This window comes from Thunnus maccoyii, chromosome 9, assembly GCF_910596095.1.
Source record: "Thunnus maccoyii chromosome 9, fThuMac1.1, whole genome shotgun sequence".
Classification (NCBI taxonomy): Eukaryota; Metazoa; Chordata; class Actinopteri; order Scombriformes; family Scombridae; genus Thunnus; species Thunnus maccoyii.
The window spans coordinates 21,459,495-21,603,673 of record NC_056541.1 but is presented as its reverse complement, the minus strand read 5'-3'; the positions used below and the strand labels follow the sequence as shown (position 1 = coordinate 21,603,673).

The 144,179-nt window shown below is 41.2% G+C and overlaps 1 protein-coding gene across 13 annotated transcripts; it reads left to right on the top strand.

The window, feature by feature from the left end:
- The first annotated feature begins 39,703 nt into the window (after positions 1-39,703).
- Positions 39,704-115,620, top strand: mef2cb (myocyte enhancer factor 2cb). 13 transcript variants are annotated; one of them, XM_042421846.1, is made up of 12 exons: positions 39,704-39,964; positions 47,410-47,520; positions 71,256-71,472; positions 84,962-85,165; positions 99,635-99,694; positions 99,970-100,107; positions 102,678-102,864; positions 103,698-103,745; positions 109,115-109,287; positions 110,768-110,897; positions 111,316-111,451; positions 111,760-115,620. In XM_042421846.1, the coding sequence occupies exons 3-12, from the start codon at positions 71,419-71,421 to the stop codon at positions 112,106-112,108; spliced, it is 1,479 nt and encodes a 492-aa protein (XP_042277780.1). In that variant the 5' UTR covers positions 39,704-39,964; positions 47,410-47,520; positions 71,256-71,418; the 3' UTR covers positions 112,109-115,620. The 13 variants fall into 13 exon arrangements, with proteins under 13 accessions (XP_042277780.1, XP_042277779.1, XP_042277776.1 ...); XM_042421845.1 differs by lacking the exon at positions 99,635-99,694 and having other exon boundaries at positions 102,678-102,855; XM_042421842.1 differs by lacking the exon at positions 99,635-99,694.
- The last annotated feature ends 28,559 nt before the right edge of the window (positions 115,621-144,179 follow it).

Here is a 144,179-nt window from a genome sequence, read left to right as displayed (position 1 = left end):
TTCACCCTTTAACATAGTGGCCTGATAGCATTACTTGATTCAATATACAGCTACTGAAGAAGTCTCACTTTGATGCGACGACTTTTGATTTTGCAGTGCACTGACAGTGAACTAGCTTGTGCTTTTTATCTGAATTATTACTATCCAACTAAAAAGTACTTTCAAGCTGAAAAGTAAGATAATTGCTGAAATAAATCTGACTGTGATGTACGAGAGAGCTTGAGCAGACAGGTGGGAAAGCCATGAGACCATATGAATGAATAGGCACAATATCCTTCACTCGCTGTAGATACTTGGCCTACGTACAAAGGCACCATTATTTTGTCCAGACTAACATCTGACTTCAGTTCTAGCTCTGCACCACAACAGACACGCATTATAAGAGGTGTAGATGTAGAGGCCTGAGCGTATAAATGTGAGATCACTTGTGTTAGCATGTGTTAAGTGTGCAAGTAAAGTAGCGGTTCACATGTGCTCCTATGCTCTTGTGTGCACATTACTGTAAATCTGTAGCATGAATGCGAGGATATGTAACACACCAGGATCTCAACAGGTCTCCTACTTCGCATGATGGCTCTTCCTGGGGAAACTGCGGTAAGGTGAGCTCAGACGTTGGAACAGGCGTTAATAGCGCATCTAACACGACTAGATGTCCCATGGTGCAGCTGGGCACGCGAACGGAAGAGGCCTAGCAAATGGGAGGACCTCGGTGGGAGGGTGGCACGCACCCAGGGCCTCTGGCGGCCCTTTAATAGAGGGCCACAGAGATGCCTGCCTGCTGTGGTTTCTGGGTTTCAGATGATTCTAGTTTCAGGTGACATGCCTCATGCTCTATTAGCAGACTCTTCCGACCACAGTTTTCTTTGGCAGCCACACAGGTTCAGACTGCAGCAGCTCTGAGCGAGACTACTTTTCCACACGCCACCTTTCTCCTCCTTCATCATATACACACATACACACAAATAAACGTATGGAGACACATACCCACACATATGCGTGGGAATACCAACACATACAAATCAAAATCTCTATTTCATTACTGTAATATATACACACCAAGACACATAATCAAACATAATCATGCACAGACACTGACAGACAAGCCCCACTGTCAGTCTCACCGGTAATGTTGATGTACATAGGTTGTGAGTCCAGCACACAGACATCCATATATTTTGTCTGGGCCAATACTGTAGGTCAGCCTTGACATGGTGGCAGTGAAGGATTTAGGCTCCAGTGGTGTTTGTGAAGTACAGAGCTGTGTCCAAACATCCTGCTCATTCCTGTGAAGTGGTCGGATGCTGGTCCCTCTCTCTGCCCTTTTTCAGCACACTGGCATGCGTTCTGGGTGGCATCAAATCTCAGGCCTTAGTCAAAGGGCTGTCTCCTTGACTCCTGCTATGCTGCGCTCTCTCCTTTCACCTTCCCTGACCATCTTTCTCTGTCTGCCTCTCAGCAGAGTTGTGCAGACTGTATAATTTTATTCTCTAATTCAGAGGATCCTGTGAGAGCAGATAATGCCAAAGAGAAGCGAATGTGTCATCTTCAGTGGTTTGCATGCAAATCTACAAAGAATTGTTAAATTGAGTTTTCCCTCCTGATAGAGTGCTGACTTTTGTCTTTTGACATTATGACAAGTGTATTATAGCACCATATTTTGCATACACAATGACGTTCTTTGTACTGTTCAAATCACAGTTCCTGAAGTTATTGTTCAATGATATTACTAAGAATTTTCCACTGTGATGTCTCACTTATCTTCTCGGTTGGATATTGGCTCTCAACTGAATGTTGAACAACCACATTGTCTTGATACATTCAAGTCATTCTCCCTACATTTGTAAAAAAAAAAAAAAAATTATGTATTTAAAGATAAACTTAATTAATTAAATTAATGGGACACTGCATGACATTTGCACAGTATTTGCTTATGGTGTGCTGTGTAAGTCTGGACTTCAAGAAGGTAGACTGATAAACCTAATTAAAACACAAAGTAGACAACTGCCATGAATAGAATCTCATTCATTCATTCACATTTTAAAGTGACTGGGACAAGTTCTCTTGGGGAAGTACAGGGTTTGCATGTCAACTGGTATGCTTATGTGTTTCTTACTGAGCACATTGGGAGCAGTGAGTAAGACAGACAGTGACAATTCAAGACCAAATGGCAGTGAGTGAATGAGACATTTGGTCAATATACAGTAAAAAGCAGTAGTTCCTTAGTAACTACTCCTGAAGCTAAATAAAGTGAATCACATCCATCTATCAGCTTTACCCACTTATCCTAGAGGGTTGTATAGGATTAGAGGGGGAGCTGGAGCCAGTCTCTGTTGACAGTGGACGGGGTACATCCTGGACAGGTTGCCAGTCAATCACTGAGCTAACACATAGACAACCATTCAGACTCACAGTCGCACCTACTGGCAATTCAGTGTCGCTTATCAACCTAACTTGTATGTCTCTGGACTGTGGGAGGAAATCAGAGCACCCTAAGAAAAGCCATACTGGCATGGGGAAACCCTGCAAACTCCACACAGAAGACTCCAGCTGACCAGCAGATTTTAAACCCAGAACCGTCTTGCAGTGAGGCGATAGTGCTAATCAATGCACTTCTGTGCCGCCCACAAAGAGAATTTTATGCTCTAGCAAAAACCAAATAAACATAAAGCTGGCTACAATTTTATTTCATAAGTATAAAAATAATTTACACAAGATTTACACATTTTCTTCAAATCTTTAACTGAAGTTAATTTCCATTACTGTGAATCCATGTGAATCAGTTGTAAAGCGTTTATAATTGTTTCTGGCAAAGCAGATGCGAGAGACGTCGGTGTGGGTTTTTTGATGTAAAGAGAGATCATTTTGACAAACGACGAGGGTATTCATGAACCAATGCACTGACAAGTGTCTGTTTATGTCTGTGTGCTGTATATTTGCTGTATAATCTGCATGGAATTGAGATTTTCAACAGAGGATATTTTCATCCAGGATGATCTGATTTTAATGAAAGCTTCTGTCACTCACAAGGCTAACCTGTGTAATTCGTTGTATATGTTGTGGCTTGAGGGAAAATGGCAGGCGAAAAGGCCCATAATGTTCAGGTGAGACCAAGCATCAAGAAAAAGAAAACAAGTACATACACACATACTAACACCATGAATGTGTTGAGTGTATAGCCATCTTAGTTGGTGTGTGCATGGTGTACTTGTCACTCTGTAATTAATGTATAGATACATTAAATATAGTACACAGAAAGCATGTAAACTCCCCCCCCCCACCAATATGCTATTCAAACAACATGTCACCAACCACATCACAAAAATAACCCAAAATTTGCTCTCAAAATCAGTTACCACTTCAACTGTAACCATGCATGTTTCCTTTGAAAGTAGCCAGTGTGACGGCTCAGCTGACCATAGAGGAGCCTAACCAGCTGGCTCATGTGACCAGTGTCGACCGTGATATTTACATTCAGCTCATGGCGAGCTGTTTGCTGAGAGGGATAATTTGACAGTCAGATAAACAGACAGACAGACAGACGGATAAACAGAGTGTTGGCTACTGACAGAGATCTCACTGTCAGTCTCACTGCCACTCTGTTCCTCTCTCAAGCCCAACAGCCACGGGGCAATATTTGAGCAGACAGTCACCAAGTCTTCCAAATATTGAACAACATGCAGTAGCTGTTTTTTTTTTCCCCCCCAAGTGATTTTTGGACTCGATGTCTCTGTTTTCTTCATGTTCTTCTTCTTGTGGTGCAATACTGGGAGAACACGGGTGACTTGAATGGGTCTCTGTCAGACTTTTCTTTCTTTCTGTTTTATCTCCTTTTATCCTTATGTCTTTTTTAACTTCATTAAAATAGTGAATAAAAAATCTAAAAAGTAATTTTTTATCTTGTTATGTACTTTTTTTTAATCCTCTTTCTATTTTAAAGGTTTTCTTTCGTTCTTTCGTTTCATTAGTGTAAAACTTAATGCGTGGCACGAAGCTCAAGGTTTACTTGCTATAGAAACATCAGAGTTTTCATAGCTACACAAAAAATACATTTCAGCTTTGATATAATTTAGAAGTATTGTTTTTTCAAGGAAATATAATTAATGCCAATGTATTATACGGCATCACGGATATCTGTCTTACAGTATTCCTAGCGTCTGTTTTGTGTAGGCGTGACAGTTTTGCAATATCAGATGGTGTCAGCTCTTGTTTTTGTGTCTGCCTTTGCCGTGTGTCTGTATGTGTACATGAATGTGTGTGTGTGTATCCATTGTGTGTACTGTACTGTATGTGTTTGTGTGCGCGCACATGTGTGTTCAGTGTTATGCGCCTGCTGTATCCAGTGACGTTGTCACACCTCTCTTGGTGTCCTGCTGTGTTTCCCGCGGCGTCCTGAGGTCCTGGATGCTGTCTCAGTATCGCTACTGAGGATGGTGGGCGTCTGGCACAGATAACACTCTGATAGCTCAGTGATGGACAGCCGGGAAACTTTTTTCCTTTGCTCTCCTTTTCCCATCCCCCCCACCGAACACTATGACAACCTGCTGTAAATTTACTGTGGCTCAGAGGTGTGTGTGGTTGTCTTAGTGCGTGCACGCATTTGCACTTATGATTGCAGGATTAGACGGGGGGTTGGACTTTATTTGAAAGTATGTTATATATTGGAATCTTGCCTCAATGAATCCTGGAGTGAAGAAAACAGTCTTGCTGAGAATCAAGGCAGCAGAAAAAGAAAAAAATAACTATACATAAAACAAAGAACTTTTAATAAGAAATGAGAATTAACTTTCCCTTTTATTTCATTTCCTTTTTCCTTTGTATTAGCAGTTTTCTGCCTTTCTCAATTATATCACAACTTCTAATGCTGCTACATAACTTGTTCATAAGTTTTCAGTGGCTGTTTGGTTATTCACAAATGTCATTGGCATTCTTTTATTCTCCCCTTGTGGTGGCCTGTGGGGGAAAGGCTAATATCTTGTGTGTCAATTCACAGCAGGAAACTTTTAGATCTATATAAGGTTACTCATTGCAGAACTTATTTTCTAAGAGAAAAAAGAAATCCATTATTTATGAACATATTCCCAGTCCATGGCTAATTGTTTATTTTCTTCACAATTGCTTTGATGTAACCAGCTAGACACTTATAGAAGTCTGTCGAAAGCTGAATATTTTCCATTACAGTCTTTTAATATATAATTATTGTGTGTCATTCCACTAAAGTTTATTTTAGTTCAGTGTTTCCCACATGTGAATTTGAGTAAATTAAATAGACATTGTCTATGTCCTGCTCTAAAATGTGCCACCATGGTTTCTTAAATATATTCAAAATTTTCATTTCCCCTGACAGAAATTTCTGGTTTTCTTTCCCTGGCACTGCTGGGCAGTAGTGTTATCTTTTATCTATGATGTGGTGGCACCCATTTACTTGCTTTGGTAGTGCTTGTAAAACAAAATAGAGAAATCATTCGCCTCGCACTGAGTGAAATAACAGAAACTGCTTTTTGAGTGAGCTGAGCGGAAGGCGCTGTGTTCTTCACGGGGCTTTCTGTAATTAAGCAGGCTGCACATTCCTCGGTTAACATTACGTCCCAAGCTGCCTGATCAGCACTCTGCAGTATTTAGAGAAGTTTAGGGTGGGAGCGAACGCCCAAGCCACAGAAGAAATCAAACGGTCATAAAATCAGTTTAAACTACAACAAAGAAAATGGCCCCCTATAATTAGATTAGGAAAACATAAAACATAAAAAGAAAGCAGGGTTGTATGTGCACACCACACACCCTGCAAATTTCGAAGCGTCTATATGATGCCTCGTAGCAGGGCTATTGGATAGCTAGGGGGAACAGTGGTAGTGATCCCACTGTGGTTTTCTTTAGTTTGTTGTTGTTTCGAATCACTCTAAACAGCTACTGGATAACTTGCAAAGAGAGTAATTACATATCACCCAGTTGTCTGTTTACATATTCTCCTATGCTGGTGATTTTTTTACTAAATATACTGCATGACTGTCATTTCATTGTAACCAAATGTAAATTCACAGTAATTCACATTGCATGTTCAGACTTAAACAGTGCATTTAAATAAAGATTCTCTGAAAGTGATTAGAATATAACATCAAATAGATAATTTAGTGAGGGCAAACAATTTAGAATTTTAAATGATTTTTTTGATAAGTTTCTAAATTTGGATTTTGTGCATTACATTAATTGGCATCAGAAGTACAATCTTCTATGAGCAAGGTACTGTAAAAGCATTTCATAGCAACTGATATCAACCATTTGCATGTTGCCCAGGTTACGGAGCTATGTTCTCTATACAACCTCTCAGGTATGATGAGCTCTATACCAGCCAGCTCCACCTGTCTAGACTTAATGTTCCCAGCTGGCAGGCTATAGGGGAATGGCCCTCTCACTGAGGCTTTAGACAGAGCCACGTCGTTCAAATGCCAGGGTGCCCAGTGGCAGGATCTGCAGCTCTGTTCTGGATATCAGCTTTCATAGGATCAAAGCACTGGCAGCGATATCCTCCCCCTCATCAGCCGAGCAGCAGTGTACAGACCCAAGGGATATGATCGGCGGAGGGGAGGAGGGGAGTGAAAAGGGGGAGTAAGGGAGAGAGAAACTGACAGATAGAGAAGAGAGAGAGAGAGAGAGAGAAAGAGAGGTGGGGGTGAATGGTGATGCTGGTGAAGAGGGGGGAGGGTTTAAGGGATAGGGAGATGAGAGCGAGGTTAAGGGCCTGCGGGGCTAGGGAGGACGGGAGGACGGGAGTGGGTGAGGGAGGGTAGGAGAATTCCAATGAAGATCTTTAAAAAAAAGAAAAAAAAAAAGAGGGTTGTTAGGGATATTTGAAGACAGCGGGGGGAAGTGCTGATGGGAGAGCGATGCAAGGAGTGCAGGGGCTGGGCGATGTGTGTGTGTGTAAACGAGACAGATACGGCAGTCTCATCAACATATAGGGCCTGGGTCTCTAGATGGAGCCCTAACAGCTGAGTTTCCCCCAGCACAGCAGCATCTGTGCATCTCCCTCCCCCGCCCTTGCCTCACCTACCTTCACCACCCCTTACGCCCATGAGTCTATTTACTCACCCGCTTGTTTGCCGAGAGCGACAGCATACCACCACCTCCTCCACCAACACCGCCACCACCCCCCACCCATACACCCTCCGCTCCAGCTCCTTTCCCCTTCTTCCTATCCCCTCTATCATCTTCCTTAGAGATATGAGGAGCGAGGTGCAACACTTTCCTCTTCCTGCTCTCCTCCCTCTCTCCAGGCGCTTTTTGATTTCTCCTCTCACCTCCTCTTTTTCTCTCCCTCTTTCATATCCCAGAGTGCTTCTTTTCTTCTGTTCGTCTCTTCCGATTGCGAGTTCTCCTCAAGGTATCAGTGTGTGGTATAGAGTTGTGGCAGAGTCTTTTCTTAAAAGTGCTAGCTCATTAAGGAGTGAGAGTGTTTGGATATGCGTAGTTTGTATTTTTAGTGTGTTTGTTTGTGCCGCTGTGCCGGGGCTGTGTTCTCGGCTCACCGTGTGTTTGTGCGTGTGTGGCATGTGTGCGTGTCGGGTGTAAAGCAGAGGTAGAAACAGTGCTGAGTCTGATTCTTTCTGTTCCACTGTGGCGTTTGGGAAGCACAAACTTTATTCCTGTATAGCAATAACATCTGTTTACAGTGTTGAACACCAGGCGAGGTGAAACAACAAGATGTTTAAAAATCTTACTGCATAATGTAAGGATGTGATGGTACAGTAGATGGTGTTGATTCAAACTTTTGTTGCAAACCCACTTTCTTATTATAGGTGCAGGCAATAGTGACACTATAGACAAACACGTACTCTTATATGTCATTTTCAGGTGACAATGAGAGGTCACCTGATTATAATTAAAAACAAAAGTATGACAGTCTTATCAATAGTGTTATATGTGTTTTTGTGTGGAAATGGAAATATGAACACTTGCAATTCCATTACAATTGGGGTCCAGAACAGCTACTAGATGGAGGTAAGATTGTTTTGTCCAACATTTAACTACAAATAAAACCTCCAGTTCTGAAAAAACAAAAAAAACTATGCCTTAAACTGTGACCTTACACTGACCTCTGACCTATTTGGTGTTGATGCCCCACACATCCACATAATCCAGTGGGGTGAAAGCTATATATTTGCATAATTCTGAATGTTGTTTGGAAACATGAGTGAAGAATGAGATATATTTTACTTTACCTCAGATACTGTCATTAAATTACGCATACATTAAAGTTTCTGTATATTGTAGTAGGAAGAGTTTACATCATTGGTTTCAATTGCTAGTAACTGACATGGAGGATTTATAATTGACAAAAAACAAAAAACAGATGAGTCGTTTCAGTTTCCATTTTAGTTAACGTTCATATGACAGAGCCCTTGAGCGGCTGTAGGAATTCAGACTCTTGTCCACTGAGCAAGATCTACAGTTGACGTTGGTTTCTTTTAACCATGATCATGACCGTTTTCTAATCGTAACCAAGTGGAGTTCTTGTAACCATGATGACGAACTTCCCCTGGCCTTAACAAAGTAGTATTTTTAACCCAAACCACAACGTTTCCCAAACCTTAACCATTTATTTTAACCCTAACCATGATATTTACCTTATTCTAACCAAGTTGTTTTTGTGCCTAAACCTATTCAAACCTTAACTATATCATATAATGGATTTGATTTTCAAATAGCGACATTGTCCTGCTGACTGGGGGGAAAGAACAATACATGCTTGCATGTATTGTTCTGGAGGGCAGGGACCAATGACTTTTAACTTTTAACGTTTAACTTGAAGAACTTGTTGATTCATACAGAGGCCATTTAATGTGTGGGAGAAACAATTGTAGTCACATTAAAAATGTGTTACAGTTACTGTATATAGGTGTCTTTATATGTAGAGGTACTTCTAGTGAAAGTTAGTCCACCTTAAGATACAAAGTTTTAGAGTCTTCTGTATTTCACTCAATGTTAATCTATCAGTCTGAACTAAGAAAACTTTTTAACTTCGTCACATTTAACCATTTTTCTGTGTCCCTCCATTCTGAGAATTGCATTTAAATTGCACAATTTCCTGTCCGACTTTGACAAAATACCACACGATGATGAGAAGTATTTGTGTGACATGTCGTCATATACAGGCGGGGACACTGGAACAGCAGCAGTCTACATGTTACAGAGAGTTCACCTTTTAAAGAGCCATGTTGAGATTGCTCTTTCTTCAGACAGCAACTGTCCAGCAAAGTTCTGTTGCATGGAGAAAGAAAAAGTAGATCCAGTAAGAAAAGACCCAATACACCATGGATAGGGTCATGAAATGTAATGCTTTTTCTGGTTTTTCACACTGAGGGATTGTGCAATAATCATTGTTGAGTGAAAGAGTAGTGACAGTAATGTTTTTTTAATCAGGTCCTCCCCATTATCATTAATACTTTGACTTGGCCTTGCCTTTGGATTACAAAAAAAAACAAAACACCCTCCCCTCTAGTATTTCGAAACAACCAAACCACAGTAGTGAGTATAACCTTTCCATTTGATGTTTAATAATAATAATATTTATGTTAAAGATTTAAATCTGACCCAAACTCCCAGTATGCATGCAAAAACAGGCCTGAACTACTGAACTAGCACGGACATGTTAATAACCTTGGGCTCTGTCGGATTTGGACCGAGCTGGCAACCATACATTAGCGAACAGACTCAAAATGGGTCTATGTACCCAGTTGCTGTCACCTTATCTCCTGTCAACAGATCACATTACGCACACACACACACACACACACACACACACAATCTTCACCCCAGCAACAGGCTGGCAGCTCCCAGTTCTGAGGTCTGTCCCAATGTGAATATGTGTGTGTGTGTGTGTGTGTGTGTGTGTGTGTGTGTTTGTGTGTGTGTGTGTGTGTGTGTGTGTGTGTGTGTGTGTGTGTGTGTGTTGGGGGGGGGGGGGGGTGATAGGCCTAGAGTCTGCACCATGAATATTTCAGCCTTGACCCATTTCCCCCATGCTAGGGATGTCCTGTCTTCACCAGAGGAGACGTGGTGTCATATATTCCAGGTGGTTAACTGAGTCACTGTGTGCACTGTGACATTTCAACCCACTTCCACTTAATATGCAGTCAGGATTATACTGTGTGTCAACCAATACTGTGCAGGCCTGCCCAGTGATAGCTATTCATTATGGACAAAATACTTGCAAGTGACTTCTATTACATTCATACAATGCATGGTATAGATTGGTCCTTTGAATTATGTACATATCTGTAAAGTAAATGACCTACTGAGTTCTGAGATCACAGATCGAGGGCAATATATGCACAGATTCTTTAACTTGTGTATACCCACACACGCAAACAAACAGGGTACAATGAGATGCCTTAAGGTCTATCCTGTATGTGAAGAGTCTTCCTGGAAAGAGGAAGGTAGCAGTAGCTGGCAGGCTCACTGCTCCAGATCGATACAGGACTGCTTTTACTGCTGTTTGTGGACGCCTCCTCTCCACTGTGTTATTTTATCCTTCGCTGAGCTCTGTTCATTTGTTGTTCATTTGCTCTGCTGTGTTGGTTCAATAAATCTTATATCATCTTTGTTTTCCCCCATTACAAATAGCTCTCCTTTGCCAGGTCCTCCACAGTATGTCGGCGCGTCCCCAGCAGTTATTGTCTTTCCAACATTATCCGTCAGGCCCATCTGTGAGCTGGGAGAACAGATTTGATGGAAGCATGTGATCTACAAAGAAAATCAAATTTACATACACACATTACACATGCAAATATACAGCACGCTTTGAAACAATACAAGACTGCGCACAAATGCACAGATACACACAACGTACTCCTCCCCCGAGCCCGCATACACACACAAACACACACATGCATGGTATAGCTGACCTGCCATAAGCTCCATTTAGGTCACAGTCTGCCTGGACACAGGTGGTCTTCCTGTCACAACCAGTGGACCATGACTATGGAGTATTAGTTGGGAAAGGTACAGTACCACACGACACAGTTTATGTTAGACAGAAGGCTGAGAAGCTTAAGTTTCAATGAAAACAAAAGAAAGAGGGAGTAGGCGAAAGGAGAGTGGAGGAGAGGAGGAGCAGACTAAGTTTCTGTGTCCACCAGACTTCTTCGACGGAGTGTTTCAGGCATGCCAGGGAAGCTGTCACTGCTCTCACTGCTGACAACCCCGGTGCCACCCGCCTCTGTTTGTGTTTTATTCCCCTGCTTCCTCGTCATGGCAACCTGCTATGTTTCCTCTCCTCCTCACCATCATTCTTCTCCCTGGTCTCCTTTTCTCCACCTCGTCGCCTCTTTTTCACCATGTAAAGTGATTCTCCAGGTGGAGGTTGGCCGTTTGGAGGGTTGCGGACTGGCAGTTGACATGGTACGCGGTTTCTCCCTGAACCCGTTCTCACCCCAGGGACTGAGGCCCAGGGGGCTCTTGAAGCTCAGCGTGGCCGGCGTCCAGCATCTCCTCATCGAGTAAGACCGCCACTCTGCTCCCGGCTCCAGACAAAGGCTGCCATGTCCTGTAAATACTGTCAGAAGCAGTTAGGAGCTACATTGATGGCTGATTAATTTGTGCAGTTCATTTCCCTCAGAATTTGGGCGCAAACCAGATTTGCCTATGGAAAGAAATTATATGAACCTATTTGCCACCATTCAGCGATTTTGTGCTTTCTGTGTTTGGGTGTGAATGAGCCATATATGACAGTTTGATTTGTGTCCTGTACATCAATATAACAACGACATTTCAATCTGTCTGTATGATTCTGTAATATTTCTGCACCGTTGTGTTGTCTGTGCATGTACGTGCCTGTGTGTGTACCTATGGAGGTGTGTATTTCAGAACAGAAGATCACCTTGACTGTGGCCAGTCAGAGAGAGCCGTGGGCACTGAAACTGAGAAGGCGGGGTTGAAGTGGCTCCCAGAAGGCCGTTCTGTTCAGCACAGCCGTCTGCAGCCCCTCTTTAGACTCTCCCTCTCTCAGTCTCGCTTACACACACACACACACACACACACATACACACACCCCTCCAGCTGGGAGGTCCCGGGAGGTAGTGAGGCTCACTGACTGATTAGGTCCCAGGTAAAGTACTGCCCGGGAGCCTGCTATAAAGCCAAAGTCAATGACGACGCTCACATGCACACACACACACACATGCACACACACACATTACAACTACTGTACACTTCTCCCCACACTTTTTTACAGCACACAGACATACAGACACACAGACGTGCGCACGCCTACTGTCTCTATCAGACAGCTGCTCATGCAGTCTGCTCACCACTGGGATTTCCCTGTATTGTATATGATATAATGATATTATTCCCTCTATTTGCTGGATAGTTAGGCACCATGCCAGGCGGCTCACTTATGAAATTGAGGTAAAAGCATAATGTTATTTCAGGATGCAAAATGGCTATGGGGTGGGACTGATAGAAAATCTTATTTGGCCTCTCTCTACATGTTGTTTCTATTCCTTGTCTCCTCCTCAATCCTCTTTTATCTTATTTACTTTCCTTTCTTTCTCTTCCTTGTGTCCTCGTCTCTAAACGTCCTTTTATAATAGTCCGCCTTCAACAATAGCTTTCATAGCACTGTACCCGCATTTATAAACCATGCTCCACAGTGCAAATCAGGAAGTTACTGGACAATGGTGGCGGCCCCCTCCAATCCACAGGCAGTAAAACGATAGCAGCCTCTGATTCTATTCTCCGCTCTCTGCCATTTTACAGTCTGTCAGCCTGTTAGTAGCTCTGTAGTTCGAAGCTCAGACCGGAACCCTCCAGTGCTATTTCCAGCCCTTTTCTGAAAACCCACTATTGTGGAGGTATAATTACAGGCCTATACGCTGTGCTTAATTCTCAAACAATAGGGTATACTTTTACACAAGGACATGAAATTACTCTCCATTCAGAACATGCTTGACTAGACAACAGAGCTCTTCATGTTCAGAGGACATTTATGCCTCTGTAACGATGCTGTGCAAAAGCCAGACTGCAAGGCTCTTCCTGTTGTTCCCTCTCATTACTTCAATGTTCCTCTAACACTACAATGATGATGACAATGATGAGTCAGGTGGTAGGCTTCTGTGTTTGTCTCTATCTATCTATCTATCTATCTATCTATCTATCTATCTATCTATCTATCTATCTATCTGTATATCTATCTATCTATCTATCTATCTATCTAGTCTCTCTCTTTTGTCAGAAGGGATGTTGTGAAAGTTTTCAGCGTTTCAGGAAAACAAATTCAAATTGCAAACGTCAGCGAGCAGATGTGGCAAATTCTGCTTTTTTTCTAATTTATTAGAAATCTAATTTCTTCTCCTTTCTCACTTTCTTTCATGGAATAAGTTGATGAAGTTCCCTAATTAATTAGTAACCAAGGACAACCGTCACTGAAATTCATTTTCTCTTTTTCTCTTGGTGTTTTTCTCCTTCTTTTCTCTGTTTTTTTTTCTACCACAGCTCTGTTGTTCCTCAGTGGTCATAGCCCTGTGTCTGACAGTGATGGTGTTGTTTCTCCGCTCACTGTTGGCCTCCTTCTTCTCCGACAGGCACCCTGTTCCTGACTCCTAATTGGTGGAAATGCTAGCAGCATCTGGTTCTGGTGAGCGTCTTTGTCGACGACGGCGGTTATCCAGCCGTTTGACAGCTGGTTGCCATAACGTCATCACCTTAGCGACAGACTGGACTCTGGCGCTGTTCTGGAGTACCTGCCACTCAGCATTACCAGCCACCCTCACAGAAGAGACAGGACATTTCATGCATCCAAGAAATGAGACAGTTTCATAGTCAAATTTGATAATGAGCTTATTTCAGCCCCCACCACAACACACAGCAAACAGTCCTTCCAGCTCTCCATGACTAACCCCAGCCTGTGGGAAAGGGACTAGTATTTTAGTGGATGAATTATATGGCCTGTTAACTTGAAAAGATTCTGTCGACAGTGCAGAGTGTCAGAATGCCATTTCAAATAATGCCATTTCATTCCTCTACTTTTCACTGTAAGAATGCAGCTTCTAACGATAGGGAAAGCAGAGACCTTGTTGGCCTTGAAAAAAGAACAGAGGAGAATTAAGTCTTTGGGAATTCCCACTTTTTCCCTCGTCTCTCTTTCAAACCCCTACACTCTAGTCCTCTCTTCTTGTCTCTGCTCTCTTCATTCCCCTGTGGCCACATCCATGGTATTCTAGGAATACTCAGGCTCAACGCTCGTTTGTGTTGGCCTTTAGTGCAAGATACTGGTGCAACTTCTGTGGCTGATATAGTCATTATTATCTGGCAACAATTACTTTATTTGCTGCTTTTTGAGCACTGAAATTAGTTATTTCAAAATGAACTACTGAATTATTTGTTTAGATAACATGTAGTTAACATTTTAGGGAAACTGCATGACATATTGATGTTAATTTATGTACATTCTTTGGAATCTTTGATTAAATGTGACATTTTAAATGATCTTTTAAATCTGAGGCTGTGATGAAAAACCTTCATCCCTAAAGTTATTTGGTTTCTGTCTGTGTCTATTTGTTACCTAAATGAACAGAAACCAATGCTGAGCACAGTGCACGGTTGTTGAGATGAGAAGAGGACCAGAGCGGACAGGAGTGGAGCAGTCTGGCCCACCATGCGGTCTGGTGAGTAACCCTTTAGGAAACGAACAGCGGAAAGCTATTTTAGCTAGCTGGGGTTCAGGTAAAGCCTGCATCCTTTTCTTGTTGATTGGCAACTAAAGCATTAAGGCTATGTTGTGGCCTGGTAGTAGCTAGTACAGCTAGAAAGCTAAATGGTAATTAAATCCCTGGACCTAAAACAAATCATTCTACCAGTACTACCTAGCGCGTGACAACATGATAAAATTAATCAAAATCAAATTACTTTAAACAACATGGTCTTTTACCACTCAACCTTTCATGATGAATAATTTATGCTCATTTTTATACCGGGATTGTATGGACAAACATTCACACATTTAAAAAAATATCACAAAATAAAATAAACATGCATCTTGGTTCCTGCAAGATGGCACTCAGTTCCACACATCACATCATATTTGCTGCTATTTCATATCCACGCATGAGCAAACACAGTGGTGGCCATACAGGAGAGGAGGCGGCAGAGGAGCAAACAGCATGAGGGCACCATGTTCAAACTGTGGTGACCAGTGGCTCCTGCCTGTCCGTGGCCTCACAGCGTTGCCTCTGCCCCAGTGGCTCAATGCAGGTATTCACAAACTGGATTCCAGTGGCCACCAAAACATCTAGGCCAAATGGACACAGTGACTCTTCTAGGTAAATAGTGATTCAGGCCAAAATCTAAACTTCACAGCCTCTCTCTCTCGCAGACTGTCTCTCTCAGTTTCTGGTGCTCTCTGGCTTTGTTTCCCTCTGCAGCCTTCGCCTGCCTAAAAATGAAATTAGCAGGCTGTTTAACAGACCTCACAACTCACATTGTGGAATTAAATGCTCCCAGTCAGTAATAAATGTAAATGCTGCGTTGGCACTATTTTCTTTCGAGAAAAAGAACTAATGATGATTTGGGGGGAGGTTTGCTTCAAATCTATGTTTCTATAAAGATTAATTGAATGACATTGTATTATGAAAAAGAACAAACATTTCAAGCAATAGAGAGTAATTTCCCATCCTTTATTGTTAAATTGTGTAATTATTGTTCTACATTTAGTGTCTCACCTGAGCAGCTGTGGAAGCTGGAGGAGACTTGATGATTTGGCATACTCTTGGCAGAAACAAAAGGCAAACATGGGCTACAGAAGAGGCAGACAGCCCATGAGAGAACAAACCACACCACAGAGAGAGAAATCAAAACCAAGCACAGCCTTCTGAAACCAGACAGCCCTATCTCCCTGCACGCCTTGGCTCAGATTGTTTCTACTTATTGTTTACTTGGCTGTTTGACTGACTGTTTCATTGGTTACAATCCAGACTGGGGTTGACATGATCTGAAATTGCATGTTTAACAGTTTCAAGGAATATTTTGTCTGTATTCAAAAGTTTGTTTTAATTCCGGTACGGCAAGTATTTATAAGTCATTGTTATTCATATACAGTAGGTAGGCCTGTGAATCCTCAGGTCAGCAAACACCTTGATTTACATTACAACCCAACTTCATTTATCAGCTGCATGACATCACTGTTTCGCATATCAGCATCTAAGTGTCAGTCTCAACTTCACTATCATTGACGCTAGTGTGTATATGATTCAGTCAATTACAGGAAAAAAATACAACCCTAATCAATGATACATAACTATTTTGTTGTGTTTTATTGTGCTGATATTAGCTTTACTACCTTGTTATTTTGGGTCCTTAAGATCCGACCTCTATACATGTAAATATAATAAGCATAACTGCAAATTTAACAATTTTTAAAAATTCTTTTCTTCTTCCTCTCAAAAATCAATACACAGAAAAATATTGAAGTGGTAATTCTCCCTTTTGCAACAAACTGGGCTAGAAATCCAAATGGACTCATTTCTGATAGGGGTATTGTGGTGTAAATAGCACTGTCAACACCAATCACATACAGAGCCATGAAAATCATTTTTAATTATGCATGTATTACAGCTGGGATCTCTGAGATTCCAAACAGGAGTACTGTCAGTTTTTGCAGCCGACTTCTGAAACAAGTCATAGGTTCATAAGTAGTTCTCATAAAATTATGAATTATCAAGCTGAAAAAACAATGTTTTTTTCATGGTGTGAGGTCTTCAGGACCTCAAACAGGACTTTAGGGTTATGGGTAACACCCACTCAAATTAAAAATAGGTGTTGGTGATGGTGTTACCAGGCCAAACAAATCATCTCTCAAGGATTTATAAATAAATGTATAGACCTTGTTTATAATCTTGAAGACCTGCAGTAGGTTCTGGGAAATACCTGATGTAAAATCAAATGTCTCTCATTAACCTCTCTGTATGATTTATTGGCTATGACATAAGTAGCGACTGGTGTATTTCTGCAGGAACCTCAGCATCGTCTGGCTACGGCAAGCAGTGGTCTACAGGCTTTCCACATTTATCGAGCATAATTGCCGCTTAAAGTCTTAAATTATTTATTATTGTGAGATCTGACAGTGCTGCTCAGAAGCAAATTGGGATCATCTTCCATGACCACCAAGGATTTGCAGATTGGAGGCAGAACTAAGTTTATTTCCTCCGCTCTGCTTTTATCCCTGCAAACGAAGCGTTTAAAAGGATCACCCGCGACAGATAACCACGTTACTGTACAGACGAATAACGCTGCTGCTCTTAAGATCCTGATTTTGTCTGTGGATTTTTTTCTCTCTCTTCCCTTCACCCCAGTCTAATTGTGCTGATGCTCTCCCTGTGGGTTTTAATGTTTGACACGGCGAAACACTCTTAAATCCTCCACACTGCTCCCTCCCTTATGAGGCCCAGTATCTTAAAAGCAAAAAGGATGTATGTCTAATTCACAAATTTATCACTTCGCAAAATGATGCATTAAATGAGAGGGGACACGCTCTGATTTGAAATGCTGACTTTAGAAAAGAAGTTCTGATTTTCAAAATGAGTTTAGATGGGCTCCCCTTCACCCCTCACCCACCCGCTCGCCTCCCACGTCCTCTTGCTTTCTCAGTTATATCACTCTCCCTCCTTGAGATGGGAGGCCATGGGGCTCTTTCTTTGTCTGCTTCTCTCTAACGGTCTCACTTTCTGTCTCTCATACACAAACACATAACACATATTTTATTGCTTAGTTAAGCTGGTTGTCAATTTAGCATTTTAAGTACATACATGTGCTTTGCATGTGTACTTCGGTTGCTGCATGCACATTCATGCTTGTGTGTGTATCATATACAGCACTGTACATACTCTACATGCATTTCTTTCTTTTTTTAAAATCACGTTCACATGATCGCCTGCATGCAATTATCTTTGCTTTTGAGGACCACGTGATAGAGATACGCCTTCTTTTGCCAGCCATGCAAACATTTAATTTCTCTAGCCTTGAGAAAATAGGCATTACCTCAGGAGTATCTGCTTAAGGTCAGTTTAACATATCAGACTTGTTGCAATAGACTTCTCCAGCCTTCCTTTGCCTTAAATTGTTCATCAAGGACAGCCCTTAAATGTGTGTTACCTAAATAAACAATAAATGAAACCTCTCTCATTTATTGTTCTTGGAAAGCCTCGGTTTTATATAGCCAAACACACAGTCTCATTGAAACCAAGAAGGAAATTATGGTCATATGATCAACAAAAAAGCCCATTTGTCAAGTCATATGTTTCACTCTGACCAAGACCAAAAGTCGTGACTTTATTGACACATCATTTACTTATGTTCTGTTTAGTAATATGCAAAATTCTCAAATACATTATTTGCATATTTAGGATTTTTTTTTATTATCATATTTTATATTCTTGAGTTTGGCTTAGATAGAAAAGCAGTTCTCTGGAGTATTCTGAGCTCCCCAGAGGCTGAAACCAGAGAAGGCATTTTTGAACATGGTTCTAACAGCTTTTGAACACAGCTCAACTGGCTGTGAGGCACCGTGGGCTTCCTCTCGACAGGTCAACCTGCCAAGAAACAAGTTTAAAGAGGAAAAAAAAAATCTGTGTAAAAGAGTAAATGTAAATGTCTGCTCAAGAAGCAGTGATCCCCGGAGATGTGTTAAAACAAGGGTGAGGACTAAACTGATGACAACTCCATCTACACGGCCTACACTGTGGAGAGAAAAAAACAAGACACGCTTAGTTTTAAGAGCTGCTCTCTTGACAGTGTTAATGACAGTGTTAGGCTACTGGTGAAATCATGAAGGAAGAGTCCAAGCAGCATGTTGTGTGCTGGGAGTGGGTGTTGTGTTTAGGCAAAAAATAATTCTCTACAAATTATTCTTCTGTTTTTTTTAATATTTTATATTCACTCAAATACTACCAAGACCGTTAACATAAAGTACTTCTTGCTGCCATCAGATATGATTTTAAATTCATAAATACAAATAATTATGTACATGTTAAAACATGAAGACTTCGAAACTAAAACATTAACCATTTTTTGATTTCTTTCAAATTCCCATTAAATTACTAATCATTTAATACATGATTCTAATATAATGTTTCATCCTGCATGTATCAAGAGTCTGAAGCACTGACCTCATAATTGCAACTTCCCGAGACTGGGACCTTTTGGGACCTTTGTTGCATATCTTCCTCTTTCTCCCACCTTCTCCTGTCAATTCTACATTTGCAGCTATCAAAATAATGGCAAAAAGCTTAAAATATTTTTGGAAAACAAAACCATTCAAATAAATTTGGCGTTTCCAGCAGCCGGAAGCACTGTCCCTCCAAATTTGTCTATACGAAACCAGAGGTATGAAAGTATGGTATTTTTTGCAGTGTTCCTGTTATGAAACACAAGTTGTTTGTTGCTGTCCTTCTGGTGTGGTGTAGGCAAGTAGGTCTAATAAATAGTCTACAGTGTCCTGTTACCAGGCAGCCAGGGTTCTTTGGCTACTCACCAGACATAAAGCTGTAAATCAGAGGGAGTCAGCAGATTACTGAAGCATGGCGTGTGGTTAGAGGCTGACTGCAGGTGTGTGTTCTCAAACACGAGAGACAGAGGGAGAGAGAAATGGAAGGAAAGCCAGAGCAGAACTGAGAATGTACTTGGTAGATTTGGTCACTTCCCTCAACTCTCCAGGTGCAGGATCATATTGTTGGAAGAAAACAAGGTCCCCTGGCCTCTCTCCTTCTCAGTGTATTTTTTTTATATAAGTAAAGTATACTTGTATATTTAAGAGAGAGAAAAATGCATATATATGCATACATATGCATTGCTGCAACAGATCAGAGCAAGGCCCTCTTCAATACATGGTCCCTCTTTGGTTTGTGGATACATGTTGTTTTTCCCAATTGATTAGAATGCTAGGATTCACTGTCTATGTGTGTGTACACATGTATGTGTGCGAATGAGTCCCAGAGGGTACATCATACTCTGTGTTGCACACTGTTTCATCCCTCATTGTATATGACTCAAAGACTGCTGTCTTAGTTTATGCACCCCTCCCTCTTGATCGAAACAAACACAGCCTCATTAGACGCAAACACACACGCACACATGCACTCACATGCATACATGCATAGAAACATTCAAGCAGTATACATAATGAAGACATAGCCTCAGAGCAGGGCAACATCCCCCTCTCTGGGTTCAGAAGGTGAGGTTTGACAACAGCAGTTACAAACCCTCCTAGCTCCCCAGTATCAAAGGCCACAGACAATAATTAAACACTCAAAGCATAGAAAAGCAAATGGACAATCCAACAGTTTATTTGTATTGCACTGAAGAGTACTTACAGGTATGTTGAATAGAGGCTCAATGCAGACGCATACACACAGACACATCATCATATCCCTGGGAATTTCACCTGTGCAAGAGATTAGCACATCTGCTTGTATCTTATAGATTTGCAAGTATACAGGCAGCTGGTGTTTTCACAACTTTATCTGAGACAAGGAGAAGTGAAAAAAATTCTACACCAACAGTCTCCATGAACCCACTGGGTATAAGGAACGGGTGGGGGAGAGTTTGAAGAGACTGTAAAGGTGAACAGGTGAAAGAGAAAAGCAGACGAGTGCAGCTTTGCCCGCCACCTCTCCGCCCTTCATTGTTCCCCCCATTCCTGCATCACCTCGCCTCAGGGGGTTGAACAACTGCTCTTGATGGGGGGGCAAGTGTTCTCTCTGTTCTCTCTCAGTGCCTCTGGGTGTACTACCGACTCTCACTACCCTGGCGATCTCCTGCCGCCTCACACTCTCAGACTTTCACACACACGGAAACACAAACACATGTACGAACACACAAGCGCTGTGCAGCATCTGAACCCACTTCACTCTCTGCTCCCTCTCATCTTCCTATGTGGGGCTCTTTGTAGCCGCTGCGCCTCAGCTTGGTGAGGAGAACAGGGAGTACAAAGTGAGGGAAAAAAGAAGGATGGAGAAAAGAGGACTGAGGTGGTGGTGGAGGAGAAGGGAGGGGATGAATGAGAGAGAGAGAGGAAAGGAGCTAATGTTCACATCGCACTGAGAGTGTCGCCTGTTGTTGCTTGCAGAACATCGGTTGGTGAGCGTTTGTGCGCCACAGTTTGATTTGGGGGTTGTCCCCAGCTGCGCATGGAGACAGCAGTGCGGAGACGTGGCAGAGACTCTAATTAGACGGGCCTAAGTGTGCTGAACTGAGGGAGAACCCTGGAGCGCGAGCAAACGTTGCTCAGCCCCCCTGCAAACAGAGCGGGAGGAGACCCCCAGCAGTAATTACAACGTTTCACAAACCAAGCAAGACACCTCCAGGAAGTTTTCAATCAGAAAAATCCTCTTCCACTCACTGGGGAGCTGGAGAGGAGTTGCATTTCATTAGGCCTCACCATAGGGTCCTTTTAAAGAAGAGGAGATTAAGCTTTGACTGGGGGAGGTCATCCTGTTACGTCAGCTCTAATGGCATGCCATCAACTGTGATTCAGCATTGTTGACAAAAATACATTAGGCACACGACTCCATGGAAAACTGCAACTTCTCAATAGAAAATGGTTCAATACCCATAACAGAAATTTGATAGGCTTCTGACAGATAAAGCCGAATAAAAAACACTTTTTATTTCAAACATACAGACTCAATCCTCACCAATCATACCTGGGTGCTGTGAACGTTAAAAAGCAGTTGACAGATGGGTTGAAAAGATTTCAACTTTTCTGCCTGCCCACAAATGAATGACTGAGTGGTTAAAATTTAACTTATGGTATGGGAGCCATGGAATATATATGTGTATATATATATATATATATATATATATATATTCCAGGATTTGATTGAAAATGGCATTTTAAATATGAATGTTAACTCACATTGTTAATGATGCTCTTTAAAGTTAATGTTTAGTGCAGGTATGTGACTTGATGTGTAGTGTCAGTATGGAGAGAGAATCCATATTTATAGGGCTGCGACTTGTTGCAATTGTGACAAGATTGTGTAAAACACTTTGTCAAAATCATATGAATTTTTTTTGTACACAGTTTAAGCATGGAGAATAAGAAAGACATGATACGTTCATCCTAATTTAATGAAGGCAGAGTTGTCAGCAGTCAGACTCTGAACTATATAAAATGGCAGGAAATGTTCTTCAGTCCCTTGTGTGCTTGCTCATGCAGGTTGTGCTGCCTGAAACTCTTGTTAGAGGGTCTGAGTTAGAATTTTGAAACATAAAGATTTAAGTGGCAGAATAAATTTGATTACAAACATAGGCTGTATTCAGATTGTAGAGTTCAAGCTTGTAACATATCATAAGTTACTGCATGTGCCCTGTACATTCCACAATATATGCAATACACATGCAATTCATAAACACAATGGGGCGGGGATGATTTTTTTAATTTTTTTTTTTTTTTACAAAAGCGTGTGTGTCACTGTTGAGTGTGTGACAAAAACATCCACAGCAAAGGTGTGAAGGCACTCTCACCTGTCTCAAGCTGGAAGCATGTCAAACATGCACAGATTCACATACACACACAAACATACATAAGTAGATGCATATACACACTGAGGCATGTGTCACGGAAAACAGATGTGCGAGGAACAACGCTGCATCAATTATCCCACCAACTTCACTCAGTAAATTAGAGAGGGATAATTATGTTGTACTTATTTTTCTACCTTGTCTATCTTTTTCACTCCTTCGTTTTTGGCATAGGTTGTGGTAGTTGTCATGGAGTGCATGTAAAATCATCTGTGCAGGTAGAAAATGTCTAATCTTTGCTTTTCCTGTTGGGATTAGCAAAGGATGCTGTGGTACGGCTGTCACAAAGTATTAGGTGGGAAAAAGAGGAACAGGAGCAATATGAGACACCTACAACTTCTACAACTTCTGCCAGACCAAATTCAATATATGATGAAAAAAAGTTAAAAAATACATTACACATTCTCAAAATATTGGTTTGCAGTTTCAGCACATACCAGTGCAACTGTTAGATAAAGCACATCTATGAATGTTGCACTGACAATTGATGTTATAGAAACTGAAATAATATACAAGTCTTTTAACATACATTTTTCTGTATATTATTGGCTAACATCTGAAACATGAATTTGTATTAGCTTTATCTGCTCTTCCTTACTAAAACCCACATTCTTTTACTTCACCGCAGAGATGGTAATTACAATCACACTAAATAGGCTTGAACCGTATCAAAAATTAATTAATATCAAATTTATTTGGGTTATCCATTGCTAAAACACATGGTTTTTGCATGCTAATGCCACATATTTTGAAATATTCCTGCAATTCAATTAATTGGGAATATCATTAAAGGCAACAAATTTACAGTTTAATTTGTGTGGACTATTTAAGTCGCTCCAGAGCCACAGAATCCCCTTCCTCTGTAAGTGGATTAATTAATTTGAATCAATAAAGTCTCTTAGTCGGGTTGCACCACTCCCCCAAAAAATAACTAACTCCACACAAAGCCTTATCAGCTGCAACGGAGGTCCAAGCCCTTGCTTTTCAGCTTAAGCAGGAAGTTTTGCTGAGACAATTACTAGCAGATGATTTCTGCCCTGTCTTTTGCTCTTCCAGCTTTGTACATTTGTGCAGAATGTCAGTTTGTTTGTGTGCTTGTTTTTGCATCATATTTTGTTTCCACATACAAGCTAGAACAAGAAGTCTGTAAAGCCAGAGCTCTTTGCATTTTATCTATGTTAAACATTTTCATGCTCCTTATAGGAGACATTATTATCAATAAACTATAAATAAAATGGTTTTAAAGTACCTATTGTGCACTAAGAAATCCAACATTTAAAAATGAGCAAAGATATTAAATATCTCAAATTATTATTATCATTATTAATAATAATAATAATAATAAACAAACAGATGGAGCTTTAAGATTCTGTAGGGTCCAGTTTTATATTGAAGTTGATGTCAATTGGAGGAAATTAGTATGATTTGATGGTGAATTCTAATTACAGTGAACACATCACATTAAGACAATTGTGCAATGATGTTTTACAGTTTAATTGAATTATTCTTTCAGTTTCCTCATAGCCCCATGGTGTTCAGTGCAGGGTATGCATGATCGTTTCACATCAGATGCTCACGAATCAGTCAGTGACTGGTATATGCAAGAATTTTATCTGTGTTCCAGTACCTATAATCTAGAGAAATTTGTGCACAGTCATCCCTAGATTTTTGTGATCTCTTCTCTCTTCTAATGTGTGAGCCGAGGACGTGTAGATCAACAATAGTGGGTGCAGGATACAAGCAGCAGCTCCTTTCCTCCCTCTCTGTATTTTATAATATTGTGCATCTTGTGTGAAAAATTATTTTAAGTCAGGTTGTTTCACAAAATTCTAACTTTTCTTTAGTAACCATTTTGTTTCTAAAAATATTGTGTATAGCACAAGGTTGTATGATGCAATTAGGATAAGAGTATGTACATTTTTATCAAGAAAAAACATGTATTATGAGCGTCAATAAGGTATTTGTTGCAGAGCTATTGTTTTTGGTTAAATGATATTGGCAGGTGTTTATGCTAAAATTAAATGCTGTAACAGTAACATTAAATATTCAAAACATTTTAACTTTAAGTTTCATAAGCCACAATCCATGAATGTTATAGTTAATACAATGCATTTTAATAAAGATAAGACAACGTTTTGTAGCATTCAGCAACATTATAACCCATGAGCCAGTCAATGTGCTGTCAAAACCTTATGGCATTTGTAGTTGGTGATTGCTATTTTTACTAAGCAGTACAGAATTGTTCTTAGAATGTGGACAGAAAACCCAGTATCATGTTTTATCTTTTCAAAAAGAAAGACAGAGGAAGTTATTCTAAGCAAAGAAAGATGGTAGAACAGAAATTAAAAAAGAGAGACAGGGGATCTGACTCCACCTACTTCAAACTCCACCCCATTCTGCAAGCTGCATGGATGCAAGAGCTTGTGAGGCATGGAGGGAGAAAGAAAACACTCTCTTTTTTAACTCTCTTTTTTATGGTTGTGAACTTGCCATTGTACCTCCATGCACAAGCAAAACTAAATTTCCCTTAGAAAAAAGTGACAGAATTTTACTTTCTGGTGTACTCATTATGGATGGCCTTAATGACTAAATTACTCAATGCCATGTTTTAAAAATATGAACATTTCTGAACTTTTTTAAAATTACTGAAGGAAGAAAGGGATTCTAAAAATGTGAGAACTACTGCCTGCTACAAGCCAAAAGCTATGTTTAAAAATCTGGACACATTACTAAAAATTTTAAGTTTTGATTGGATGAGGAACAGAATATTATTATGCCACTGAGCTGAATTGCAAGTTAAGCTAAAGAATATATGGATTTAAAAAAAAAAAAAAAAAACACTCACCACTTGACAGGTTTTGTGCTAAACAGCAGGAGACCGAGTTGCTCGATGAGTCACTATGACTACCCTGCAATGTAAAATTCATGTAAAGAACAATAGTCAGCCTCCACATGTCAGTGTTAAACATTGGTTTTGCTGTTTTAGTGTCATTTTACATTATTGGAAAAGCATAAAAGTGCCTCGCTATGCCTTAACACATAAAACAGCTCCAATGGATTACTTCACACGTCTGTGTGCTCCCTTAAACTTGTAAAGGAGATCATTCATGGTACATTTGATTCCTACTTTCAATTAAGGATTTAGTACAGCTGTCTTTAAACATAAAGATTATATTGTGTGATTTGTGTCAACTTTCCCTCCTGATTTCTGAAAGGAAAGCCCAGTTTAGTTTTGATACTCACAGGAGAGACTGAAAATAGTGTTGACAGATGACTCTTATTCCTAGCCAGTCAGAGGGTGTTTTCAACAGGGTGAGAACAAAATGTTCATCAGTGCGCTGATTCTCTGTATTTCCTGAATAGACAGGTAACAACATTATCGTATATTAGTTTATATATATCTACAGAATATAGTGCTGCACTGTCAGTCTGCCCTCCTCCGTCTCTCTCTCTCTCTCTCTCTCTCTCTCTCTCTCTCTCTCTCTCTCTTTCTCACTCCCTCCTTCAGCCGTGGTGAGGAATCTGATGCAGAGGTGTTGCATTTCTGTTTGTGTAAGTGTCTGTCAGAAGTCCAGTTGGGAAAATCTGAACAGCTACACTTGTCCTCAAACAGAAAGCTGTTCAACATGGAAAGCTTATGACAGGAAGCTTTATTAACCCAGGACTCCATGTGTACAGCATCTGAGGACAGGAGTAATGTAAAAAAAAAAAAAATTGAAATTTTGACAAAAACGAGATCATTGAAGTGCTTCATCTTGTGCAAAATGGCCCCAGGCAGTGTTTGCCTTTTTCTTTGTCTCTCTTTTGCAGGATACATATGCATCTTACACAGCTGCTGAAAATTTGTGTGGTTAATACTGTGAATTCCTATTTCCATTCACCTATTCATATTCTGCTCTTTTATTTTGAGCCAAAGGTAGAGATATCCTTGAGTGTTTTTTTGGTGTTTTTTTTTAACTTTTCAACCAAAACACAGACCTTGGCAAAATTACTCTTGTCACTCAGCAATATCAAACTGTCTGTGAGAAATGAGGAATGACAATAAATATAACATGAAGCATTGGTTCAGACTACTTTAAACAGATGATTACAAAAGAGGGGCTGTTTTCTGATGGGGAGACCACATGTTTGCCTTATTAAATTGTCACATCTGTGTTGTAAAGCTGCAGCCAAACCTGCGCCTTAGAATCTAATCAAAATCACAAGGAAGTGGAGTTCAGAGGGAGAGAAATAAAAGATGTAAAAATACCAGTGGATGTCCTCCACTTTCAGAAAGATACACAGACCCCACTGAATAAAAGAAAAATTAAAATGTTTAGAGACTGGCTCTTAGATGTTTAGTATTGAGGGCAGATCTGTCAAATGTTGACTATCCTGAAAACTTACACTCTCTCTTACAAACTGATTAACAGAACCAAATGAACTATAAAAAATGAGTTGTTGCTAAGTTATAAAAATGTAATTAGTTTATTTTTGTGGGTGGATTGCTCTAAATAGTTTTCCTATGCATTTCCCCCCTTTGTTTTTGCTTTAAGCCCATATCTGTATTGAAATATTACCTGCATAACACATTAGAAGGACACATTATATCAAACAGACATGACATGTGAATAAATACAGTTATACATGTTCACATAAAAGGTTTTTGACTACGGTCAGTTGTTGTTAAAAGCTTGTCATCACCTACAGACATCACCGTCTTGGAAACCTGCTAAAGGTCTCATACTTTTCTCCTCCGGTCTTACTGTAACAATATTTCTAAAATTTCATGTATGATTTATAAGAATATGTTAATGTGTTATATCTTCTCTTCTACTGTATCACAAAAAATACAGAACAGAAAAGCTATGTAGCTGTAAAGAAAAAAATATGGTTATATACACACAATCCCTCATGGCTTTCTACATGATTTATGAAGGATTATTACAAGTTTTATATTGTATTACACACAATACAAATTTGCATATTATATTACAGATACATGTTTCATATAAAGTGTTTTTCCCTGGGAATGAAACGTCTTACGTAATTCTCCATTCACACTCTAAGACCAGATGAATGTGTCTTGATGTGCTGGCCTTGGCTGCAACTCACTTTGAGAGCTGATGAATTGGATCAGGTATTTGAGTCAGAACCAAGGACACATGTTCAATTTTAACAGATCTCTTAGATCTATTCAAATGAGTCTGAAACCACAAGCCAAAGCTGTCTGGTTTGCCAGCAGAATTGAAGCATCACATTTGTTCATAACAAGCTGCATTAACTAATCAGTCTCTCTGTGCATGTGTGCGTGTTTGACCAGTCTTTGAAAATTACTGTGTCAGTGATTGCCACTGATCTCTTATTTCTGTCCCTGAAGAAGCATTTAAAATGTTATTTACATTGTCATTGCCAGGTAATCACACTGATTACATTTTGTCCTCCAAATGATGCTTCAGAATCTTTTTGCAGGTAACAACTAAAGACTTGTTTGTCCTACTTATTTTCTGTGAAAATATAATTACTTAATATACAGTAAAGTGAATACGTGCATATAAATACTACAACTGAGAGAAAAATAGAGAGTATATGTCTATAAAATATCTAGTCATGCAGTATATTTCTCAATTAATTTCAGTTCCAGAAATAAAAAATAAAAAGAAAGAAAGCAGGGGGGCACCCTGTACCATTCGCTGTTCTTTAAGGTGCTTTTTTTCAGTTATGAGAGTGGTGGGCAGTTGCGCACTTTAACTTAAAACACTGTAATGGGTGACTCAGGATTATAGTGGCACTCCACATCCATCTACTCAGAACAGCACTACTCGATGCTAAACTCAACCAAGAGCTGCCCTTTCAAAATGCTTTCACTCCTTAGTTGCTCTTGACAAAGGTAGTAAGTCCTGGACTCATGAAATTACAGAAAATCAATACTGAGTAAAATCAGAGATACTGTGAGCAACAAGTAATCACTCCGTAGTGCTTAGATCAAAGTAACTGGCTAACCTGTGTAATGATGAACCACTGTTAAATGTAGTAAGATTTAAAATGCATCAAATGCAAAGCATTTTCTACTACTGGGTACTTTTTTGTATAAATTCATAACTTGGTATTTTTCATCCTGAGCTTCTTGTTGCAAAAGATACATGGATTTTAGCTTTGCTTTTATTGTAAGAAGAAATACATGGGTGTTAACAGTCAGAAAACAACCACCAGTGCTTCCCATAATGATAGCGAAAATCCAAACGGATGTGACCATAATCCACCAGCAGTGCCAGGGCATATGGAAGATCCAGAGACATGCCTCTCCATCTTGGTGGATCCATCTGTCAGTCTTCACCGGTGCTTTGCTGCTTTCCCTGGCACATTTGACAGCCCCACGCCTTAGCTAGATTAGAAAATTATACAAATGTAAGGGTGGAAAGGTGTAATTGAAGATGGCAAAAGGGCTGATTGGGAGACATTTAAATGATTATTCTCCACTGTTCAACATGAGGGCGTGTGGCAGAGGCCACAGAGAGAAACACTTTGAAATGATTACTGCTTCTGACAGGTGGATGACAAGTCTCGCTCTCGCTCGCTCTCTTACTGTGAACCTATGCATACTGTCAGTGTATGTATGTATATGTGTGCTTGTACACACTGTGTATGGGTTTGTGTGCACTGCGTGAGCATGTGTGTGTACTGTATAAACATCTATGTGTGTGTTTTTGCCTACAGTGTGTGCATCTATCATGGTGGGGAAGCGTGTATGTGATATGGCCGGTGGGCATACGTATAAGCCCTGCAGAGTTCCTTACTCAGAGCCACCATAAAAGCAGAGAGGATTTACATCAGACAGATTACAGCACTGCAGCCATGACAGCATCTAATGGAAGAAACAAGACACCTTTTAATGAAGATGCTAATTTAAGAAATATCACACTGTGCTCTGAAATATAAATCAGAAATATAAATCAGATGAAGATGCAACAGTGAAGGGAAGGCATGCCCTGACACACAGAGACATCTCTTATTTAGTTGAATTCAATACTAGATTGTATCAAATATTTTTTCCCTTAGAAATGATTACATTAAAAAAGAAAAAAAAAAAAAAGAAAGATCTTATTGTTACATGGGACGGAGCAGGTGAACCCAAGTGCAGACACTCAATGGCAAGGAGACAGAGATATGATAGAAATAAGGTATTTATTGTAAAGGCTGGGGAAAGGGAATGCAGGCCCGGAGAAGCTTGGGCAGGTAGCTGGGAACCAGGAGCTGAGGCTTGGGCCAGTGAGATTACTGGCACTCAGATCAGCTCCGGTAAAAGCATGATGCTGAACTGAAACTATGTACTCCTCATCCTGGAGCCATCAGACCTAGCGGATTAGAGGCCCGAGTGAAGGCCACACCTGAGGGTCAGAGGTGATGATGAGAAGGCTGAACAGGAATCTGCTGTTTCTGTAGCTCCAGCTACAGCTACTTCATTCTGCTTTCTATGACTCTGCTTTTAAGAAAAAATATATAACCACAGATATAAAATACATGAATACATTCACAAACATATAAATCAGTCCTGCTGCTCCACATGCTGCCTCATAGTTCTTCTGCAGCTGAAGGGACCTGAACTGCTCTGATTTCAGACAGAAAAAGGCAGAACTAAAGAAATCTGGATTTACTGAACCTGAAGCCTGTTATCAGAAAACAGGAGACAGACAGGATTAGGGGGTATATGGTGTAAGCATGAGAGAAATAATATGAAAATAACACATTTAGTGTAAAAGGTCAATAACTCAGTGAAATCTCAGTGTGCATGTGTCTTCCAAAAAAGGAAGACCACTCTCTGGAACGATTCCAGATCAGTTTCTGATAGCTCAGACAACAAGGTGCAGAATTCCCACACAAGTCATTTATATAACTCACACTTCAAATATTAGTAAGTTACATCATGCACACCCCTGTCTACTGTTTATCAGACAAAGCCTGGTGTGGCTTGTTTATCTGAATCAGTTTATCTGTCTGACTACATCAGAAACAATAATGATACAATGGTTTACTGTCAGACACAAATACAGGAGACAGCACAGTATGATAATTTGTTGTTATTTGTTGTTTGTCATTACTGATTAATATTACCAATGTTATTGTGTGGAGAGATTATCAATAACGTTACGTTATGAATATGACAAAAAGTGAGAGATAAAACATTGTCTCCTCCCGTTCATCCAGTTCCACAGTGGAGAAACAGCTGAATAAATGTCAGGAACAAATTTACTGAGGGCCAGCAGATGAATATCTGCTCAAACAAAGAAAAGTCTTGTGAGTTTCATTCACCACAAACATAACATAACAACATTTTGACTAAAGTTTTCAGCAAAGTTAGTCTTTGAATTGCTGCTTCTGCTTCTTCACTTCCCGCAGAGTCAATGAGCAGAAATACGGACACATCAACTCTGCCATTGCAACCCACATTGTGGTCGAAGGGGGGATTACATCCATGGGTTTAACTGGAGGGTCACGTTGCACCTCCTCACACTGCGCCCCGTGGTCTACAGGCCACAGCCAGACCTTTCTCCACAAAAATGAACTCGCTTGACATTATTATGCATGAAATTGTCAATCAGATTTATTTACTTATTAATGGAAGGTGCTGGAATGCCATTCCAGATTGTTCCGGTCCACTTTAACCTCTAGGCAGAACCGCTCAAGAGGTGAGCACAGGACCGTAGCCTGGCAGCTGGGAGACAGGCAGGTGTGCCGGTGGATTCAGGGAAATAGGAGGCTGCCGAAGCACAGGAACTGAGGACTGTTGCAGCACAGGAACCAATGACTGCTGCAGCCCAGGAACAGGGGGCTGCTACAGCTCAAGAACAGGGGACAGCTGAAGCTCAGGAACAGGGGGCAGCTGAAGCTCAGGAACAGGGGACCACTGCAGCTCAGCAGGAACAAGGGGACTGCTGCTACTCAGCAGGAACAAGGGGACTGCTGCAGCTCAGCAGGAACAAGGGGACTGCTGCAGCTCAGCAGGAACAAGGGGACTGCTGCAGCTCAGCAGGAACAGGAAACTGCTGCAGCTTGGCAGGAACAGCGGATCACCGCAGCACAAGATCAGGAGACAGCTGCAGCTCAGGAAAAGGCTGGGCCTCAGTAGTAGTGCTGAGCTGCTGAGAGAGCCAGTGGCTTTGGGAGCCATGGGGACCATGCCTCCTTTTGGACCTCCATGGTACCCTATAAAAATGGCAAGGCGAGTCCCTGCAAAGGGTGACTGCTGGACGTCAGGGTGGCTCCTCAGCTGATCCATATTAGGCTCCTGAGGTTCAGGGAAGGCAGGATCAGGATAGATAGGAAGCTGGCTCAGAACAGGTAGGCTGCAATCTCAAGAACCCAAGCTTAATCGACTGGAGTGCAGGCTGATTGTGAGCAGTCCAGGGTGTAGGCTGAAGGCTAGCAGGCTGGAGTGCAGGCTGAGATATAGGCTGGAGTCTAGGATGCTGGTGGCTATCATGCTGGTGGCTAGCATGCTGGTGGCTAACATGCTGTAGGTTAGCTGGCTGGGAAGCAGACTGAAGACTAAGAGGCTGGTCGACAGAGTTGGCAGACAGGGTAGCAAGCTAGGTTGATAGACAGGCGGTACAGGACATAGGGGATCCAGGCAAGGGGTATGGCAGATCAGATGCAGGACATACAGGCAGGGTACTATCTGAAGCTGAAACAAGATCTGCAGCATAAGTGGTCACAATCTCTGCTAGATCAGGCAGTAGTTCCAGCAGACACGGCTTGGATGAAACAGAGCAGAGTGCCAGAGAAAGAACTGCATCCTTCCACTTAATGCCGGAGTTCTCATGGAAGTAGGCAGAGAATCGCTCCACAGTATACAAAACTTCATTTACCTCCTGTAGTCCAAAAGCTAGGTCTTCTAGGTCCATGTCTTTGGCCAGATTATACTGTTGTGCAGGACAGAGCAGGTGAACCCAAGTGATGACACTTAATGGTGAGGATACAGAGATATGATAGAAATAAGGACTTTATTGTAAAGGCTGGGGAAAGGGAATGCAGGCCTGGAGAAGCTTGGACAGGTAGCTGAGAAAGTGGGGCTGGGGCTTGGGCTGGAAGTTGGCAGCCAGGAGCTGAGACTTGGGCTGAAAGCTGGGACCTGGGGCAGATAATTGGACTGGAAGCTGGGAACCTGAGGCTGAGTCCTGGGTTGGAAGTTTGGAACCTAGGGCTGAGGCTTGGGCTGGAAGCTGGGACCTGGGGCTGATAATTGGGCTGGAAGCTGGCAACCAAGAACTGAGACTTGGGCTGGAAGCTGGGACCTGGGGCAGATAATTGGGCTGGAAGCAGGGAACCTGAGGCTGAGTCCTGGGTTGGAAGTTTGGAATCTGGGGCTGAGGCTTGGGCTGGAAGCTGGAAAGAGCAGGGGTCCAGGGCAGGGAAGCAGGGGCTGGAGCCAGACCAGATGGAACTGCAGTAAACAGGAGACAGGGTTAGGCCGGGGAAGGCAGGCAACAATGAGAAAACAGGATAAATGCATGAGAATTGGCTTGAAGTATAGTAAATTTAAGGGTAGCAGAGTCTACGATCTGGCAGGGTGGTAGTGTAGAGCTGGGTATTTGTGGAGAGCTTGATAATGGTGATGAGGTGCAGCTGTTGTGGCTCTGCTCTGACTCCATCACACCTGTCTTACACAATCAGACACACACACACACACAGGGAGAGAGAGGGAGAGAGCCACTCGGAGAGTGGCAGTTTAGGGAGACACAGGACCATAACACTTAAAGATATATTGCCAAACCAGTATATAGTCACAATGACTTTTATCTCTTGTAACATATACTGTTAGTAAGGAGCATAATTTAGTAATATTGAAGAATTAATAAATTCAAGATTTTGTTATGATAATGATGATAATACATACAACATCTTTCACTTGTCACTTGTATAGTTTCATTGGTACAGGAATTTTCAACAGTGACTTTCTTGAAATTACCTCTGTATTTTTTAACCAAGTTATAACTTCCACTGTGTTGCATGCGTGGCAGTCATACAGTATATGCCACAATAAAACTGACATATCACTTTTTCCCCTAACATAGTCAGAAGTTTTCTATCTATGTGGTCTGAGTCAGAGTTGTGTTCTGTCATGTTAAATGCAGTTGACAGAAGAGCCAGGCAACACCCTAAACCTCTGGCCTGAGACTTTGTTTTCCCTGGGCACCACTGTACTCCCTCAGGCTTTGGTCTGCGAACTGCAGGCTGTGGCTCTTCTGCTATACACTCTCATGTCATGCATATAAGCGAGTGTTACACTCATTTGTCATTATTGTGAAGGGTGTAGCAGAGTATGGCTCTCCTCAGCCAGTTATCACTGCACTCACTACTACTGACAGTAGCTTCTTGAAATTTATATTTTAATACTGCAAGAGTGTGCAAGATGATACAAATTTTACCTTCAAATGTTGGCTGCTTGGAATTTAATTTATACTAAAATTTTGAACTGGCCCAACAAATGTAAATGAATATCTCTACAAACTAAGATTTTCTGAATTTTTTCACAGACTGAGGTACACATTATCCCAGATTTGAATTTTCTCCACAAGACCCTCTGCCATTTGAATCTATATCACCCACAGTGGGCTACATGAATCGAAGACATCTGTAATTTGAGCAGTGAGATTTATAGCGAGTAATATATTGAAATAAATAGCTTGGCTGTTGATGGTGATTAACACATCTGATGTTGGTGGTTGACTGGCTTAAATCACACTGTACTTAAAAAAAAAAATTGAAAATGAGCCATGAAACTGATATGTCAGTTTAAAAAAAACCATGGAAATATCAGGTTGGGTAACTTGAAAGAATGTGAATTTCCAGCAAGGTGTGTAATAAGGAGAAATGATGAGTAAGAGAGCAAATGATTTCCCCCTGGAAGATGTCAAAAATCCATGAAGTATATGAAATGATACACATGCAGACATCACCAATGGTTAAGTTTCTCCTTACTCTAAGCACATAAAAATGTTAATTTTAAATGTCATGTTACAATTTTTTTTCTGCAACTGCTTCAATACATTTCCTAAAAATAATACTCAATTTCTCCCAAACTGTAAAAACACAAACTTCTCTCAATCTAAAGAAGGTTTTGCAAAAAAGATTAAACAAATCTGCAATTAGTGAAAAATGAGTGATATGTGTTGACAGCATTGGCAAAAGATTTTATAAAAGAGGATACTTCTGTCAGCACATGTAAAGACATGGGGTGTTGGGGTAACTGTGTGTAAGTTATTGTAAAAAGAACCGTAATCTCTCATTGCAAGTGACTTCCCATTTTGCTTAAATGTGAAAACATATAGGTTTATTTAAGAGAATGAGATTTTCCGTATATTTAAGGCTTTTTCATGTGGTCAGTTTTTGCAAGCAAAGAGGTTCACCATATGGACCTATAGTAATCATGCCACACAAAAGTACTGGGTATAACATGAAAATACATTTGAGTAATGTAATGTCAGTGGTACACATACAGTACTAATGCACAGTCCATAAAGGAAATATACTGCTGAAGGATCTCTCAAACAGTGCTGCTTTATCTTACTTAGATTTCAATAACCTACAGTGGATATTTACATCAAAATTGAATCATTTCTCTTACAAAGATGCTCTTTGTGGTTACAGTAAATGCACTGACGTGACAAACATATCTGGTAATAGTAAAGTATGTAATGCTCTGATTCAACAAGCTGAGGATCAACTCCTTATGCGTTGATGCTAAATATAGCCTTGCTTTGAAAAATACACTAATAGGCAATTTCTTGCTTGGCATGCTTTCAAAGTAAGTCGCAATCATATATTGAGTTAATATGGCATTATTGAATATAATATAGTATGTTGTTAAGTTGGGTTCGAATGGCATCACAAGTTCATCACTATCTCAGTTCTTTCAAGTCAAAACATCTGCCATGGAGGTTTACTCAGGGGTGAAAACACTCAAAGAGCAATATGAGAAGAAAATGAGAGTTAAAGCATTGAGATTTAATTGAACGATGTGGTTGCACTGTATCCAACGCCAATAATTAAAACTTAAAGCGTGAATATTAATCAAGTGCTCATTTATGATATTGTGAGTTTAGTCCAATCTACAGTATATGCTAAAGCTTATGAGATGTGACTAATCAAGAAGTCTTCCCATTTTTGCCCTTTGCTAATATTTGACGTTTCTCCTAAATTGCAGATATGTGGCTGACGTTTCAATTGAACCGCCCATCACTTTAAAGATGGTGCCCTAGGCCATAGTTTGAATCACAGAATCAGAAAATAGGGGAGGAAGAAGGAGAGGAGAGCATCTCCTACCACACACAATCCTCTTAAGAGTTCAGAAAACACCTTATTATATATGTTTCTTTATTTTTATTATATTTATATATAACAAATATACCACATATTGGCTATGATGATGAGAAAAGAGCCCAGTTTGCACCCAGACCCTGGAAACAGGGAGAGATAAACATGAGCGAGATTAATGTGAAAGTTAAGGTGAACACAGAGCAGAGAGTGCAAGGGTAAGCGCTTCGCTTTGTTACCATGGCCACCTGAAAATGCTTTGTGTTTTTCTCCAGCGCCAGAGAGGAGGAACAGACATGGAAGCAGAGGGAAAAAAATATGTCTTTGACAGATCAGAATGTTATTTGATTTCATTAAAGATTACACAGATTATGTATGAAGAGATTTCAATTCATGTCTCTTGTAAGGTTTAGATTAAATCTTGTATCTGAAAGGGCCATACCCACATTTATTTGAGTCATTCAATTAAAGATCATGCACAGTGTGTGTGTGCCTGATAGTGGTCACACATTTATTTCCTACAGTTGTACAGTTGTCCAGTCTGACAAAAATGTCAGACTGGACTTACAGAAGGAACAGTGTGGGATAAAGAGTTAGCCATGGCACCAGTCATAATCCACCCTTCAAAAGAGCCAGATGGAGAGGGTAAGGTTTCAGTCAAAATATTGTTTTTGGATTGAGGTGTGTGCTCGCTCTCTCACTCTCGCGCTCTCTCAATCTTTCTATGTCCTTGTCTCTCTCAATCTTTCTCTCTGGTACTCTCCAGCTCTCTTTCTAACCCTCCTCCTGCTGTGTTTTATCAGATCCTGTCACAGGGGGCCTCTTATAAAACCAACAGAGCTCATCGGGATAGAGCTCCAGAGAACCGGTTCGGTCAACCCTCGTTAATCTACTGCGATCCGGGTTGGGTTAAGGCCTCAACTGGTATTTATCAAGCATATCAGATTTGGAGTGCTGATTTAAAGTCAGCACTTCAAATCCTTTTCACTGAGAGTGATTCGCGATGAAAACGATGGTTAAAGGTACCTGAGCAGTGGTCCTAAATCAGCAGTCTTACCCTGAGACGCTTGATAAACATACAGTCCCTGAGTTTGTGTCTGGGCTGGTGGAGCTGTGGGGCAGAAAGGTATGTGCTTAGTGGTGATTGTGCGCCGCTGCCTCCCCTCATTCTCCGAAGCCGAACACACACAGAGCGACCTTGTGTGGAGCAGAGGGCTGGGCAGACACGCTGAAGTCAGCTCACGCCACAGAGTGCACTGTATAGGCAAAAGAATAAAAGATCCCTCTGGGTTACACACAAATACCCACTTAAAGCATTGCTTCTACAATGGTATATTGCATTCTGATTATTTTAAAAGAAACTTAGGAAACAAACATGCACGGGTTCACGCAAGCGATTCTCATAATCACCAGCTCCAAGCCAGACTGTAGGGTTGCACCAGACTACTGTAGAGTTGTTATAAAAGCACTCATAAATCCACCCAGAGTTACATAAACCTGTCAGTGGGTTCATTACAATAATTACTTTAATTTTGAGTTGATGATTTAATGATAAAGCAACAGAAAAAAAGAGAAAATAAAACAGAGTGAAAGGAGTTTTCAGAGGAGACGCCATGCCACGTTTCCTGTTGAGCGCTTGTCACCTCTCAGCTGACAGAACACTTTGTGTTTCACCGCTGGCATAGCCCACAGTGTTTTGAGCCATAGTATGGACGCACAGCCGCACCCTCAGTGACACACGCTAACATGCACAAATACACACATACTTCGGCTACACTGGTCAGTTAACTCCATACTCACAATGCACATGCATGAAAACACGCACTTATAGATATTTACATAAATAAATACACTGATATCCTCACAACCCAAACAAACGGTTGCCCTGCTAGTCCTCATTTGATTAGGACAGGATGTACTCTTAAAGTTTACTGACTGTACTGCAACCTTGCTTGTTCTTTTGGTCAACAGTGTGGCACAGACTGACATGCTTCTCTCTGTTTTTCCCCCTCCTTGACCCTGGCACAGTCATAAAAAGACAGTCCCTCCACTTAGTCCCTCCACTGCCCCATTAAAAGGGAGACAGCTAAAATGCCCTCTCACCAGGCCTCTACTGGCAAGGCAGTGTATTTGGGGGAAGCCTTCAGCCAAAAAACACAAGCCAATGCACGAACGAATGCAGAACAATGTGGTTGTGTGTGTACATGCGAACGCTTGTGTATTGTTCAGGCTCTGTGGTATCAAAAGCAATAAGTTGTTACAACAGCCAGCAAAAGTTACTTTGATCAAGACACCGAATCTCTCCCTCATCTAGGGATGTCATAATTAAATTAACTCCCACCACTATCCATCAACCACCCCCCATCCTAGCCCCACCCCAAAAGATTACCGAATTCCTGTCCATGAGGTCATTGGAAATATCAGAGTGGCCAGACACTCATCCCTAAATGTATAGGGGTAACGGGTAGTCATGGTGACAGAAATTTCCAAAAATAAACAGATTACTTGATTACCTGTGCCCAGAAACATGTAAACAATACAACCGGATCAATACAAAATATATTTCACTGTCAGAAGAGTGTGAATACCTATCATCAAGGGAATACCACTGTTTTATCTCCCCTTGTGGTGTATTTCCTCTTTTGGATGTATTCTGGGAAAATACCAATCTATATTCTACTCATCTTTCCTTTATATCATCAATCTCCACATTAGCAAATTGGCCGATTTAAGAGGGATATATAAGACACTAATTTGTGTGCATCATTCAGTGTCATTATCTACATTGGATTTTGGCAGCAGGTATAAGACGCTGACTGGAAAATACTTGATAAAAATACAATTACCTCTGTGCCACCCCCACAAAACTCTGCTAATGTGAAAACAGTCACAGAGGATATTACGACTTAAGCTTGTTGATACTTACATTCTACTGAATGTATCATTTAGAAGGATAAATGAAGGATGGAAAAAAAGACTTAAAGTAAAGATGCCAGCAGCTTATGGAAACTGAAAACTTCTCTCTTGGATGGAGATGTGTGATTTTTATCAGGTACTAATGGAAAAACTACATTTCCTGAGCATTGTGGTTCTTTGAAAAAACAAGACTGTAGGCGGATTTTAGTCATAGATATACTTAGTTAAATGAGCTTATAATTACCAAATTATAGGTGTATACCATTGCACCTGGTATTTTGACATTAAACAAGATGCTATCAATGCCGGCTAATCTCCTCCCTTGGATAATTTATTTATGAATCACATAGATTTCACTGATGCTGGTTATGAAAGGGGTAATAGTATTTTGTTACAGCAAAGTTTATTTAATGTGTTTTGCAGCTGTGATATCCTAGGTCATCAAAATAGAAAAATAATAATGCTTAAATGAGCTTTCAAACCATAAGAGTTCTGCCTCATTTAATATAGTATGGTATCTCTTCTGTCACATGTTTACAACGAGGTTAAGGAAACACGTTTTTGCAAAGTATGGATATTCAGCCCCACGGTTCTGTTTCTAAAGAACACATGACTAAATGAGAAGAATGTCATCCATAAGTTGGGGATGTGTGAAGGGGGAAAAGGGGAGGGGTGTCTTTTTTTGCCACTCTGAAGATGGCAGCATTCTTGGGGTGGCAATCATCCAGGGCATATATGCCAGTGCTGACAAAGGTCTGGGGTGTGTGTGATAATGTATGTGTGTGTGTGTGTGTTGGGTTGTCACTGATCCCTCAGAAGGCTAAATTTACCCAGGAGTGATGGGGACAGGTGGATTCAGCTGGGACAGAGGGGTAGGGGTTTGGGGGGGGGGGGGGGGGTTTCGTTGGAAAGTACTAGACCTGGTTTCAGTTCAGATGCAGATAGAGATTGGGGGCAAACACACAACCCAAATCGGGGGTTTTCTATTCAAAGCCAGCTGGTCTGGCTTTATCACATGCAGGACATTTATTTTAGGCAGTTTGTGGGTATTTTTTTGTTTTCTGTTTGCCAACTATCTCTTTTGTTTTACTTTCTTTTTTTAAATTTTTGAACTATTTGATTGAGCCGGGCCTCAGCTGGTGCTGCAGGGTGTAACTTCCTGGGGAAGCAGAGAAAAACGGCACGGGTGAGTTTTCACAGTACACCTATTCCCTTCCTTTTTCCCCCTCTCTTCTCTCTCTCTCCGTCAGGATTTCAAACCAGACTCCGTGGGTCATGACATGTTTAACAGATTAAGCCTTAATGTTGATATTTGAGCCTCTTATTCTGAAATGTTCTGAGATTTATTTTGAAGTGTTGTTGCCTAATTGTTTCATTATAGCCTTCCTGGATTTAGTGAATGATGTCTTTGTCATGTAGCCTAATACAGGAATGGCTATACCAGTGTGAACAAGGCCAAAAGATACATTTAATTGGTGTTTACTTTGAGTTTTCCTTGCACCTGACAAAGTAGAAAGACACCAGGGACGCTCTACCGCTGAAGGAGGAGTCATGTCCCAGCTGTTGCCAATCATCTCTGTTGAGCACTTGGGGAAAAGCTGATTGAGGCACCTGGAACTGTGTGTGTGTTTAAGTTTTAAAAGTCTACATTTTTATTTCTCCAAGGCAAGACAAATGGTTTGAGTCGCTAAAGTGGAACTTTATATCGTGTTGTTTCTCTGTTTCTAATTCTTCACAGTCAGTTTAGGTTACTGGTACTTTCAAGGGTAATTGCTTAGAACATCTGATTGCACAGACTGGAATTATCAGTGAGAGAAAAGAGCATGGCCATAACGTGCTGTTTGCTTTAAAAATGACTCACTCCCTCAAGATAGCTACCTAAGTGGCAAATACACATTTCAGTAGCAATATGTGTCACAGAGTTTGATGTTTAAGTAAGACATACTGGGCAAACTTTTGAGACGAAGGAGAAATCTTTGACATATAAAAGGAACTGAAAGTGTTTTGTTCTTAACCAAATGGTTTAGCAGGACACATAAGAGAGGGTCTCTCGTGCAGGGCACTTGTCCCAAAACAACCTAATGGAATTTCATTCTAAGGCAAAGGCTTTGTTTGATTTAAATGAGCGGTGAATGACTTTATCTGATATTTTCCTTCAACTTTTGATCTGACTGTAGCTTTTGGATGAAATAAGAGAAGCAGTAATATTATTCCTGAATTTGATATCCTCGTTTAAAATATGTGTCATACTTAATTTTCCATCCAATATGTTTATTGTAATATCTGCACCCACAATGGCAGTTAACACTAATAATGCAAGCTAAAATATTTTGACACTGTAATCAGATAAAAGCAAAATGAAATGAGGAAATTGCCAATTAAAAAATATACAATTAGATGTAATTAGTCACTACAGTACAAGGCTTTTTGTTGTGCACTTATGTCCCTTGTTTCATACCTGGGGGAGTTATTGTCCTCTTGCTATTAACCCAAAGAGGCAGGACCTGAGAAACTTTGACCCAGTTTACAGGAACTGCTCAGTCCACACTTATTAGCTTTTCTGCCCCTGAATTCCACTGCTTTGATGGTCAGCGGAGTTGAGGAAACACGTTGTTTTCTTTCTCTGTAGGGTGGCGAGCGCTCTTACGCAGTTGCCTCTCTGCCTTTGAAACTCACCTCATCCTGTCATTTTACCTTCACACTCTGCTATTAGTTACATTGTCGCTCTTCTTTACGTAGTATGAATAGTAGGGAGGTGTTTGTTTATCCTCACTGGTGATGTCTGAAATGTAAATACAGGTGACATTTAATTTTATTAAAAGTTATATTGATGACAAAAACTGAAACTTGCTGAAATGTGTCATAAAAGACAAAAAGACTTGTGGTTCCTGCTTGTTCCAGCTTGTTTAGTTCAGTGGAATGTTATTTAATGCAGATATGCTTTTTGAGATTTTGACTGGTGTTCTTGTGTAAATAAACAGGAAGGTTGAGATACAGTGTAGAAGTAATTAGTTGTTTGTTTATTCTGTAAGGGCCGCTGACAGAAAGCAGGGTAGTAGTTAGTTTCCATGGTTATTTGGTAGGTACCACTGATCCAGATGTTCTTGAGGTACTGAAGTTATGTTACTGTAGAAAGGGCATTTCATTTTTAAACAAATTATCACTGAACCAAGAACTATTACACATATGGAAGCAGTTTGATTTGCAACGGCATGGAAAGTACAAGTATCTTTGTTTCACTGTAATGGCTTACAGTAACTGCATAGTAATTTTGCTCCTGTTTTTCCTTTCATTCTCTTCTATCTTTTTTATTATTTAATTTTGGAAGATTTCCAACAGCGGTCCGACCTCCTGTATGAAAACTCTCTTTCCATCTACCCCCCTGAGCACTGTCAAGGCCAGAAAACAGTATGATGCTCCGCTGCCACTACACAACGCCTGTGTGCCGGGGCCGCCTAAATCTACAAAACACGAGAGCTGGCGCGAGGCAGCTCTTTTGATCTGCAGCTAATCTCAGTTGCCTGCCTCCCCTCTGATCATGTCTGAATAAGAATGAGTCGGGGGTGATCCTGGAGGCACAAAGAGCTTTAGACGCTGCCGCTCGTCTGTCGAGATCCACTGTGTAACACAGGCCTGTGCCGATGGTCGCTAGGCTTCGCTATCACACATCAGAGCTGGGGAAGCCTCATTTAGACACACATTATATTCCGCTCCACTTGCTTTTCTTCACAGTGAGATGCTATTAGCTGCTTGTTGAGAGTGTGGGAGAAGTTGCATAGCCATGCTGAGTGATCTTTAATTGTCAAAGGAATTGGCTAAGGTCAACAGCTACAGGAGGGACTTCTGCTGTGTAATGGTTACTATGGGAATTGTAAACAGCGATGTAGGCTTTGGCCCTATAGCTGACCGTATTACAACATACAGGTTAGGCCTTTATCACTCAAACACATCATCTGTAAAGTAGTGATCAAAAAAGTAAATTAATAAACTTTGTGACCTACACAGATTGTTATGTTATCTAAACACTGAAATCTGAAGATCAACTTCTGATCAAATGTCTAATAAAGAGATGTAATTATAAAATGTGCAGTCTTGTCACATTAATATAAACACAGGTTGTTTGATGACTTTCAACAATATGTAACTGCAAACCAAAATTTTGCCAAATTCAAGTTTGTAACATTTCTTAATTCATGTCATCTATACTTTCACGTGTTGATCATGGAACTTCAGATATGAGATCTTTTTCCACTGCTGCATATTTAACACTAATAATGTTTCACACACAGCTTTTACACCACTTCAGGAAACACCGGTGTGCACCCTTTGAACAGAGACAAAAAAAAATGTAACATTGGCATCTCGCCTTTATGGGCACAATTAGAGAAAGGGCAGCGAGAACAATGAATTACTGTGCCTGTGTTGGAGCAGTTCAGGGAATTACTTTCCACCCATTCAAAAGGAGGAAAAATCATTAGCAGAAAGTGAGTTTCTTTTTTTCCCTCTCACATGAAGTAATCTAGTACAGACAAAAAGAACTTTTGAGCCCCTGATATACAAACAGAATTTATGGCAATTACACTTACTACAGCATGGAGTAGAGACAAGAAGAGGAAGAGAGAAGTGTCAGGGATTAGAATTAAAACTAATTTAAATGTTTGTATGTGTGATAATGGGGACTAATATTTAATTCTGTTAAAATAAAATTACTTTCCTTGAATGTTTAGATGAGTCCTCTAAATGAAAATAATATTATGTTAACCAGAAAATTGGAATAATGTTGGGTTAAAAATTATTGGTTGAACTTTGTATGGGGATACCTCCAGTTAACCCATGCGATAAACCAGTTTATTCTGTCCTGAGAAGGGTGCAGAGCTCCCCTGCAGACAGCACATTTAATTACACAGCAGTGTCCAAACGCACCTCTATAGGCACAATGTGCTTTTCATTCTGCATGTGGCAGACAGGGTTTTGCATTCATGACATACATAACATGAAAGTATTTTGACTGTAAGATGAGTACACAGTCTTGACAGTTTCATCAAGTTAATTGTGCAGAGTGCAGAAAATCAATATATATCAAGCCTGAATAATCAAATAATATATTAATCAACAATTACTCTTTCCTCTAAACATCCAAATGTTTTTGGACGTTTTTCTACAGAAATGATTTATTATCATTTATAAAATTAAACCAAGAGGTGCTATTGTCTTGTCTTTGAAAAATATTTTGAGAAGGGCCACAGTTTCATATAGATTACCAATTAACAAATCGATCATCATTTGAATACTTGAGGTCAGTGCATCTCATGTGTCTTGACCGTCAAAAGTTTCATATATCCAGCACAAACATTGGTGTAAATCTCAAGGCAGGCGGCATTATAAATGTGCGTGTGTTTGTGTGTGTGTCCATATCTATATATACACACACTGTATACATGTTAGGATCATAAAGTGAAGAAGCAACAGGTCTGATCAACAGCTCGCCCAGCGGCACTGTGTCTCAGCCAGTCAGCGCAGTCACAGGACCATGGGGCTTTTCCTATGATGTAACTGGAGCATCAGGCAGAACAAAGGGAGAGCTTGTTGTTCAGCTTGTGCCTCATCCATAATGCATAAAAGGTGTACAGACAGAATCCTGTTGGTTAAACACGACACATGCAAATCACCAGTGCTGTCTCATGTTTGACACTGCTCGGTAAGGGGTCGTTATGTGGCCATTACAGTTTCAGAGGCCGTCTGACTTTGTTATTATTGCGTTGAAGTCTGTTTTGTGTGGTGCGATCCATCAGGGTACTGTTCTGAAACTGGACTGTAAGGACAAGGAAGTGTATGAAATGGTACAGTGAATTTCATGCTGGCCAGACAGAGTTAATGGCCAAACCACACAGAAATACTGTGTTATTGAAATTAACGCTCTGTGTGGTTTCATTGAAAAATGAGTCATACCATTATGGAACACAGCATCTAATGATAAATAGACAGAACATTTTTTCATTTTCTTACAGAAAAAAAAATTGCAGCTGACCAAAGCTGTAAAACATTAGTAAGTTAGTTAGTTTTATATTGTTTTCTATGTATTTATTACATTATAAGATTATAAGCGTGTATACACGACATATTATAGTAAAGGTAATTACAACTACAGTTTGAACATACTACTTTCTTTCAGTGGTAAAATTATCAAGGTAATATTGCCTGCAAGCTAATTTTAGGAAAGGGAATGACATCTTTATATTACAAAAGCTCATTTGAGTGTACAAATAAACACTCTCCCAGAATCATGAATTTCTTAGTTTTATATATTTTGTAATAAGAGGACATATGATTTCAGTTAATTAAAAGTGATTCTCTCACCTTTGCTCCCCTAATTATACCATACAGTGGTACAATTCCCGTGACTGTAATTACTGATGATATTGCCCTCTGAGTTTCATTATAAACCTTATTAATAAGGAGCTCCAAATCATGTGTAATATAATGCTTTGGATGACTTACACAGACCAAACGCAGATCGGTGGGGAAATGTTTCAAAGTGCGAGATGGCTTCTAATACAGGTAGATGTTCAGATCTTCAGGCTGATGAAGTCCTTTAAAATGTGGACATAATCTGTTAACATGTACAAAGAATGGATGTAAAAAGACGAGGTTTAAAATTGTGCTCATTTTTTGTAAATATTAGTGAAATGACAGTCACACATCTGCAATATTACACACATGCATGCTACTTACATCTATATCACTCTAACATAATTTATCAGACTGACACTAGCCTTTAAAAATATTAAACAGACCAGTTATCTAGCACTATTGTAATATTATATTTATGAATCAAAGACTATTAAAACTATTCATTCCTTTTTGCTACATATTTCTTCAGTAAAGGCAAAAATGAGGCCTTAACTAATTAAATATGTGCCACACAATCTAATGATGAATCTCAATTAAATATCAGCATGATTTAGCGAGACTTCAGTCTCAAATTATTGACGTTGAAACTGCCCTTCAAACACCCGTATCCGTCTAACTGTAAGACATATAGGTAAAGAGAAAGACAGACACAAACACCTACATGCGCATAGAGTACACTTGTGCAGAAGTAAGATCTATAGATCCCCAGCTGAGCCTATGAGTTAAATTGGCCTGCAGGTCTTGCTGTGCTGCCTGTGAAGAGTTTGGTCGTCACATCATGTAGCATCAACCTAGTGTCAAAACACCAAATGTCTCTCAAATTCATTAGGGAATGAACACAGAAAGAATGACGGAAAGCAGTAAATACCACATAAGGCTGGAAGCATCTTCAGACATATCTGACATACAACGGATACTTCATGTGTTTTGCTTCTGTAATAGCTGGCTAATTCTCAGGAGCAGTTAGGCAGAGTGCTTGACAACATCATCTAGTGTGACAGGCAGATTGTGTTTTCACGTGAGCATGATCGACAACAGATTGCACTGAGCCCGGGCTGTTCCTGTTTGCCCTGGAAATGTGTTTGTGTTTATCTTCTGCTTGAGAGAGGCATTCCTTTCTTTCTGCCTCCGTTACAAAAAAAAAAAAACACACATTTTCAGGCGAGCTGTTCTGCATGTGTGTGTGTGTGTGTGACACATGCTGTGAAGTGACTGCCAGAAAGAGGCTTAAGAAACAGTCCAAGCAAGATCAATATCAGCAAACCGCACTTATGTGTTTGACTTAACATCCAGTCGCAGTTTCCCCGTTCTCTTTTTATGCACGGCTGATGCCAAACCTCACAAAAATTGCATTTGCCCAAAAGCCTAAAGTGTGTGTATACACACTGTGACATATTTGAAATTACATAATTGTTTTGGCAAACTGTTGATTTTTCCTCACCAGGTTTCGATGAGACTGTCAACCTACTCTTGAACACACACACACACACACACACCTAAATACACAAGTTCAGGATTGCATGTTTTAAGAGTAGGAGGGAGGGACAATGGTTAATGAGTTAGGCAGGAAAAGTTTCAGATGGCAAGAAACTAATAATGCAGTTAGTTTTAATTAAGGAGAAAATACTTTGGCTCAAGATAACACAAATGCCACAACCTACAGTATTCAACCTACAACACACCTGTCTTGTTTGCACACTCCTGTGTGTTATGTATCTAACTCTAAATTTATCAGCTGTAAAAAGCATAATGTGAAACACTCTGAACGACACAATACAATGTAATAATAATCTGGCTATAATGTTCTGAGCTGTTTCTACCATTTAGATTTAGCCAAGGCCCCTACTCGGCACTCTCAAGAGCAAAATATACAGTAGGTCTTCCCTACTTTGCATTATTAGCATAGAATGAGGCTGTTAGTATGCCTTCACTATAAGTTTATCCCTGTAGACGAGTCAGACAGTCATTTATGAATATTCATGAGTCAGTGTTTGCCTCGTTTAATGATTTTTCACCATTCAAATATATTCAATCCACCTCCCCCCATTTATTTCTCCCTATTTTATATGGCTATTACACACACACAAACATAGATGTTAACATGGATCCTGCACACTGTGTGCAAGGTGAATGCACATAAATGCAAACAATTAGCATTTCACTTGCAGGTTCACCTTCCCCTCTCCTCCTTACGTTTCCCTATGTTATTTCTCTTTCCAGGTGCCAACCAAAGACAACCTCAAGCCTTGTGAGCACTGAAAGGACCGAATCACTGACAGACAGCATAGAAAGCTACAAGACTGCAATACGGCAGACGAAGGAACATTGAATGTATGTACAATTGCGCAGGCACCAATAGTTGTCCATATGTCATTGACAGATTTAAGGCAGATGCCAGTAGCACACACTAAATGGTCTGAACGGAGGAAATTATGTCTGTTGAGGGTGTCATGTCTGCACACTCAATGTTTCATACACTCTGATATCTGATGCCATTGATATCTGCCATGTTGCATTTATGAACCCTATGTCTAACAGACTGCACCTTATTGATTATTATGGAGGTCTGGGGGCCAGAGGAAATGCTATTAAAGATTAAAGGGTCAGGTGATGTGAAGGTGGTATCCCGAGTCATCAGACACCAGCAGCTTCAGTTACAAACTGTAATGTCCACCCGTCAGGCAGATTAGCCAGCTTGATTTATTTATTAACTGATTTCATGTCCCACCATTTACTCCTCTGACTGACTGGCTGCATACAGAACATAGTTTATGCTTCACAGGTGAACTTCAAAGGGAGGAAAGATTAGGGCGCTGCTTGGTGTCCACTTACACTTTATACAGTCTATAGTAACAAGCGTGCACAGCAAAGCTATGAGCTAATACTTATTTGACTGCATTAAGACAAAAAAGGCTATTCGGTTTATTGGAATATCAGGCTGAAGTGGATATTTCAACACAACAAATACAATGAGGTGAGGATATGATTGACAGCTCAACAGAAGTGAAACACTGTTTTCATTCAGACAAGGAAATTGCTAAGTGTAAAACTGTGCGTTTAGCTGTTTGGAACGGAAATGGTAAGGATTATTTGTATAAAACTTTGACCTTCTAAAATGACACTAATCAAACCCTGTAATTAGTATATCTTCTTTTTATGAGAATGGAGTGATGAGAACTCAAGTGTGAGGCCTGATGGTGTATTAGAACAGGCTTCATTCAAGACAACCAAATCTCTAAACTGACACAGCACCCGTATAATGTTAGTATAATAGAGCTGCAGTATTACAAGGCCTATCTGGGATACATCTCTGTACATAAAGCCATTGCACTGCCTGTCTGACTCTTATCTGAAGTGGCAAACTTGCTGTTCTAATTGTTATCTTCACACTAATAGAGAGGATGTTTTGAAATCATTTGGTTGGATGGATAAAGGCTTGGTAATTCCCCATGCTTACTGTCTGTGTCAGGGCTTATCTGTTGGAGATAGCTGGGTCCTGGAGAATGATTGGTGGCATGCAGGAGGTGGAAAGTTTGCAATGACTGAAAGAGGAGGCAACGTTCATGCTGAGAGAAATGTACTGAGAACTGAATGACAATATTATTTAAAGGTTACTGAGCCAGATTTATGAGTCAATCTAACATTTTATTGTCATCACATTGCAATAAGTGTATTATGACATCCAATCTAGTAATGAGTCTAAAATTCCCTTAGACAATGGTGGGGTGAGATAATCTAATTTAGTCCTCACTGGAGTAAATTTAGTAACTTGCCTTTTTCTGTCTTTTCCAAGATATTCAGTGTCAATAAAAATTCCCTGAAACAAGTAAAGCTGTGGATTTTTCGAAATGTCCTGTCAGTTAAGTTTTAGCATGATGTGACATGCATGAAACAACAAACTGAATCTGCCACAACAACAAAAAACATCAACTTTGGCAGCTCGGATTTAGCTTTCTAAACTCAGCTGCCGACGCTTAACGCGCTCTCCGTTGGTTCATTAGTTAAAGCACACATTCCCCATCATCTTCCTCTAGTAGTCCTCTCTGAGCAGTTAATTGTGCGTCCACTCTATCGGGGCTGGCGCGATAATAAAGCATTAGGAGCCGTGCCTCTTTCATTAGGAGTTAGGAAATGTGAGCCCGCCCCTTTTCAGGAGTCAAAAAAAAAAGAAAAGAAAAAAAAATCGATTATTTCTCCTTGTACTGAGAGAGGAGAGGGTTTAGGGAAAGACTCGGTCAGGATTGTGGGAAGGAACAGAAACAGCCTCTCAACATCACCATCAAGCTCCAGACGTCCAGCAGTATACCAGCACCACCTCCACCTCCACCACCACCACCGCCGCCACACAGCTCCACCGGGTCTCTCTCTCCGCTCACACCGGCACCACGCTGAGAGACCAGGCGAAGCGTCCTCACCGCCTCCTGAGCAGACACTGTCCGATCAGACAGGGAGAGAGAAAGAGAGAGAAGGAGAGAGAGAGACAGAGAGAGAGAGAGAGAGAGAGAGCGAGAGAGAGAGAGAGAGAGAGAGAGAGAGAGGAGAGAGAGAGAGAGATTGTAGTTCTCGATGACATTATAGAGACTCCTACCGCGCACTGTAGGTTACTTTTTTCCCTCCCGGCGACGTCCTCTGCTAAATTGCGCTCCTGGATTTTAAGTGCGTCTTGGCGAAGTCCGTCTTCATCAGGCAGCGGCTTCAACATCCCATCAGTCGGCCGGACCAAACAACCGGCGGACCGCTTGCTCCTATCTCACACTTCAGCCGGACAAGATTTCATGCGAAATAAAGTAAGTACGGCGCTCACACTATTCGCCACTCACTCGCAAACATCCGCACGACAAGTTGCATCATTTGATCTTTATATTTAATCTTCCGGAGGGAAACTTGAGGGTCTATTTTGATGCGCGCTGCCTCCTCAACAAAGTACAGTAACTACGTCTATTGATTTGTTGTGACCCTGATCGACTTATGCCGGTGACAACTTTGTCATATAATTACAAGCTGACATCAAATAGCTGTTTATGGTCTATTAGGAGAGTCAAGGTCTGTCTCGTGTTTTAGTGTTACTGCTGTGTCGACCTTGTGTAGCTTTATCATGTCCACATGCAGGCGCACAGTCCCAAAGCCACAGCTACTGAATAGACTGCCCTCCTTAATATAACATAATACGGAATGTTAGACTTTTCTGCGCTATGGGATGGCGTTTGAAAAGTTAGACATGGAGTTTAACACGCAGTGTTCAACTTATCCAATATACTAGTTAGTCAAATAATCGGATTAGAAATTTAGGAACTCAGTTAAGAAAATAGAAAATCATAAAAATACATCCAGCTGAGAAGTTTTTAAATATCACAGAATTTGTTAGATTAAAACAGCAAAATGTAGGAAGACCCACTACACTTCAGACAGTCTTTCTGTGGATGTGTGCTACTTTAAAACCATTAGTTAAACATACTGAACTAAGGTGCACTGATGAACCATAACTCTTTGTCACTTTAGATTAAACCAGAATAACCTGGCTGCGTTCATAAATATATTGAGAAAGATGTGTAAAATTAAACATTTTTAAACAGCAATACAGATGGGACACAGTTTATCGCACCTATTTGAATGTTAATTCATGCAGACCAGAGTCACAGTGATAACTGTTCTGTAAATCAGTGTTTCAGAGATGATTTGTCAAGTTCAGGCTGAATTATAATTTCTTCTCTGAGAATTGTTTAAACTTATTTCACTACAGCGAGCATGATTTATTTATATGGTGAGTTTAGTTTAGTCTCCTGTGGCAGTTGAACCTGTTGCAGTGAGAGGATTAATAATGACACCGTAATTAACCTGTGGCAACTTTCACAGGCTGCAGATTTAGAAATAAAATTGTATTTATTTGTTTTAAACTAGAAGTCTGGATATCAGGCCTACTGATGAAATGTGAATATGAACTACGAAGCCTTGTAGCCTACGTTTTAAAATTGCCACAGCACTCTTCGTTTAATTTAGACCAGTGGTACATCTGACTAGACTGTTTGCATTTAATTCATGCTCATTGATATGAGCATAAAAATGTAGCTTTATACCCATATTTATGTGAATTAGTTTTTGTTAAACAGAAATTTTACCACTTAGATAAATAAAAAGGTGAAATGACCATGTCCATTTTAAACCTAAAAAATGCTGTTAAATTAGAGATAGTTGAAGTTTCTCAAAATTGACAATACTGATAATATAGTCACAGCACAATTTGAGATCTACAAGCACTATTAAATTTGAAATACAGTATATTTGTGAGAAATTTTGAAGGCACTCAGCAACGTAGATTTTTTTAAGTGATAAAGTGTTGCTGTCTGCTACAGCATATTAACCTAAATTGTGACTCTGTGAAAAGTGTACTGAACACACTCAGTAATTTAGCTTGATTACATTTCACAGTTAGTTCCATTTGAAAAAAAATAAGATACGGTCTCCATAACATACGTATATACAACAATTGAGATACATTTAAAAATTTCAGATGATGTAGTGTACGGTGCATTGTCACACTACTTTTCTAATCCCTTATGCTGTTTTGTATGAGTTGTTTACTCATGAAAAAAACATTTAAAAATGTTTTAGTCTATAAAAAGATTTTACACATCCCTTCTCTCTTTTGCCCATCGTCAATGAAGTTGTTCTGTGTGGCCTGTCTGGCCTATTGCTCTCTTGGGATTTAGCGTTAGGTTAATCCGCTCAGAGGAAGGTGAGCGCTCGCATGTGGACCCACGATTACACACAGAGGACTCTGTCAGCCAAGCTCTGTAATCTCAGAGACCCTGTACAAACACACACACAAACATGCACGCACGCACGTATGCAGTCGCAGACAAACACACACACACATGCATAGACAAAAGCATGGTCTGTATCCTTTTTCTCTATGTCTTTCTGTTATGCACACACACACACACACACACACACATGCACACACCGACACCCACACTATCTGGCCAGCGCTACTTTTGTTTCTCTTATTCTCTTAAGCCCTCTCCCTCTTGACAAATCATTTGGGATTTTGGGCGCTGATTCACAAAACCAACAGTGACAACACACTCTTACCCTTCTCACAGAGAGGGATTAGAAGGTCACGTGTCCCTGTGATTGGCCAGGGCATTGAGCCGATTGTCAGGGCACTTTACTGTACACCAGGGGCTCAGTAAAGCTTTAGTTAAGTTAAGGGAAGGGACACTTTGTGTGCCATGGTCAGGGTTTTGCCATGTGTTTTATAAAAGCGGTCAGACAAAATCAGCATAGGAGGGACTGTTGCTAATATCTTTAATAATAAATGTCTAATATAATGTCTATAAATGTGTGAATACTTGGTTTTACTGGCAGGCTGTGACAAGGCATGACCAGAAAGAGAGAATTAGCCTCAGAGTGCTGTAAAATGTAAGCTATCTAGCTTGTATCTTAAAAAAAGAAGGGGTAAAGTATACCACAGTGCTGCCTCAGAGCATAGATATTTAATACTGTACAAAAGGCACATTTCAAGATTCCCTCCTTATGGAAAACCAGATCTATGAAAACATTATTCTTAATGGAAACATCAGAAGCATTTATGTTTAAGCAAATAATTTAATAGCCCCTTTTGCTATGCTTTAAAGTTTTTTTTCACTAATGGTTTCAAATATTTTGGAAGGGGTTTGCAGAGTTTGCTCAGTTAAACATCAGTAAAACACTCATTTGCAGATTGCAGGTTGGCAAGATCTGGAGGTAGATATTGAAGGACTGTAATTGGACTTCTTGCCCTTTGGCTCAAACGAGAAGGTAATATAAGAGTCAATTGTAGGGAGTCATATTTACCTCATATATAGAGAGAATATAATATCTTAAACCGTCAAGAGACATCCTTGTATATCCTTTAAAAAATGCAATATATTTTGGTTTAGTACTCTCAAATAAATGTTACACAGGGCACCTAAAATCCAAATGTGATACAATAAAGATCTCTTTTAAGCAAATTTATCTGACTCAAATAGTGTGAACATGTTACGCCACTTGAACTTTTTTTACTTGCCTGTTTATAAGCAGATGAAAATACTTACGTTTTATAATAACTCAAGGGCTTGTTGTATTCTTGTTTGTTGCACAAGGCAGGTGCTCCCTCTTTCGCTACATGAGAGGAAATGTCCTCTTTTTTTGCTTTTTACACATTTTTATAGTACTAATGAAAAGCTTCAGCCTCGACCTCACCGTGTATTTATTTACTCATTTTAAACAGATCTCACTTTCATTCTCCTATTCTGCAAGTTAGAAATATTTATCCAAATGTTTCTTTGCCTTAGGAGCACTGTCTGTATATCTTCATAAGAGCTGCAATTACTTGCAAAACTAAATAATAATCTAAAGTAAATAACACAGTCCTTGAATGGTTTATAGTGGATTTAATGCATATATTTGAATATGTCCTGGTTTTTGCATAATGATGCAAAGTCTTCTACTGTCTCTATCTAGTAATTAGCAGTGACGTTCAGCAACTTTCTCTGTACGCTGTAAGTGGATAGGGGGGTATGGGGTTTGTTCACTGGGGTGTTAAAGATCACAGAGGAATATATCAGCCGGAATATATCAGCCTTTGATGTTTAATTGTATTGTAAAACACACTTTAGAATATTTCTGCATAAAGTAGACTTCTGGCTGTGCTGTGATTTGTGTTTTCTGTTTCTTTGTGTGTTTGTCAGTATGTGCTGTGTGTCTGGGAGGTGTGTGTGTGTTTGTGTTTGTGTGTCTGTTTGCGCATCGGAATGTTTGTGCTTTTGTGGGGTTTTTTTTTTTGTCTCGAGTTTTGTGAGGTTGTTGCTGGTGTATATTCAAATGAAAATGCGTGTATTTCTTTTTCTCCTTTATTCTCACACTGAAGAGGGGTAGGATTTGATGTCTGGGATGATGGAGCAGTCTGGAAAACAGTGTCAGTGTGAGGGCTGAAAAGGCAAACTGAGAAGACAGATGCACAGAAAAAACAGGGAGACACACACACTCACACACACACACACACACACAGAAACTGTAGATAGAAATTTATTTGAGCTGAGATGAGTTAAGAGCAGAAAGACAAAATATTTAGCCTCCGATCAGGTATCCTTTATCATAGGGTGATGCTGTCGTGATGTCATGCTTAACACACTGATCTAGATGAACAGGATATCCTGCCTTCTTCTTCCTGTTTCCTGCTCGGCCTGTTGGTCATTATGGCAGCAGCTGCCTGCTGGGTGGTCTGTGCTCAGCAGTTCTGACCACACAATCATATCGTCAGCTGCAGCCCACCTAAAGAGACACCCAAAACACCTCGCCATACTTGAGGCCTGCTCCCTGAAATATTTGGACAGGGAGAGAGTCCTGGGAGGCAAGAAGGCTGGAGGAGTGCAGGGAGCAGAGGACTTTGAATGATAAGACAAAGAAAAACATTTAAAGTAGAACAAGGGTTGTATTTCTTTGTCTAAACATTGAATAGTTCAGTTCAGGCTGAATGTCTCAGCATCAAGACTTAAATGTTGAAATGAGAGTTAAATGGTAGTTAACATGTTCATAAATTAGTTAATTAACTTCCCCAACAGTCACTCAGACACTTACTTTAGCTGCCTTCCTGTGAGATTTTTCATTTTTATTCAGTAACTGTGTAACAGACAGAATCCAGGCAACATAGTCTATAATACCAGATACAGTGTAAATCTGTAATACCTGCTCAGCATCCAGGATTAACTGGGAATCCTTTTTAAGTGAGTTTTAGGAGTTAGTTTGAGGGAGAAATGTTTGCTGTCCATGTGCATAAACCTGGCGACGGAAAGCATGTTTCATGATAAAACACAGTAACTGACCTGTGAATAGTGAGGGGCAACTTTTTAACCCTCTAATATATTTTCAGAGAGAACCCCCCCCTCTCTTCACCATCTCCCTTTGGTGTGGCACACATTTGGACTACACCCAATGGCAAAAAAAAAGAAAAGAGGTGTAGAGAAGGAGAGAGAGTGAGAAAAAAAAGTAGAAATATTTTCCAGTGGCTGTAATTTATCTTTGTCACGACGGCAACATAGCCGAGTCATTCTGCAACATAGTCCGGTGAGACGCACAGAGGTAGCTCTGTGCCTTGGCCTCACACAAGCTCACATCCATCTGAAACCCCTGCTCACTCGGCTGCCACAATCTGCGCCGCTGCCGCCACTGCTCCCCATCCACGCTGCTGGTGAGCGTCACACTGCTATCGGGTATTTTTAGCAGATCTTGTGTTCACACATGCATTCAGAGGAATGAGGACTAAAATTTTACCCAGTCAGGCTTTTGTGTGATGTTGCTCTTATACAGTGAAACAGTGTCAAACTAAATTTTCAATTCTAGACAGCATGATTGCTACATCTATCTCTTTTACTGCTTTAAGGAAGAATATTACCGTCTTAAATGTGATACTTATTTTTCACCATAGAGTCAGAGATACAGTATCTTGGCGAAGTCTGTAACGTCGGTTCGCTGTTCAACTCCGAGGGGACGGCGCTGTTGAAAATGCTGTTAACACCGTCTAAGTCGAGAAAAAGCTATATAAGAATCCACGCTCAGTGCTCTCCCTCTTCCGTAGAGCACACAGCTTAACCAGCCAGTGTCCTGCCAAAGTCCACACCAGTGTTCCTTTCCACTGTCATCTGTGCCATTCCCACACCAAAGGCCAGCCTGTAAAAGAATGCGCAGCACAGGACTGTCTCAAACGCTTACATTACTCAGCTGACCAAAAAGAGTCAGGAGACAGCCGGACAAAGAAAGACATGTAGAAAAAGAAAAAGGGAGCTGCTAGAAGAAATTCAAAAAAGAATTTGATCAACATGCCTTATTTCTTCGAGCATGTTCAAACTTTTCAGCTAAAGTGAATTTGAAATAAAACTTAATAACACACAATAACATACAGTAATATGAAGTGCCCTGAGGGCGTAGATGGGTGAAGCAACACTCCCCCCCTTCTCCACCCCCACACACACCCCTTTTCTCTCTCTCTGTCAATTTTTCTTTTTTTTTTCTTTTTTTTTTTTTTTTCGGCCCGACTCCTTCTGCCCCGTGATGTATGGCTTTTTCCTACAGTGGCTCTTCCAAAGTGCAGCTCGTGATGTCATTAATTTTATTCATACTTTATGGATGCTCTGTCTGGAAAAAAACGAGAGAAAAGGGAGAGGAACGATGTGAGGAGAGAGGGAGGAAGATAGAGAGAAAGAGAGAGGTCTAGAGAGGCAGAGTGAGGGAGAAAGAGAGAGAGAGAGAGAGAGAGAGAGGAGAAGAGATGGTGTTGCGGAAGGAGATTTTCAGTGCAGTTGCATGTATAATGAATGAGGGGGCACTTTGTTTGAAACTCCAGCCCGGCGCTTCACTTCAAGGTTTGCTGGGCAGAGTGGGGCCTTGTGATCTCAAACCAGCCACTCTCTTTATCCTGCCAATAGATGCTTTCACCTGGCACTGTGGTTCGACCCAGTGGAAAAACAAATAACCTTGTGTGTGTGTGTGTGTGTGTATAGGAGAACACAGAGAGAGGGAGAGAGAGAGAGAGTACTGACAATGGAACAAGGGTTGGGTGGAAAGGGTGAGGAGCGGGTGAGAGAGGAAAGAGGTGAGTTTGTATAACAGCAGCAGCGCAATGACGCCCAGACGATACTGAGGAGAATACTGGCACCCAGCCCACACTTCCTAAATAGTGCTCTCTACAGAAATAGCTCAGCCTTGATATTGACTTTTGTCTGCTGGATGTATGTGTGTGTGTGTGTGTGTGTGTGTGTGTGTGTGTGTGTGTATACATCTGAGCATGCTCAATGGAAAGACAGAGATGGTTTCATGGTATAGTAAGGTTTTTTTTAGTAGTCGTTAATTTTTTGTATGCAGGACATTGTGCGGTATGGATGGATATTTTTCTGCTCCTGGTATGTGTTTGTGTGTGAGCATTAATGTGTGTGAGCAAGGCAGTGAGCCGCCTTTATTATTTGGGATAAAAATGGCCTCCGTCTTATTTTTGGCCCTGTGCTGGACTCATGATTTTATAAATAGCCGAGGAAGTGCGGGGGATACCTGTCGTGGCTCCAGCCTCCCTACAGCAGAGTCCCAGTGCCTCCACGTCACATCCATCCACTGCCGGCCCACTCCGAGCAGCCCCCTCAGGGGCCAAGCAAACAGGATGGGACTCAAATTAAGGGTGTGAGAAAATCAGTCTCTGTAGTAAAATACAAAAGGGCTCGCAGTTCAGTAAGAGAAGCCTTTGCTGACACTGTCAGATTTCGTAAAACATTCAAGAAAACCACAAGTTAATTTCTTTTCACAAACACAGAGCACAGTATGAGGCTTTCAGAGGAGTGTCAAGATGGCAACACAATAGAACGTCCTCAAAATGAGAACTGTGTTTTTGCGACGATCTATTAGTGTAAGGTCATAGGGTAGTTTTCTCTCCTGTCTGCCATCTGTATGCCGAAGTGTCTTGTTAATTTAATTTCTACATCTCAGGCATATGCCATGCGAACAGCACTGAGAGTGTTAACTTTCTCTCTTTGCCTCGGTGGTGTACACTGTTTCCCTCACATTCTGCTCTCACTTTCTTACAGGATGATCTGGCTCCACATTTTTGAGAGTAATGAGAATTTTGGAATGACTCTCACACTCAATAAAAGAAAGAATGTGTGAACAAACTATTGGTTTACTGATAATGATGTTGTTAGACTTGGGTGTGGAATGGATTTATTTTGTTGTTTACACTTTACAATATAACAGTTATCTATTCATGAAAAGATCCAGATTGTCCAGGGTCAAACTAATTTTTAATAGTTAGATGGTTATTTGGCTTCATTTTCCTCCATCGAACCATCTTCTTATTTGGTCTTGAATCCGCATTATCACCCTCAGATGCTCTTTTATCTGTTTAACTGTCATCCAGCACAAATGTTTGAATCTGTCTTGTAGAAAGTGAAAAGTCAGCACGCGTAAAAAGCCTGTAATTCTATTAAACATGAGCATCATCCCTGCTGTATCTGAGCCAGAGATATTGTCCACCATTTAAATGAGTGGCACTCTGCATCTTGGCCCCTCATAATAGGGGCCCCATAATCATATTAAGAGTGGGACAGAGAAAGAGAAATGTAGAGAGAGAGATAGAGAGGGAGAAATCTTTGAAAATCATTAATGCCCTTGGTATCTCTACACAGTGAAAGAGAAATCATTCCTTTTTTTCGAATGTGCTTCCCCCCCCCCTTTCTCTGTGAAGGGAATTGTGCTGCCTGTTATTAATGTGCTTTTGACAGCTTAATTTGATAAGCGGGCTACTTGTTAAAGAAGCCTTGAATTGTTCTCATAGAAAGAACACGCTTTTTTTTCCCCTCCCATGTTCTTCAAAATGCTGCCGCACAGTCTGTCGATGACCCAGTTCTGAGAGATGGTCGAAAACAAGGAAGAGCAGTGCAAAATCCACAGGGAGAAGGAAGGAGAGAAGGCAAGAGAGTAGTGGGAGAGGGAGAGAAAGATAGAGTGAGAAAGGATACTATAAGTAAGAAGGGCACTTGTGGGAAGTTAACTCAAATACTTTTCTTTTTTTTCTCTCTCTCTCTCTCTCCCTCTCGCCTCCTCCTCACTCTTCCTCCTCCTGCACTGAGCAGCCTACCTTCTTGGGCTCCTCTTCCCTGTAGCCTAATCGGAAGAGAAACGCTGGGAACGATAACAGGGATTAGCTTCCAATGCTCGCCAGCTCCCCTTGGTTAAGTACACGTGTAATGAGTTGTTTATTTGGGATAATGCACAGTAGGCGCAGCAGAAGCCCAGAGCTGCCCTCACCCCCCCCCCCCCTTCACATAGATACACACAATAGAAATATGAACATAACACTTACAGTTATGCAGCAATGTACAGACGCCATATGCAGTGTGAACACTGACGTACGCAGGTATGTGCAAGTACATACATTCACACACTCAACCCTCCTACAAACACACCCACCCATACAAATTCCCACACACAGCTGTGATGCAGGTCACTTGCTGTGCAGGGTTGTACAGAGGAAGAAAAACGGGGAGTTTGGATTTGGAGGGGAGGGTTAAGAGTGTGTGTGTGTGTGTGTGTGTGTGTGGGTAGGGGGGGCTAACGTTCTCAGGCCTTCCCTGGGTCATAAGGCCGGGGAATTTTTCTCAGGGTGAAGAGAAGGGGAAGAAATTGAGTGATATGAGAAAAAATGAAGTGAAGGAACCAAGACAAGGAAAAGGGATATGTTGTGCCCACTAGTCTGTGTGTGTGTCCAATAGTCTTGTGTGCGTGTGCACCAAGTTTGTGTGTGTGTGTGTGTGTGTGTGTGTGTGTATGTACATGAAGTGGAAAAAGCTGTTGCCTTGTGGAGGGGACGTGCTCTGCTATCATTAGCTGGGGGGGGAGTAGGAGGGGGCAGGCGAGGTTATGTGAACGGTGCAGCTGTGCTCGCAGCAGAGGGATTTGAGTGGAGGGGGGGAACTCCAGGCAGCCAGGTCCTTCACTGAACCACCAGCTCGCAATGCAGAGGAGAAAAGAAGAGAAAAATTCAACCAAGCAGCAGGGCTTGTGAACCAAGCACAACTCGCCGCCACCCCCTCTGTCCGCCGTCCCTCCATCCCCCACTCCTTCACTCCTCCGCTCCTCCACTCCGGCCCTTTACTTCCCAAATAGGAAAAATAAATAAATAACGATTGATGCTTGATGGCAAAGATAAGAGTGCGAGAGAAAGGAAGAGGAAGAAAAAAGAATGTCATGATTTATATATACAGTGTAGGCTACGCTTCTCTGTCGACCATTTGTGGTTTTACTTTCCATTTTCGTCTCTGATTTCGGTCAAAACAGTTCTCACTTTCTAATAATAATGATAATAATAATAACAATTTTTATATTCAAACAACTGAATTAGAAATAGGGAACCATTGTTCAATTTTTCTTTCAGACTTTTTGTTCGGGGGGATTTCCCCATGACTTGACATACAATTCCAAAATCACTCAAATTTGTTTAAAGCTTCCTCCCCGCGCCTCTCTTATTTTGCTTGCTGAAAGAGTCGGAGCCCACGTAGCGAAGGATGGCACGGCAGACGAAGACCCAAACCTGCTTGTCAGCCCGTGTGATCAGTCGCAGTAGAGAAACAAGGCAGAGGTGGCTGAGAGACGACAGTACACAGAATGGCAACGGCGTACACTGCTAATGCATTCAACCTGCCACCATATCCAACAACAAGGCAAAATATCACACAACTCACTTCACAAGACGTTCCTACAACAACAACATCAACAATAACAGGCATACAAACGCATACACACACACGTAGACACATAGTCACACACAGGCGTGCACACATGCATAAATAACCACACACAGCATGTTAAAAATCAACCATGAGGAACACGAATTTGAAAGCAAACAAACAAGTCAGAATGTAAGCAACTTGTCTGAGACTTTGTAACATAGAAATAAATGAAAAACACCTTTAGTTTCATGAGAAAGGGAGCTAAATTGTTGTGGTGCACCAGACATTCGAATTTTGGTATGAAAAAGTAGTAAAAGTGACAAAAAAAAAAAGAAGTTCCTGGCAGTTTTAGCTTAACTGTGAACTACGTCAAACACAATGGTGAGCGCTGAGCTAAAAATAGAGTGTGGTCAAACAGCAGTAGTGCTTTGGCGAGAGGGGTCATCTCCGTGTGATACAGTGGCCTTCACTGTAGCCACATATTGAGAGCAGAGGCACTCTGCCAAAGCTTGTAGCTTCACAGCAGTAATTTAATATTTGTTTGTCTCTATTATTTCATTCTCCACCTCTCTCTTTCTCCCTCTCTCTCTTGCTTATGGGGGTTAAGTAACAGTAAGCTTTATCAGATTACTGGGTCTGAGGTCTCTTTCAAACCTCTCTTTGCCATCTTGATTTTGTGCAGCTGTGCAGACTCTTTAATCATACGCTATCTTTTTTCTCTCGCCCTCCCCTCCTCTCCTCCCTTCTTCTCGTCCTCCCTCCTCCCTTAACATATGTTAATTGGCTGCTTTCTGTGACAAATTACGAGCGCTCGCTTTGATGAGGTCGGGTTGTGATGGTGCTGGGAGTGGAGTACAGTGGAACTGCCAGACCCTAACCAGTTCCCCCTTAACCACTCCAAAAAGGAGCGCGGCACCCAGCCGATGACTAATGAGAGGCTTGGACTGGGTCTGGCCCGGCTCTGGCCTTGGTGGGGCCACTCCCCTAAACAGAGGCTGATCTGTAGGTACCGTATGCTGCCACACGCCCTCCACACTCCATACAACCTTTCGCCTCACACACCCCACCACCAATGCTCCCCTGGGAACTGTAAAGCACTTCAGCAGTAGAAGAGTATAAGCTATGTGCTGAAAAAGATTTATAATTTTCCCAACTTTGTACTCGCAATGTCTATTTTTCACTATAGAGATTGGAAATGTTTTCAATAGATATTGCTTTTTGATTTTTTTTCTCAAAAGTACCCAAATTTGATTTGAAACAAAGCACATGAGTAACATAAATTATAGATGCAGTGCATACAACTTCTGTCTCAAGTTTACATTGTGTGTGGGGGGCTGTGCATGTGTGTGTGTGTCTGTGGTGAGGAGACAGTGCCTGGAAACATTATACCAGCCTTGCTTAAACAAACACCAACAGTGGAACAATCTCTGTTTAATGATGCACAGCGTCAACAGGGAAACAATGCTCACCAATAATCAGCACAATCAGCTTGTGGTAAGCAGAAAAAAGAGGAGTGAACCTGACATCATCTCAGTGGAGTTTTTTTTTGTTGTTGTTTCCTTTTTAAATGTTTGGTGGGGTGGTGGAGAGTCTAAGTCTGACTCTTTCTCCCCTCAATCATGCTTCTTTTTGCTCAGTTTCTCTCTGTCTCTGTCTCTCTCTGTCTCTCTCTCTTTCTCTCTGTCACAATCCCCCTCTCTCCATACTCTACGATCTAGGTTACTCGGTTTCCTAGCAGAGCACAGGGACTGGAGAAAGAAAAAAAAAAAAAACAGAAGGTCGAATCTATGAAGGACATCCTTGTTGAAGTGTGCAACCTTCTACTTCTCTGCAAATTACCCACACGCTGTGCATAGACTCAAAGCAGAGCTGTGGCTCTCACTTCAGCTCAGCAAGGCTGCGACCATGACATGTAATTCTGTTGGACTGTCACAACCACAGGGAGAGGCAGTTTCGTTTAGAGTGTCATCCATTTAGAATTGAATAGTTTTTTTTAAGTGTTAAATTTGTTACATCAATTCACACACACACACACACACACACACACACACACACACACACACACACACCGCTGAAACTGAACACAAAGTTAAATACAGAATGATGTAAATTATGACAAGTGTCTGGTTTATTGATTTTTATCTACTTGAGACCCTCAACAAGATTATCTTTAATGTATCAACACTTTCGATGTTTGCTTGTTGTGGTTATGCCCTTAAAAATCATCACTTCGCGTAATTGTATTATTGTGGAATCCAAACTTGCTGATTAAGCGAGAAAAGGACAAATAGTGAATTCCACAACTTCCTCATAGATGTGCCAGTCCCAACATGCTGACTTAGTTACAACAAACACCCGAAAAAGGAAATCATTTTATTTACCTCTTCCCATCAGCAAGTATGCAAAGTAGATAACGACACATAAGCAAGCACACATTTCCATAAACCCACCGAGTTGACAGACACGCACAGATACACACCGGCTGAAATGGATGACAAAATGAAGCTTGTGAAGAAAAAGGAAGTGCGCCGGCACCTCGTGGTTGCATGAGGGTTAGCCATGTTAGCATTAGCCTGCGGGCCTTAATTGAGGCCAGGAGGGAGCATTTAATAATTGCTGTCAGAAGATCAAATTTAATTCTCCTCTCTTCACAGCCACCACTGCTGTAGGGTAGAGTGAAACAAATTGTCATCAGAGATTTCTAAATGAACAAAGCTTTTAATTAGGGTGATTAGAATGCTGTGGCAAAGAAAAAGAGTAAAGGCTGGGGGTGTGATGAAATCATCAGCGGATCGTCTTAACCGTGATGTCTGGTGTTGATACAGTGCAGGGTGGGGTGGGGTGAGAGGGTCGGGGCACGCGACTACTGGGAAGTTAGCTGTGTTTGAACATAAGTAAGTGTGTGGCCCATGCAGCACTGAACCCTTAGCCTCAGTTTCCAGCCTCTGACACACACATACGCACATGTACACACACTCTCTGCCCTTCTTTCCCCACTGGAGAACATTGCTAACATCCTGAGACATTGTCATACACGGCAGGGAACATAATTGGGTGAAAACCGTATGTCAGTGCTTTGTGTTCTTAGTGACATGACTCCCGGCTGTTCCTGTGGGGGCTGGCTACACTCATTGAAGGGTTTATACTGTAATTCCACTGCAATGGTAATTTTTCATTATATAGTTTTTTTTTTTTTGTTTGTTTTTTCTTTTTGCAGAATAGATAAGCAGGGGATGCCTATCTGTGCACATAGAGGTGCACTTGTGAGTGTGTGATCATTCATGTACCAGTGTGCGTTCATTTTCGGTTCCCATCCCACCTGGGTCCTGTGGTGCATCGGGCAACATGTGAAATGAGACAGTGGTTTACAGTCTCTGGAAAACATGACCTGCGGCAGAGCTTTGTAACTGACTTCACAATGACTGGAAAGCAAGAGAGAGACAGAGAGTGAGGGAGAGGGAAAGAGAGGAAGAAGTGAAAGAAATTGTGATAAAGCGAAACTTAAGCACAGTTATTTGTGTTTAAACATCAGATGTGTGTATCACCACAATCTGCACCACTTCCATATTCAAAACCATTTTAAAACCTCTCGTTTTTTTTCTCTTCTACTTAACTCCTCTCTCTATGTTTGCATCTTGTACTTCTATTAAGTTGATTTTTTTTTCTCTCTATCGTCTTCTTTATCTCCGCTTTATACTTGAGTGCGTCTATTGCCCCTCCTTATGCTCATGCCATGGAAAGACTGAATGCACTAAATGGTGATTCATTCCAGCCTTTCCGGGGCCTCTCCAAATTGTGGCTTGCCTTTGCTTCTGCTTTTTTCTTTTCTTCTCCTTTTTTCTGATACCATTTTTTCCACCTTGGCACAAGGGTATGTGTGTGGCGAATTTGTCATTGTGGTCTAAGTTTATTAATCACTCATTGCGATAAGCCACTGTCACAACAAAAAGCTGCTGACAATCGACAGGGAATGCCTCTTTAACCACAACAGCCAGTCTTTCTCCCTATCCCTGCCATTCTAGCTTTGCCTCGGGTTCACGTGTGCCCTCTTGCTCGTCTGCTTTTGGCCTAGCAGCTGCGGCTTTACAGCCCTTGGCCTCCTTTCAAAGAGGGGGTTGACGCATTGTGTCAAGTCATTTTGTCCTTGGGGAAGTCAGCAATGGGCTATGGAAAGATGGCTCTCACCTGTCTCCATACTGGCTCTGACGGATGGCTACCTGTCTCCATTGCGGCTCTGATGGCCCAAGGCCCCTGTTTGCTGGTGCTGAGTGAGACGTGCAGCTGCCCAAACGAAGGCAGGGCTCCATACTTTTCTACCTCCAGTTCTACCTGCATTAAAATTACCTGATATTACACTGGAGTAGGCTTTTTTATGTACAATAAAATATCTAAATCTAAAAATATATACCTAACTGAATCATAGAAAACTTGATTATCTCAAAATCTGAAAGTGTTCTTATGTCCATGACAGGAAATTATATAGGTGATAGTTTTCTGTGAAAACACAACTGCAAACAGACAGGATCCTGAGTAGAAAATGGATTTTCTTTTGACCCATAATGAAATGCCACAGTGGCCAGCTGAGGAAATAGTATTTCCATTTTATTTAAGACAGGGTACTCAAATGTTGAACAGTTAATATAACACTGTAAGCTGTTTAAGGGTTTGATTCATATGTATACCTTTATATTACATTTAACATGAAAATCTAAATCTTTGCTGTTTTAGAGGCTCTATTTCTTATGCACTAATAGCTCTTTCAGTGGAAGCTATTATTATATTAAAAAATCAGAATTGTTATGTAGTTTTAGCTTTTCAACCAATTTCCCAAGTCAGTGTTTTAACAACTTGTCTGTTGGCTCACGGAAAACTTTTAAGCAAAAGACATATTAAAGGGAAGTCAAAGTCAGGCCTACTGTGTAGTAATCCAAATTCCGAGAGCGTATTGCTTCAGTCCTCATCGTTTGTTGTTGCAGCTATAAGGGAAAAGTGGCGATAAGGTTTTGATTCCCAATGTATGCTCTGTGAACAGACTGATTTAGGGAAGGAAGCACCTTTAGCACCTTTGATTGTCTTTGCCTGCTGATGTCACATCCTTCCGCTGAGCTGTCTGTGTGTGTGTATGTGTGTGTGTTTCCTGTCTTTCTGTCCTCCAAGACCCCGGGGCAGAGCTGTTGGATTGAAGGATAAGAGGGGAAACAGTGCTGGCGGAGTCTCATTAGTATGAAAATCAATTAAGTTTAGAGTTGAAGTATGAAGTTTTAAGTTGAGAAATTGGTTGAACTAGGGTTGGCGAGGAATTGAGAGCTCATCTTATAGCACTTGAGCCACTACTTATGACAGTATACTTTGTTCCATGATGTCAATCACACTTATGAGTGCTTGACAGAGTGCATAAAACGCTCGCCAACCACAGGGTATTGGCTCACTTTCCTCCTCATCAATAGACAGGTGTCTCAGTTCTAAGGCGCATAGAGATTGAAAATAGAATACATGTGAAAACATCTCTGTCTTGCTAATGATCCAACTAAACCTTGAGCTAATAGAGAGAGACAGGTGAAGATTTATCCTCCAACACACACATAAGAACACACACACACTGCAGCCTCTCAAATTCAAGTTTAGCTCGAACCCTCACTGGAAAAAAAAGGAATGAACACATTATAAGATGATCCACCACTATCACTCTAATCCCCAGATGTACATGTTGTTAATCTCCTTAGCCGCTAACATGTTAAATTAGCCCTAATATCTGCTGAGATTCAGAGCCATAGAGGCCCACCTACGCATGGGATACCGCCCAGGTTTAGGTCACTCTTCTCCCCCAGCATTCGAAAAAGACACAGACATTAGAGTGTGTGTGTGTGTGTGTGTGTCGGGTGGGGGGTGAGGGAAGTAGCAGTGATAGCCATTCGTCACCCTGCCTATCTCGCTGTGACAGATGGGGAGTGCAGTGTGCCACATAGAGGAGTCACTGCCTGTAATGACATTAGAGGCACAATGAGACCTGATACACATTTTTCTGTTCCCATCCTGCCTGGCCATCGACTTGCTCCTTTGCTTGATCCTTCCCCTCCTCTCATTTCTCCTGGTATATCTCCATCCATCCTTACAGGCGATAAAGGGCTGTGTACCACTATTTCCAAATCAAAAAGCACATACACATACTGCAAATGCACTCAAATGCACCCACATTTATACTGGCTCATGCACACATAACTACAGCAAAAACACAAAGAAGAAACCTCCAAACATCTACACATCCGGGGTAAAAAAACAAAAAAACTTAAACGTTCTCAAGGAAAAAAAAATCTTTTACATGACAGAAATGCTCAAGTAAAAACAGAACACTGCGAGTGTGTACTGACATTCAGATTGTATTTGGAAAACTATATTAAAACGCTTTTTTTCGTCCTCCTTTTCAAGGAAATGGGAGTTTATTTAAAAAGAGAGAGCGTTTATTTAATGTACCATACACCTCCTAAAAGGTTTACTTACTGCAGTGTAATATGTTATTTCAAATCCTCACAACCACATTTCCTAGGAGGATAGGGGATACTGGTGTTATATATATATATATTTCAGGACACATGCTATTACCAAATGTGTTGCAGATGTACCATGGGCCGCGGCTGTGCTGTCGAGGTGGGGTTTCTTGGAAAAACATCACCAATCCTGTCATGATAAATCACCTTCCCCAATTTGCTATAACATGTAGAATTAGGATTTGAGAATATCAGCATCAGCACAATTCTGCACACGTTGCATGCAAAGGACTGCCGGTTTCGGTCTTAACATTTTCCCTCACAATTCTCTGAATGCAGAAATAATCTGATAGACTATTGCGCGCAACTTTTGTTCTTGGAACTAGAGTACGGTTCATGTCACGTCCCTTCTCCTGGTTCACAAACAAAACTATGTGGCTGTCTCTCATAGTGACGAATTAGTCCCGGGCATGAGTCAAGGTAAAGTTCCTCTTTTTGTCGGCCCCTTGATTCAGAGGAGTCGTCTTCAGTGTCTGTCCTCAATAACAAAGCCACATTAACAAGCACCCTACAGACCATCTATTAGAATGTGAAAAAGCGCCATGTGCTGTATATTAGTTTTTAGTGACTAAACACTTGGGAGAGAGGCGACCTAGAATCAAGCCTTGTGGTGCACTGAGTGTATATGTTCTCATCGTCCTCTCAGCTCCACTTCTGAGACACAGAGAGAGAGAGAATGCTCATTAGAACTATGTGCTGAATCGCTGCTCCCTCTCCATTTCTCCCATCCTCCCCCAACCTTCATCCTTCTCTCTCTCTCCCTCTCTCTCTCTCTCTCTCTCTCTCTCTCTCTCTCTCTGTCCGTCTGCTTAACAGATGGGAGGGTCGTGGGTACAGCTCTTCCCCTCCCCCTGGAGAGGCCTGGTGCCTGTTCAAAAGATCCCTCTTTATGCTTCACTCCATTTCCCTCTCTTCTCTCCATTTATCTGTTTTCCTCTCTCCGCTCTCCTTCTCATTGTCACCTCTCCAACTCAAAGCACGGAGAGTTGGGACCCAGGATATAAAACAAGCAGAGGAGCAACCGTTGTCCTTCTGTCTGCATGGTGCCAGCGTGCTCTCTGACCTTAGCAGTCGCCCGCTCCGGCCTCCTTCCAGTTACCAGGCTAGTGTGAATGCAAGCATGCCATTAGTCAGGCTCGGCAGAGAAGATAAAGAAACTCTTGTGTGTATTTTTCCTTCTCCATATGCCGTTCCCTCTCTCCCCACGCCTTACTTGGGATTAGTAAATTGGCTTAATGTGTACAAGCTTGTTAGTTCTTTCTATCTGTCTCTCTGTGTGTCTTCATTTTGCCCCTCGCTACTTTCTCACCTCGTTTGCCCTCTCAAGGTCAGGTGTCAGTGTCAGTCCCTTGTGAAAAATTCTTGCTGAGGATTACTGCCTTGTGCTGCTTGACCATGTTCAATAAGCGGTGCCTGTTTCCTGCATTTCTCTCCATTTCACTGTCTTGGCGTCATGGGGCTAAATTGGATTGAGTGATTCAGTGGTAATCTGTTGAGTCAACTGATGCTCTATCCAACACAAGAGAAGGAGAGGGAAGAGAGCCTGATGAGGAGGTGGGCACTCAGTTCTTATCCAGGAACTGCCTGGCATTCGTATAGGACGGGGGCGGGTGTGAGGAAAGGGGGGAGGGGGAGAAGTGGGGACGGAGGGAAGGGAACTCGCATCGTTGTGTAGGAGGAGGTAGAGGAGGCAAGAGTGAGAAGGGATGGGAAGGGGAGGTGGCTGAGTAGGGGAGTCACTGACACGGGGCTAAGCGGCAGCAGAGCCTCACCTCAGGGAGTGTTGGCAGGTGCTGGGAGCCAAAAGCAGGGATTAAATGTTCAGGACACGGGCTTAGTCTTAGCGTTAATGTTACGTAAGGCCTAAGGTGTTGCCCCAGCGGGTGTTGACATTGAGAGGTTCAGCTCTGCTCAGTGGGCTGTGGGAGGAACGAGGAGGAGGTGGAGGCCAGGAGGCAGGGATCACAGAGGTAACGCCTCCTTGTTTGGAGCGATGCCCGGGCTGGGTAGTGTTGAGTACAAAGACTGGGAGGGGATGATGCTGTCAGCCTGTGATTGAGGTATGCCGGCTTGATTGATATCCTTGTCTGGCTGTCTTGTGCCAAGCTCCTCAGTGTTGGCTTGTAATCCTAGTTTGTCTGACAACATCCTTCTTTGTTTTTTTCCAGAGGGCAGCTCTTTGTTTTTCTGTCTACAGATGGGTGTGTTTGCGCAGAGCAATGCTAAAATGTTTTGGATAGCCTCTTCAGAGCTGCCACAGAGTTATTTTAGATCTTGTTATTATGATGGTGGTGCAGTCCGGCTGTTGTCCTAACTGCCAAAAGATGCGTTTATGTCTGTATCTCATTTCTTCCATAAGTGGGTGTATTCCAAACCATCAACTCAGGAAGTTTTTTGTCATGCATTTCATCATTGTTGAAATTGTTTTGTTTCACTTTGTTTTTCATTTTTGTATGATGGAGGTTTTTTGGCAGAGCGGCTTATAATGGTTGATGCAATTTTAGTTCTTAAAATTTCAATATATTTACGAAATCAGTATATTCATAAAGGCTCACAATACCAACATTATCATACTAGTTTTAGCCCTAACTACACATAACACTTAACACAACTTGACATCCATACTGTACTACTGTACTACAGCCTGTGTTTTCTGTTGCAAATTAAAGGATCTAGAGTTATGTACTATTGTTACAGGCCCTGGTCTGTCACTAAGAGCCACAGTATCTGGATGTCCCTATTACGCGCTTTCATTATCAATGTCCTACTCTCTAGAAGAAAGAGGTCAAGTGCACAGCAATGTGCTGCACTCACCTCAGGGGTTTAGAGCTTTCTTGTGCTTTCTCATGCATGTTACTCAATAAATACATGGATTCAGGTTAGGTGAAGATAAAAAAAAAAAAAGGAAAGGAAGGCGAAAGGAAGTGCAGTACAATGTGCATGTATGTGTGCGGCAGCGTGCAAAAGAGAGAATATGAGAGAGTGAGGAAGAGAGCAAGGGTGTATGGGAGAAAAGAGAGGGAGAGAGAGAGTGATAGAGAGAGAGACTGAGAGTGACATGTCTTTTGGTGAAGCAGTGTCGTCTTCCACATCAATGTCTGATGCTTGTGCTGCCAGGTGCCGGAAATCTGGTTCAGAAAGGAGAGAAGAGAGAAGAAGGGGAAAGTAGAGAAAAAAAGGCAGGGTAGATGGAGGATTTTTTTTTTTTTTTTTTTTTATGTGACGGCGCTGACAGCTCCCCTGCATTGCACTGAGCTTAAATAATGGGATGCTCATTTGCATAACGAGGGACGTTATCACCTCTACTGTCAAAAGAAAACACAACAACAGTTCTTCTGCTCCTCCCTGAGATAGATTGGGTTGGCCTACTTTAGCACTCTGGAGAGATGCACTGGAGCTCTGGCTTAGCCAAGCTCACACAAGAACACACACACACGTGCACACTCACACACATGCACACACACACGGACACTCACTGACGCAAACTTTTTGGAGCGCAGCTTTCTTCTTCGCACATGCAGTCCAGCTCCTCAGCTGCTGGCCTCCACTCCTCAAACACAGGTACACACACACACACACACACACACTGAGCCATGCACACAAAGACAAGTGCATGTATTCAGATGCTCCTCAGATGCCCTCATTGACATGCAATATCTCCAGCTGGATCAAATTCATGTTGGAATTTTGTTTGATTTCTGTCACTACGAACTGTCCGTCTACCATGTTTCAAAAGATCACTCATGGCACTTTTTATCTTCTCTTCTTTATTTTTGGCTTTGTTGCGCCAGAACGTGGCAAGGCTGAGCTCAGTTTTACATCTGTATTCTATCCTGCGACTCCCGTCTGCCATTTTGGAGCTGAGCTGCAGATAGAGTAGAAAACGTCTGGCAGTTCCTCTGTCAATACAGTGCAGTTTCGTGGGAAGAAACAAAATGTATTTCTCAGTCTGGAGGTAATGTTACAGTGTTGGTGATTAGAGCGTTTAAGTTAGCGGCACTTCCAAAACACTGTCAAACTCTCTGTGAACGAGGCGAGATCCTGACAGCGCTGTCTCCTCTCATAGTCGGTGCCTGGGAAAAAAATGCAAAAACTGATTTGCATGATATCGACAGTGAAAAACACAGCGGTTCTCACAACATTGTTGACAGATTCTTTGTCTTTCTTCACCCTCCCTTGTGGCTGCCATGATGCCACTTTTATTATTTTTTTCTCTCAGTATTTTGCCATATTTCATTTCATTTAATGCTCATCCTCTTCTCCCCCTCCCCTCTTTCTTTTTTTCTTGCAGGTACGGATGCTGGAATCTTTGAGTTGATTGGAACAAATAGAAAGCAGAAAAAAGACAGATAAAGGAAGAGCAGAAGAGTGAAGAAGAGAAAGCAGAAGAAAGAGGAGAGAGAAGAAAGCATAAAGTTCTTTAGTAAGAGGAGAGAAAGAAAGAGACGGGGACGATGGGGAGGAAAAAGATTCAGATCACGCGGATTATGGATGAACGCAACAGACAGGTAAGTCCCTGGGGGATGGGAGGATGGATGAGTATGAGGGTGGGGGGAAAGGAGGGGTGGAGGGGGGGGAGGAAGGAGAAACACCCTACACCCCACGCAGCCCTCAACAATGAAGGTCTTCTGGGAGTCTGGGCAATATGAACTAGGGGACAGAGGAGTGTATGCGGGGATAGCACAGTTATTGCTTTGGGTGGAAGTGTTCCATTGGCTTATAATGGCAGGTTTGTTTCCCCTCAATCTAACGAACCAGTGTGAGGGCACTTGGAGGATTTTTCCAAAAAGGGATTTGCATGAGAACATTTGTAATTCTCAAAACCCATTCTGCATATCACTGCCTGCTCTGAGGGCTGCGGCCTACACACAACTTTAGCACCCTTCACACACCCAACTGCTCACACCATGCCACCCAGTATAGCTCACTGGCAGTGGAATATTACCAGGCAGAGGGTGGTAGCATCGGAGAGGCAGGGTGAGAGAAAACATAAACAAATAACCAAACAGAGATAGGATGGTCTAAAGTGAACTGGACTGGGCCAACAGGGTGGAGATGAGGGACAGCCTCGGAGACAAACACTGAAACAGTATTTTTCTTGAGCTAAATCAGTAACAGTAGGACTTCTGTAGCTTTCCTCTTAGCACAAAAGATACATTTTTAAACCAGCGATACATAGTCATTTGAGAAAAACCCCCGGCCAAACAGCACATTAAAACGACAGAATTCTTGCAAGACACTTTTTAACAGCTGGCATTACTTGAGAGAGACATAATGAATGGTGGACAATGTGATTCAAGCAGACAATATGGTCTGTGGCAGGAAATAGATAAAGACAGAACTCTCTCACTGCCCTCAAGGCCCACAATCGATCACTTCCTGTGGCACGACTGACCACTGACACTTTGTCAGCTTCCTGGCAGCCCAATTGGATCCATATGCTGCTAGCGTGGCCCCTGGATCACAGGTCAAACACACACGCAGACACACACACACCTTGTCTACACACAGGCCCGCTTCATTGCTTTTGCCACGTCTTTATCGTCTGACATCCACAGTAATGCTTTCAACCATTTTCCACAGTGCTCTTTATCAAACACAGTCATTTGTGGCCAGAGTAATGTGACATAAAGAGTCTCAAGGAATCGATTGGACAATTGAAGCAGATTTTGACCTTTTTCATGACTGTGCCCAGTGAGTGTCATTGCAAGTAAGAGGATAGTGGGAGGGGAGTGACAGTATGAATGTACCTGAGATAAAGAAGCAAATTCCAGTAATCATGATTTTATTGTCTATGATACACAGCTGCAGCACAAACAGGAGAGAGTAAGAGAGATACATAGGTAGATATATATATATATATAAAAAACAACAGATTCTAATTTACGTATTTGTTATTGAAAGAGAGACAAGCAGACAGAAAGACAGAGCAAGAGCAAGGAGGAGGTCACAGAGTTTTAGATGAGGACTAAAGCTATCGTGTTGCAGCAGCACCCACACTTCCTCCTTATTGTTATCTCAGCCCTTCTCTCTCATCCTACCTTAGACTGGGCCCGCCAGTTGCACCAGGCACTCCGGCTCCTGAGGATAAGGAGGGAAAGAGGGAGACAGGAAGGACACCTGAGGGGAATCGATGCCTGAGATATCCGGGCTTTACTTACAGGGAGAGAAGGGAGGGGAGAAGCGGGAGGAGAGAGAGAGGGTTCAGGGAAAGGAGAATCAATATACCACTGGATTTTGTTGTTTTGATCTCTAAAATGATAGATTACTTATTCAGTTTAGTTATTTTAGGCAAATGATGACTAATATGATGTCATCAAGTCATGTGGAAAACACCACATGCTCTGCGGAGCATATGGCATTTGGTGTCATTCAACCTACAGCCCAAATAAATGACATCACCATATTTGAAGAGGCGTACATCACAAGACAAAGACAGAGACAGACACAGAAAATTTTCTTCTTAAAAAAAAAAACAAAAAAAAAAACAAAAAAAAAAAACGGAAGCTTTGGCTTTGCATATTTTCACTTCCTTTTTGAGAAAATGTCCCGGAGCCAAAGCCAAATAAACACCAGAGGAGTTTGTATAGTGTTGTTTTTCAACCTCACATTCTTTACATACTTTTACTGTTTTATGTCTAAAAAGTATTGCTGTCTTCTTAAAGTTCTTCTGTGATCTTCTGTGTTTAGCAATAGTGACTTGACACAATAATAACATCTAACAGTTTAATAAACCGAACATGGCATAATACCTGTTTCTGTCCAAAAATGGCAATGTGAACCTAATTTAAAATTTCCCCTGAATCTTACCTGTCTACACTCTACACTATAACCTTTGATGGAATGGCACCAGTCTGTGGGGCTGTCAGCACTACCTTGCCACCTACAGGGCTACACTGCCCCCCCACCCTTGCCCTCCCTGTAGCGGCACCATCATAGTGGGCACAGGACCTGGCTCTCTCTGGGCGGCCACTTTGGGCTGCCACCCCAGGCACCGAAACACTTCCCCAGAGCAGGGGCAGAAGGGCCAGGCCTCCCTGGTGTTGACTGGCTGCCCGGAGCTCTGGACAGTGGGCAGCAGTGTGTGAGCCCTGGCTCCAAGCCCCCCGACCACTCAGACCCTCTCCCAGCCTCGGGCACATGAAAGAGCCCCCTGTGCCATAACTCATGGGCTGCACACAGAGAGCAGACTCTCTTGCCCCAGCACACAGGCACACACACCTACAGTACAAGATATGGGCACAGGTGTGTGTGTGTGTGTATATGCGTACACACACTGGCATAGATTTGAGACGTAGCAGATTATACACTCAGACACTTACTTAGATGGTGCATTTAGTGTCTTGTTTATGCTGCGTAGACAAATGCAAGCTTGTTAACACATGTACACATCTAAAACACATCTATCTCTCTAGGGTAGATAGTAGTAGTAGATAGTCTTGGGGATCGACTAATTTACTGCAATTGGCTCTAATTAGTGTTACCTCTCCAGCCAGTACACTCAGTGGGCTTAATTTAGGATGACTTGTTTGTGTGAATCTGTGCATATGTGTGTATGTGTGCGTGTGTGTGTGTGTGTGTGTGTGTGTGTGTGTGTGTGTAGGACATGTTGGTTCCAAGGGGGAAGGGACCCAGGGCCAAAGGTTAAACATGGATCAGGTCATCAGTGACAGGAAGTAAAACAACAGGATCTCCCAACTCCCCCAAACAACAGTCACACTAACACATACTTGGCTCGAAGAAGATAAAAAAAAAATAATACATGTTTTTATGTCTTCCTGCATATGCCTCCTCTCATTCTTCACAATGTTAGCTGCAGCACTGCAGCTGAAATAAGGAGTCCTTTTGTTTCTACGACAAAGCATTCCTCTCTCCAATCAACAGGACTTGGGTGAGAAAATGTGCGAGTGAAATTAACAGCAGGAAAATAATGAGGCCCACAGGATAGCTCCTCACCCCTGCACCCCTCCTCTGATTCCCTGTTTCCCACCTTCTACCATCTCTTTCTTTTACCACAGCAAGTGGCACTCCTCTCTGTCATATGTTCAGCACTGCGAGACCTCACCTGAAAAGGGCTCACTAAGCTCTCACCTTCTCTCTACCGTATTTTTTTATTCTTTTTTGCCTTTTCAACTTATTTCTTGTGTCGTTTCTCATTCACATGTTCTTCTCACCTCACTCTCTAATTTTTCCCCCCTCACTAGAACCTCTTAATGGTTTGTGTAGCTTCCTCTCGTTTACTTCCTTTGTCGACAATATGGCTCATTATTTTAATTTTCAAAATAAATATCTGGGCATATTTTGAATATTAAAAAGAAACACAGTGAAAAATGAAAATGCATTGAAACAAACAAATACAAAATACTGTATGTGTGAAAATCAGGTTATCATATAAATTTAGAGGAAGCAATCTGTAGACTGTTGTTTAACCGCTTATTGATTCTCTTAAATCTCACTTTGAGGAACTCTGGCTCATAATCTGCAGCTCATTTATACATCCTCTCTCCATTTTTCTGAGCTGTGCTTGTTCTACGCAGACTTCATTTAGTGAAAAATGGGGATAATAGGGTCTTCTTGCTGCAGAAATCACTAAAACAATTAGTTGTGTGGGGACATACAATCTGTGTGAAAATCAATTCAAACTAATCTGTTCCTTTTAAGAAAAAAAAAAGTCTGGGTGTTTTTGATGAAAACTGGTGAAAAGTGAAAACGATGCACCTTATACATTGTTAGCCTCAGTGCCACGACAAAAGTTTATCCACCGCAAATGAATGACAACAAGTTATTTTTGTCATTCCGGCCACTAAGTTTGGCCTTGCAATGTAACATCCAGTTTTTTTTCAGCCAGTGGGCATATCCTTTTCCAGTTGTGGTTTTTAGCATAAACAGGAACATACAGAAAAGGAGCATAGCCAGCCATTACAGTGCTGTACTGAATTGTAATTACTAGCTCTGGTAAGTAGAACAATCTAAACTGGCATGTATTTTAAGACAGCTATAACTAAAATTGGCATAATTAAGACACCACTCAATCAGTTTCACAGGTTAGCTTTTAAATACTCCAAGTGGACACTCTCGATTCAGATTCTGAATGAAGAAATATTTGGAGTCTGCTGCCTCCTGCTCCTACTGTATAATGAAGGCGCACTGAAAAGGATGATAAGTGGGGTTTTGAGGAGAGAGAAGAGCATAGCATATATTAGAGGTGGGACAAAGCCTTCTTTGTTGTAATGCCCCTCTTAACAGCTTCTTTGGCTGTGAGGCAGAGTTCAGACCCAGGTCTTGGGCTCCTCTTATTCCTTTTGCGTAAGCCCATGTCTTCCTGCTTGGCCCCTGACAATGGGATAAGTGTTTGTCTCAAGACAAATTGTGCTGCTCCATAGCTGAATGACATGTATGTGTGTGTGTGTGTGTGTGTGTGTGCGCTTGCGTGTGTGTGTGTGTGTGTGTGTGTGTGTGTGTGTATGTGTCCCCACACGGCCATGTTTGGTTTTCTAACCAGCAGTTTTTGGTGCCTGTCTCTCCACTCCTCCTCTTCCTCCACCTCCTCCTCCCCCAGGGAAGCAGGCAGGAGGTGGGAAGCAGAAGCGAAGCCATTGTGAAGGGGAAGCCACTGGCCTCTTCCTGTTATGAGAGGAAATGCATACAAATGTGCTTCCTGTGCGTCCACCCCCTCTCTCCTCCCTCCTCCCCTTTCTCTGTCTCCCCTCTCACCCATGTGGCAGAGAATCAGCCACTATCCCTCCTTTCTTCTCGTCCCTCTGTTTATCCCGGGCGTTTTTCTCCTCTTTTTGCAAGAGGAAATGTGACGCGTCATTTGTGCTGAGCAAAAATTATTTTCATTTTTATATCCTTTATATACTACTTGTGTGCATACAATTACATATTAACACACAAACATGCATGCACAAGATAAAAAAGTAAACAGAAGAAAGATGAATTAAATTATTAAAATTGGATAATGGAAAAAAATTAAGAACGAGAGGAAGAGGCTCTAGGATGTAATTGGTAACATGTTCAGGTATTTACAGTGTATAGGCGAGTGTCTGAACGCATTTGTTTACGAATGCATCTGAATCTCTCTTGGGATGGGGTTGTGGAGGAGGATAGGGGTGAACGAATAGAACTTGTCACTATGAGTCTACAGTGTATGTTCACTGTGCTTACGCCTATGAGTGAGTGGAATAGTGCATATAACACATATATACATATACAAACAGCATATATGCATTTGTGTATATATTATGAGTAGATATGGATGCTCCAAAATTTCAAAGGAAAATTGCGTAGTGTTTCTTATGCCCCTGAACTGTCTCTGCCCCTGAGCATTTCCAGTTATCTGTTACAAGGTTGAGTGCTGTGAAATTTGTGTTGATAGTGTTGATAGTTAAGTGGTTTTCAAGCACCAATATTCAAGAAGACTTTGAGATGTTCCGGCCAAAATTCTGAGTGAAATTTTTGAGTGAATATTGAGATCTTTATGAGAAGAATTTCTGTATCAGGGTGATAATTGTAGCTTATAAGCACTTCACACAGAAGACTGTCCTAGAACCATACAATTAGTTTGAAAGTTAAGGTTCCCTTTATGTCATGATTTAGCTTACGTGATGACCTCAACAATTTCCAAAAAATGGTCTACAAAATTTCCGTGTGTGTGTTTTGTTTGTGATAGGTTTCACACCTCAGTTACCAACTTACTGTGAAAAGACACTTGGGTTCACACTCACACTCATACTGGTCCCTTTTACCAGTACACACAGTTGCAAATGTGCTGTGACGTCATGCTCTCTGTTATTAACATGGTGGTGTGTCTAACAGCACCCACTAACCAAGGAAACAAAATTACTCCCACACTGATATATACGTGGTTTACAACAAGTTTTTTGGTTTAACAACAAGGACAGAATTCAACGAAAGAAATCAATATTGTTCAATTTAATCCAGAGACATCAGAATTATAGGTGCTTGGACAAATTCAAATTAGAAATAAAATATAAATAACTGTGATGTCAGCTCTGTGATGTTTAGTTCCCTTACATACAAAAAGATTTAAAAAATAATGGAACAGTAAAACTTGTAATGTTCAACCATTTACTGTGTTGCTTACAAAATAAGTTAAATGTCATAATATTTTATAAACATAGATTATAAGCTTTTCAATAATGAGAAACTTTCTCAGTTTTTGATAATTAGCATTTTTTTCAGGGCCTGTCACTGGCATATGTCTGTAAATATGCCGGTAATGTGCCATTCATAGCATCTGTTTTTACACGCTCAGAGAACAGAGCAGTGGCTCCTAGAATACCGGTCCAGAGGAGTTTACAGCTGCTGTGTAGACCGGTGGAGCTGTTTTGAGCTTGCACAGGAAAGACCAGTGGTGACATCAACAGCTTGAATGTTGATGGGCTAAAAGGGTCACATGACACCGTCATGTGAGGCCATGAAATCCCGACAGACTTACCTCAAGCGGTGAAACTGAATACTGAACATAAAAATTTCATAGCTGAGATACAAATTAGCACATCCTACATGATGTTTCCACCAGTATACCAAGATAGCAGTTATGTACAAGCCAACTGTCTTTTCAAATGTGTGTATTTGTACTTGTTCAAGCAAGCATGCACTGCCCGGCTGTGTATTTGTGGCCATACTGTATGTACATAACATTATTAATGTATGTGATTTTGTGTGTGTCATATTGAGATGTGGGGGTGTTGTGTGATATTAAATGTAGGTGTTATTGTTTGGTCAGTTAAAGCTTTTCTTCCTGTTGTCTCATCTATGTATGAATTATAAATACATGTACAGTTCCTCATTTAAAGTGTGAGACTCAAGACAACTTTGATTGGATTTTACTGTTGTTCTTTAAAGAACCAGTGTGTAGAATGTAGTGACATCTAGCGGAATGGACATGGCAGAAATGGAATATAATATTCATAAGTATGTTTTAATTAGTGTATAATCCCATGAAAATGAGAATCATTATGTTTTCCTTACCTTAGAATGAGCCCTGTATGTCTACATTGGGAGCTGGTCCTCTTACACAGAGCTCGCCATGTTGCACAACCATGTTTCTACAGTGGTCCAGAATGGACAAACAAAACACTAGCTCTAGAGAGGGCCATAAAATGTCTTTATTTATCTTAAAATCAAATAATACTAATCTTCATGTAAAAGAAACAAGAATATGGCCTTGCTTTTTCTCAGAAGACCATCTCAGACAATAACAACATAACCAACGCACTCTCACATCAAAATGTGTAATAGTTACATTGGTCCACAGCGCAAAACATATTAGTTTCACAATAAGGGCTCTAAAATGATGAGATACCTTTTTTTTGGCCTATTCTTTTCTATTTAAAAAATGGTGGACATTCCTTTTATTCTCAGTGAAAAATGCATTTTTTAAAGATAGTCTCAGCATTAAAATGCGTTTTGATAACATTTCTAGAGAGAAATGTGCATTTTATTTTCATAATGAATCATTCAGTAAAATTACTAGTTCAGCTGTACTAGATGTTTGATATATTCAGTAGATTTATCTTTTTACAATCCTATTTTACAACCCTACTTGGAAACCAGAAGAACTACAACTGTGGTGCTGATTTGTATCAAGCTGCATGGCAGGGCTTTAGGGAACTGTAGTTTGTAAGAAATATTAATGTTTTTCCTAGAATTGAAAAAGTTGTAAATACTGAATCGAGAGTACACTGAGGAGTTTAAGGGAATGGTAAACACATTTATTTTTCATTTGTTTCAGATTTTAAATATATAAATTGGTGAAAATTAATTTTGAGAATTAATTTTAATGATGATTTATCCTCAGACACATATTCCTGGAAATATAATTTAAATAAGCAACTTCACGTTTTACAATCACAGGCTACAAAACACCTTTTCTTAACACAGATAGTGGCGTTTGGATTCAGGTTGCGGCCGACAGGTGACAATTTGAAATGGAATGAAGCCCACCAACAGCAGACAACCCAAAACAGTAGTCGAACACCCACAACACAATGCTCTTTCAGAACATGGAGTGCTCTAAAATCTACATTTTTTATTGAAAGAACATCATCAAAAAGTTACGTAAAATAACACAAATAACATAAGGGCTCAGATAACTACACAGTGCAAGGAGAATGATTCAAACAACATGCAACTACATGGTCTCAACAATAGCAGCGTCCATAGCAACCACCATAGCAATAATAGAAAGCCTAAAAAAATCGTCATAATAATAACTGACAAACTAAATATTATATACATTTACTGAATGAAGATTATAAAATAAAATGCACATTACTCTCTAGAAATGTTATCAAAATGCATTTCAATGCCGAGACGGACAAAAAAAGAGACAAAAAGTCACGTGACGTGGATGCAGGTCAATGGAAAAGAATAGACAAAAAACCCCCCCCCAAAACGTAGGCCTCCTATAATTTAAGAGCCCTTATTATGAAATTAATACGTTTAACGCTGTGGACCAACGTAGCTATTACACATTTTGATGTGAGACTGGGTTGAAATAACACCAATGAGTACTAGGCTTAGTCTCCCTGAATAATTAGATATACTCTAATGTCTCCATCAATAGAACAAAATCCTCATCTTCTGATGTTGTGACCGGTAATTCTGTGTGCCCAATCCATTTTGCTATGCCGTCCCCCTCGGTATGTTGTTCTTTAGAGTCACTTTTGTACTTAGAAGCACTTAGAAGAGCTGTTGAAATATTCTGCCGGGATGTATTAGCTTTATTTGCCCATCCTAGTAATCAGAGGTCTTCTGTATCTGTGAGGTTGAATAAGGGGGAAAAAAAAGAAATAAAAAAAGCTTTTCTTTCTCTCACCCATTCCCCTTTCTCACTCATTTACACGCACACATACAGCTCCAAGTTGTATCTATACTACATTTCTATTTACATGTCATATGTTTAACGTTAAGTAACAGTAACGAGTTAACATGAACGTTAAATTCATCATTATATTTATTTGACAGTTCATTTGTCAGTGTGGTACTGAAAGCTTAGTGTAAACATTTCTTTAGACGTGCTTTCTTCTGTTTGTTACATATTTGTTTCAATTTGAGAACAGTGAAACTTTACACTTATTATCATTAGCTTGTCAATCAATCTTTTAATTTACGATCTAAGATTAGCAACTTACTTCTCTAATCAGTACAGGACAGCGGTGGTTTCTTTTAGCTTGTATTGTGTTACAAGTTGAGCAAAAACACACCAGCTCGGGTTAGCTGATAAAATAACATTAGCTTGAAAAATAACAGTCTGCTTACATTTGCATGAATTTTGGAATGACTCATCTGCAAATGTTACTTCAAATTCATTGTTTTTACCGGTGATTGTTGCTCCACGCAGTTTACAAAGGGTTTTGTTTTCCTTGATATCAAATGTGAGATTTATCCATATCTCTTCCCAACTACCTACGCTCATTTTCATCTCGTTTTTATCCACTGAAGAAAGTGTCAATAGATTTTGTCATAGTTTTTGTCGTCATAAATAAGTTTTTATTTAGTTATCGTCTGGATTTTGTCAGTGAAAAAATGTTGTTGATGAAAACGTTGACAAAAATTATTCGTCAACAGAATTAACACTGCTTCCAAGTTGCTTGTTACTTTACACTGCTGTTTTTTTTATGTGTGTGTGTGTGTGTGTGTGTGTGTGGTTGTCCTGATGTTTTCAATTGGTCCACTAATATGTGAGCAATCTGTTCAGCATGTGGACCTCCCCTTTGAGACTTGCAGCCACAGTTGCCAAGTCTGCTTATTATAAGCAACTTTGGGCTTTTTTTCTGTAAAGTCACTTACAAATATTTGTAGACGCAGGTTACATTTTTTTCGGCCTTGTTTCTAAAATGTAGATGCTTATTTAGGCTTGCTCCGTATATATCTAATGTTAAATAAAGTTTGACTGAGCTCCAGCTAAGTTGCCTGCTCTCGGAACCACGCATGTACTAGCCAACATTAAATCCTTAGCTGTGCCCTGGTGGTTCACCGGTTAGTGCGCATACCACGTAACGTTAGGCAGAGTCCTTGCTGCAGCACCCTGGGTTCAGCTCTGACCCAGACCCTTTGCTGAATGTCATCCCCTCTCTCTATATCCCACCCTTCCTGTCTCTCTCCACTATGCCTGTCTAATAAAGTGAAAATGTAAAAAAAAACGTAAGTGCTGTTACTGCACCTTTTTTATTAGTGTCAGACTAGGACGCTAAGCAGGGGAGGGTTTTTTTTTTTGATTAAACAAACAGGAACAGAACTAGGCTAAAAGTTATTAAGGTTCTGTATGTGTGTGCGTGTGATTTGTGTGTTACAAAGGAACAGAGCTGATGACAAGAGAAAGAGGACAAGGGCAAGAGACAAGTTTTTTTCCAAAGCTACATTAATTGTGATGGCCAGTCAAAGGCCCTGTCTGTGTACTTGTTTAAGGTTGTTTAAAAGGCCAACAAGATATATTTGTTTTGCCTTCACTGATATAATTACTCAGCCAGTTCGTTATATTGAACTTCTTAACTTTCATTTTGATTCATTCACTTATTCATTCCTCATTTTTTTTGTTGGCCACTTGGTTTTGCTCAACTTTTTTAGAGAAAAATGTAAAATCACTTCGTTTGGGTTCGTTTCCATAGACCTGTTTGCTTGTTTCTCTCGCGAGATCTGGCAACACTCTGGACCTCTGGGACTCACACCCAGCCCACTGTGTGTGCCACGTGCCACCTTTTGAAACATTAATGGTTCCAACAGAGTGAGTGAGTGGGTGATAACGGAGCTGGGCCGGCAGCTAGCTGTGTCCTGTGTCTGCCCCTGGTGCCCCTTGCATCAAAACACCAGGGGAAGACAACACTCTACAAGTCATGTTCCTGAATAGTCCGCTTTGACCTTATGTCCTACAGCCTGTCATCCTATTTACTTGCTCATGTACGATTTGTATTGTAGCCCTGCAGTTGTAAGGCTGGCAGACCCCTTTAGCATGCTTACGTTTCAGTTTTGGATAGTGCAGCTCCAAGTGGGTTGGATATGACAATTACTCTTATTGTCACAAGATGCCTTTTGATCTTCCAGCGTTAAGAATGAGGCTTGTTTTTTTCCCACATTTCAGTATGACTGTGTAAATGTCAGCATGGTATTTAGAGCCCAGGGGAGCTTTTTTCTCCTTATGTCGTCAGTGAATCAGATGAGTGTTTGTGCCGAGGTACAGAACCTGACATGGCACACACTGGTTTGTCAGGCGTTAGAAGGCCGTCCACGTCTCTGGTTTCAGCCTCTGTTGTCTGACAGATAGCTTGGCATGGTTTGGTGACATCACTGGAAAACTTTAAGGAGGGAAGCTGGTTCGTGATACAGCAGTTCATGCCAGGTTTTACCCACTCTTAGAAGAGAGGGAGACGGAGAGATAGACAGGGTGGATGCGATAGATAGTTTGATATTCAGTTTCCCTGGTGCATCCTGGGAGATATGATTTCAGGAAATCCAAAACTATCTATCAATATCCATTCAAGCCTATCTCCTCTTTCAGGTCTTGAAGTTGTAAAGAGAAAATGTGAAGGGCAATGCATGATAGATTTATGCCACAAATCTATTCATGTATTACCCTGATCTACCACACACAGAGGTCTTTTCTTTACAGGCTTATTTTGTGAGGGTCTTTGTAGCCTACAGTTATAGTCTTTAGTATCGTATTCAGAGCAGAACACTTTAACTGAGTGTTGGGAGATTTTCATTGTGTTTTTTGGCCCACTTAAGTGTCAGAGGAGAATAGACAAACATGCAGTTAATCAACAAACTGAGATCATTCCAGCTGGGCACAGTTCTGGCAGTGTTTCCTCTCTGTAAAAAGCTTTGTCAATACAGATCTCCGATGTAAATAATATACACAGTCACAGAAGAAAATAAAATAAATTTCAATAAAAAAAAAAGCAGTGTTGCTCGGGAAGAGGGAAACTCGCAGTGCCACATTTTCTCATTTTCCCATACTGCCAAAGAGCTCGTACACATGGCTTGAAAAAGAAACCAGGTGCAGCTCACTGGAATTAACTCACTTTCACTGCTCTAGTTTTGATCCAAACAATAGAGGAATAGAGGCTGTTCTATTTTGACAATGTGGGCAATTGTATGCCTCTCTTATCAGAGGTACTGGTGTTTGGCCTTTCTCACACACAAACACATGCACATGCACACACCCACAAACACAGAGAGAAAAAAAAAGTCCCCATTAGAGAAGAAGATTTTTGTGGTTTAAGTTGAGCACATCGTCAGTATTTGAGCACTCACAAACACTTTCAAGCACAGTCAGGGAACCTATTAGTTATTTATATCAATGGCTTGTTATACACTATGAGAGGCGGTTAATTGGGCAACATGGCAACAGAAGAATGTTTGTTAATGTCACTGTGAAAAAATAGTATGCCTCAGCTATTTCTGGGATTAAAATAGTTATAGGTATGTGTATTTGTTTTATGTAAAGGAGGGAGGGAGAGCAAGCATATTCGGACCATTTTAACTTGACATATGTTCCATGATGAACCTCGTGTGCTTTGATGTACAAGCAATAACTGATCTTCTTAACCGTTATCTGTCTGAGACAGAGTATTTTCAGTTCCCTAAATGTAAGCCCAGCTTCTTTTTTTTTTCTTTTTTTTCCTGGTATAGTGGATGGACTGTTACAGTCAGGGGGTGTTGTTCCATCAGCAGACTTCACTTTCTTTTAATGCTGTTTCTCAGAGAACAACTCACTTTAAAGAGAAAAACGCATCATGTCAGATTCCTACTTATTCCCTCATTGCAGCATGCAGGTCTAGGGGTGGGGGATTTTTTTGTTATAATTAAAAGATTACTACAAGTCAGAAAAAGAGCTTGATTTGATTAGAGGGGGTGCCACAAAAAATACATTCAGTGAAACCGTATGTGTGAAAATAAATCTCCAATCTGTTGTTATTACCTCAAGTAATCATGATCCTTAACATTTTTTCATCTCATTCTTTCTCCTAGGTGACATTTACAAAGCGAAAGTTTGGCTTGATGAAGAAGGCGTATGAGCTGAGTGTGCTGTGTGACTGTGAGATTGCCCTGATTATCTTCAATAGCACCAACAAGCTGTTCCAGTATGCCAGTACAGACATGGACAAGGTCCTGCTTAAATACACTGAGTACAACGAGCCCCATGAGAGCAGGACCAACTCCGATATTGTGGAGGTAAGTTACAAGAAAACACAGACGGCACACATGCATGCGCACACAGATGCACGGGAACACACACGCACACTCATGCAAACACACAGAAACGCACAAGCAGACAGATGGTTACAGCATTTGTGACTCATTCAGCAACCCTTACTTCTCTCTTTTGGTCTTAACACCTAACATAGTGCAAGAAATAATTGCTCCCATAGTTTGCCGGTCTTCCCCAAGGGTTCAGTTCAAGTATCATTGACTTTTAAAAAACTTTTTTTAAGACTTACAGTATTTCATTAATTTCCCCTGTTTATTTAAATTGCCTCGTGTTGTGTGTACTTTGCAACATAAAAGAGGTAGCCTCTCATTGATGTGGACCTTTCAGACACCGTGTGGTGTGTAATCACCTGCCCCTGGTGTCTTGTCACCATTGATGTGGCTCTTAGAGTAGGATGTTGATCTGACTCGCTTTGGACACATGTCGCTAGTGTGGCTCTAGGTGATCGTAAACAGCACTGTCAGGCCAACCAGTAGGCAGGTAGATAAAGCAGGAAATGACGCTGGCACCCTCCAGGATCCTTAAGCTCTCAATGTGAACCTGTTATGTAACATTCACACTGGAGATCTGACAAACCTGGTGGGCCACACACACAGACATGCATGCATTCATGCAGAGTTTATCCCTTTCTCTTGTGCACACACACATTAACCCTCACGCCATGCTTGCTGATCAAACTGCACCTGTCCCACAAAGTAATGTTGAATAAATAATAGTTTTCAACTATATGAAAATGTCATGTGTAGTATTTCAGTATTCTTTATCTGCTTGTTACAAGAATTCTTTGAAACAATATGATATTTATACTGATTTGAATATAAAAAAACTAGACATTTTAACACCTGCAACATTACATTAAAGAGAAAATGATTGAAGCTCTGCACATTTCATACATGTTTTCTGTAATTCATCATTAAAATAGTCTGTTTCATGACTCACAATAGACAAACTCCACCCACTGTCTCACAATTTAAACACAAGTAGGAAATTATTAGAGACATAGCCTAGATTTTAGAATATTTAAATAAAGCTTTAATTATATATTTATTATATCTTCATTATACTGTACTGTATGTATATTATTCGGCGACTTAGAGGTCATAGAATATCTCAAATGTGTCCATATGTTCTCCCTTGTTTTTATTGTTCATGCATGCTCAGTAGGTAATTAAACAGGCACCTGATGGCAACATAATGTTAATGTGGTAGTTCTGCTCGGTCACAAATTATGCACAAGACCATCAGTCTGTCATTGTCAGCTCAGCATTTAAAAAGACAGAATGTACCAAAGAAAAGTGGGGACCAATGAGATGTAATGAATGTATACTCCTGCCACACACGCACCTATGGATCTGGCTGGCCAGTCTAACACCGGATCAAACAGCATGGGACATGTTTTTATCTTTTCATAATGGTGTTGCTGGGCTTGTTGCCCGCCCACGGGTGGACAGGCCCACCGGGAACACTCCTGCTATTCCAGATGGCACTCTGCCCCTGACTACAAACCATTTGAATTTGCACATTTATATCAAATGTCTTCTGCTTTGGAAGAGATTTGGCCTAACATTATTCCCTTTGTATAATTACCTCTTCCTTCATATTACGTTTACTATTATGTTTAGTGGTTCAAAAAAACAGCATAAATACATATATTACAAACTTAACGGCACTTTGCTGTTGTTATCATTGCTTTTGTTCCATTGCCATCCCCATTTGGTGCAGTCAGATATGTAGTGTGTTAATGTAACTCATACATCAAGTGATACAGCACTCAACATATGGCTAACCTTAATGATGAAAGCAAAGAGAGTGGACTGGCTGCATTATCATGGACAGTATTTAGAAGCACAAATAAATCAGCATAATAGCTTTTGTTTGCAATGCAGTATATGCTCTTATTCCCTTCTTATTATTCATATTATTGAGCCTTTTTTAAATTGTTAATGTGACTGAGGTTGTAACTTTGTATGCTTAGAATCTTTTTCAAAACATGAAATCAGTTTTCTCAGAGCTACAATATGTTTTGCAACTGTAAAACATTAAATAAACAGCAAAGCTATTTCTATTCTGTGTCCCCAGAGCTTAGTTTAAGTCTGATTAGAAATCCATATGAATTGCCACAGTTTGTGGCAATAATCGTATCCAAGTATATCAGAAGGGATAAAAAATAATCCTCTATGCATTATATCATTTACATTAACCCATTTAGCATCCACTCATATCCCCCATGTGCTATAAGTACTGGTATCCTTTATGCACCAAGCCCTTCAGCCACTGTATAGTGAGTGTATTAGCCTGCCCCAGCTGAACCCGATGAAGAGCTGTCACATGTTTCAGCAAGTGCCTGTGACGAGAGCTCCCTGCTTTGAAGCTCTCTCTTTAACTGTGTCTCCATTAGAGAGCAGAGGATGGCTAACGTGTAAACAGCCGTGTCAGGGGAAGACGCTAAAGAGCCTAGTGGGGGAGAGAGCTGTGGAGCATTACCTACACTGTGATCCCTGGAGGACTCAGGCTCTGTGCTCTCTGAGCGACTCACAGCGGGAGAAATCGATCTGAAGAGGCCTTCAGCCTTAGCTGCAGCGTGCTAACGGGATTGGCCACAGGGCTGACACTAGCACGTTAAGCATGGGTTGGAGGAGGGTGTGTGGAGAGGGAGGGAGAGCGAGGGGAACGGGGCTCGGATCTCTCCTGCCGAGCCTTGTGTGCCGCTGCTAGGCTACGTCACAGGTGCAGGAACGTGGGTGGGTTGTTGAGCTGGGGGGTGGAGGGTGGGGGGCAGGAGCGAAGTGGACTTCCTGTTGAGATGGCAGGATGATAAGGGGGAGGTCAACAACAAAATGAAGGGCTGGATTTAGGGGTGTCAAAGAAATCTGGGTTCCCCCACAGAGGAACAATAAGACCTTAAATATGACATCTGATATGTGATATCTAATTTCAAATTTGTAGAACACTCTTGTCTTTAGAAGTATACAGAAATGCATGCGTCTCTCTCCCTCTGTTGCTGCTGTGCCTGAAGGTGTAGTGGGAGGAGAGGTAGAGGTAGGGGAGCGGAGCTCAGAGTGTGGGCGGCTGGCATAGAGGCCTGCTACATTAGCAATAAAGCTCTATGTAATTAGCATGTCTTTGGTTGATAATTAGCGTTGTTGAGAGAGTGGCACTGAGAGCGTTGCACAGCCTCTCTAGCTACAGCATGTTTACAAGAGGCTGGAGGGCTTTTCTCTCTCTCTCTCTCTCTCCCTCTCTTTTTCTCTATTTCTGTCTTTCTCTTTTTTTATCCAGTTTTTCATTGAACGTACAGAATATTTTTTGCTTTATATTGAAACTATGGGTCAACAGATGTATGTGTGTGTGTGAGACAGAAATAGGGGGATAGAAAGGGAGAGAAAGATAGATAGTCAGAGAGAGGAGAGGAGTGGTAAAGAAGGTCTTGATGACTCACTTGAAAACTGCCTCAGCTGGGAATGACACTTCCACAAATATCTGTGAAAGCAAAAGACCAAGACACCAAAGCTAACCTTCCTCTAAGCACAAATGGTAAAACAAAAAAGGCATTACTAATCAAAATGGCTACAAGTTATTTATTTATTATTATCACATTCACAATGCATGATCAGAAACCCATAATAATCACGTGAATATAGTGGCAATTCAAATCACAGATTAAAATTAAGGTTTTTTTTTGTTTGTTTTGTTTTTATGTTTTGAATGCTTCCATTTAATCCCAAGCCACACGTGTAGTCATGTCGGATACAGTAGTATCTACACATGCAGAGACTCCTCTTTTATCACAAGAGATTGTAATAAAACATGTACTGCACAGCATTATCAGCTGTTACACAAACAAGTTTTACACAATCAATTAAATGCTAATTGTTCAAAGAGACATCTAAGCTCATGTAGTCTCTGGTAGCTTGTTGAGAGCAAACACAGAGGCAGATCCTCTGTCCCTGAATGTCCGAGCGGGGTCCAAGTGTGTCGTCCTGGCAGGTCTACAGTACACTCTGAGTCTGGCTCCAGATAAAACAGTCAAACACGCAGATAGATTTCCTATACTCGCTGTCTGCCAGGCCGGTTTCCTGGACATGTGAACGACATTAGAGGAGGAATGGGAAGCCATGTTGGGAAATGACAAGAAAATAGATCCATCTCTCCTTTTTCCTCACTTTTTATTTGTCCTGAAGAACAATCACTTTGAGCTCTTATTGGTGACTTATTATGCCAGTATGAGGGTTGTTCATTTCAAAAGCATATGAAAGAGTCCTTTCTTTCTCCTCCCGATGATTGGAGATCAAGCTCAAACCTAAGCGGTGTTGGCTGGCTCTCGCTGTGTGATTGAACGGCCCCAAATCCAACAACACACTTGGGCTGTGCCAAATCCCTGTTCCACAATGTGTTTGTTTTCCTCTCTGTTGAAACAAAGAACACAGGTTTGTGAAACCAGTAAAGGGTTAGTTAGTGAGCTGTGATAGGGTGCTATATCTCCTTAATACCTGGATATACATGAGTAGAAGGAGGCAAAGGATGCTATAGGTGTGTACAGTATGTGCTTATACAGTATAATCTATTGAGCATGTAAGTGATGACTTCACCGCATGGGTATATGCTTGCATACGTACATGGTGACAATTGGCTTGAACCCTGCAGAGTTTACGGCATTGTGATGACCTCAGCCAGCACAGCACACTCTTATGCCATTGGTTCAAGTATCACATGGTATGGCACATGGCTCTTGGTACTGAGCTGACCTGCCTGCTGGCCTACCTGCCAGAGGAAAGGCTATTGAACAATCCCATTTCCAGCAGATTAACCTAATCTGAAAGTTCAGCTCACCCTGTAATCTTAAACAGCAGCAGCAGAAGCCTGCCTCCCCATCTATCCTCAATTCATTTCCCTCCCTTCTTTTCTCTTTTCTCTCCCTCTGTCCTCACCTAGAAGGAACTACTCAATGAGAGGGGGAAGGGGAGGTACAGAGGGATGGATGAGTGTGAGAAGAGAAGGAGGGAGGGAAAGAGGGATGGAGGGAGGAAGGCTGGTAATTATTTCCAAAGGTCATTCTGTTAATGACTACCCGCTTGGCTAATGAGATTCAGCAAAGCTCCCTCACCATGTTTCACCCGGCGTATGTTTCACCCGTGTGCTGAGATGTGTGAGAGGCACAGGTGTGATTTCAGCCCAGTGACAGTCCACTGGAGGGAGGGGTTGGGGGGGAGGAAGAGAAGAGATGAAAATAAAGAAACACAAAGAGAACGTGAAACAGGCAGGTATGTCTAAGAGACGGCAAAAAGAGGAAGAGTAATGTATATACAGTAGCATATCCACATAAGTTTACTGCATGCCATGCACAATGTTTCATTTGGCAATAAAATACGATTTTCCACACATTCTAAATACTACGGAGACTAATTTACCTCAAAAAATTCTTTCTTTATTAACTTTTATGCCTTTTTCTCTGCTTTCTCATAATACTCTTGCGAGTCAACAGGACATGTGATCTCCCTCTCTGAAGTGCCAGTGTGCTCATGTTCTGCCTCGCTCTTGTGAAAATATTTTCCAGCATGTGTGCTATTCTATGTGCTTATTTGGTTTCTAAACAGCATGGAGAACATTAGCCTTAAGGAGTTTTCTGTGTTGATCAGCTCACTGAATGACTTCTTCTCATGGCTCTCAAAGACTTTATAATTATTCTGGCTTGAATGCCGTCACTAATTTATCCTCTACAACTTTAACATGTGTCAGCATCCAAGAGAAATAAGGGAGTCATATCATATCTCCTGTCCTACAGTTGTCCACAGTAATTTTGTGTGGAGGTTTTTTGAGGTTTTAGGATAGGGTACATGTGGTGTGACATGGGGTGGAAGTAAGGGGTGGGGTTGCCACGGTGATCACAGTGCTTCAGTGTTTACTAGCGGCGGAGAGATCGACAACATGGCTTGCTTTTCCTTGTGAGCTGAGGATTAAGGTCTGAAGCTGCTTTGACTGACTAAGTAAATTAACCTTATGACATTGGCAAGCTAACAGTATAGCAGTTTGTTAAAATAAAGACTGATGACAGCCCGTGTAGAGCACATCTTCAAAAAAAAAAAAAAGTCTTGCTAGTTAGTATATGGTGTTGAGTGTATATTAATTACACGTAGAAGGGCAGGCGAGAGAAATAGTGCCACTGTCAATAATTTTTCACACACCTCTACCTTCCGTTCATACTTTATGTTCACTGTGTTAACAACAATGGCAAAGTTGGCTCTGGAGTTATTTTACAGAGTTCACAAATAAATGGTGGTAAAAACAAACAAGCTAAGATAACACATATTGCATACTTGTAAAACACTTTTCGGTGTTCAAAGTGTCATGAATCCCACCAACAGAGGCATGCCTTTGTCCTCCTCACTTCCTGCCTACACCCGCTACGTCCTCATCGGTTTGGACTTGGAGCTTCAGATATAACGTTGTTAGAGTATTAAGGCAAAAAGTAGAGAGCAAAGATATAAGCAATATGGTTTCTTCTAAATGTGTTCACTTTTAGTCACTAGGTTTCCCTAACACTTCCATGTGATTGGCAACGTATTCCGAATTCACCACATAAAAACTAGTTTGTTGGATGGTCAAAATAAAGCACAACCTCCCCCCAAACAACCACCACCGCCTCTCTCTTTTATTTGATGTACTCTTTTTCTAATAAATGCCTCAAAAACTGGTAGTGGTCTAAAAATAGTGTGTGGTGAAGCTAAAAATAGTTGCCTAGCTGGCGGTCCTTGCTGGGAGAGGGTAGAAGAATAGGCATCTCTCTCTTTTTCTCTCTCTCTCTCTCTTGCTCTCTCTCTCTCTCTCTCTCTCTCTCTCTCTCTCTCTCTCTCTCTCCCCTCCCTGTGTTTGGAACAGAGAGGGTGGGGGTTGTTTTTGAAACAGAGGAGTGAGTAAGCGAAGTGTCAGGGTATTCATTCAGTCTCCGTCTCCCTCTCTCTCTCTCTCTCTTTCTGAGGATCAACCATGAAGAGTTGCCCTCAGCAACCACATGCATGAGACCATCGGTCTGAGACCCTGCGGTGCTTCTAAACATTTGGTCCCTTGGATAAAGATGCCTATTATTAAATTCCCCCCCCCCCCCCCACTCCCTGTTTTGGAAACTTTTTTTAAAAACAGAGAAAACATATCAGGAAAGAAAGTTGTGTTATCTTACATCTATAGGTTAGATCCTTTATGTCAGTACATTTAAGGGAATTTTTACTGGCAGGTCAGCCTATGGTACTAGTGACAAACCCTGAAAGGTGTCACCCTCATATGACCAAGTCAGCCTCCACACACAGCTGAACATCGTCTGTTCTAAACTTTAGGCTGGCGCACTAGGACACATCTGTCTGCGGCGCCAGCTTCAGACATAAAGAGAGCAAGTTTACTGAGTTCCTATTTTATAGACTATATGCCTCTTTCACTTTATAAGAGAGGCTAAAAACAAAATGACAGATAATGTATGTAATCTACAGGCTCAGCATTTTATTCCACATCAGACACCCGCTGCCCAGAAAAGCAGAACCTCAAACAAGAAACTAAGTAGCATTTGGAACTCTGTCAGAGGTGTTTTTTAAGGTCAATATACTGAAGCGGAAGTCTGAGGTACTCACACAACAACAAAAGGAGGTTTTAAAAATAGACTGTTTGAAATGTGCCAATATGTGGTCCCTGTGGTGTGGAGCGGTGAAAGAGGCAGGCCACTTCTGAGGCCATGCTGCCAAAAGGCAAGGCTTTTCCACTACACAGCCCAAAACAATTCACGCCAGCCATTAAGATGAAATGATGCCTTGTTCTTTGAAACTATTTGTGGAAAATTCAGAATAATGAAGATCTATTTTTATAGATGGCATTCCCTGCCCTGCCTGGAGCGTCCCCCCTGGCCTCAGCCCCTCCCCTGCCATGATTGCTGCTTTGGGCAGGGTTTGGAAACTCAAGGTCACACTTTAGAGGTCAACCGGCTGGTCATTGTTACTCAAGGCCTCCCTCAGGCTCCCTTTTCCTGCTGTGGCACCACGCGATAAGAGACAGAGAGACAAAAGACGATAAGTGATGATTAGTGGGGGGGGGGGGGGGGGGGACAAAGAAGGAATAGAGGGTGGCTGGAGCGGGACTTGAAGTTTCACCCATTGCCATCCTCAGAGAACTGGGATCATTTTGCTGTGGCTACAATGTTATTATTTAATGATAACTTAAAGTATGTAAATGATAATATCACAGTGCAGTCAAATAGTGTCATGACTGTGACATTGCATAAAATGCTCAGATGGCATTACAGTGTATCTAAGTAAAGTAACTATGAGAGTGTTTTCTATACATGATTTAGCCTTGGCGAATTGATTTTTATGTTGAATCAGAAATACATATAGACACATTCTCTCTCTATCAATTGAATAGAGATGTATTATGCAACTGGTGTGTAGACAGGATGAAAGATGGTAGATTGAGGGTGCAGACATAAGTGCCCTCTTTATCCAGTTTCACTGAGCTGGCATTGTGTCTCATAATGTCTATCTGGGTAATTATACAGTGTAGTGACTAGTCTGAATGACCACTTTGTTCCCAGGGCTGGGATGCTGCTGCAGCAAACAGTGTTGGATTCTGACATGTGCTTAGTGTGTGTCTCTTCCATATGGGAAGCACTGCACCATCTGGTATTATGCTGTGTACTGGCTAGCTAAGACTATCTGTGAGTGGGCTCTCGTCTGCAGTGGGCTCTTCTTAATGATGATTTTAGCACATGCACCATCACAATGCCACAATTTGGAGATATGTGGAGGAACCTTGTTGTGCACAGTAGCCTTTCTCTTTGTCTCACTTTCTGTCTCTCTCACTTACTCTAACACATTTTGTCTATTTTTGGTCTCACTCTTTCCCTTTTTATGTTTAGTCAATCTAGTTATCACTAGACAGCTAGTAATTACACATTTAGGCAGAGTTATTGAGCAACACACAACCACTTTGCCCAGGGATGATGGATTCCAGGCGCCAGCCTTTGATTCCTGATTATAGTGTAGCAGGGCACCAGGAGTAAGGGGCTTCAAAGCCACCAAATCACTGAAAAGTCATTGACGCGATAGTTTTTCAAACGTCGCCTCAACTAGTGCATAGGGATGCACAGATGATGACTGAAAAAAACAGGCTGGGGCAGACTGTGATTTGGGGGTCCCATTCCTCAGATCACTAACCTACAAAAATCAACCATCTCCCCTCAAATGCTCACTCACACACACACACCATGTAGCCATCATCCATGGGCATGCCCCTCGACATGGTCCTGGCATGTTAAAACCACGCTTCATGAAACTGTGGCCTTCTTGCCTTTGGTCTGCCATCTGCTTCCAATAAGCTAAGCCAGCCTGATCCCTCTGATGTTCCCTCCACTCTGAAAAGCAGAGAGAAAGAAAGAGTGAGAAAGAGAGACAGCGAGAGTGAGGGGTGAGACAAAAATGAGAGCAAGGCAGACAGAAAAAGAAATAGAAATAAGAAGAATGAGAGCACATCCCAAACATACTGTTAGCCCATCCCTGCCGCCAGCAAGGCCACCCCGAGTGTGCTTATTGTGCAGCGGTGCTGGGGGGTCTTAATCCACAGCGGGTCCACTTCATGGCCACCTCCATCTTGTTATTTGTGATGGAAAGGGACAATGGTTCTCCCCACTGCCTCACCCCTATTGACACTGAGCCACATTGCTCCTTACCAATTTGCTCTGACGAAATTGAGTTTGTCAATTGGTAAAAGCAAGGGAGCTCCCTGCTGTCTTGTGGTTTTCCAAACTTTTCCTCCTTTTGTCACCTTGATGATGATCTAAATCTTAGGTTTGTAAATTAGTGTAAAGGCCAATGAAAGAAAATATATATATGTATTTTTTAGGTTAAGCCTTTAGTATGCCATTCAGACTTTTATATACTGTGTGAACTACAATTTAATTATTGTAGCCCCTAGCTTTAGGTGACATTTGCTAAAAGATTATTTGGGAACCCTTTTATATTAACTGTACATACAAGTACATACTGTAGGTGCACCCTGTGGTCACACATAAACTACACACGTCCCCACACATTGTGATAGCAGGTGTGCACTACTGGCATACTATCATGGTGTATGAGATTATTCTCTGATCAGTGTTAATCAATCTGCTATCTACCATTTTTTACACTTTGACAAACAGAGGCCGAGACCTTGCTAGACAAAAGCTGTTTATTCCAGTGCCATTTTATTATATTTCAACAGCACAGCAAATATGATTGACCATAATTGGCAGAGTTATTAATTCCTTTATATTGTGCTTGTCTGTCAGTGACTTGTTTTCCACACAATACTGAAATATATAGCAAAACCATAAACTGCTGCATTTATTGGGGAAAATTCTTTGTGCCTTGGTACTACACTATCTTCTTTTATAACTCTTGGTTTTACTTACAATAGTGTGTATTCTGAAGACCATACACTGTTGGCAAAGATATAAAAGGCCCATTATAAACTGGCTGTTTTTGTAGAGGGTTGTTGCACTGATGCTGTCAGCCATTGGGTTGAAGACATTGAGAAACATTTACTGGCCTGGCTGTCGCCAATAGCCATAAACACAATATTGAATGTGTCGTACCCTTCAGCCACTGCCAAGATAACTGTAGAGGGGAATGATCAGCATTGAAGCTCTATCCAAACACAACCCATCAACTAGCCCGAGACTATCAGAAATAAGGACGTACCCATCAAGCCAACAATGTTTTGATTCAGCTTCTGTTGAGATGTGGTACTATTGCAGAAAATGAGGGGAAGAGGACAAAGGCTGGGAGACAGAGACAGACTGAGCAGCAGACTGAGACAGAAAGATGGGGGCAGAAAGACGGATAGAGGGATAGAGAGGGTGAGCAGGGTGGCAGAATGCCGAGCAGACGGATCCTGGTATGGCAGGAGCTCTGGGCAGGCGTCAGCTGTCCCTAGCAGACCCCCTGGGGCCACCCAGAATTCACACCCAAATACCCTGCACAGTTTTTCTCAACAGCTCCATGAAGTTATCACCCACACCCCAAACTATGAAATGAGTAAAAGCTGCATTTCATCTAGCAATTAAAAGCTCAGAGAACTCAAAGACAGATACAGATATTTGACAGATATAACACCAAGCAATAGACAATGTGAATCAGTTCCCTTGTAGCTCATCCCTGTGTCACTTAGCACCTGGTTTCAATCTAGCTCAGGTCACCTAACTAAGCCTTGCTCATGGTCCTGTAGTCCATTTTAACCCAGCCCAGTCTAGGCCAGCCTAGCTGTGTATGAAGAGCTGAAGGGTACTGATGAGACGGGTGTCTAAGTATGTAGGACGCTGTGTCTATGCCGTGCCTGCTTCACACAGGCCCTGTGACAAGTCGAGTCATGAGGGAGCATCATGAAGAAGGAGTTTAATTAGGAGCAAGCCTCCAAATGGGCCACAGAGAAAGACACAGAGCCAAGCAAGCATACACAGCTTTTTTGCAGTCTTTCCTCTCCGTCATACTTTTTCTCCTTCTTTCACTCTCATGTGCTCTCTCTCTGTCCACATGTAGTGGGCTGTAGGTTTGTAGCATTTCCGTTCTATAATCCCTTTTCTCCATCAGTGTTTTTCACTGATTATACGTTTCTTACTTCATAGTGTGTCCACATTAGGTTGTATTTTCTGTTGTGTTGAGCTGTAACAGTTAAGGTATAGAAGGTTTAATGTAGAAAACTGTGCTTGGTTCTTAGTCTTTTTTCTTTGACGATGACTCTACCATGAGACACAAAACAAATTCAGGGTACAGATAAAGCAATGTGCTATTAGAGAAGGGCAAAATATACAGGATGACGAGAGGGCAGTGGGGTGGTGAGGTGGAGAGCACAAGAGCGAGAGGGCCTTCTATGGTTGTATGAACACTCCAGAGGATGTGATTGGTTCTTGGGATGTGTGTCAGCCTTTGGCAACAGGTGTGATGTCTTTAAACAGGTGGGCATAACTGGGATGAGTGGCATAGTGTCCTTGTACCGCACCCTCGATGTGCTGAGCCCTGCTGGAAAGCTAAGCCTGGGCCACATGCTTCAAAGTCATATAACACTCACACCCTGGCTCCTTGCAACCCATCAACACCCAATGCAACCATTGCCCAACCCCCTGCCAGACCACCAGCTCAGTTACCCCATATGGGAGTCACCTTTACCCCAGCCCCCATTCCGCGCTCCCAGCAATGCCCCACTGCTATTCTTCCTAGAATGGAAGTGAATCTCTCATGCACTCTGTGCTGGTGGCGGTGGGTGGTGAAAATCTGTGTAAGTAGAAAGAAAAGTTGCTTTTTCTCGCAAGGATTCTCATGTGAACAGGAAAAGGCCAGTGGTTCAGCTCTTGTCAGTTCGATATGATGCATCGCCAAGACCAGAATGAAACTACACAAAAGAAATAGCAAAAGTTTTACATCTCACGCCTTTGCCAAAAAAGACAGCATGCTAAACCTCTGTAACCCCTTTGTTCTTTTGACTCATCCACCTCAGATAGAGCAAGAGTGCCTGATTCACTGTAGGGCTGTTAGAAGTCAGATCTCCTGCATCGCCTTGGTTGATTTGTTTGGTGTGATTTCCTGAAGACTGTCAAAGATGTGAGAGACGCTTTCAAATTCAGAATTCCAGATTTCCACTCTAGGGGCCAAGTGAGGATTCAGAGAGAGAAGAGGAGAGCCAGCAAATGTTGACACGCTTACAGTAGCTGCCTCGCCACGAGACGCCTCAGGAATCAAACAGTTATCACACACACAAAAGAAGCCCTCTAAGTTCACTAAAACCACACTCAAAACAGGCCTTTGTTGTGCTGACATGAGAGATGACTGGATTGTTATTTGTTTTCTAAGCAGGCAGATCGCTCCCTGTCACTTCTGCTGCTGGTTGTGATAGAGCGGCTAGCACTTGTATCTCTTCCGTGAGCGAGTACTGATGGAGACAAACAAATGAGAGGAAGAAGTTCACTGAGATTAACTTATCTTAGCATCTATCCTCCTCCTCTCTCCTGCTCAGTCTCTCTCTTTCTTTTTTCTTGACGCTAACACCCACTCTCACACACCCACACATGCACACACAAACACAGACTCATTCCCCTCTTTCCCCTCCCACACACAGACACACGCTCACACCAGCAGACACATACACACACTACAACATATACAGAATGAGAGAGACACACACTTGATCAGCATCAAATACAGGGTGTGCTAAAGTAAATTTAATTACGTCTGTCTGATATGGAGCTTCAGATGAAAGTAGGAGAGCGCAGTGTGAAGCGACGACTGCACAGACAGGAGCAGGCCCGTGATATTCCTCCTGTAGACTAATCTCCCTTTATTAAAGCCAGAAGGAGAGAGGGAAGGGGGGGTGGAAGAGAGTGGAGGGGAGGAGAGGGGGGATGGGGGGGGGGTTGCCTTTGATGAGATCTCTAACTGTCAGCTACTGTACTTTTCTTCTCTCCCACTCTGTCTTTGTCTCTCACTTTACGAGGCAAATGAACACAGCACCTATCGGTACATGCCTACTTGCTCAAGCAAACATACCCTTATGCTATCACACACAGTAATGTGCTATGAAACTTATCCCTGTTGTTATGGTTGTCAACAATATCTAAAAAAGGACAGAAGCGGCTCTCTCTCTCTTTCTCTCTCTCTCACGCTCTCTTTGTCTGTCTCTCTGCCACTCTAAGGGGGTGGTGAGAGAGTTGAGAGTGAGCTTTTCTGCCCGTCTGCTATTTTCTGGCCACTCTAATGGGGGCAGGTGGCCATCAGGTGGCCAAAACAGAAACTGCCACATTTAATAGTACATAATATCTCAGGCATGAACTCAAGAACCTCTCCCGTATCTTAATTTAATCTCTTTACCCACTGGTCATTATTGTTAAAATGTTTTTTCTTTTATGACTTTCACTTTTCCTGTGTAATTATGAGGGTTTTAAGGTCCCATTATTTGTCATTTGGTCAAGAGTTTGATCATTTGTTATGTGTTGTTATTGGATGCTATTAAATCCTCTGTGCCATCTTGAGTGTTTAGTTGCATGTTTACTTGTTCACAAAGCAGCCAGTGTATTCTCACATCACCCCGTGTTGATGGATGTTAGAATGGAGCCTGCCAAAATGATTCATTGTAATGGTTAAAGATCTTTTTTAGAACAATTTCTCAGAAACAGACTCAATTTTCTCATAGAGTGAAAATTACTTTAGAAATCTGTTCATTTGAAATAAGTTAATACTCTTTGTTAACGAAAGCTCTAAATGGTTTTCCAAAGTCTTTCTAATTGGACTTGTCTTTTGTCAGGGTCAATTCTAAAAGGCATCTCCTCACAGTTCATCACCATTTGCCCCCCCCCAAACTGTTCACCTGGGTCACTGTTCCCCACCCCAAAGTCCTTCAACTGTGTTGTGCAACTGCTCTGTTTGCAGACATTGAGAAAGAAGGGCCTAAATGGCTGTGACAGCCCAGACCCCGACGCAGATGACTCGGTCGGCCACAGCCCCGAGTCTGAGGACAAGTACAGGAAAATAAACGAGGACATTGATCTGATGATCAGCAGACAGAGACTGTGTGTAAGTACCTCTTGTCAAACCCCGAACCTTCCTCTCACCTTTCTTTCCTCTCTCTCCCCCTTTTTTCCCCTATGCTTTCTGTCGCTTCGTCCTCGTCTCCTCATTTTCGTCATCTGTTTGCTACCATCCATCTCTCCGCCCCTTCATCTGTGTCTTCCTCCGTCCATCTCTGTGGTTGTGGGACCTGGCAGGCATTGAGCAAGAAGGAGAACAAAGGCGGCGAGAGCCCGGAGCTCGAGTCTGCTCTCATCCTCACCCCACGCACTGAGGAGAAATACAAACAGATTAACGAGGAGTTTGATCACATGATTAAAAGTCATAAAATACCTGTAAGTACTGGGTTGACACTACGCAGCATCCTCAGCAGGCTAACAAAATGCTGACTGGCCAGTAACTGTTGAGCTAACCCAGCTAACCACCATTGTTTGCCACTAGACTAAATACACAAAGTGAGAGTGAAAGTAAGACTAAAGATTACATTGTGTACTTACAGTGAAAAAAATTACAGTTCTTTGATTTTGCTTGATTACAGTTGAGGAACGGTCCTCTAATTTGACATAACTGCAACCACAACTAGCAGGAATTTTTGCTATAGTAATTGCAGACTTTGTCTCATGACAAATTTTAACCTTACTGGGTTCCCACCTTGAACCTGTTACCCAGAATGCCTTGTCCAGCTCTCAGGGGAGGTGTGGTCTGCATGTGCTTTTCCTTTTCCTGCTCCAAAACACAGCACTCAGTCACCCGCAACAACAAGGGCCGACACTGTGGCAATGAAACAGCAGCAGACATTCACAAACGCTTAAGCATACATACCTCACAAAACTCAACTATCTCTCCTCCTTGCTGAAACAATTAGGCTACTGAAGGCAAAGTCATATCTTTTATAGCAACATCTCTGTTGATGGACTTAGATATGTAAAGACATGTCAGCTGCTGGATTTATATTATATAGCTTTAATTTTCCAGAAGAATCTAATCTATAGCCAGCTGCCAGAAACCACAAAATAAAAGCTGCTTTCTATGTAAACCGAGCCTGCCCTCCATTCAAAAACCACCATATTGAAATGGTTAGCAAACTAGCCATACAGAGAAAGAGATAATTCCACGGTAGATAATTCAGAGAAGAACAGTAGTGTCTAACAAAGCCGCGTGGAGCAGGGGGAGATGTGGTTTGAAATAAGGCAGGGGTTGGTGAGCTGGGGTGGGGTGGGTTTGGGATTGGAGCTAGGCGGGGATGGGGGGGGGAGCAGCAGGGGAGATGGTGGTGGGGAGGGGGACTTTGCACACAACAAGTGGCAGTTCAGTGTGTGGTCAGGGTGGCTGCCAAGCACTGGGCCTCTGGATTGCAGGGGACTGTTCAGGGGACTGTGGGGAGAGGCGGAGGAGGAAGATGAGTGAAAACAGGAAGGATGGCACTGGTTAAAGGACAGCTTACAGGCGGGGCCCTTACACCCAGCAACGGGGTGTGTGTACACGCAAATGTGTGCACACACAGATACACACATCTATAGCTCCCCCCACTCTTAAAGAATACTGCAACAGAGAGGTCATGGGGTATAAAAACTTCAATAAGAAACCCAAGATAGAAGAAATTACTGAAAATCTGCAAAAAATGAAACTGAACTATAGACAGCCACTCGCTGGTTATAAAAGAAAGCATCCATAGATTTTGGCTAGCCCACTCCTGTGTAAAGTTAATGTAAAATCAAAACGTGCAAAGGCCTGCAATAAAATATGGTTTAAGTAACCATCTTTGTACATTGAAATAATACTTGGCCTGCAAAAAGCACAAAGCAAAGGGGAGAAAATTGAAGAAGATGAGGCATTGCTAAGGCACATATCCCACTTCTACATAAGCCATGCTGATGTTCCCCCTGATGAGCTCCCTCCATTGCTCTTAGACACATGGCAGTAATTTAGGGCCCTATTTTCTACTTCCTAAAGCTAACATGCAGGATCAACCACTTCCAGGGCACTCCCAAGGTTAAGCCCTTCTGCCAAGTGACACAATAAACATGACAAACTAGACGCCTGGGGCCAGCAGGCTACCCCTACTCATATTTCTGATGAGACTGCTGACTGATCTGAGTCTACCACTTAAAAATACTTTGCATTAGCTCCATGTGATGGAAAAATAAATTATTCCTGATTGCATTCAGTTCTCCAGTCACAAAGCTACTTTTGCAAGAAATAGTGCAGACTTTTTCATCGAGGTGAAGACAGAGTGAATTATCTTTAGCTCTCTTAGAACAGTGGAATGCCATTGGCTTTATTCCCAGTAAACCATATTCTTCTTATTTCTTTAATGTAATAACCCAGGAATGTATTTCTGGGGATATAAATGCAGCGACCACAGCACAATTCTCCCTCAGGTCAACCTTTTTCTTTCATAATGATGAATGTCACAACATGTCAGGTCAAAACTTAACTAACTTACGGAAAGGTATGAGTAATATTCAAACTAACCTACCTGTACTGGATCAAGTTTGGACTACAAAGTGTTGCCAACCCATATATCATCTTGGGAGCAATTTGAGAGAGGACTTTTCACCACCCATTCCCCTTCACCACCCATACTTTCTTGTTTTTTAGTCTTTGCTCTAAGTTGTCTTCTGTACCATTCAGTTGTGCATGGCTCCCTACTGTTATTTGTACATTTATCCTTTCAAACTTCAGTGTCTCTGTCTTTCTTCTCAGTGTTTGACTGGTTCCGGAGGAACACTGTAGAAACACAAATAATTTAAATGAATTGTTATGTCTCTTTTGTTTACTCTGTCCATTCCTCTACACAATGGTCTTTTTTTAGTTTGTTCACTCACTGAAATCGTTAGTACCTTTAACCTAATCAAACTCACCTCGTGTCTGTCTCTCTCTTTTTCCCTCTCTTTTTCAGCAGGCCATGCCCCCATCGAACTACGACATGCCCGTGTCCATTCCCGTTAGCAACCAGAACAATCTCATTTACAGCCATCCTGGTGGTTCCCTAGGAAACCACAACCTGTTGCCACTGGCGCACCATGGTCTACAGAGAAACAGCATGTCTCCCGGAGTGACACACAGACCCCCCAGTGCAGGTAACACAGGTAGGGCCTCACATGCACTCATACACCCATGTACACACTGTTATCCTGTTTATCTTCTCAACTCTGTGTGTACCTGTCTGTCATGCTAACATGCACAGGTAATGCACACACACACACACCAAATGCCCCATTTATTTTATGGCAGCTACCCAGGCAGTGAATGAACGTAAAGTCAACATGCTCAGTATTTTGTTTAAAGTAAGTTAATGATTCAATATCACATTAAATTTGAGCGCACATTCTCGTTGATTTAGGTTGAGGTTCTACACACTGGATGTCTGGCTCTATGTATAGGCATTGAGTTGCTGATGACATAAGCAAATCAGGCCTGTTGGTTTGTTATTGTTGTCCAAAGTCCTTTTTCTGTCCCACTGGTCTGAAGGCTGCTGCCCACACCCTCACCCTGTCATTACAACTGGATGCTAGAAGCGCCAGCACAAACTAAATATGAGTTTTGGCACTCGCAGCATCCACACCAAACCGCACACGTTCTGGACCCTCCCACTCTTCCACCTCACATGGCTTAAAAATAATAATGTGTCATTTTTCTTGGACGGCAGCTACATGTATCCACTCGCAGTGTCCAGTTGCTTAGAGTGTTAAGGTTTGAGTGGGAGGCAGTATTACTTCTGGTATCAGTACACGTATGATACTGAAATGCACACTTATACACACACACACACACACACACACGCGCACAGCGGATTGTGATTAAATTGAGTTTGCTTCTGAAAGGCCAGCAAGGTAAGAGACAGGAGGCTGAGTGGATGCTATGTGGGTGTCTATCCTCTAATGGTTTTCTCTCTTTTGCACTCCTCTCTCTCATCTTTCAGGTGGCCTCATGGGTGCTGACCTCACCACTGGCGCAGGCACCAGTGCTGGTAAGAATGGCGTCCTCTTCTCGCACACAGTTGTCTGTTAACATGCACACACACATACCCCCCCCCCCTCCCCCCCTCCTCCCTCACACACACACACACACACCCACATACACATTGCACCCACTCACCCACTCTGGGCCATAAAATGCATGACTAATAGTAACCCAAACCCAAGTGGAGATTTTGTCCATGATGTGTTGATGTTAGTGGTCGTGGAGTTCATCTGGGAATGTTTGCTCAGTGCTCGGGCTGTGGCACATCCTGCCTCTGTTCAGCTATAAAATGGTAGAACAAGTGGAGAGAAAGAAATAAAATTTCACTATATAGTGAAGCAGCAGATTGACTGACAGGCAGTCAGAGGAGATAATGGACTTTTGAATGCCCAGTTAAATTTTCTCTATTACTCTGCACTATTAGCCATCCCTTTATTTCTACCACTTCTTGGATTTTGATGTAAACTCAAAATGACAACACCCATAGCTCCCATTTGGAACAACTTGTTTTGCCACACAAACTCTACACAGTAACTTCTATCATACTGTATGTCTGAAACCAAATTAATTCAGTGTTATGAGTGGCTCACCATGCCATAACGAGCCTGTGGAGAGTGGAGCAAGCAATGTTTAACGAACATGTGTAAGAAATCTATGTGTTAGCCTCTGTGTGTCAATGGGTTTGTCCTCAGGACATGTCAGGCCAAATTTTATGGCAAAGAGACTCCCTTTTAAAGGCTGAAATTTTACAGCCTGAACGTCAGTTACAGTGAAAAAATGGAGAATGGGGGGGTCAGTGGGGCACAGCTGGGCAGCCCTGTCTGGCCCCTAGGGCTTCATCATAGGGGTCAATGCCTGGTTTCTCTGTCTGGTCACTCATCACACACACAAACACGTACACACACACAACAGGACCATTTGTTGTGGCGTGTGTTTCGTCGACGGCGTGCTGCAGAGCATGCTTCAAATGTAGTCTTTGTGTCACCGTGGCGAAGGAACAGAGGCGCTCTGTGAGAGCTGCGCGTCGCTCAGCAGCAGCAAAAAACACGATGTGGAGAGAGAGTCTTGTGGAAGCTAAAAGATTCCATTCAAAGCTCTCTTAAATCTCATCTAGAGGGAGAGAGAAAGAACGAGTGGGGGGGAAACCCCAATGATGAATATCCACTGGTGGTGGAAGCATGTGTGCAAAGGAGAAACAGTGGGTTAACACAGATGGAAGTGTTCTGTGAACTTGGTCAGCCATTTTAATGATGTTCCTTCTAGTGACTCAGTGTGAGGTGGCCCAGCCACTGTGGCACCACAAAGACTGTTCTTCTTCTCCTCACTGTAAGTTTTGATAAGCAGACTGTATAAGTAGCTGTCTGGGCCCATGTATGAGTGTCTTAAGTGTCCTAGTCTAAGTAACAAAGGAGAAGCCTTATGTGTGTGTGTGTGTGTGTGTGTGTGTGTGTGTGTCTGTGGATGTGTGTTTCAGATATGCACATACACACAACACCTCCTTTTGTTTCTCAGATGTCACAGCACTGTCTGTAAAGAGAAAATGACAGCTTTTAAAGCTCTACTCATGGGACTAGTATTACCTGGGGTCCCCCTGTTGATGGATTGCAGACATTTTTTGCATCTAAATCCCATACAAATCTAAAATGTCCTCAATCTGTAAAGTTGTAATTCCATCGCTGATTACCTACCATATTTCACCAAAGACAGGTCTTTATGATAATATGAATTTAGTGTAAATTGTCATCTCAGTAAATTGGATTCTTATATATTTTTCATTTTGTATTTCTTTTTTTTATTTTCCTCTTCTGGGCTATGAAAGTTACAGTGGAAAAAAAGAGATTTAATAGCATTTTAGTGCACATTCATTGGGCTCAAGTAGCTACATGTGGTGCCTTGAGGTCATAGTTACCATGTTGGCAAGAATTTGAACAGCCTACTGTTCATGACTTTGTAACTGGACATTTTCTAATAGTTCCAACTTTAAAAGTCACATCATAAATTAGCATTTTTTTTTAAATATTGGAGCCCATGTAAGTTAAATTCAAGTTCATTTCTGAACTATTTTCTTATTCTTTATCATTGCATCGGAATAAACCCAATATTATCTCCCATTTAAAAAAAATGGAACAAGGAAGAGTCCATTTTTGTTGTTAGTTGCCTAGTAACAGTGTTTTCAGTGGCTTAAACCACTCAAAACATATCTTGTACTCTGCCTCCCATGTAGAAAATACAAACTCAAGAATTCATTTTTATTGCATCATATCTGGAGATAATCCTTTGGATTTGGCTTGTAAATCTTATTGAAACACATTTGTTTAACCTGTGCATGAGTACACTGCATGAAGCCCAGTTGAAATCACACAAGGTCCCCAGATAATTCTAGTCCAGTGCAAATAGGCCATGTTGCTGTAAGGCTGAGTCATCATGTCTCTTCTATGGAAATATTGTGGGAAGTGTGTACGTGCATGTGTATGTTCACTCATTTATATACAGTATGTGTTCAATCTGTCAACTCCTCTGCTGGTGAAGAGAGAGAGAGAGCGAGGTGAGGAACAGAACGTGAGTGAAAGAGAGAAAGAGAGCTGATGAAGGAACCTCTGGACCAAGGCCCCAGCTTGTGAAAACTTCCCACCTCCATTTGTGCAATTACATAGCTGTCATCTCTCCTCCGATCAGCACCCTGCTCACCAAAGCACAGGAATTAATGAGAAACTCCCGTCACCTCTCACCTTGATCACACACCAATTACTCCCTAAAATGACTTACTTATGGGGTACATCTTTAGGACATCTCTGGTCAAAATCACATAGCAATACAAGCTAAAAATCTTATACATACCAAGAAGTCAAGTTCAGTAGATCAAACAGTGTGTGTCTCATGTTTGGCTGCATCTCACACCAACTGTACAAGTTGTAAGCGTGAGTATGACACCTTAGTTCAGTTGGAGAATTCAGGGTTGAATACACATTTGGCCAAACCGCAACGGAAGAGTGTGTGTGTATGGGGAATAGAACGGAGCGCGCCTGTTAGACCACAACAGGACATCAGAAATTCATTCAGCAACAGTAAAATGTACATGAGTTTAACCACACCTCTCCTGTGTGTGTGTGTGTGTGTGGGTGTGTGTGTGTGAGAGGTGTGAGGGAGAGAGACAGGGAGAGAGACAGAACGAACGCTTTGGGAGGTCTTGTCAAACACATGCATCTCGAAGTGTGCTAGATCCTAACCATGGCACCTATAGAGATAGATTGCAGTCCTTTAGCTTTGACCCCAGCTGCCCCCCCGCAAACACACACCTCAAAAATAGCAAAAAGTTGTTTATCTGAATCTCAGATCAGATGTTGCTCTCTATCTGTGAGTTTTATACAGCAGCAAAACAGACTCCTGGCTGGGCTGTGTTTAATTTTGGTACTTCCTCTCAACGGTTGACGCCAGCCTGCGCCGCAGCTCGACCGTGTAAAGTAGCATAGAGGAGGAGTGGAAATTAACTCTGAATATCATGTCTCTCTCATCTAGTAGTCGAGTCAATGTGTCGCTACTGAATGCAACTGTCCTAAAATCAGGGTGATCAAGCTACAGAATAGAAAGATGTGAGTCACAGTTCTTGTTTCATTAGCTTAATTAGCTCATGATTTTACTTTTGAAGTGCTTAAGGACTGGCCTATGCCACTCATGATCATAGTCATCTAGCAGATAATTGACTGGACTGCAGCCATCTCCACAGCATGGCAATACACAGATGTCTGATTAACTGTCACCAAGATGAAGTCCATGTCATCTTGACCAAAGTGTGTATTAATGTCTCTCTGTAGCTCAGCGTCTTTTTTATTCATCTGTACAGAAACACTGATGTATTTCCTGCTGGGTTATTTACTAAAGTGTGTGTATGTGTGGTGTGTGTGTGTGTTGTATGTGTGTGTGAGGTCTCATTCATCTATCTCCACATGCACCCACTCAATCTCACAAAGGGCCAGCCATGAGAATGAGAGAGCGGGAAAACTGAAGAGGCAGCTGCCTCTTTGCTAATGTGAGATTGACACTGGAACTAAGAGGGTCCAATACAAAACACACACGTGCATCCATATGCATGGCTCACGCGTAAGCAGTCATACAGCATGTCTCATAGCGTCTCAATTTATACTGTGCTTATGTACACTCACTGGGACAGAAGAATGACGCTTATAAAAACCCATCCACATGCAAAACTGCGTACAGCAAAACATACAACACACAAAGTCTGAGTTGTTAACATAAGCTTATACATGCTCACACATCACACATGCCAGCAGAGGCACAAACACACATGCACACAGCGGCAGTCACACACACTGTTTTTCTCGTTTTCTGTCAGACGGCCTCATTTTCTCTCACCGCTAGCGGTCGTTTACTCTTCAGATTGTTCAAATTGAGCTTTTGAGACTTTTCATTTCCAAACAACAAAAACCTCGCTCTCAAATTAAACAAAGATCAGCAAGGGAAATTGCCCAGGAAGACATCTGCGACTCATTTTCCCCTGGAGTATATGATTAGGAAATTCATTTATGTCTAACGTATAATTCCTGCCTGTCTTTCAAGTGGGAACGTCCACACAGTGCCCTGTGTTCTACCCCTTGGAAGAAGGAAGGAGAAGTAAGGGGAAAAACAGCCTGTGGGATTGGATTAGAAACAAAGACTATGTTACTTGTAAGAATGCTTCACTCTCAGTTTTTAATGATGTTGCTAGGATTTCGCCCCACCGGTTTTTGAGGGAGTAATGTGTGTTGCACTTGGTCCTCCATACTTAGGGGAACGCAGATCTGGTGGCAACCCCAAGGCAGGGTCTTTGTCTGGAAGAACCACACATGTGTTTAGCTCTGATGGCCAAATGATGGGTCCCAACCTTCTGTGGTCTTGCTACCCGTAATTAGATGTTTTTACACGATTCACTGGCTGTTGCTGGGCACATGTAGCCTTAACTGACAGTGACAGAGGTGGAGGGTGAGGTCCTCTCAAGTGGATGCCTTCATTGTATGACTGCCAAACAAACAGTGGTGATCAACAAGGCAAAAACAGTCTGTCTGTTTGACTATCTGCTCCGCCAGTGTGCGCCACTTTCATGAAGCACCATTTACAAGTTTCCTCAGACTGGTGGGCTAGTAAAATTTCTACCACAGGAAATGGAGATGAGACAGAAATGCCGGAAAAGGAGCACAAGGTGTAAACTGATTCCTGTAGTTCTTAATTAGGCTACACCATCATGGATAGCAGGATTTCCAAGAATCATTAAACTTTGGAAACAGGTTTTAATAACATGGAGCAGTGTCTTTGCTTCAAAGACCATCCAACTACACACATATATTTAATCTCTTTCTCCCCAATCTTTCTTTTCTTTCGCAGGAAATGGATATGGGAACCACCGCAACTCGCCTGGTCTGCTGGTCTCTCCAGGTGGCATGAACAAAAACATGCAGGCAAAGTCTCCCCCACCCATGAACTTAGGCATGAACAACCGCAAACCTGACCTACGTGTGCTCATCCCCCCTGGCGCCAAGAATAATATGCCCTCCATCGTGAGTAATCTCTCTGTGCCATCATTCCTATATTGCCCAACCCCCTTTACTTACTATATATCTCCCTATCTATGGGCGGCCCTTTTAGTTTGTTTGCTATTGTTTATTTCCTTTCATGTCCTCTCTGCTGCTTTCATCTCTTCATATCAGACTTGGGTTGATGATGTTTTTGATGAGCTTGAATATAGGCACATGACATTTTTGTAGATTTTTCATGTGCCTTTGCAGCTTCTTAAAGCGCACCCTAGTTTAAATTTTACATTTGGCCCAAGCCTGATATACCATAGTGTTACATATATTTGTTCTGCTGTGTCTGTGTGTGTTTGTTGGCTTATAATGTAGGCTGTGACATTTCTTTCTTCTGTCTTTATGCTAAAGTGCACTAAAGTAGTAGAGTAAAAATTATTCTTAGCATCTTTTCGCATTAGTTTTGTTTCCATTGGCTCAATCCTATAGCAACTCCATCACTAGATCCGCGCTTAGCCACCACATCTATATTCTCACTCACACTCACTAATTTCAATTTATTACCCTCCCCTTTTAATGCCGTCAGTCTGAGGATGTCGATCTGCTATTGGTAAGTCAGACTGCCACTCAAATTTAGAAATGAAAGCAACCCTAAATGGGCCTTAAAAATCTGTAACTTGAGAGGTTTTCTTATCAGAAACTGGTTAGGATGGTTCTCGAGAGCATAATGTGCCTTGTAGAACTGAGAGCATTGCAGTCACCTGAGTCTAACCTCTTGATTTGCGTTCAATTTTTGGCTCCAATACCGAGATTATTACAGCCAGATACAGCGTCTTTGAGAAAAACAGTTCAGACTCTAAAGTAACTTTCACCTTTATTGTTGCTGACTGTGCTGAAGGCTCGAATGTCACCTCACATGACATTTTGTGAGGGCACATAGTGCCATCCAGTGGTGTGTCAGAGTAAAAGCAACCTGGCCTCTTTTCAGCTTCAGCCCTTGTGTATCTACTTCTCCCTTCCTTCCTTTTATCCATTCGCCTGCATATAGAGTCTTGCGACGCATACAAACAGCTCACAGCGTTTATTACTCAGAATGTAGAAATGAGGGGAAACAAAAGAGTAGACTTTGATTTTGCATCAAACCATTATTTTCTGCCAAACCCTCCCCTCTGCCACAGTAAAGTGCCTCTCCCTTCGCTACCCTGTGTTGCCGTGGAGACCGATGGTGTTACTATAGCGACAGTGGGCTCTCGGAAAGGGTGGTAAATGATAGGGTTGGCAGGGTTCAGCCGTGCCGCATGTCAAGTGATTAATTTCCCCAGAAGTTGGCATCACATTCATTTTCTCAGCATTTGTTGAATGAAAGAAAGAAATGAAAGAAAATCAAAAAGAAAAAAAAAAAAAACTTTCTTAGTTTATTGCATTTTCTGTTTGTTTTGTTTGGAGTTGATTTTACATTCTGGAGCCTCTCTCATCTCTCTCTCGCTCTCTATGTTTTACCTTTCTATCACAGAACCAGAGAATAAACAACTCCCAGTCTGCTCAGTCATTGGCCACCCCAGTGGTATCAGTAGCAACTCCCACTCTACCAGGACAAGGCATGGGTGGTTACCCATCTGCCATCTCTACTTCTTATGGTACCGGTATGTATCACAGTGTGTAGTTTGTACTCTCCATACATCAAATTCTCATGTCCATTAACACAAGTTTTATCTTTGTAATAGCCTTGACTATGTTTTAGATAATGTAATATTGTTTCAGTTACCCTGTACTATCCTCGGATAAAGTTTTTACCAGAATAACCTGAAAAAACCTGTTTTACAATTTGACTGGTTTGACGTATATGTGCTGCTTTTGAATCCTCCTTCCCATTTTTAAGTGTTATACATCAGTTCAACAGCAGAGGGTGCTATTGTCACACTCACTAACAGAATGCAGTCACGTAACCTCACAGCAGTATTTACCAGAGCTGCATTCTCTTGAAACTTTGTTTGAACTCCTCTAAACTGCCTATAATCTACATCTTTGTCTTCCTTTTTTTCCCTGTGTGTTTGTACACAGAGTATTCTCTGAATAGTGCAGACCTGTCCTCCCTGTCTGGCTTCAACAGCAGCAGCTCCCTTCACCTCGGCTCAATGAGCGGGTGGCAACAGCAACACCTTCAGAACATGCAGCATTCAGCCCTCGGCCAGCTAGGGTGAGTGCGTTAAACTTCATTTGAGGTGTTGTGTCATTGTGAAATGCATGATGTATCACATAAATCATATCACTGGAGATTTTTCTGAGATGCCACACTCAGAGTCCTTCACTGTTTACAACCTTCACTTGCAAGGTCCAGCACAAATATGACACCTCTCTGTTCTCATGTGTTTGTGTGGTTACACTGTATGTGTGTGTGTGAAAATGTGTGCTTGCATGCATGTTTCGCGTGTGTTAGACTTTAAAATCACTTTGTCTCTTGCTCTGTAACTCTGTAACCCCTTGCGTTTCCTTTCCTTCCTACAGAAATTGCTCTAGCTCTCACTTATGTCAGGGTTCAAATCTCTCCCTGCCCTCTGCTCAAAGCCTGCACATCAAGTCCGAACCTGTTTCTCCTCCTAGAGATCGCACCAGCAGCACACCGGGGGGCTACGGTGGTGGGGTACCACCTCCCCAGAACCCCTCGTCCCGCCAGGACTCGGGACGCTCCCCTGTTGATAGCCTGAGCAGTTGTAGCAGCTCCCATGAGGGCAGCGACCGTGATGAGCACAGGAATGAGTTCCACTCACCTCTGGGACTGGCCCGGCCCGCCCTGGACGAGCGCGAGAGCCCCTCCATCAAACGGGTGCGCCTCTCAGAAGGATGGGCGACATGATAGCTCTGTCCTCTCCTCGGCAGTGCCCCAAGTCGCCCTGAGCCCCCACCAACGCAGCGTTACGATGCCCCACATGTCAGCTCCCTCTTTCTCCTCACGCTCGATATCACGAGTCACTCACCGCCCGACGCATTGGCCTCTCTCCTTTTATCTCTTTAACGCTGAAGGAAAGGGACAGCCCTTTTCAAAAATCTATTTGTAATTTCTTTTTCTTTATTTTTTATTTTCTTTTTTGCTGAGTGTGTGTGTTCTATACATATTGACATTATATAAACCAGTGGGGTCTTGTAATGGGGTTTGGGAGGGTGGATGTTGGTTGGGATGGGATCAGGGGGTATTTTTGTTGGGGAACTATGCATAAATTGTATTGTGTGTGGATAAAAAGAATCACGTATGCATATATCTTTACACGTGTGTGTATGTGTACATATATGCATATCAACAAATAAACAAAAAAAATAGTCAGGTACTCTGTTTCATAAAACGTACTTACAATTTGCCTCAGCGATATATCAGTGACTAGAGATAAAAAAAGACAAAAAAAAGACAAAAAAAAAAAAAAAAACATTAACATGAGAGTGAGTGTGTCCAGTGGAAAACACCTTAGCACTTGAGTTGGACAAACAATACATGTGTACAGTGTCAGTTTCATTGCTATATACCTTCTCTGCAGTTCTCCCTTGCAAAAATGTGTGTTAACATTAGATGATGTCATGTTGCAGGTTCAACGTATTTATGTAAATAGAGGGTCAAGGGGGGAAGGGCAGGGGTCAAAAAGTTGCCAGACATTACAAGATTTATTTACTCACTAAATGAAAAGCTATTATGCAACATTTGAAGGATTGTACAGGTAAACAGGCAGACCCAATCCTAGACATGTGGAACCTTTGATGATTTTAGCGCTCGCCAAGAACGGAGCAGAGCGAGGACCACCCTTTGATCTAAGAGCTACATTAGTATAATCAAGAAAACTCTGGATCTAGTATTAACTATTCAGTATTAATAAACGAAAAAGGAAAAATAAAAAACAATTGTACGATACACTTGCTTATATTTTCATATGAAAGGAATACAATGCAAAGCATTTTTGTGGCTTTTTGTAGTTTCTATAAGCCAGAATGTGTTTTTTGATAGCTTTGCTAATAAGAGATGGATAGTTCACCCAGAGGGGAAATGACAGGGCTTTGAAGCCCTAAGCCATGAAAAACAGACTGAGATCCAATGCTTTGCTGAACTGTTTTATCTTTGTAGAGGTTTGTTTTTAAACGTGTATTTCTAATTATATATAATAATGGTAATATTAAGAATCTTTAAAAAAAAATCTGTGAAATTAACATGCTTGTGTATAGCTTTCTAATATATAAATATATATAATAATGATTTTTTTTGTTGGTTTCTTAGTGGAGTTTCTATGTGCAGTTGCACATTTTGTCTGGTTTGTTTAATTTGAGCCCTGAACAGTGCTGTTCAGGGGTGTATTTAGTCTAACCTTAAAAACCAGCTGGAAAGCAATGCCAGGGTTTATGTGACGGAGGAAAGACAGGCCTGAATGCTGAAAAAAAACAACCTGTTAGTGGAAAATGTCACAAGGCTGGAACTGGGGATGACACAGAAATAAATGTTGACACATGATGTACATGATTGTCATACTGATGTGGAAATATAGCTGAACCCACAATCCATGTCAAGATACATTTTTTTATGTATCGGATAATTCATTCTTAACCTTAATTATCTTATTCAGTATGGTTAATCTTACAAAACAGGCTTGTTTGACATTATGCTTTTTTTTGTTGTTGTTCCAATTCAAATCTTCACAATCTTGCATTCAAGATGGTGCACAAGTCCCCAACCAGTCTGTACAATTTCTCTTGAATCATTTATGTAATATAATTTTGCAAGTGTATTGTCATGAATTATCCCTGATCATTTGCAGACCTAATTTGATTCTGTGACTCCTCATGTTCCATTCTTAAAAACAAGGTTCCACATCAGTCACCATGTGTCACTGACAGTTCAGCATCAGACACACAAGGAAAAATTGATCTTGCTGGTATGGGAGAAGCACAATTGTTTATTTTAGATAAATAGCTGTTTTGATTTTCTCTTTTTTAAACAATGAAACTAGCCACATATCTCTCTGCCTCCAACTCCCGTATCTGCTGTCACTTAAGTGTTATGATATTTCTATGTGCATATTTCATGCAGGTTCACTATGTTGTTACTGTATACAGTCTGTGTAGTCAAACAGGGGCAGAGCCTCTATAACGGTGTTCTTCTCTTTTTTTAAAATTCAATACAAAAAGGCTGAGAAAAAAAAAATAAACATGATGTTTCAGGCAGCATAAGTGTGGAGAAACCAAAGCCAGTGGCATTTCTGTGTTGTAAACTCAACTTTTATTTTCACATTCATTTATGGTTTTTGCAAGCATTGAAACAAGACAATAAAAGAATTTGCTCAAATGTACAATTGGTTTCACATTTCAATTTCAGTCAGTCAAATGTAGCTTTAGAAACTAAGCTGCATTGTCAGTACCAACCACGATAGATGACCTGTTCCGTTGCTCATTTTGTCCCCCTGTGCATTGCATTGAAACAGTTACATGCAAAAAAAAACAAACAAACATATTTTGTATTTACAATGTGCTATTCACTCCGAATCAATAGAATCATTCAGGCCTGATCATGTGAAACGCATGCTTGTTGTCCACTTGATCAAATCACGTTACACACTAATTATCATGCTATTTACTCACTGATTGAAATAATGCCAACATGTCCTGATTCTTAATTAGAGTGTTGTAGTTTTGAAAATTATTTTTAACCAAAGACATGGAGCAAACTTGTCTTTATATCTTTTCTTTCTTTTTTTTTTTTTTTTTCCTTTTTGTGTTTGTTAAATTTGAAGCCATTCTTTTTCATCATCTGTTGATCAGTTGTTCTTTGTCATTATAATAATAGATTAAATGTTGGTACCTCAAAAATTGACCCAAACAGTACCTCAGCTGATGTTTTGATAAGTCACTTGCAGAGCAAAGGGGAGACCATACACCTGTACAGCCATGTGTAATAACATACCATTGCTTAAGGTCCCTACATTCACATGGGATTCTTTGTTGCTCCACCGTGTTTGTGGTTTATTTAAGTTGTATTCAAAATCTGAAAAGGAATTCAAAAAAAAAAAAAAAAAAAGAGTAATATGTTAAAATGCTTAAAAAGTCAGTCTGTAGTATCAAATGTAGCTTGTATAAACCTTAAAATGGGGGAGGTTTGGAACTAATGTTTTCTGGAACGCAAGAGCGGCTTTCAGCGGCATAAGCTGGCCTTTGTCGCCACTTGAGACTAAGATGGTATTAAATTAAATCCACATCTCTGTAACTCAAGGGACTTGATTCAGCTGTATGTAGTGAAAACGTATGGGGTTGAAATAAAAGTCTCCTCTGCTGGAGGGAAAGGCTATTTGTATTTTGCAGAGATTTCAGTAAAGTTACTGGCTTTCTTAGTTATCCTGATTGTGACTTGGTGTGATTTCATTGTGTTTGACTTGTTTCTGCATGCGTCCCAAAAAAAATGTTTCATATTATCCAGACTCAAAAATCATATCAACATGACATTCTTCCATGAAGGAGGTCAATGCATGATGCTATACAGTAGAAACATCTCTCAACAAACAATATAAATTGCATGACATTGAAATAATGACAATGGCATCATTGTTACATTTGCTGCTTTCCATTTACATTAAAAGAAATGCAGCATTTTAACATAAATATCAATACTGAAGACATTCATCTGACATTTAAACCCAAGGTTTATCTCACTTAACATTACAGTGGCAACATATCTTCCAGTGATGCTATAGAAAGTGCACATGGATCATAAATTTGAAAGGAAAACATATGATCATAAACAATGCAAACACTGTCTTTTGCTCCAACAAATCAAAGAAAATTCCCCCCCACGACATACACATAAAAAACTGTCTACAGGCCCACCCTCAGGACTTGCTATTTTTTCCCTCAATATAAGACAAGATAAGATAATATAAAACAAGCAAGAAAGGAAAGGTCATACAGTAAAACACATGAATTTATTTTCTTTTTTCCTGCAACAAGCATGTAGACTTCTTATAGAAAGAAATTGTAGAGCAGCTTTGTTATGACCAAAAGAACTGCATATTAAACTATAATGGCAGTGAATGATGACGTTTTCCTGATTTCTGAAAAAGCAATAATCAGCACCCATAGCTCCACATTTATTAGTAGATGAATGTGTAATTGCAGCACGATGCCAACACGCAAACATCGAGTAAACGCTGATCACAAAAACACATTTTACCCCAACTGGATTTTTGAGCGTCTCTTTTCAGGCCTTTGTGTTTCTCTTCCTCAATGTGCGCTTCTTTTAGCATGGGTCGCTTTTCTCCACCTAAAATTCATGAAGTATTTCTTCTGAAATTATCTCTTACCACATAGCATATATAGCATTTAAAGCTATATATATATTTATATATATGAAAGAGAGCAAACAAAAATGTATATCCCAACCAAAAAAACGTCCATTGTGTTGAATTCGATAGAGAGCTTTCAGGACTTATTCGGTTTCCATTAAGAAAATCCCTATAGCAACTCCTGTACTATAAAATATCCCTCTTTGATTTTGATTGGATTATTGTTTCTTTTTTTTTCGTTAGGCTTTAGGCTATATAATACAATTTTGAAAGAGCAGGCTCAGTAAAAGGTGCTTTTCTCCTGACAGGCTGACTCCTCAGAGAACAAACCGAGTTTGAAGTGAAGTGAAGGCGAGTTAATATGGTAAATCATTTCAGTTTCGGGACCCATATTTTAAAAAAAAATTCGGGTAGGCCTATGTCGTCTTTCATTTAATCAGCCCCGTTAATTAGATTAAATGGTTTCAAAGAAGAAAGTACGTTATAATAATACACTGACTGCAAACACGCTGTAATCGTAGGCCCTACGTGTGGGTTAAAATCCATCTAAACGTGTTTTAAATTTAATTGCATTCCTCTATTTTAAATACAATGCAATACTGAACTTTACCCTAATTAAATGTATTTAGTGTGTTTGAGTCTCTTCCTATTAAATTATTTGTACAGTGTGTGAGTTAGAAAAAAAACACTTAATTTGTCTCATTTTTCAGCCTCGTGCTACATTAGTCAGAGTCGATTATTGTCTTTATGAAACACAAATAAACAGAATTAAAATAAACATGGTGTCATAACTTTGCGTTATAACGCTGCTTCAACGATGTAGATTCATCCATGACTTTGTTTTATTTGATCTCACAAGTAATGTAACCACAGAAAGAAAAACGCACGTTTATCATTATCATCTACGCAACAACAACAACAACAAAAAAAAAATCACAAAATTGAAAATAACGAAATCACAATTAAGGGGAAATTCTTTCATGTCTTATACTACACATGGCTGCTACTGAGCATTTTATCATAACTCTCGTAAAACCATCCTATAATGCTCCTGTGATGATTTACGGTGTAAATCTGTGACACTCAGGACTCCAGTTTACATGGCCTCTCTGTAAAGGTGTAATTTATCTGCTGTATCACTGCAATCTACAGACAGGATCGCATTGGTGCGTCTGTGCTGCTAAAAAGTGAGTTTCATGATCTTATTTTATCTCGACAAGATTCCTGCACGTGGTTATGTTTGAAAAATGTCTAAAATCTAATTCTAATAAATGCTCCTGCAGTGCGTTGTAGGTTTTAATTAGGCCGCACCACAATGAAGTCCCCTCTACCGTTTCATCACATTAAACCTATATCCGTTCTAGTGAATTTGAAGGGTTAATTCCAGCAGCCTGCGGTGAAGAATGCAAATGCTGATAAAGTCACTATAGGAACAGTATAATTTATTATCTGTCAGGAATAATCTATTGTGACAACAGTTCTCTCTGTTTCTCAAAAGGTCAGACTGACTAAATCTGATTGATGTCTTGTTAAAATAAAAAAAAACAAAGGGGAAAATAAAAAACAAGACTTAAGTCAAAAGAAATATCTGACCATATATAAGAGAGCAACCATCAAATCTGAAGTCTAAATAAAAAAGAAAGAAATCAAGATAGTAAATGAACTAATATTAAACAAACGTTTTAACGCAGCAGAAATCCAAACAGTTACAGAACAGGAGTTTTCTGTCCAGTGTTTGCTGTAAGCGCCGCATTTTGATGCATCTGTAAACGTCAGTCAAGTCTAACATCTTATCGAACTGGGCTGTGGCAAGAACAGCTCTCAACACCCTAAAAAAACGCAACTGTTTAACCGTATTTTAATCTTTAACACTATGAATATACACGACATTTTTACACGTTTTAATTTGGGTGATTGGAGTTGGGTGGTGTGATGGGGCGAGCCGGTTGACGTGCACCTTATTGACCGTGAAGGCTGCGGCCACGTTTTCATCATCGACGTTCTCCACAAGTACCACTAGATGTCACCATTTAGTCGCGTAGTTTAAACCCACCCCCCCCACCCCCACCCCTCAACCTTCATCCTCCGCATCCTCATCCTCAGCCTCCAAAGCTATTCATGTAGGTGGAGCAAAGCTAAATAAGCCTGTGTACTCCTGTAAGTGCTTCACCAACATGGCTTTGTGAAAGATTTCTCCCTCATCAATTAATTTAAGTGAAACACTCGTTCTATGTAGTCACCGTTTAAGATCTGATATAAAAGAGGAATACTCTAGTAGTAAAGACAACGGCAACATATCATAATGATGATGACGACGACGATGATGATGATATTAATTATATTAATAATAATAATGATGTAAGTTTTCACGTACATAGAGGCTAGAATATGGACTTTTGTTTGTCATCTGTATCTCAAAGGAGTAAAAAAGAATTGATTAGTGCACGGTGTGCAGGAGACACTTCACACCTTGACAACTACAGGTACGCTATTGAAAAAAACAAAAACAAAAAAACAGTTAGGATACCTATTTGCCTCTTTAACTTGGAGGGGTTTCATTTTACCAATTCCATAACACTGTTTCCAGTGGCAGAGGAGCGTCGCCTCTTCCTATTAGACTGTATCGAAGCCTGCTGTCTGGCCTAAAAATGAAAAAAGGTGTATTTCAATATATATTTTTTGCCTCACCGAAACCCTCAGAAAATAAGATTATTTTGCTTGCGTAGTTTTAGATTAATCCTTTAATCGGCTGGTAGACAAACTATTGTCTTATATCACATCACAGCATCATATAAGAACATTTTAAAATAGGAACGAAATTATAAGATAAAAAAAACGACCTGTATTGTTTTGTTCGTCCTTGTTTTTAACCACAGCAGTTACCAGTAGTTCTCAGTAAAACTGTCGTTTTCTTTGGCTCGATCACGCGGCCTGATAATGTGAATGGTTGTGTGATCATAGAGACACCGTTAACTTTAACACAACCAAGTTATTTTATCAGCAAAGAGCAAACCGGGTGTCTGTGAGTGTGTTCTCCTGTACATGATTCAAATTGAAGATCACTGAACAGCCGACTGCTCTCTTACAGACTCAGGATCTATAGCCTACAGGCTGTGGTGAGGAAGGTAAGTAAAGGCAAGCTGTATGTGATTTAACCTACTAATGTTAAGATTCTACTTTTTCCCCAAAAAGAAGTGATGTTAACGAAATACTCGACCCTGTATCAGTGACAAAATTACACTCACCAATCTAAAGAATACATCTTTGTTAAATGATCTCAATCACCTCAACCTTCCAATTAAAACCCTTCAATGTCATGTTATGAAAACCAAAAACAAAACAAAAAAAAAACATTTTGGAAAAAATTATCCCCAGTTTAATATTGTACAGCAAACGCGTGAATCACTACAAGTGTGTGTGTGTGTGTGTGTGTGTGTGTGTGTGTGTGTGTGTGTGTGTGTGTGTGTGTGTGTGTAACCTTCGTATTTTGGGAGGTTGTAAGAAAAAAAAATGGCAATACACCAGAAGATGATGATTGGACTATTTAAGCTCCCTACATATAGCTTCAAGTAACGTATATATCCTAATATTTAAGGGCGAGTAATGACTAAATCATTACTTTTTAGAGTGAGGAGCCCAGCATAGGTGGGGTAACGGACTTCTGTGGCTTTGAATATCTTTAGGTGAGCCAGCCTGACCACTGGTGTTGAGCCACGAGCAGTTTAAGAGCAAGGTTCAATGACGAGGGGAGTAGCTTATAGGTGCTGCATCTGTTTTGTCTTCCAGCAGAAAGTTTCCCTGCCTGGAAAACGTCCCGCCAACTTGATAGAAACATCGCACGTTGCCAAAAATCGAGTAACAGCAGCAGCATCATTGGATTTTGTTAATTAATGGTAAGTTGAAATGTCTGATTTAAGGCATATATGCTTTCTCTGTGAGGACCAAAAAGGTGCAGTAAGTGCAGTTTTATAATAGAGAAAGAATGATAGAGATAATTATATGTAAATGCCTGTCTTCTATTTTATATTATGTGATCATGTAGATATTTTTTCTCTATGCGCAAGGCACTTGCTTGCGCGCGCTCGTCCCTGGCACCACTGAGCGCGTGCACGGACACGGAGGAGACAGCCAGAGCAATTGTAGCCTAAATGTCAGCGCTGCGTCACTGGATTTCTTACAAACTGGGCAGGAGACTTTTTGGTTATTAGTTTTCACAGAGACTATGTCCTCAACTGTTACGAGCCAGCCGCCTCGATCTTAAATCACCTCCTCAGTATTACCTCTGAATCTCCTCTATTGTTTGCCCAGCACAGAGCTCTTTGTTCATGCATGCTTGTATTTGAGTATTCAAAGGCTATCAAGGCATTTACATCATTCAGATGAAAGACAATCTTAATTACTGAGAATCGCAAATGTCGTCAATATCCTGTCACCGCAGTCAATATTACATTGTCCAACATTTTGAACACGAAGACAGAAATTTGAAGTAATAAATGTCATCGCTATAACAGCACATCAGACGCAAAAGCATGTAAAACTAGGTCAAAATAAACAATAATTGAAGAAGTATACAATGCAAATCTACCCACTGAATATGCATCAATATTAAAAATAATACGCACACCAGAGCCAACGGCGTCGGAGATTTGAGAATGGCGAAGCGGGTCGTCTCATTACGCATGGGCGGTTTTCCACGCAGGAGCCACGGTTCCCCTTCTCTTCATGTCTCCCTTCTGTCCCGTTCACATTAACGAAGCCTCTTGGAAAAACAAACAAGGCTATGTTGGCTTTCAAAACGGCAATCAAACACCCAAGAACTGGCTGGGGGGAAATTACTCCGACTGCGGCCGGGCGGACTATGTAGTAAGCTGGATTTGCATATTTTGATGCGCTAATTGCCTTGATGTATTTAAATATGGCTGCACGTAGCTGATATGCTTGTCTACGTCATTGAACGTGCCCTCGCTGTTAAACTAAAACGTGAATCCGGTTGAATCTAATGGATACGCCTGCAATTAGGCAAAAGGGGAGTAGGGGTGGGGGGCATAATATGAGAGAAGATGCTTTGCGTACCCAGTTTGATGTCTTTTCAGTCACATGATGTTTTTTTTTTTCCTGAGTTCTGAGGGGGTTTTGTGAGACACTCAAATACTTATAAATAGATATCGTTTTGAAAAAAGAAAAATTATTTGAAAATTGTGACCGGTGAAAATAATGGAGCTGGTTGTTTTTTTTTGCGCCAAAGACAGGGAGAGAAGTGGTTTTCTAGCAGAGTAAAGCGCTCCAAGTCGTTTTGCTGTCAAAGTCAAAGTCGAGTATTATTATATATTCACGAAAACAAAAAAAAGTATGCCATCACCATGAGAATTAACTGAGGACACAGGCTACTGGTAGGCTACTGACAAGTAGGTCACCTCATTCTAACTTTTTGTGAAAGATTTTTCTTATCTTCCCATTCCCTTCTCTCTCTCTCTCTCTCTCTAGGCTGTGTGTGTGTGTGTGTGTGTGTGTGTGTGTGTGTGTGTGTGTGTGTGTGTGTGTGTCCAGTAGGGGAGGGGGGCACGCGCTCTTGTGTGCGAGTCTTATAAGATTATTAGGCTACTGGGAGCAAGGTGAATTCATAAGTCTAGTGTAGGCCTATATTGTACACACAGATCCAATCAAAACATTTTGAGTGAAGTTTAAAGTGCTGTGTTTTTTCCTTCTTTTTCTTTTTATTATTGACCTCATTCTAGACTTAGTTTGGGAATTGCATGTAGCAAATCATTTCCCCTCTGTCTGGAAACCGGTAAATGCGTTCCGTTTGTCAAAGCGTGTTAGCGAAGCGCCTGCAGCAAATTCATTACCACCCAACTGCGAGGCTCACTTCGTAACCTGGTCAGGGAAAAGGAGGGAGAGGTCCACGCCAAACCGCGAACAATGCTGCCTCAGTTCGTGCGTGCAACAAAAGAACCGAGGGAACTTGTTTGAATTTCAGAGCACGTCCTCTCCTCACACAGAAGGATGGACTTTACATCCCACCCCCCCACCCCCCCCACACACACACCCTTCACCCCCCACTACCCCGCCACCCCCCCCCCACCCCCCACCCCTCCTCCTCATCATCATCATCATCACACCCCCCCCCCCCTCCCTGCTCATCCCACCCCACCACCAACAGGGGAAAAAAACTTGCACACTCTGAGAGCTCAACTGTGCATGCACTTTTCTATTTGGTGCTGGTAGACGGTAGACGTTATGGGAAAGTTGCATCTCTCTCCCTCTCCCCATTCCCTCCCTCCTTCTTCCTTCTCTTCGTCTATCATGTGCTTGGGATATGCTCATACTTTGCACAGAGCAGCTGAAGCACGCCTAATGCAGGCTACAGAGTGTTCGCGGCAATTTTAAAGTGATGCCCCCCCACCAAATAATACGGCTGGGATATTTGAGGGGAACATATACCACATCACGGTGCGCACGGACCCAACTGAACACCGCTCTTCTTCTCCTGCTCGGGACGCTTTCTGGTCGATTGCAGTGATTTGAATCGCCTTTTATAAAGTAAGTGCAACTTTTGTGCCTCCTTTAACAGGCTGCGTAGAGGGAATGGAGTGCATAAAGGTTTCCCTGTGCGTAAAAGTTAAAATATCAGGCTATCGACAAGACATAGATGTTTTTTGTGCAATTGTTTTATTAAGAGCTGATGAGGACCAATGATTTGTGATTAAATACCACGTATTTAGAGGGAAATGTGAAGTTTTTGTGACAGTGAATGTTTCCTCGCACATTTTGGAATAAGGGCGAATAGATTAGACCTTTATAGCACCTTTTAGAAGCTACTGTATATGCTCCAACTGACCGGTAACTTATTTAAAGTCTGACACAGACGTGATGATATATATTAATACTGCTTGCTTTAATATGTTGCACTTCATGGCCGGCTTCTCTGGTTATATTCTTGCCTTCTGCAATTAAGTTCACTTCAGAGTTTAATCGGCCGTATCCTCAAAACAATGCGTCTGGAGTTACATTCTTTTGTTCTTAAGGTTAAAAAAACGAGCGTCTTTTTTAAAAGTGGTTTTGACATGAATTATTTTTATTAGGCCTATATATAAGACATGAAACATTTCAATACCGCTGTGACACTCAGTCTAAAGCTTTTTGACTCGATACAGTGTGATATGTGAAATGGAGAGCGATGTGTTTGAGATTATTTCAGGATAAATGGAAAAAAAAAATGGAGTCTCGTTATCAGCAAATCACATAAAATCACAAGTTTATTTTGTTGTTGTTGTACAAAACGAGTTGAAATGCTTTGCCGAGACAAAAGTAAAAAAGTTCATTACATTGAATGAGTAACGTCACCGTAATCGTCACACAATGTCTTGAAAACAAAGTGTTCATTGTGTTGTTATTCGTGCGTTATCACGCACAAAAGCATCATTTGTTGAAATAATGCAGCTGATAATACGAACACAATTGCACCCGTCTGACACTTTTTTTTGGCATCTCAGCACTGTATCATTAACCTTCACGGAAATTTAGCTTATTATAATTTCAAGAGGATCAGCAGGTTGTAAGTTTAAAAAAATGGTGTGCTGTGATTAAAGCATGGCCTCTGTGTGGGAGGCCTATTCTGAAGTCTCCTTTACCCTAATGAGGTGTGCTTTATAATGTTGATCTTCATGATATCAAGGTGGCCTTACAGTTTACCATTCATCGAATCTACATCAGGGGGGCAGAGTGATTGTAGATCAGGTTTTGGGCACTAGAAAATTGGCGATTCATTAGAAGAACAATGAGGAATATGTGCGTAAATTAGTGCGTTTTGGGTATTTTCCAGTGGTCAGTCATTTGGACATATTCAGGCAACTGCTCTGTGTCATATGTTGCAGCGAGACTGTTATTTAGAAAAAAAAGATGACTGAATCAAAGTAATAACGATGCAAGAGATGTGACTGTGAACATAAGGGACAGGGATGTGTTTATAGTAATCCCTTATGGAAATGCACAGGGCCTCGTGAATCATATTTGCTCATTAAAGAACCGCTGCTTTGCCCCTCCCACCAACGAAACCGGGTTAACTTGTGAGGCAGATCTAAAACTGTCGCAACTGAATGGGACACCTGAAGGAAGTCAAAAAAGTTGATGATGCCATTGACAAATAATACGGTTTTAATTTGTCACCACCTGATAGTCCACATGTCATGTAGCCTACACACACACACACACACACACACACACACTCACACACACACACACACACACATGCACACAAGCTCTCTCTCTCACATGCAGACACAACTTGAATTGAGTCAATTACATCCAGAGACTAACTTTTTTTTCTGAACTGGGGGGGGTGTTTTATGGTCCGAGGAGAATCAAAGTTGTGCAAAAGGTACCATAAACTGACTCGGTAACCTGCAGTTGCACGCTCCTGCGCATGATCCATCACATGTTTCACTGCCTGGTATTGTTGACTCAGTTACAAAGATCCTATATATTGACCCATATGTGCTGAGCTATCGGTTAACTTCTTTCATTTCTGTGGAAAAGTGAGCGGGGTTAACACACGCAGGCTACACGGTGAAGCGCTTGGGTTTTATTTCGTGTGAAGCGACATCGCCAGCCTACCTGAATAGACCATTGTGGTCTACCCTTCGGATGCGACGATGACAAAAAAGAAAAGAAAAAAAAACACAAGAGACTAGTAAGGATTTCGACGCAAAACCGAGTACGTGAGAGCAATTTAACTCCTAATGAGCCTCATATGTGAATGGGAGCAATAAGCGAGTAGCGTGTTATTGCGAATAGAAAATTACAGCCTACATTGGATAGACAGAAGACGCTGGCGCTCACGCAGCTCCGCGATGCTCTCTTCATTGAGTTGTTTCATTATTTATTGTTTAAAGGCTGCTAACTGATCGCATCTCCCATTAAAATCAATTGAATCGCTCTCATTCTGTGTAAAAAGCATATGGTCTCTCTGCCATCCATTTTCATTCCTGTGTGAGAGAAGGCGTGCAGACTACTCGCTGCAAGGCGGACTTACTCCAACGCGCGCTGTGTAATGGATGGAGATTGTGCATGGATAGGAGGGTGCATTTGCGATTTTTTTCATGACATCACCGCAGTTACATTGTCGTGGTCCGAGGCCTTTGACCTCACCGGGGTTGGTCCATATTTTGGCCACCCCCAGCCCCCTATCCTTCGGGGATGGCCCTTATTCCCCCACTCTTTTCAGATCGACCGACCATGCAGCCCGCAGAACGGACCCTTTGGCTCAGAGTCATCGGCTTTATCTCTCCTTAAGTACACGCTGGATGTGAACGGACAACTTGACACTCTTTGGCCAAAAAAAAACAAGCTCCTGTCTTCATAATCCGAAACATTTGCGTCGTAATTCCCTGTGCCGTTATTGCACTTTCCACAGGAAACCGGATTTCCCCCCTTCTCCACCGTGTTTCTTCTCCGCCGGCCTCACAGGATATCTATTGCTACTGCCACAACCACTTAATAGAGGCGAAAGAGCCTTTTGTGGGATTGAAGGTATTTGCATTGCAAATTAGGGCCCCTGTGCAAGGATGACTGCACCTTACCGCGATTTTCAAGGCCTACTTCAACTCAGTAATATTGGTTAATGTCAAGTGAATATGACATTAACATTGGGATTATATATCATTTTTTCGAAGAATTGCCGCCTTTTTGCACTGGGTGTATAACAGTTCGGGCTGTGCAGTAGTGGCCCTCAATGGCAAAAAGGGAATATAAGGAATATAATGCACAATGTGACTTGAAAAAGGACACTGATGTCTTTTGCTAAATTTATTTGAGTTCTGAGAGATGGAAACTTGGAGACCAGAAGAGGAAATGTACATGTGGATTATTGCTGAAGAATGGGAAGTGGGTTGTTATCTTTGGTTATCTAGCTGTATGAGTGTTCTGCTCGTCATAAAGCTAGATAACCGAAAGTAAAAACTACTTCCAGACTCATCGAGGACTTGTGGAAGACTCATGATATTTTTTACTCCATTTTCCCATGGACCTGAGATTATAGATGCTATTCATCTATCTGACTTTATTTTGTCATTTTTCCACAATGTACATACAAGTTTATCATTTAAGATATGTTCACCAGGAGGGAATAGTTTTTGCAACTCCTCAATTTATTTAGCAACGTTTTCAGGGGCTATAATGTACATTACTGTTGTACACACGTGCGTGCGCTCACTCATCCACATTTAAACACCCACACACACACACACACACACACACACACACTGAACTTCCCTTCAGGCCAGATATTGCATGTTAATATTTATAGCCTATTTGATCCTATAACATGAGGTATGATTTTAAATTGTATTTAATCTGAATGAAATTTCAACATAGGATCCATGTGAGCATTTTATGGGAATGAAAGAGTGACATTCAGAGCTTCTGTAGAAACCCACGTGTACCCCTCCATGCTTCTTATTTCAGCATGATCGAGTCCGGCCAGGAAACGGCGCTGGCATCCCAAACAGTAATAATTAGGACGTATAGTGAACTGACAAAAATGGAGGGACAGAGAGAGAGAAAGAGAGAAGGAGAGAGAGAGAGGTGGGGGAGTGGGGTTATGAGAAGGAGGGAGGTGGCAGAAGAGGGAGGGGAGGAAGGAGGGAGGGAGTGAGGGGATTGGGGAGATGGGGGGGTCGGGCCTGCTTAATTGATTCCGTTAACCGCAGTGCAGGAGATGTGAACGACTGGACGATCCCATTCCCACGCTCGGTGGGGCAAGTGGCAATGCCATGCCCAGGCCCAATATGACAGACAGCGCCGTGAGGAAGGGCTGGGAGGAGGAGGGGGGAGGGGGGGATGGGGGCCGACAGGGGTCATGAAAAGACGTCAAGTGCACCAGACTCATCTGCATCCCCAAAGAAAGAGGCGACGTTTCCCAGCCCCAGCCGACGCGGCGCTCCTAAACTTGGAGTAGTAACGGTCTTGAATGCGTAATGTCTCGCCAATTGTACTGATAATGAGAACTTAGGGTCATTATCTTAAAACTATGCGGGTTTATGAATTTGAAAGGGATGTGCTACAACTCTGTAATCCTGTATGGCCCCACTTGAGCGCGCGGATCCAGGCGTTATACTTGTCCTGAGAATTAGTAGCTTGTAGCGCAGATAATGTTGCATAAAGAAGTCTGGGGCATTTGAATAGGTGACATCTCGTGCATTGTTTGAATTTGAACTTGACCATGAGTGGAGGATGATTGTTTGAAATTAAGGTTGTTAGAGGAACAATTGTTTAGGAGGCATATTAGTATAGGGTGAAATATTGGTATTATAAATCCATATAAAACGGCATATTTTATACTTAACTATATTGACAGGTCAGTGGACACGGCTTTCCTCAAATATTTTAAAAATACAGTTATAATTGATTTTTTTGTCTGTTTAAGTAGTAGTGAGAAGCTTTGCACTTATAGCTAAGTTTATTTCAAAGTCTAACATAAAATACAATAAATTGTTTTGAGCTTTTCCAAATACACACAGCTTGAGGTGACTGTTACGCACTTGATGATTGCTGGATCTGTCAGCTGAGAGGCTGTTTCCGGTGTAGACCACGTGCTTAAAACAAGCCTTTAATGACAGAGTTTGATCATTCAAGAATTGATTTTTATCTATTTTTAGGCTACTGTGCTTTTGAAAGTGTGTATTCTTTTCTTTCTGTTTCTTCTTTTTTTAACATATCCGATTAAGTCATGGTTCAAGTACAGGATTGGTTCAGTAATATGTGATGTTTGCAATCGAGGATTATATATTATTCAAATGCAGAGTTAAACAGAGCCAGAACAGAAACAGAGTCAACTCCGCCTTTGCTGAAAAGGTCTCTTGCCGACTTTCTCACACCGTCAGACAAAACTAGTGTTTCTTGTTCCCGACCTCTGTCAAAGACAGCATACAATATCAGGTCGTTTGCCCGAGAGAAAATTTGAGAACACAGTTTGGGCAGCGGTGAATAAAACAAGTCTTATTGTCCTTGGTTAAGTCGATTGAAATCGTCGTCCAGCTTTATGAAAGGGAACAGTGTTTTAATCTGGGGGCCACACCAAACGTCAACCCAGAGTAGGAAAAAGAAAAAAAAAAAACTCGGCGTCTGTAACTAAGCTACCATCTCCTCTCTTCACTAAACTACAACAGCACCTCCAGTATGATGTATTTTATTTCCTACTTTATCTTTTTAGAATAGTGGCTCATTTTATGAATTCTTCATTCCAACAACAAATTGAGACCAAACCTGCCCTTGTATATTTTGATTAAACCTATAATTATCAGATTAGGCATATATTTTTTTAGGTTTGGAGGCTACACACAAGATAAACTATCCACTCACTTGATTCACCCTTACACTCTACTAACCTTTAGGCCCATCTTCTAAAGCGTCAAATAAAAAAAAAAAAGATCTTAGTCCACCCTGTCAGTAGGAAATCCAATGCAATGCTGAGATGTACTGTTACCAGGAGAGAGCAGCATCACCTGTCTCACACAGCTGCAAATCACACTTGCATGCATCTCCCTTCTCAGCCACTTTCAGTATTCCTGGATTGCATAGAGAAGAGATGCAGTGTGGGAAGCAGTTTGCACCGCCTTTACTGCCTGTCTTTGAAGATTGAGTAAATCTCACAAACTTCATTCACATTAATGCTTTTTATAAACACTGGCAATCACTGCTGCTACCAGACTTTAAAAATAATGAACTGTGTTCTCTATCAGTGATGACGTGGCCTCCATATCTAAATTTCAAATTTACATTATAGTGTAATGGTGCATTTCTATTCTTCCTCGTGTTTCTGTAATTGAGAGTTGTGCCATATTGGTGTGTGAGGTGGCCAAAAGTATGCTTTTATATTGTGTATGGAGTGTTCTTACCATACAAGCGTGTTGCTGAAAAGAGAGGCCCTGCCATTCATTTCCCAGCTCCCCATTTCCATATATATATATAAATATAGGCGTGTGATTTGACTATGCGTGCAGAAAGGGGTGGTGACGGTCCCCCTTCCTTCTCCTCTGTAAATGGGGGCTATGCGCTTGGCTGTGCCCTCCTTCCACGCTCAAATATACAGTGCGCCACAGCCATTGTGGTCACGTGATTTGTTGAGTAACAAAACCATGGCGACCATGGAAGGTGTTTTCATATTCATTGGACGGGCAATCAGCATATTTTATGTGAGCATGCCTGAGGTTTTTATGTGCTTTCTCTGTGCCCCTGTGCTGCGTATGGCAGGTGCAGTAGCAGGTTTATAATATGTTTCGGCCCTGGGTAATTTCTGTGCCAGACAAAGGATGTGAATATACTCGTCATACGGGTGCGATTTGTTAATATGTGTTGCATGGCTGTATTTTTTTGTTACTCATTGTGGCCTACCCCCAGATTGTTTTGCAGTGACAAAGTGGTTGGATATCTGGGTTCTTTTTCAGTGGGAAAGGCTGTCAGAAGCATCATCTTCAGTATTAGCCAGCTACAGTCCAAACTATTTTATCCAGGTTCACTGAGCAGAAATGCAGGGCTGCCTTCATGCTGCTGAGGCTGACTGGCTCCATGTGTTTCTATGTTTGTATGTCTGTGTTTGCAAGATTGTGTGTATGTAGTCCTGTGCATTTGTCTCTGCGATTAACTAACCCAGACGTCTCGGATAGCTCGTGAGGCTACTACATCATGTTGATGAAAGGGAACAATAGCAGTGTCTCAGTCAACAACGTCTGTCTGTCTGGCTTGGGCCGTGTCTCTCTCTCTCTCTCTTGCTCTGTGTGTGTGTGTCTCCTGGACATGAACTTGAACTTGAGACAGGCAGCCAGACACCATCTGTGCACCAGGGGTAATGAATTCAGTGCATTCATAGCTGTGGTGCAAGCCTAGGCCACCACCACCCATTGATGAGCAGATGACCCCTATAGTCTGAGTTAGCTCTTCATCACTAATAGAATTCAACAATACCAGCTGGTAGGGGAGTTTATTTTGGCTGTTTGCCTTTCGAGAAATAAGAGTAGTGGTGTGTCAGTAGTGGCGGAGCATACATGTGTGTGTTCAGTATGCTTGCATGCATGTGTCTGCTTGTCAGTGTTTGAGCATGCATGTCTTGTTATACAAAATGAAATCTGAAGCCCTGCATGTTTTCCTCCCTGTTTATCTTTGTCTATGATTTTTTTAAATTTTATTTTATGGCTTTTCTCAATGGGTAGGAGCTGTACGTGGTGTTATTTTTAAGTGCTTTTGTTTTTATTAAAGGACATCAAAAATCTTTGTCTCACTATCTGGTGTATGCAAATTAATTGTCATGCACCTTCTCCTTTCCCATATGCTGGTACTTTCCCTATTAAAGCACTGGCCTGCTATTTTAATGGCGGATCCATGCTGAATTTACTGCCTTGATAATTGAAAGGGCCGGTTCAGTATTTCCCCTGATAAAGGGTAGTAAATGAATGAGGCATAAACCTTAAACAAGCCAGGCACAATGTGAATTCCTGCAGGCCCTCCTTCTCTTCCTTCTTCTCCTCCTCCTCCTCCTCCTCCTCCTCCTCCTTCTCTTCCTCGAGCTCAAGCTTCTGTCACAATCACAGGCACACACACACGCATGCGCACACACAATAAGGCTTTTCCCTCTGGTTGGTGTCGCCACGGCAACGGTAGGTGAGATCACCATGCGAATGGCAGCATCAGCCCCTGCCAATGCAGGACTGGTTCCTGGTTTCTGTGTGTGTGTGTATGTGTGTGTGTGTGTGTGTGTGTATGCGTGTGTGTGCGTGCGTGCTGTATGCATGAAACTAGAATGCCACCCACTCCTTGTCTCCATGGCTCAGTGTAGACACACATTACAGTGTTCAAGTATGCTTCCTATGAGGTAATCTCACATACAACAGTTGATTTTTAATGGATTTAGTAACATTCACTCATTAAATTGAGGTCATGATGTTCTTAGCTGCTTGATGAAGTCTGATGAGTCTGAGGCTGTGGTTTATATATAGCAAAATCTGAGTTTTGGTCTTTTACACACATACACACACAAACACATGAAAGGTGTCACTGGCTTCATTAATGGTGTCATCACCGATTAACAGGGATCTGATCGACCTCCCTCCACAACAGATCAGCCAGCCATAACTTGCCAATAATCCACTGAGGAATGTCATGGTTGGGCCCTTTTTAATGACATCATGCATGGCCACTTGAGCGTCTTGTGGGGAGCAGCGGGCATGCTGTGCTCTGCCACGCTGTATGGCCCTCCCCTTCAGCTAACTGCGTGGATATGCATGGCCGACATGTTAGACAGGCACCTTGCTCTCCGTCTCTGTGCTGTTGAAGATCTACTTCCATACGTAACTCAACGTGATTGTGTTCGAAAGTGATAACGTTGTGCCGTATGTGTGGTGCAGGTTTGTTGTTGTCTTGCAGAATGAGATTGCTCAGCTCTCGTGGTATTAAAATGGTCTCTTTGGTAGTTATGACACAGAATAATATGCAACCAATAAGTAGTCAAACTTTTGCAGTATTTACCACAAGGTGAAACCTAGAACTAAGAGTGAGTCCCAGAAAATGTGTCAGTATACGAACACTATGCTCATGGCACAGATGCTCTCAGACTAATTGTGTGATTGGCTGCAAACATAATTGGCCTATTTAAATTTGTAAGCATGAGTTTATTCCCTTAATTGTCCATCGAGGTGACAGTTACAACAAGTAAGGCTGGAGCGAAGCCAAAATCTGAATTATCTAATCTAAATTAGACACAGCAGAGGCTTTCGTCGATATTTTGCCTAGACCTGCTTTAAATTCTCCATCTGCATGCTTGTCCGACAGACTGCCACAGCAACCCTATATTTCTCTTACATTTTAGCTCTGACCATAGAACCTGATGACTGATTGGCAAAAAGGTTCAGTCTAGAGGCAATAAAGAGAGAACAGAAAAGGATGAATAAATTAGGAAATGATTTTGAGATAAAGAAAACAACTCAATAGGTCTACAACTATTTTGATTAGAGGGGAATATGTGGCCAAATTATGTTTTGAAATATCTTCATCTTTAGACATAATTCAAATGGCAAAGTATGAGTACCAGTCGTCATTTTTGTTTATTTTTTTTGATACACAAAATGTCTTTAACTGCAGACATTGTAGGATTTTAGGTAGAATACGGTGTTAATGCCACATTATATACTTTTTACCTGTATTGCCAATGATAATAATGCCAACAACTAGACTTTCAGCTACTTAGCTGCAAGATGAGATATCAATACTGTGGCAGCAGCAGAGCACAATCAGGCTGTGTGTATAAATGCTATTTTTGCACTACAGGTCTAAAGCTGGCTGTCAGCCTGTCTTCTAGGATATCTGTGCTCCGCTGACTTTTGATTATGCAAATACTATGCAGTATAAATAAATTAGTATAATTGCATCTGAAATATGCTTTGAATCTTCCTAGAAGATGGAAGGGTGTAAATAATATATTTCATGTCGCTGCATTATTCATCCTCTATTAATTACAAACATTGGAGCATAGAGTCTCAATGTGCAACATGCGATACTCTCCATTTAAGTGGTCTGGATGTTGTTTTTTATATACAATATACGGCATGTATGTCCACGATCTATCAATATCAAGGTACTTGTTGTAAATTATAATGCTAATTGTCTCTCATTGTATTCACTGTCAATCTCCCATTAGTGTACTCCTAACACTCGCAGCCTAATATTAAACCTGAATTGAATTTTATTGTTTAAAAGGTAATTAATATGTGAACCAGCTCTGACTGTAAAACACATTGTCCCTGTATTTATTGTGCGAGTATCCAGATGTAATTTTTATTTTTTACATTATACATAAATACGTCTGTATTAAGTATCATTTCAAAAAATGGGAAGTGCTTTAGAAAACATTAAATAAGCATAAATACTATAGACGCTTCGCCACTGCAATTAAGATATGCCAGGCTTCCCGCTCTTTTTAAAGCATATGGTATCGAGGCCTAGATGCAATTTGAATACGGTGAACCATTTGAAAAATATATGCTGTTCGACAATTAAATTATATGGGCTTTCAGACTTGGGGGCCAGTACCAGCGCATATAGAATAGTGAGCAGTAGTTGCTACGCTCGCATTAGCATCTGGCTCTTTTATGTAAATTTGATGAGAAAGGACTCATGCATATACGCCAGGGCTGGGGTGTACTCGCCTAATATCCTTATTAGAGAGGGGTGAATTAAATATTTATTAGGGGGGCTAAGGGTTAGGAGGGGGGCCTGTCCTGTGTTGTCGTGAGGACCCGAGGTGGAAGAAGGGGGAAAGAGAGGAGGAGGTTGGCTTTCTCTATGAGTGTCTCTCTCTGCCTCAAGGTGCCACCATCTTAAGGCGTTTGGCAGTAGTGAGAGTGTGAGGAGGGTAGACCTAAAATGTCCGCTGGCATAGACACGCGCACGCATACACATTAATGCATACAAATTTCTGTGCAGGATGTGGACAGGAATACGGCGCTCTGAAAGTCAATTATTCAATTACTGTCATCGGCAGCTATGCATGCTGAGCATTTCATTTGCATGTATTAATGCCCTCGATTACTGTCACCTACGAGATCGACCTGTGTTTAGCTTTCTAATGCACGCTGGTTATTGGGTATGCAGTGCTAATACTTGCACCATGGCCATCAGAACTAAACTGATATTTGCTCATATTCTGAGGGTTTCAATTAGCCATTTCTTCTATTTTTTCAGCCAATTAGAGAGAATTTGTAGGTTGGCTTTTATTGAGTATATTTAGACAAAAACTGTAATGGGACAGACAATGCACTTCTTTTTGAAAATATTTCAAGTTACATGTATTTGTGGGTTTATTTATAGTGTTAAACTGTTCATCAAATTATTTAGTTACTGTAATTTTCAACCAGAGTTTGTCACTTCAAAGCTCCTCAAACTATAGAAACTACTATATCAGAAAAGTATCAGGTATTTACCTGATACTTTAATGATTAACGTACAGCACTGTGCCTTTTGTGAACAGTTACTCACAAAACATTTTCTTTTTGTGAGAGTGTAAATGATACCTCTCTTAAAACTGCAGCACAAAAAAACGACAATACAAATTCTATAGAGCAGAGAAAGGAAGCCAGTGACAATATTACCAATTTATGTAAATCAGCGCTATACTGTTCTCTCCATCATTTTCTGTCTCCTTCTCTCTTACTCACTCTGTCTGTCACATACACACACTGTAGCTGACCTCTTCTATCTGTTAATTATCATAAATGTGCTTAGTGAGGCAGCACACACACACACACACACACACACACACACACACACACACACACACACACACATACAGCACACAAACACACATTGTTCGGTGAGATACAGCCACAGCATTAGCATTCCCTTTCATCCTGAAGTGCTCCTGAGGCATAGCATGAAGAAGAATGTGCAGGAAATTATTCAAGATGAATTATACCACACATCATCCCCATTTTTCGGGCCAAGACACACACACACACACACACACACACATATATATATGAATGTGGTTCACCGGTTTAGAAAAAAATATTATCAGAGGTATTTGATTACTGTTACAATTAGAATATTGGTTTATATTGGTTGTTGATGTGTACATTTGATTGTACGCATACATGGATGTTTAACTGGAAGTCATCGCATTCATATAATACAAGTGTGACTGTGTATGTGTAAAATATATCTATGTGAGCTGTGCGTCCTTGCATAGTCAGCCTGTTATCCCTTTTTAGATGCATAAAGTACATATACAATATCAGCTGTTCCCCTTCCCTACCCCACCATTTCCTCTGATGAGTGGTACGCCCCGGCGTGCTGCCAAAGAAGTGAGAATAATTAAACGGCTGCGTGTTTGAGCCTGGCGTTGGCTAATGGATTGTTACCGGGAGGAAATGAGACAGGCAGCATGGGGGAGCTGGGTGGCAAAGCAGACCTGGACTTTGGATAATGAAACACTGTAAGCCACCGGGGTGGAGAGTAGACACACCTCTCGTAAAGGGAATGCTTTTGTTCTATGACTACTTCTTTTTGTCATATAGGTAGGTGCAATTGGTGAGGAGTCACACAATGTGAGAAAGGCAGAGTCAGTTATCGCATTAGTCAAGATATATGTGGTTTTTCTAGTATGAAATGTCTTACAGTATGTTTCATATCAATGCAGCTCATTTAAAAATCATTTTTATTTTTCCGTTCTATAATAATAATCCTTGTGGGTGTCTAATGTTTGTGTATATTCCTCTTTTCTTCTTTCCTCTTATATTGGCTGTGTATGTCTGACTATATACATGAGCGCAATTTGCATTAGGTTTAGCATCCTCTGCATCACCACGCTGCTGCTTTGGGGAGATCAGGAGTTGATTCCTGGCACTGTCGTCGCCGGTGTCGCCCCCCTACCCCCCACACATGTAGGCTAGAAGCAGAGTAGTGGTGGGGTGAGGCGGGGGGAGAGGGGGGGGGGGGGGGGGGGGGGGGGGGGGGGGGGGGGGGTGGTATGGAGGAGGGAGATAGAGGAGCAGGAGGGAGATGGGATGAGACAAACCACACAAGCTGCAAAGGGAACGGGGTGAAGGTGGAGGGGGAGTGCTGTATGGTTACCCTAAACCTTGCCGTAGGGCTAGAAACACACACATGTATGCACACATATTGGTTTGCCACATAACCACAAGACACACTTAGAACCGTGTAGAACATTGCAATGGGGAGTATGAGAATATGCCCTAAATAAAGATATCCTAATTGTTTTTATTGGTTCTGCTTATTTCTCATGAAGTGTTAATTGAATTTAAAGGTTATAGTTGTCTGGATTTCATGCCTTTTTTTCAGGATTCATGTTTTAATGCATTTTTGCAGTTTGTATTTGATGATCTAAAACATGAATAAAATTGAGAACTAAATCATAAGAATCTTGTGTGGTTGCATTATTAATTCTTGCCATGTAGCATCCTGACAGTGCAAGTTTGTGGTTGTGTATGTGCGCGTGTGCTTTGATATGGGGCTCTAATAAAACGTGGCATCTGTCAGTTTCATACATGCCAGAGGAGCCTCATGATCACTTGGGAACACAACAGAAAAGAAATCCAGAGTAAAGGAACTACATATACTGTATATTCCTGTATATATCCTAAATCACCACCACATGGAAACGAAAATAGCTTTGGATAAAAAGCAAAGAAAAAACATTTAAATTAAAAAATAATAATAATTTTTGTAATGTCAAAAGTGTACTTTTTATCATTCATGTTCAACTGTAGTATTTTGACATCTGACCAGTTTTTGCCTGGGTAATCTTAGACCTATCTTCACATGAGGAGAATGTCAGCAGTCACATCTATTTACAGAGATAAAGGATCACAATGAAAAGAAAAAGAGAGAAAAGAAAAAAAAACCCTGCAAAAGGATACAATCGTTGATTCAAGTTCATCGGCATGTTCTTGTGTTCTCTCAGGTCAAAAATAACCATAGGCTGCAACAATATATTATGGTTGCCTTTGACCTTAAATGGACTTGTCCTTTAGCCTTGACATTTGACCTGCTAACCCTCCAGTGAGAGGAGGCACAGGTCAAGGGTGTTTGGGTTCAACAACACAGCTGTTGAGACAGCTTCAGCGCACACCAGAATTAGCCTGGAAGACTTTATTTCTTAGACTAAAATTATCTCAATTCTTCTCATGTTTAATATGAAATATTTAAATATCAATAATTTACATATACTTAGAATATAACCTCCATAATCCAACTTTACACTTCTAAATTAACAAAGTTTCATATTGATATTTAGAAGTATGAAAAAGACATGACCTTCAAATGATCTGTAAACCAGCTGTGAAGGTCTCAGGTTGACTTGCTATTTGTGGCAAAGTGTAGAGGGTTGTGAAGACATTTGCACAAAGTTATTGCCAATTTGAAATTCTGCAGGTAAACCTAGCTATGGTAAATGCTACCTCTGTTTCCTTCTCCCACCATATAAATGTGCGTTTGCTTTTCTTTCTTTTTTTAGTGGATACATGTTAATTGTGATTTGCTCAAGAAGAGTTATTCAACATGTAAAGGTTACCTCTTGGTAAACGTATTCACACCCTGCCTGTGTGTGTGTGCGTGTGTGTGTGTGTGTGTGCGTGTGTGTGTGTGTGTGTTCTATTGCTGCAGTGATGGAGAAAAGGAGCTATGGAGGACGGCAGGCAGCAGGAAGTAGAGGTCAACGCGAGATCTCTGGGATTTTGCTCTCCACTGGACCCACATGAGGTAAGCTTGGGTTAATAAACCAAAATGTGTGTGTGTGTCTGTGTGTGTGTGCGTGTGTATTAGCCTATACGGGATAAATGTGCACATGTGCCACCACCATGTCAATATTTAGTATTTGCCTGTTATCCATTTTTGTATCCAGCAGAAACTACCCTAATTCAGCATAATCCTAAACCGTATTATTACGTATTTGTGGGTTTACTGTGACCTCTGGTAATTCAAGGACAAATCATTTAAATGAAACTCACACTAGGAATGTTTTGCTGGCAGTGAATTTTCATTTTCATTCTTTTTTTCCAATTCACAAATCAGAATCACTTAGCTAAGATTTTTTTACTGGACAAATGTCATGGTCTCTTGAAGCTTTTCATAATTATCTGAAAAATGTTTTAAAAAAAAAAAAACTGAGTATTGAAAATATTGTCAAAAACAGCCAAATTTCTTTGTTGGCAGGGGATTTTGACTGAGTGTTTTTCCCATCTGCGCCCATCTCTGCTGATGTGTGAGTCTGTGTCTGTGTGTGTCTATTTGCCTGCAGCAAAGTTAGCCCATGTGTGTGTTGGATAAAGGCAGAGATGTTAGTAGTGGTCCAGAGGACACAGTAAACAGAATAACAGCGGTTTGAAGGGAGCTCAGGCGATGTGATCGTGGGCAATATCAAATCCCATGACCTATTCTTTGCCCTGTGGTCCATACCAAAGACAAGAAGAACAGGCGAAACAGAGGTTACTGTTCACTGTTCATCATCACAAAAACACAATACACACACACACACACACACACACACACACACTCACACACACACACCAACAGTAGATACAACCAGGAAGTGATTTCAAAAATTTCCTCAAGCCATTGAAATCCATGCGGTAACACTAATTGCCCTCGGCCCTGGCATTGTTTGTGTTGCGTGGAGGACATCTCGCTCTATCAATTAGACCTCCAGGCATTATTACATGTGATATTTTATGTTATTGAAGCGAGACAAACATTTTAATGAGCTTATTCTGCTCTCACGACAAGAAAATGCTTATTATATTAGTTGGCAGCAGCAATTGATTTCCATTTGCGTATACTTTATTTCAACTTTGACCCCATTTTTCTCACAACTAGGTGACCTCTAGAGAGGCTGATGTGGTGTAAAAGTGTAGGGATATTAGGTGCACACATTGTGCACGACTAGCAACTATGATTGACAAAGTGTCATTGTACCATAGTACCTGTGCCATGCTTATTCTCTTGATGGTAAAAAAAATACCACACAGCGGCACCTTTAGTATGAAGAAAAAAAAATTAAACCAAATGAAAATACCCCAGTGACTCTACATGTTCTGTGTTAAAAGTTTTCAAAGTCAAAAGTTTATTTCTCAGTGATTCTAAAAAAAATAAGGGATTGCAGTGGTATGAGGTGGTATGTCAGCACCCATGGGCCTCAGTGTGCGGTGGTGTTACTCCTCCTAATTACTCCCAATACTCACACACATTTGGTGGTCTGCTCAGAAGGGCCAATTAGAAGGTTAGGGCAAGTCACTGGGTAGGAAAAGTCAGTGCTCAAGTCTGTAGACATCTTGACTGTACCACAGAGAGATAGCATCTTATAGTGAACTCGAATAGCGAATTACTTTTTTGTATAAAATTAACACCTTTATTGCCTTAAAAAGTGCTTTAAATTGAATATCTTTTAACTTCAACATTGGTGTTTTTCTGCATTTAATCTATATATATTATGTTATTTCAGCATAATTTCAACTAAGCATTTATTGCTGCATTATTGGTGATATTGAGTGTGGCCAGGATCATTATTGATAGTGTTAATCAGGCTGAACAAAGAAGTCATGTGTGAAAAAAGTGAAAGCTATTAGCCCTTTGTGAAAGAGGATGTTGTTACCTGAAGACTTCAAAATTGTGTCACTGTATAATATAGACGGGTCAACACTTTGCCCAACAGTATTAAAAAGATTAACTTTTGGGTTCAAAAAATCTTGTTTTATTAGTTTCAATGGTCAGAATTTTCACTGGATGATCCAATGAGAAACAGTAAAAACAATATCTATGCAGCATCTATGTAAGCATTTTCTATACATACAAAACCTTAAGTAGACCTCACTCTCTAAGCTGAAAGCCCAGCCCTCAAATTATGTCAGGGTCATTGAACCCCTATATCTGACTTTGCATTATTTAGTTAGAAAGGTGGGGTTTTTTATTTCTTTTTTTCTTACAACTAACATCTAATCCCCCATCAGCCATTGCCTGTGTACAGAGCATGACAGGGTCACAGGACTGAAGCTGAAACAGGAAACCAGGACAGCTTTCTGTCCTTACAGATACTGATGTACTTTGACAATATAAGGAAATGTTCCCACTTGAAATGAGGGCAAGTGCTTTTTTTTTGGAGGACAACATTCCTCTTTTTTTACTCTCTCGCTCTCTCTTAATAGCACAATTTCTATGGTCATGATTAGTATTTTTCTCATCTCAGGCAAAACAAAAACATTTACACTGTAAATTTTCACTAAGTACCATTTGCAGAATATTAGGCAAAAACACTGAGTGTTTGCTATACAGTATAGTCTGTGTACATTGCATTGCCTCATTGTTTATGCTATAGTCATAATCATCTATCAGACATGGATATTTGCAGTACGGCTGCTTACTATTAGGGTGACAGCAGGAGTAAGTATTTATAATGTGGCGCCCGCATTTGTGAAGATAAACCCTCCAGTCCTGTAGCCCAGCGTCTGTATCATCAATGCTAACCCACAGCGATTAATGAAGTCGTCTGCATGTGTCTGCATGATTAAGGAGTGCTAAAGCATTGGTTGTGTGCGCGCATGTTGTCTACACAGATAAAACAACAACAGAGAACAAAAGGTGCCAGCATACAGGAAGGCTTTGCAGTAGGTCCATTCACAAACATCAAAATGAGCAATGTTGCACAGTATAGACAGCATTGTAAATGCAAAGGCTTAATTCTTTATGATCAGGTAATACAGTAACAAACAATTATAAAATGATAACTAAAACCAGGGAGCAAACTGAGGGAGAAAATTGGTACATTATTTATGAAAATATGTGAAAGGATTTTTTTCTATTTTCAATGATTTAGTTTCCATCTATAATTTTCCTATTTGCTATTTGTCAAGTAATTCCATATTTCATGGTTGGATGCAATCCTTTCCCCATGCTATATATTGCCGATGCTCATGCCTCTTAGCGATAGCACAATGTCCTTTCCATGGTTGTGCAAAAATTCCACAAAACTAGACATACCCATCTTTTTTTCCTCATTCTGATGCACTACATTATCATTGCTCCACCGGGGGATGAGTCTGGTATTTGTGGAAATCTCCTCTTATCAATTTATAATTAAAACAGGTAAAACTACAGTTTTTTTTAAATGTAGTATCCAAGTAGCTTTCAGTGGACTGTGTAATGGCGCTGCGTAGGGAGGGTTTCCTCTGCATCATCATACAGTCAGAACAAAGGATATGCACATCGTAAAATCATGCAAATGAATGCAAATCGGTGGCAGCAAGGAATAGCGAGGTGGCAGAGGGGGAGTTTGTATAAGCAGAGAAAGATGCCAAGGACTTTGTATACAACACTTGCTGGACAATCTTATTAACTAAAAATGTATTGGTTTTGAATCTGATTTCAAATCTCTTCTCACAGTGTTTGGCATAAAAGCAAGACTTTAAATCGTTTGCTTCCTATAAAGACTGGATAGATCTGTTTACTCACAATGCCTAAAAAAATGTGATACTTGGTATTGTTTATTTTATTTTACTGAAAATTGTTCCTTATTTTTTTCATGGTGCAACAAAATGCACCGTATTCATTGAGGAGGCTATTCTAAAATGCAGGTGAATGCATGTGAATGTGTGTTTGGATGATGCAATAGTTTGACGGTACTATTCTAAAATGCAGGTGAATGCGTGTGAATGTGTGTTTGGATGATGCAATAGTTTGACGGTACCAGCTCAGAGAAATGCAGAGCAGATACAAGTAACACCCACACTAATGAAACTTTCCTCCTCATCCTCCCAGTAAAAACGTCCACTGTATCAAACATATGACATTTTCATGAGTGTGTTAAGTAATGGGGGGATTTGCTGATGACAACCCACGTCAGTCTCCATTTTCCTCGAGCCCTAAAAAGACAAAAACAAGTTTGTATTTAATTTCCGTGATATGTGTTTTGGTTCTCACCATAAATATTTAAAACACTAGTGGGGTTACCTGCAAATATCACAGATGGATCAGCACAGAACGAGCAAAAGAAATTTATTTGCATACTTAAAAGTTAAAAATCACTATGCCTTCATTCTAAATAATATATCTTCATTCATATAATTCATAATACAACACAGTGTTGCACAATGTTTAAAATGTGTTTCATCACAAATGAATTTAAAACTTTTATTAAATCCTAATTTGTAGATAAATCCTAGTATTGTGTCATACAATCCTGTAATAACTTTGTAATGAATGGAAATGGAATCATTTTCCAAAGCACATATTTTTTGTCATGAAATTAATTCCTGCAGTATCACTTCCCTTGACAACATGCTGATATTAATGTAGACATGGTTTAACAATATCACATTCAGAGGCTCTCATAGCCATACAACAATCCGTAATTTGTTTCAAGTTGCATACACAAAATCATATTTAAATAATGCCGCCCTCTTTGAGACACCACACACACACACACACACACACACACACGTGGGTTTACCCGCAGACACAATATGGTGGGGGGGGGGGGGTGGGAGGGGGGAGGGCACAGACAGACATTCACAATTGTGCATAATGATGTTAACATTCCTGCATGTCTAATGCAGGGGATATTGAGACAGACACTAGCTGGTTGGCGGTCGGGCTGCATGTTGTGTGTGTTCACGGGTATAAACTGTAGCGGTGCATAATGATGTATTAATTGTGGCCTGCTTTCGCTCGCAGTGTTTGGGCTCCTTGCCGAGGTTACTACAGGGTCTTTGATGCGATCGTTAATCTTATCAAACATATGCAAGATCACACTGCACTTTATTTTCTAGTCTGCTCGCATGAAATTGTATATGCACCGTAATATGTGGAGCAGGAACGGCTGTTGGTATTGCTTGCCACAAAATAGCAACCAAGGCAAATGCTAAATGGTAAGAAATGGCGTTGCAACAAAAATTTAAGACATTCTCACCCTCACTAATTGTTTTTACAAGTAGTGGCTTTAAGGGTTTGCTGTAATTTCAAAGGCAAGCACCATCAAGTGATCCTCATATTTTTTTTTCAACTTCCTACCAAATAGAAAGACACAAAACACGAAGGGAGGGGAAGTGAATATGGAAAATGGAGCGCAGGCATCATAAAAGATGGAAACAAAGGGGGACAGACAGCATACACTGAGAAGGACAGGCAAAAGATGAAGCTCATTTTTCCGTGGGCACCCAGTGGCGTCTGCATTGCAGATCGCTGAAATCCCCCTCCAATGCGTCCCTGGGCTTAAGGGGGGTGGGGTGGGGAAGGATGAACAAGGGATGGGTTTATGCTATCTCTGCTTTGGTACACTTTGTTTTTTTTCCTCCCCCCACCGAAATATATTTTTTCTGTCTGCATCAAATGTCAAGTTAATTTCCTGGGTGCTATGAGGGATGTGTCCTCCCCTTCGGTATGTGTGGCAGGGCGGTGGATTGTGGCAGGGTGCTGTGCGTGCCGGTGTGTTTGTGTGTGTGTGTGTGCGTGTCTGTATGGGTGAATGGGGAAAGGGAAAGGGGCATGGCAAGGCAAAGAGAGAGACGAGAGGTGGTGAGGGGTGGGGGGGTTCAGTACAGTGTCTATAAATTGGCTCTCTCTGAAGAGCTAGAGAGGTGTGTTGAAAGTGTGCACGCATATGTGTGTGTGAGTGTGTGCGCATGTGTGTCTGGTTGTGTAAGAATATGATCCAGTTATTAATAGATGCTTTTGTCAGTGTCCCTATGCCCATGTGCCTGTCCTTATTTGTGCATTCACATGTTCAGTTCCTTTGAAGGTTCATCTAAATTGAATCCTAATGCCAAAAAAACATATATTATAATAGATGCTTAGTACTTCAATGTCATTGTAAAAAAAAGCAGAAAATCTTCCTAGACTTCCAGGTATTTCTCAACAATATAGTTAAGTGTGTAGGGAAATTTGCTCTGACTCTGTCATCAGCTGTGCTACACTTCCTGGTCACCAACAACAATGTCTAAAGCTCATTACCAACTGATATCTAGTAGGATATTATGTTAAACATTCATGCGTATCAACCCTCTTTTAACCTTGTTGCTTGGCAATAGCAGTCTTTGTGTCCTTCTGCCTTCCAAGGCTGGGCAATATTTTATT

Coding starts and splice junctions, on each gene's coding strand:
- mef2cb (XM_042421846.1), top strand. CDS start 71,419: ATGGGGAGGAAAAAGATTCAGATCACGCGGATTATGGATGAACGCAAC. Junction 99,695..99,969: donor ACCCCGACGCAGATGACTCG/GTCGGCCACAGC, acceptor GGGACCTGGCAG/GCATTGAGCAAGAAGGAGAA. Junction 100,108..102,677: donor TTAAAAGTCATAAAATACCT/GTAAGTACTGGG, acceptor CTTTTTCAGCAG/GCCATGCCCCCATCGAACTA.